The following is a 144,179-nucleotide window of genomic DNA, read 5'->3' as shown; positions in this document are numbered from 1 at the left end:
CAAAGGTGTCAGAGTCTGAGGGAGAAATCCAGGTTTCTGTAAGGGTAATGGGGTCACGAGAGGGAGAATGGGAAAGAAGGAAGTCCGAGGTAAAGGAAGTCTTGTTACAGAGTTTACATTCCAAAGAGTAATAAAAAAGAGAGCGAGATGTAAAAGCATAGTGATGTTGAGTCTTTGAAGTAGAGAGGTTCTGGGGTAGATGCGAGAAGAGGAAGAATGATGAAGGTTAGGGTTGGAGGTTTTGGGAATAGAGAGAGTAGGTGAGAGAGAATTGATATTGATATTTTATTTGTATTGCGCTCGTACACAAGTGTTTAAGAGCGCGACGAGACAGGAGGTAGTGCGGGTGGGTGGCAGGATGAGCAGGTACCTGGGTCAGAAAGTCAGAGGGTAACCAGGATCACGATGCCGAGACAGAGCAGATCATCAGGGGAGAGGAGGAGTGAAGGCAGAAGCAAAAAAGAAGGTCTTGAGGTGCTTCCGAAACCAGAGATGGTTCTCCTCAAGTTTCAGAGTCACAGGGAGGCTGTTCCAGAGGGAGGCCCCAGCCGAAGACAGACATCTACCCAGAGCTCGTTTCTCTGAAAAACGACTGACCCTGAGGGAGTTAGAGGTGGAGGAACGAAGAGCTTGGGAGGGAAGGTATTTACGGAGGGACAGCTGAAAGTATTTTGGACCCAGGCCCCAGAAAGCCTTGTAGACAATGCAAAGGGTCTTGAATGTAATCCTTGCAGCCGCTGGGAGCCAGTGGAGAGATTTCAGGGTTGGATAGATACGATGCCAGGGCTTGAGGCCAAGGACAAGTCTTGCAGTCCTATTCTGGATAAGTTGCAAAGGGCAGAGAGTAGAAGCAGGTGGATTTGGAAAGAGGTTGTTGCAATAATCCAACCAAGAGAGAACCAGGGCTCAAGAGACAGTGAGTGAGCTTGTGGTGAAGGAGAGGAAAGGCAGAATACCTCTGAGTAGGTGCAGTAGGAAGTTTGATTTTTTAGAAACATCAGAGATGTGTGCAGAGAAGGAAAGTGTTGAGTCAGAGATGACCCAGATGTTCTTAGCCTTAAAGGTGGGGGTAGGAGGAGGGCCAAGGGAGGCCAGCCAGAGAGTGACAGGAAAGGAGGGTGAAGGTGTGCCGATGAGGAGGATCTCTGTCTTGCTGGCGTTCAGGCAGAGATCATTGGCGGCACACCAATCCTGAATGGCAGATAGGCAATCAGAGATGAGAGAAGAAGAGGTGGCCGAGGGAAGCCTGAAAATGAGTTGAGTGTCAACCGCAGAGCACTGGAAAGTTGAGCAGAAAATGGCAATGTGGTGGGCGAGAGTTGCCAGGTATTGGTTGAAAAGCCAGGGTGAGAGGTTAGACTCCTGGGTAACACCGCAGGTATAAAGGGAGATAGATGAAAGGAATTACCCAAGTTGAACCTGGGAGGGTCGATCAGAGAGGAAAGAAGTCAGCCAGGCCAGAGCCTAATCGGTGATACCCAGGTTGTCATGGAGACGGTTGAGCAGGATGGTATGTCGAAGGCAAAAGAGAGAGATCGAGTAGGATGAGGACAGAGGGGATGTTAGAGTCAAGGTTGGAGAGCAGATCTTCACGGATGTTCAGGAGAGCAGTTTCCGTGCTTCTGGCAGCTCTAAAGCCAGACTGATGGTCGCGGAGACAACCAATAGAATCAGAGTGAAGGTTAAGCTGTGAGATGGCCAGCTTTTCCAGGAGTTTGCACAGAAAAGGAGTGATGGAGATTGGGCGATAGTTAACCGGGCAAGAAGGGTTAGCTGTGGGTTTCTTGAGCAGAGGGTGCACAAGAGAGTGCTTCAGAGGGGAGGGGAAGACTCCTGAGGCAAAGGAGAGGTTGCAGAAATCAACAGGGCGGAGTGAGGGTGTCGATGTGGTCCTTGATGGTTTTGGAAGAACAGGGAGGAACCTGTTTTGACAAGACTTTCACAGAACAGACTTGTCTAGAGACCTTGTCAGGGGAGAAAAGAGTAAAGGAGGAGAAAGAGGGTGGGGTGGCTATTGGAGGGCCAAAGTTCACAGAAGGAGATGGGAGAAGAGGGGGAGGGGATGAGAGGGTGGACAGGATATCCTGGGTTTTTTAGATGAAGGGAGAGCCAAGGGCCGTGCAAAGGGCCTGAGAGGCGACAGAAGAAGTAGAGACTGCAGCAGGGTTGGCCAGCTCCTTGCAGATTTTAAAGAGTTCGGTCGAGTTGTTAGATGCCACAGAGACATGGGCTTGGATGTGGGCTCTCTTCTTAGTGTGGGCAAAGAGTTGGTATTGCCTTTGGAGCAGGCGACAGGCCAGTTTGTCAGAGGATGAACAAGAAGCCCTCCATCTCCTCTCAGCCACCCTACACTTATGTTTAAGTGTAGCTAGGTCAGATTCATACCAAGAATTGCACTTTGCTTTGGGCTTCAAACAGATCCTCATGACAGGGGCAAGAGCATCAAGAGTATCAGAAATAGAAGAGTAGAGCATGGACAGGGCTATGTCAGGGTGTGAGTCAGCCAAAGGCGGAGGGGGGGTGGAGAGAAGGTGGCAGCGAAAGCCTCAACTGACCCACGCTTCATGTGCCGGATGTCTGAGAAGGTAGGTGGCAGTGTTGGGGTAAGCTTGGCCTGGGGGATGAGAGGGAGAGATGAGAGGAGCGGAGGGAGTGATCGCTTCATGAGAGAGGAGTGGTCAGAGGGATGGAGAGGGCGGTCCGAGGAGATCAAGTCATCAAGTGTGTGCTTTGCAGAGTGATTCGGGCCAGAGGGGAGGAAAGAAAGGGAGAGGGAATCACAGAGGTCAAGGAAGAGTACAGAGGAGGAACAAGGAGAGTCAAGATGGATATTGAGTTCATCAAGAAGGAAGAGTGGTTGAGGCCAGGATGGAGGAGGAGAGGTCTGCCCACTCAGAGAGAAATAAGGTGATCTGACCAGGAGGCCGGTAGATAGTAGCCACAGTAAGAAAGTGGCTAGGAGAGAGAGAAAGCCTCCAGACAAGGCTTTAGAAAGAGGAGCATGTCTGAGTGGGAATGATAGAGGCAGGAATCCACTCAGGAAAGATTAGGGTTATACCTAAATATGAGAGGCAAGAGACCTCTCGCCATTCATCACAAGACTCATCAACGCCTCCTTCTCCTCAGGTACCGTCCCCAGTAACCTCAAAGTGTCCTGAGTCCTCCCCCTTCTCAAAAAACCTTCTCTTGACCCCTCCATTCCCACCAACTACAGACCCATTAACACCGTCCCCTTCCTGCTCAAGATATTAGACAAGACAGCCTACAAACAAATCCAAAAATTCCTTGAAATAAACCATCTCCTCGGTATTCGGCAATCAGGCTTCAGACCCCAACACGGGACAGAAACAGCCCTTATCGACCTAAAGGCTCAAATTGAGACTTTTAGAGACAATGGGATAACTGCGTTATTGCTTCTCCTTGACCTCTCCGCAGCATTTTATCTAGTTGATCATAAAATCTTATGCAATCACCTGGACTCAGCTGCCCACTTTTCCCAAGAAGCCATCGGCTGGATCGAGTCATTCCTCAGCAACAGATCCATGTGTGTCTTCTCCATCACAGCTGCCGCTGACCCCATCCCCATTATGTGCCGAGTCCCCCAGGGTTCATGCGTCTCTCCTACATTGTAGAACGTGTTCACGAAGCCCTTGCTTGATGATCTAGATGGTCTGGGTATCACCTACACTAATTATGCCGATGATACCCAGATCCTTATCCCGTTGACGGGAGATAACAACCATGATTTGGCCTTGGTGAACAAGGTGTACCTCATCATCCAGGCATGGATGGCATCCCACAGTCTATGCCTGAATGATGACAAGACTGAACTCATCATACTTGGCTCCACTGCAAACCTAACCAAATTGGACCACAACAACACCAGTTTCATTATAGACGGGAACCCGATCAAAGTAGCTAAGGAAGTGAAAACCTTAGGAATTTATATTGACTCCTCCCTCTCCTTCCACAAACAGGTTAGCTCCATGGCATCCTCCACGGCCTACACATCTAAGCTTATAGGGCAGCCAAACCCTTCTTATCCACCCAGAGCTGCATTACATTAGCCAGAGCCCTTGTACTATCTAAACTGGACTATTGCAACGCCCTCTACGTAGGAGCTAGCAAACAGGTTACTAACATAAATACAGACGCTACAAAACAACGCTCTCAGAGAACACATCTCTAACTTTAGGAGAGCCCATAACTGACTTAACACCACAGACAAAATCCTGCTCAAAGTAGCCTCACTAACACACAAATGCCTCAACAACGCTGCCCCCGCTACTTAGTCGATAGAATAAGCAAACACACTTCCATTAGACCCACCAGAACCTCCAACGCCAATCTACTCACAGTCCCCAGGTTCAAACGCACCAAAATGGGTGGCAACAGCTTCCAGGTGAAAGCAGCCCAACATTGGAGCTCCCTACCACCATCTCTAAGGACACCCCAAACCTACACACACTTTAGACGCAACTACATAGATTGGATAAAGAGCAATGACCGCTAAAACCATCCAACCCACCACCGCTACCCAATATGTAAATATGTATATGTGTACATTTGCAAACTCTTGCCTTCATCATGACTACTGTAACCTTCTTTGATCTCATTGTAATTACTGTATTGCATTGTAATGTGTAACCAAGCTGTGAACAACCTTGTTGCTCCTGCGCCCTCATACCCTTGGGTCTGGTGCGCAATACAAATGAATAAACTAAACTAAACCCCCTCCAGACCAGGTGGATTTGTGTGCAGAGAGAATCTTGTAACCATCAAAGTGTCAAAGCTTGTGACAGAGCTGGCGGTGAACCAGATCTCGGTAAGACAGAGGACATAAAGGTCAAGTTCTTCCAGGAGGTGGCAGATGTCAGAGGAGTGTTTGACAGCAGAGCGAGAGTTGAGAGTGGCAAGATGAAAAAGGTTGCCAGCCTTAAAGGCCTTCCGGGGAGGGATACAAATCAGAGGTACGCCCTACGGAGTTGAAGAATGAGCCGGAGATGGGGCAAAAGAGGAGGGAAGAGAGGGAAAGGTAGCCAAGGGAGTGCGGGGGCAGCAGGAGATGAAAAGAAATTGATGAGGCGAGGGAAGCGCCTATCAAAGAGGAGGAGGTTGGCCTGAGGGCCTTGGACCATGACGGTGCCGTTAAGGCAGATATTAATGATGTCTTTGGAGGAGCCAATGGGAACCATGAGAACTTCCCAGAGGGTGGCACCATTAATGGGAGAGGCGGAGACAGGACAGAGCACAGAGATCATATTGAAGAGTCCATAGATCTGGCGAAGGAACGACAAAGAGGATGTCAGTGAGGGTTGTCTGGAGGAAGCGCTGGAATAGGTGTCAGCGATCGGGAGACCAGGTTTGGAGGCCAAGATATCCTTTTTGAACTTCTTCCTATCAGACTTAGTGAGAAGGGAAGTATAGTCAATGGAGAAGCAGTTGGAGAAGATAGGAGAAATAGAAAGCGCCATGGGTTTGGAAGCGAGAAAAAGGGGGGAGAAGCAGGGGCAGGGGAGGGGAAAGCAGGTAAGATTGGAACAAAGATAACAGTGAAGCCACTAGGCCTGCAAGTCACAGAGAAGCAACAATACAAGCAAGTGCAGAGCAAGTTAGCTAAAAAACAGCAAGTCTTGACTTTTAACTAAAATACAAAACACAGCAAAATTTGAGTTTTAACTAAAATGCAAAACACAGCTAGATTTGACTTTTAACCAAAATGCAAACATAGCAAGTCTTGACTTTTAACCAAAATTCAAAACACAGAAAGATTTGACCTTTAACCAAAATGCAAAACACAACAAGATTTGACTTTTAACCAAAATACAAAACACAGCAAGATTTGACTTTTAACCAAAATGCCAAACACTGCAAGTCTTGACTTTTAACCAAAATGCAAACACAGCAAGTCTTGACTTTTAACCAAAATACAAAACACAGCAAGATTTGACTTTTAACCAAAATGCAAAACACTGCAAGTCTTGATTTTTAACCAACAGGTCATTGGGCTGTGTTCGTGCTGGTAGAGAGATTCCCAGACCCCCCTTTGTTTGCATACATTAACTTTGGGTTTCACCCTAAGTTAACAGGGCAATCCAGACGTGGACCCCTTGCTCACTGTTCTTAGAGAGGCAACAGTTTCACCTCACTGATGATGCCCAACAGGGCTGAAACACGTGTATGGGGCACTGATGGTACTCTTGTTCAGAGGAGAATTGCCTAGCATTTCGGCGCTGGACTGCCCCTGGGCAGGACAAAGGCTGATATGCGGGGAAATTTCTTCTCTGTGAAAAGGACAGTGAGCTAAAGACTTGGTAGAGTCTCTCCCAGGGGTTATTCACCCAAGAACAGGTCATTGGCCTGTGTTCGTGCTGGTAGAGAGATTCCCAGACCCCCCTTTGTTTGCATACATTAACTTTGGGTTTCACCCTAAGTTAACAGGGCAATCCAGACGTGGACCCCTTGCTCACTGTTCTTAGAGAGGCAACAGTTTTACCTCACTGATGATGCCCAACAGGGCTGAAACACGTGTATGGGGCACTGATGGTACTCTTGTTCAGAGGAGAATTGCCTAGCATTTCAGCGCTGGACTGCCCCTGGGCAGGACAAAGGCTGATATCCGGGGAAATTTCTTCTCTGTGAAAAGGACAGTGAGCTAAAGACTTGGTAGAGTCTCTCCCAGGGGTTATTCACCCAAGAACAGGTCATTGGGCTGTGTTCGTGCTGGTAGAGAGATTCCCAGACCCCCCTTTGTTTGACTTTTAACCAAAATGCAAACACAGCAAGTCTTGACTTTTAAACAAAATGCAAAACACAGCAAGATTTGACTTTTAACCAAAATACAAAACACAGCAAGATTTCACTTTTAACCAAAATGCAAAACACAGCCAGTCTTGACTTTTAACCAAAATGCAAACACAGAAAGTCTTGACTTTTAACCAAAATGCAAACACAGCAAGTCTTGACTTTTAAACAAAATGCAAAACACAGCAAGATTTGACTTTTAACCAAAATACAAAACACAGCAAGATTTGACATTTAACCAAAATGTGAAACACAGCAAGAATTGAAATTTACAATTGGGTTCAGATGCTAGCAAAGGGTGTAAAAATGCAATGCAATTGGGAATGTAAACATTGGAGAAACAAGCAGAGAAGGACAGTGAAAGTCAAAAGAGGGTAGGAGTGAAGCCAGAAGGAGGGAACTAACCCATAGTTAAGGAGGTGTGAATGTCATGTTAGTCCGGATTTCTGTGAAGAGTGAGGTAGCAGCATCATGGAAGTTCAGGTGCTAGGGTGCAGAAAAGACCACAACTAGCGTTCTGGTAGTGGACAGGGAGCAGACAGGGACCTTAGGAGTGGGCCGTTGGTCGGGGGGGGGCGGCCAAGCCTGCCAGAAATCCAATAGGCCGAGATATGAGGCCTCAGAACCAATCACAGCACATTTTGGAAAGTCAGGCACAAAGGACTCCAGTGATCAGAGTGCAGGCCGCCATCTTGGAATGGCCAGCAAGCACTAAGTAAAGGGAATAAAAAACCTGTTTCCCAAACAAAACACAGGTACTCCCCACACAAAATTTCTGCTGACTTGATCCTGCTTTGTAGAGGCGCTGAGTGCAACCAGTGCACAAAAATGAAATTAGAAAAGGGGCAAGCGTGCACACTGCAGAGAAAGCCAAGGGGGGCTTACCTTAAATCCTCTGATGATGCAGAGGCAATTCGAAAGGCTCCCAGTGTGGGGGGAGGACCGCTTCAGCTGGCAGCACGTTCCGATAAAGGAGGAAGTGGGAGGAATGAGGTGTCGAGGGAGGCTGGGGCCAAGAGTGGGCCTTTGGTGGGAGGGCTGGCCAAGCTTGCGGCAATCCGATAGGCCGAGATATGAGGCCTCAGAACCAATCACAGCACATTTCGAAAAGTCAGGCACAAAGGACTGCAGTGATCAGAGTGCGGGCCGCCATCTTGGAATGGCTTGGAAGCACTAAGTAAGAATGGGAGTAAAAGGGGAGACACTGACAAATCACTTGATGTCGTCACTTCTCCCTAGGAGGGGGACTCTTGCCTGGGGCCAGGGAGGTGAGACCGCTACCCAAGAGTCCCTATGGGGTGGGACTCAGTGGGAGGGTCCCATGGGTGGGGATCCCCTCTATGGGAGAAATGAGGACAGTCCAGGGAGAACGTAGTATTCACACCATCAGGTGGCCTAATCTGTATCAACTAAAGATACAAACGGCCTCAGACTCATCCACTCTATCTTCTCTTTCTTTTAATAATTTCCTTATACATGTGTATCAGGCAGATAGCACTGTGAAGAGGGAAAGTGAGGGTAGAGGTAATATGGATGACTCCAAAGTACTGCCACAAGGCAGAACAGGGTAATGAAGAGCCCCATGAGGAACCGATACAAGCATGCTAGCTATTGGAAGCTAGAAAGAAATTCAGGCATAAAGCTGACAATAGACTCTCCTCGTTGTCAGTCCAACCCCAGAGCAGCATCACACTGGGGAGCGGAGCACCGCGGAGAGGATGCGGTGCAGACCCTTAACGCCTGGTACGAGGCAGGGATTGAGAAGGCAGACAAGAGCCATGACCTACCTGGTTGTTGGGAGATCTGGCATCTAGTAACTGAGTTCAGGCCAGCCGAATGGTCTAGGCAAGATCTGATGCGCAGAGAGAGACCAGCATGGTAGGAGCCATCGAAAGCTGCAATAAGACCGTGCAAAATCAGGGGAAGCCGCAGAAGCTTACCGGTGTTGCCGAAGACCGGAACCATTGTGGACTAAGAGCAAGGGTATGCAGAAGGGGTTCGGGAAGGCACAGGGAGGCCCTAGATGCTCTAGTCAGAAGGAAGTGCAAAGGCATCTTCCTTGTCCTAGTGGGACCAAAGATAGAGACCAGTGAAGAACAAAGTGGGTGATGGAGCACCCTAAAGGGACCCAAAGAGAGGCCTTTCAGGATAGTGAACTGGGTTAGAGAGAAATGTCTTACAGAGCTGAGAAAGGGGTCTGGGACCCACAAAATGGTATGAGATGTTCAGGGGGGGGGAAGAGATCCTTTGGCACACATTACCAAAAGTCCAGGGGAAGAGATCCTTTGGCACAACCCACGAGAAGTGTAGGGGTAGAGATATTCCTTTGGTACACGTCACAAAGAGACTATTGGACAGGAGTGCCAGCAAAAGACTTGTGGAAGGGAGATGCCTTTCCAATGCCAATGTTATTTTGGAACTTGAACTTTGAACATTGCTGAGAAGATCTGGAGAGAGAAGTGGAGCAAAAGTTTCAGATGCCTGAGGGACAATTCTTGAATTTTGCCAGACTGACTAAAGCCCTGGGGAGTAAATGGTACTCCATACAAGATGAACCCCTGATCACCTCAGTCCTCCAGACTGTATTAACTATAGGAGTGGAACGACACACAACCACAAGGCTAGACACAGAATTACAGTATGATGAGACACTGCCCCACCTAAAAGTGAATGAAAAATGGGAACAGGATATGGGAGAGGTAATAGAGAAGAAAGAATGTACCAAGATACGCTCAAGAATCAGTAAAGTATCAAGGACTGCACGCTTTAAACTAATTCAATTCAATATTGTACACTGTGGGGCAGATTCATGGAATTTCGTGCAGAAATCATGCAAATGCTTGTGCCTTTGCATGCTCCCCCAGGCGCAAATACATGCACCCTTCAAACAGTGTATGTGGTCCCCCGTAAGCACCCCTGGTACTTGGGTAGCCTGCGCAGGGTCCCCGGTAACCGTATCTGGCACCCCGACCACACGTGTATGAAAATTCATAGCTCAGCAATACTCAGGGAACGTGCATGCAAACCCACCTACAACGTTCCTGTACGCCGCTACACAGTTTACATGCACCCCAAAATCTGACATGTGATTCCACTTGCGTGCTGAAAATCCTATGCGCAAGTGTACTTACACCAGCCTTTCGGGTGGTGGATCCTATGAAGGACTAGCGTGGGCATTTCCCAGCCGAGACATTGCACGATCGATTCCATGAATACGTCTCTTGCCGCGCAATAGTGGGCATGTGAGGGTCTGCCTGCAGGCGTCCCTCGGAATGCTACTTTTTCGCAAGTTAGTCCCCATTTTTGGTGTTCTGCCCCCTCACCAGCCCTCTGTGTAGGCCACACCGACCCTTTGATTAGAGTCTCGTGCAACACCCTCTACGGCTCGCACAGACATGCCAGCCCAGCGCGAATTACACACAAGTCCAGGAAAAGTGCTGTGCATTTGATTCCATGAATCGACAGAGTTGTGCACGTGCAGAGTGGGCACAAATAGCCTATTTTCTGTGTCTGCCTAACGCCCCAGAAGCTACACATGATGAACCGAGATATTACACACTGCCTGAGATGCAAAGGGGATTCGGCTGGGTTCTGGCACACAGTCTGTGAATGCCCAGTAATAGAGAGCTATTGGCAGGCAGTGACAAGCAGGGTCAACTGGCTAGACAATTGGATTGTCCACCTAAGATCTGCAGCTTGGGAGTGCTTCCACGAGGGAAAAGAGAAGATACACAAACAAAATAGCCACCTTTCTGTTGCTATTAGCGAGGCGTCACATGGCCATCTCCTGAAGTGCCCTAAAGAACCTCTGCTGAGTCAGTGGTCCCAAGATTTAGTAAAGTGGGGGACTGCAGAACAAGGGATAAGAGAGGAATCAAACAACTTGCAGTTGGAATAGGGTACTCTCCTTAATGGCTTACAAACATCTCCGGACGATTTGTCTCTGTGAAGGGATGAATCTTCGGACATTAGTACGACCAGTAGGCATTATCGAACTATATACTGAACTCTCCGAGATGTTGGTGTTTTATACTGCAACATCCTTAGAGAGGTGGATTGTGATGCGTCTAATGGGAAATCTAAGCTGGAAGAGGGTGGCGGGGTGCAGGGAAGATGGATGGGGGGACATTATTAATGAGAATACATTTTACTTTATTTGTTGTTTTGATTGCTAAAAAACAATAAACAAACATTGGGGAAAAAAAACCAAGGTATCAGGAGCCTAGGTCACTTTCAAACATACATTTACAGTGTTGATCAATAAAGCACTATTGATGGGGAAAAATGTGTTCTAACTATGTGTGCTGCTGTCCTGTCAGGTTGATGGAAATATGTTTACTAATGCATAAAGTTTTTATTTTTTTTACCAATGGTGCATAGTTTGCAACATATGCACGAGCATGGGTTCACAAACCCTGTACAGCCTGAAGCTGGCTGAATGTGCAAGGATTGTGTAAGCGTCCACATTGTTCCTGGAAATTGTGATGATCACCCCTCCCCTCACCTGACAATGAGAATCCTAAAATTGCAACATCTCTTTGTGCTATTTTTGTTTTTTTAAGGTAACATATATATTCCTTTGAAGCTAATGTTTTCATGAGTGCATTGCCCTTCACTAAGTGGCCCTCATTACGACCCTGGCGGAAAGCGACTGACCGGAGCGCCACAGCGTAAATAGCGTTTCCGCCATTGCACGAAGGAGCAAAGTGCGGCCCATTCCGACCCATCGGGCACGAGCACCACGGCATGGCGGAAGTGCAAAGTCCGCGATGGCGGAAATGACCCCAAAACGGCCCACACCGCCGCCGTACGGCGCCCTAGGTGCAATACCGCCACCCCTCTTAGCGGTCACCGCAGTGTGCGCCTACCGGAAAGTACGGTGGCCGGAAATATACGGAAACGGAAGTTAAAACATGGGCCCGGAACGGGAAACATCCCGGCGTACACCTATAAATACACTAAAACCACACAACCACTAAAATCACTACCCTGAAACACACCCCAACCCGTCAACCACCCTAGCGAAACCAAGAAAAATGGGAAAAGCAGCGAAGAAAGCGTGCGACCGCAAGCGGCAGGTCCACTTCTCCCGTGAGGAACTCACCGTGCTAACAGAGACCCTCCAGGAGAATGCTGCCGTCGTCTTCTCCACGCAAATGACCAGGACGGCACTTGCAAACAAGAAGGCCATATGGGCTCTGGTGGCACAGCGGGTAAGTGCGGTGGGGACCGCACCCCGCACCCCACAGCAATGCCGCAAGCGATGGGACGACCTGCGGATACGCGTCCGCAGCATACTCTCTGCCAACCGCAACATTGCCACAGCCACCGGGGGAGGTCCTGAATCACCCATCAAGTTGACCCCCTGGGAAGAAATCTGTGCCTCCACCATCGGAATGGAGAGCATAGAGGGAGTCGGAGGGATGGAGAAAGGAGTGCAGACATCCGAAGATTCAGGTAGGTGGGCCAGATAAAACAATGCCAAATCCACACAGTCCATCCATGTGAAGTACCATGCGTCCACATAGTGCAACAGAAACACATGTCCAGGAGAACGTCCACACACATCGGCCTGCAAGCGCACGTTAAAACCCACAATAAATACATAAATAATTAAAAACCCCTAATACACGCACTACACGTGCAGCAGGCACACCCTAACTGCAGGCTGCCAGACAACTGCACCCTCACTCCACACACAAATCAAAGCACCTCCAAGGCCCCGACCCAAATCACCCTCAGGTACCACCCCAATGCATGTGATACAATGCCATTCCAATTCCCACAGACCCATCAATAACCCTCGCCCTCCTTTACTCCACCACAGGGTCCGATCCAAACGACGAGCTACAGGACACCCCTACCAGCACACCTGCAAAGAGGGCCAAGACCAACGGCCAGAGACCCTCCACCTCAGCTGCACGCATCAAGACACGGCAGCAGCACAAATCAGGTGGCAGCACAGAGGAGGGAACATCAACAGGCACCCCAGCAGCCAGCATGCCCACAACACCACCACCACAGGTCCCCCCAATGGATGCCACAGAAGGCACTGCCTCTGGTGGCAGCAGCACCATAGGTGACACCCCATTGATGGCAGCATGCTCGGACACAGAAAACGGGGATGCCGAAGTCAGATCCATCCATGACCTGTCCCAATCCCCCTGTCTGTTCCATCCCGTACAACATGAGGATACCACGCAGGGGCACCCACCAGACGACGACTGGCCATCCCCCACAAGCCCTGTGGCAAGGCAACATGAGGACAACAGCCCCTCTGTGACACCCCCGCAAATGGCCATGGCCCAGCAGAGGCAACAGTCCCTCGACCAGTTGATCGAACAACAGCAGCAACTGGCCACACTCCTCAAGGACCATGCCGATGAATGTGGGGGCACTAAGGCAGACATAGAAACATCAACTGAGACACTTAGGGCAGAAATGGCGAGAGGTACAGAGACGCTAAGGGCACAAATTGAGAGAAGCACCGAGAGCCTGAGGGGGGAACTGCATGCGACGTCCAAAGACGTATGTGCCGAACTTGCCGCAGTGCGCCGTGTGCTCACTGAGCTCTCGCAAACCCTTAGGGACATGCATGGACGTGAGCAGGCAGACACATCATCCGTTGCAAGTTCCGTCCAGGGCAGCCCCCAACGTAGATCTGGGAGGAACCTGCGCTCCACAGGCAGGGGTGCCCCTGATACCCGCAGAGGGGGCATGCAATAGCGACAGCCCACTTACAATGAGCATCTTTGGACACTGGTGTTCGGGGGGGAGGTAGGAGGGTGGAGGGGGTGTGTTGGGCTCACTTGGGTGGCGGGTCGATAGGGTGTTCAACATGATATCACATATGCCATAAAAAGTGCACGATCAACCAATGAGAAGTGTGGACATTGATCTTTGTGTACTAGGCCATCATAGGCGTACAGTCCATATTGTGCATGTCCCAGACACACGCAGTGCCACGAGTCCCGTATCCATGTATCAGCCACCAGGCGTGAGTGCTAGAAGCATACATCAATGAGATGCTGACGAATGTCACGGGCCTCCGGTGCCTCGCAGACTCCATGAGGTGCTGCCACATCCCCACCCTCATCATGACCATCATCAGGTGCTTGCAGTTCTGCGTCAGGGGGCATGGGCACATTTCTACGTACGCACATGTTGTGGAGCATGACACATGCCATCACCATCTTTGCAACCTTCTCATGGCGGTACAGGAGTGCCCCGCCAGACCTGCTGAGGCAGCGGAAACGACCCTTCAGTAGGCCGAATGCCTGTTCAATGACTACACGGGTACGTGAGTGGGCATGGTTGTAGTCCTCCTCATGCTGGTCCCGTGGGTTCCGGACTGGTGTGAGGAGCCATCTCTTCAGTGGATATCCAGCATCACCTGTATGTGGACGAGAAACGTATGATGTGGAATGCCATTGATACGTACGCACACCCCCCCCCCCTTCCTGGCAGGTCAATGCCAATTCACATACCCCACATCATCATGCATGTAATGAGACTCACCGAGTAGCCAGGATCTGTTCCCTGCGTGTCGCTCCATGTAGCGTGGTATTGTAGAGTTCCTCAAGACCATCGAATCATGGGTTGATCCAGGGAATCGGGCACAACAATGTGTAATGATCCTGTTGGAGTCACACACCATCTGTACATTCAGGGAATGAAATTGTTTTCGGTTGCGGTACTGGGCCTCCATGGCATGTGGGACGACCAATTCAACATGGGTGCAGTCGATGGCACCAATGCAACCCGGTATGCCGGCAAGTGCATGGAATCCCACTTTTGTGTTGGTTATTTCCTGCTCCGAGCGTGGTAGAGAGATGTAGTCGTCTGCGTGCTTCAGGAGGGCATCGAGCACTTGCAATAGTGTCCGTGAGAACAGTGGCTGAGAAATGCCATGCAACTGTCCGACTGTGTGCTGGTAGGTGCCTGTGGCCAGGAAGTGGAGTACAGACACCACCTTCAGTAGGGGTGGGATGGCGGTTGGGCTATCTATCATGCTGACAAGGTCAGCCTGTGTCATGTCCACAATGGCGGTTATGGTGTCCCGGTCCAGACGGTAGAGGGTGTGGATCTGCTCATCAGTGAGGTTGAACGGATGTGCTCGGAGGCGTGGGATTGCGGGCTGTCTGCGTGGTGGTAGTGGCTGTGCTGGCAGCCCTTGCTGGCCCTGCCTTGGCCTCCTCCTCCTCCTGCCTCTCCTCCGTGCGGCTGGTTGTAGTTGGTGTTCGTCTTCTTCTTGGAGTCGGAGCGCTTGCAGTGCTATCAGGTCCCCCAGGGCCAACATCGCGAGTCCTGCCGGTAGCATTTCGGTGTGGTTGTGGGAGGAGACTGGCTGTGCAATTTATGTGTTTTCAGGCTGTATGGCCTCCACCTGTGGTGATTGATTCCACCTGTGCAAACTGCTCTCCCCTTTGGCCGAGCACGTCCCGCGCACAATGCTGCAATTCGGGGAATTGTATCTTGCTATTGCAATCATGTATTTGTACCCGATGGCCGTGTAAGATTGGTTGATATGTTTATTCTGCTGTGGTCCCATTGTTTCACATACTATCTGTGCAGTCGCGAACTGACTTGTGAGGGGTCAGTGGAACGTAGTACTCGAGTAACGGTGGACCCTCATGCATCACTGCACCGAGGTTCAACGACGGGCGGGGCGTCCCATTCGTGGGTGAAGGCAGTTGCCATTTTCACACACAGCCGCACTCGATGGAATAATTAGTGATTTCAAACGGCCACAGATGCCTTTTCGACGTGATGTTGCAAATGAGGAATTCGAGGGGCGGCGCTTTCGGTTTCCAGCTAGCGGCGAGGAGATGCCCACAGGTCTGACTGCAAATGTAACGTTCTATTGTTCTATGTCCTTGAGACAGGGCCCATGGCGAGGGAGCAATGATTGATATGAATAGTTTGGGATGCGCAATAGCTACGTGGGCGATGAGGCCGTCCGTTCCCAAAAACATGTTACTTCACAACACTGGAATTACGGGCTGGGGCACTGTGGATTTAGCAGGCTGCATAACGCACGGACTCAATGGATGTTTCTAATGTTATGTGAGTAATTATTCAGGCATTTTGATCCCGGGATGAGGGAATGATGGATGGATGCATGGGCAGGTGATTTGATACAGAGTTTGCCATGTACAGGGCTTCTTGGGATCTATCCGCCTCCCCTACGCTATGTGATGCAGGGCTGCCATTGTGGGACCATCGTCCATCTGGCCTTGTTGAGCCCTCCCTGTCTCGAGGCGCCCTCAGACACTTGTGTCCATGCACGTTAACATTCCCATCTGATGGAATCTGTTTTGACAGACGCATGCACAGGTACACTCGTTTGTGATGGTGTTTGCACCTCGATATAGATGGTTATGAGTCGCAAGTGGTTTTGGGGTGGTGATGTCCTTTTGGTTGGGCTAGCATGCATATGGCTGTGGATTTCGTGTGATCATTGAAGTGAGTAGTTGGAATGTAGTTCTGATGGCCATTCTGTTCTTTTTCTTTTCTTTTGGTTGACAGGTATCTCCTCCCCTTTTGCCACTGCCATCTGTATGCCACTCCTGCAGATGGATTTTACTCCCGACACCTGCTGCTTCGTGTTAATCAGTGGAGCAGCATTATGATCTTATGGGACGATCGCCAATGGGCCACATGCCCTTACGCAGTACTGGTGGCTCGGAGCAACATTTTGGCCTTTCAGCTGGACTAGTGCCTCCCCATTGGGACGGGCCTGCGGTTCTGTGCGCTTCCATGTTGCCTTTTCGTACGTGATTGTGGCTCTGTGTACCATGGGGGAACAGGGCGACACACAGGTAGTGGCTGGTCATTTCTTGCGGAAGCAGCCCACAATGGTGATTGGTGTTTTGGAGTTCATGGCCTGATGGCTGTATGGGCTTGGTGATTTTGATGTGCATTAAATTTCTATTCGGATTTGGCCTGTGTAGCGTTTTTCTTTGCAAGTGATGTGGCATATGCCAATTTGGGGGGCGATGTATTGTGAGGAGATCTGCATCGGGTTCCGGCTTCGGGGTTTAGTTGCGTGGTACTGTACTGGGCGCGTTTGCCTACGAAGCCCAGTGAGGTCAGGGATGGGGGCTGCCAATATGACAGTTTGAATGTTGTCATGCTCAGGGGCGGGGGATTGGGTTTTGTGTGACAGATGCCGGTCAGCCAGGTGGACTGGTGGAATGATGTGATTTTCGGAATATTGCTGGTCACAGGTGCCTGTGTTTGCGTGCGTTTCTTGGTGGGGGACTGTGGTCATGTCCATTGGGATGGCTTCTGTATTCGTGCCATCTGTGCCCTGCAGCTCCCATTGGCCCCTGTTGTGTTTCTTTTGTTCGTTGGCATGCATGGGTGACTTGTACATTTCAATGGTTGCATTGTGGCTTCATTGCACCTACGGGGAGTTGTACTTTGTGGGCAGGGAGCGGTGTACAGGCACTCAGTGGGGCCGTTTACGGTTGATTCGCGATGCCGTACTTCTCGCCATGGCGGAATGGTACATTACGCCATGCCTGATGGCGTTAGGTACATGTCCGCTAGGGTCGGAATTGGCGTACCGTTGCACCATGGTGGTGTTTGCGGTTTGGCATGGCGCGCGCGTGCTTGGTGCAGTTAGCGTTGGCGTTCACTACGGTGTCGCTAATGGCTTCGTACTTTGCGGTGACAGGTCATAGTCGCACCGAGCGCTATTCGATGGCGGTATTGCATTTCCGCCATCGTTTTTCGATTTCCGCCAGGGTCGTAATGAGGGCCAGTGTGTTTTCAAATCATCATCTGTGCAATAGATGTCACCCGCATACTGCCTACAATTTGGGACACATTGCAACAGGCTCTGTATTTGGCTTGAGAATGTTCCTGGGCTGTTGTTTAAGCCCTGAGGAATTCTCATGAAATTGTAATGTTTCCCTTAGAATTCAAATGCAGTGTTTATGAAACGTTTGATCTAACGGCAATGTGAAAAACCTGTTCCCCAAGAATAGCAAAGTTTAGTATTTACCCCCCTGGATGTTTCTCAAAAGTCCATAACTGTGCAGATTTTGAACTGTCTCACTGCGTGTGTCTGCGTGTGCGCGTGTGTGTTTGCATGTGTGTGTGTGCGCATTGAGTACTGGTATTCTACACCTAAATGGTATGTACTACCTGTTTAACCCACTTGAAGTATGGGTGTATTGTATGGACATGTCTGTTCTTTTATGACTCCTTGGTCCAACCACTAATCTTATACCACTATTATGTGAGTGATGGCTTGTGCTTTGATTGGATATTGTTTCTGAAGACTATTTGAACCATGTTTTTTTGAACAGTTGAATTTATTCTCGACAATCCCAACATTCTGCATATGTATTAATTAAGTGTTCCTCAATCTCTTTTGAAAAACCTGGTTTATTAGCACATCGAGACCTCCTCTCAGCCAATCAGAATTTTCAGAGTGCATTCACTAACTAATAGTATTGACTGCATTCTGAACATTTTGACTTCAGAAGCAAACAGGGAAACAACAATGCAATTTCCAGGCAAGACTTTTTCAACAAGAAATTCCTCTCTGGGAAGAACTTTCATTCGCTGCAACATCTAACAGATGAAAGGGAAAGCTAAAACATTGGAAAATGCATACAGAAAGAGAAAGCTAAAACATTGGAAAATGCATTCGCTGTCTTGCAGAGAAACTGTTTACTTTTACATGCCACCTAATGCATGCTCATATTAAACCTGTTCCAGTTCAACCAAATTGCAATTAACATGCTTAACCTTTGGAGACAACCATGATATTTAAAAAATAAAAAATAAAATCATATTTAATTTAGTAACTCAGGTTGTCTATTTACTTTAATCGCTTTTAAAGTAACATTTTTAACTTCACCACTAAAACTCAAACAAATGTATTGATACTACCACCATGTATTAATAGCCTTATGGACCTCGAGAGAGGTCATTATCGTTTTGGATAATGACCCTTCCCCAACGTATTGCCCTTGGCTTTGCCTTGAGCCACAACTTGGTTGCAGGTCATTATCCCCAGATAGCGACCCCTCCCTCAGTCTATAAGGCTATAATAATATCTTCTCCCATAGGTATTTCTTTAACATACAGTAGGGACCCAGTCTGTGTCTTGAAAATTGGCTTCAACCTTATATTCTAATTGATCAACATTCCTTGAAGATTATACATTATGTTGCCAGCAGCACGTCCATGTGTTTTTCCCACCCGATTTTTTCAAGGCTATGGATCAATTCTAAGGACTTCACATGCAGAACATCAACATGTGCTGGCAGACGTCGACCATGGCTGGCTCTAGCTACATCCAAAGAAATAGAGAACAATGAGATACACTTTTATAAAGATGACCACACATACAAAAATGCAATTTCTGAGATAGTGAAGAGAGGTTTGATAAGGTACTAAAAACAAGTACAGTCGATGAAATAGTGACCAATAAGGAACTTGAATTGGATAGAAGTTGAGCTACATGCTCTAATACACATTGGTATAAGAACATCTGTAAATACAGGAATGTTAGACATTTAAGAGTACTCAGAATGAAGATATTGCCTTGAAAAAGCCTGGTGGGTGAAACGAATCGCTGTGTTATTGGCAACATAATGTGCACGGAACATAAATCGATTAGAATGTAAGAGTTGATGTAGCACAATAATACTGACGAATTGACACAATTTTTCGTTATGTGAAATATCCATGTGTACATTTTAGGATTTGGTGATTGAATGTATATTGCTATTAAGCTAACTGATTAATTGTCGACTTTGAATTAAAACATTTTGCTGTAGCACTTTAGATGGGGCATTCATTCTTAAATTAAATCTATTTATGTTAATTGAGTATACTCAGTATTGCATTTTCATAAACAGTACATAGCATCCTAAAGTAGTTGAGGGTTATTAGTTTAATGCCCGGTTAAATCTGTTTGGCTGTTTTATATGTAATCTGGGCCAGAGAGTGCCTCATTTTCACTTGGTTATCCCACCTGCAAGTGAATTGTGAATACATGAATGTCACAGTTTTGTGATTCCTTGCCAAATGTTTACTTCTTGACAGCATTCCTCGTGTATTGGAACATCAGACTGAGGTGTTTGTTCATTTGTTATTCTTTTGTCTCTTTATCAGGTTTATGTTTAGCTTAACAACCCTCTCATTAAAAAAGACAGTTCGGAATCTTACCTCTTCCTGTGGCTTTTCTCTGCCTGCTAGCTCTGGCACTTTGAACAGGATCTGCTCACCAAGGGAACTCATGAAATGCTGTGTCCATCTCCTCTTTTGAAGTGCAATCAGATCGCATCTAGGTCACATGACAACTGACATCCAATCCTTGGTGACACTCTGTTTTTGTTAAACATGGTGTGTTTACATGTGGTCGGGATGGTAGGCAACACATGATCAGCACTGCAAGCATAAACATTGACTTTTTATATGTAGTGAAATATGTCAGTATAAACATTTTGGGCCACATTCTCAAACAGTTTTTGGTCGCCAGCTTCGGGGTGCGCCAGCGCATCTCATCATTTGAGCCAAAAAAGAAAAAGCAGACCTATTTTCAAAGGGCATCAGAGTGCAATGCTCATTCAGATGCCCCTTTTCACCCCTTTGTGCCTTTGCGCACATCAGGGGGCCTTTCTGGGCATTTCAATGTACATCCTGAATCCACAAATGGGATGCACTTTTAAAGGCCCTGAAATGAAGGCCCCCCCTAAGCCTGTGGGGACCGAGGCTGTCACACTTGCATTTCCATCCCCTAAACAGCGATGGACATCCTTTTCTCTTTTTTAATCATTTTACTGAGATGGGCCCATTATGGGTATGTGTCGGTCAAATGCGCTCCCTGCAACCAAGTGGCTGCTGGGAGCCTGTCATACATTTATGCCAGGAGCGTGTTCAAGGGGGCTGGACAGCGCATCTTTGCGCCACTCTCCAGCCCCGGCTGAAATGCTCAGGTCCCCTCCGAGAATAAAGTGACCGGGGCATTTCAGAAAGTGGCGCAAAGGAAACGAGCGCATTTGCTGTGGTCTTTTTTTATTAGCGTTACTTTATGAGAATGTGTCCCTTTGTGTTAAACTGTAACAGGGTAGCCTTTTGCATGGACCAGTGTTAGAGTAAAAACGCAAAATAGGAAGCGTTATTCTTTGGTGACATGTTTGGTTCACAATGTTCTTTCATAAGCAAAACAGCTGCCTAGGCTTCCGGACTTCTGTGTTTTTTCGTGTAGGCCATTGTTAAGTAAACATGGAGGAAGCTTAGGAACAATGCTGTGTTAGCACAGACAATGGCATTTGATTCTTTTGTCTAACAGCAGACTAGCCACAGAGCCTGCGCAGAAGAACCGATCAGAGTGGACTACACCTTGTTTTCAGTCCTGTAACCGGAAGTAGTATCAACAGGCGGCATTCTGATAGACACACCTCGGCACATTGACTCCTTGTAATGCAGAGCAAGCAGTGCAGTGGATGTATTGTTGATGCACTGACAAAGCGTGCCACATATGTATGTATTTGCAAGCAACCACAGTGTGTCTGTAGTATGTACTTTACATACGTCCAGTCAAATTGATTGCTTGAGCTTGTAAGCTGTTCATTGTTCAGGCCTTAAATGGGAAGTCATTCAGCGCCTCGATGCCTACGGGTTTTGGCGCTTAATAAATATACAAATACATAAATTAAAGAAATAAATGCTTACAATATGCAACAAAGTCACAGAAAATAGCCCTACTTAAGAACGCGTCTCGTCTCTGTAAAGAAAGGCCCAGAAATATCTTTTGAGAAGCAACACTCACCAGAACAAAAGGTCCAGGTGTCTACATGCTGATTCCGTCTGTTCCTGGCATAGCAATACTTGAATCAGGATCGCAATCCACCTCCCCTGGAAGGTGTTGCAAGGTTTAGCCAATCCGTAAGTAAGGTCTTCATTCCTGCCCAACCCTAGTAGAATGAATGCCCCCCAACACCCTGAAACAAAATAGAAGCTCCCAGAAATGAGAAAGGGGCGTGGTTGAGAACCTGCACAGCACAGTCATGTTCTCATGCCCAAAAAAGCCAAATCTTCCAGCATAAAGTGGCGCCTGGCCTACAACGCCCCACAGATCATAGCCCTCGTGAGTCAGATCTGAGGATGTTGAGATGGAGCTAAGAGTATTTACAGGAAGGCTTGCATTCCCACGCAACCTATGGGGTTTGATAATGTAGGCCTACACCCAATGCTCAATAAGGAGCACCCCCAAAATGGGTAGAGAGTAAGGGGAGGGGTAAGTGAACAATCACAGTTGGGAATGATTACTTACCTAAATAAATGCAAACCCGGAGACCTTTTCTTTTCAGTGATAAACCAAATATACTTTGGTCTACTTCCCCCAATTAGTGGTAGATCCCTTTGCTGCTCAATGCAGCGGGAGTGTGGGGGGAGACAGAATGGCCCTTTGCACTGCTGACCGAGCTAATTCAGACACTGAAGGAGGAGCCGAGACTGGTAACAAACCCCATCCTGGCCTTGCATACTTGCAGGAATTCCAGGCCCTGTATGGCTCGGGAACGTTATCTGGCCATTGCATCAAATGCACTACCATCGAATGCCATACCATAGAAAAAAAAGCATCGAAAAAAAAGCATCAAATGCATTTTTTTAATAATGGGTTTTAAAGGTTAAAAAAGGTGGGTAGGGGGAACCACCCCATTAAAAAATCTTTTTAAAATAATGCATTCCATACTTTTTTTCGATGCATTTTGTTCTATGGTATGGTATTGGATGGTATTGCATTCGATGCAATGACTATAAACCAAACTACAAACTTGCAAAAATATGTAGTAAAATCAAATTGGAACCCTACTTGCATCTTGTTATAGGAAGTGATATGACTGGTCACAAAATCCAGTCATAATTGGTTTTCCCACCCTTCCTAGAGGACTGTCTTCTGAAATTCTTTTTTAACAGTTAATCCCCAGATAGAGGGGATGCTAGAAGATCTAAACACAGAATACGTGATTGTATTAAAAAGCCCTCATCAGCAGGGCACAGAAAAGACACAGAAGGTGGAGTTTTTTACCCTGCAACTAGAGGTTTCTGTCTCTTATCTACAAACAGCACCTATCTTTCACTGCTGTGTACTATACTGTGTGACGAATCCCAGGTTGTCGTCAGTGATTCCGAAGAGGGAGCCCCTTCGGTGGGTATTGAAGCCCCTACCCGATAGTCCCACTGGGGGTGGTAATCAGTGGGTGGATCTCATGGGAGAGAAAGAACACCTTTGAGGCCAGTGACAACCATTTCGGGAGAATGCAGTATCCATGTCAATCACCTGACCCTAGACAATTTCCCTACCATAACCCCACCTCTCCACCTCCTCCCCCTCTGCCCTCGCCCTCATATACCATGTAGTTTTGTAGCCCAGCAAAAGTAGAGAGTACTGAGATGAGGAAGATCTGTATTGAGTTGAAACATCATGCCTTACTCAGTACTTGTATGAGGAGAAATGGAGCATACAGAATACTTACTAGAACCACATTGTGTATTCTGGTGGTTCACAAAATGTGATTGGGGAGAAGCCATGTTAAAAGTAAAGAAGGACTTGACAAAGTGTCATGCCCTCCATGGAGGAATCGCAAGAGCAAGCACGGCCCAGGAATGAAGACGGAAGTTGACCGGGACGTCGAGAAGGAAGTGAGAGAGTCAGAGGCCGGTCCAGGACGTGGGCATCACACAGCCAGAAAGCTGGCTGAAGCTCCGGGCATCACTTAGACCTGGGGAGTGCGCAGGGAAGGAACCGTGCTGCCGGGAATGCTGAGAAGAGTTAGAGAGGCTTCCAAATGCCACCGTAGCCTCATAACAGAGCCAAGCTGCTCCAGAGGAGGAAACACCCATGCAGACCGTGCAATAAGGTATGCGGGTGACCGCAGTGATGCTGAAATTGTGACAGCATGAGCCAAAAGGTTGGAAAAGGAAGGTCTGGGATGCTACAACCTGGGATGAATGGTTCACTGGACAAGGGATTCTACTAATGCCTGACGAGAGTGAACTGAGCCTACGAAGTGGGAAACTAAAGTCAAAGCTGCAAGTCTGGCTCCCGCACCCCTGTGAAGGGTACTGTGAAACTGGTAAACTGTGCATGCAGTACTTGGCAGGCGAGAAAACCAAGTCTGTATCTGTTGCCACAGCTTGGGAGAGCATACAGGCTGTTCTTTTTTGTCACAGTGCCTGGTGGGAGGAAACCAGGTCTGCCAACCAGGTTCAACTGCCCACCACAGCTTGGGAGAGCATCCAGGCTGTTCTTTTTCATCACAGTACATGGTGGGAGGAAACTAGGTGTGCATACCAGGGTTCAGGGACCCACCACAGATCTGGGAGAGCATCCAAGCCATTCTTTTTCATCCTAGTGTCTGGTGGGAGGAAACCAGGTCTGTCAACCAGGGTCGGGAACCCACCACAGCTTGGGGAGTGCATCCAAGTGGTTCTTCTTCGCCGTAGTGCTTGGTAGGAGTAGACCAGGTCTACCAACTGGGGTCAGGGACACACCAAAGCTTGAGAGAGCATCCGGGCTTTTCTTTCTTGTCACAGTACCTGGTGGGAGGAAACCAAGCCTGCCAATCAGGTTCAGGGATCCACCACAGCTTGGGAGAGCATCCAGCCTGTTCTTTTTCATTGCACTTCCAAGCTCCTTTTGTGTGTGTGCAATTGTACCTGGTGAAAGGAACCAGGTCTACCAATCAGGGTCTGGGACAGAGACAGAAAGTAGTCTGAGAAGGGCCAACCAGGGGATGGGATTTCCCCAACAGTGGTTGAACTTTATGAGGAGCCTCACCAATGCATGGCAAAGGGAGATATTCCCCAATACTTTAAGTTCTGAACTGTTTTATTTATTTATTTATTTTATTTATTTAAATTTATATAGCGCGCAAGCAGCCCACAGGCATTGAGGCGCTGTTACTTGTGAGAGCTTAGTTACAGAGGTACAGGAATGGTAGCAGTTGTTGGTACATTATAAGTATTACAGACAAAATACAATACTTGCAGCTTATGCAATTGGTCATTACATTCCAGCTTATGCAGTGGGTCAAATGTGTAGTATTCATGCTGATGCGAGGGACCTTATGTGAAGAGGATGGTTTTCATAGCTTTATGGAAGGCGATGAGGGAGGCCTCACCTCGGATAGTGGGAGGTAGGGCATTCCAGTGTGTGGGTGCAAGATATGGGAAGCTGGAACCACCCGCTCTGGATCTTTTTACTAGTGGCACATAGAGCATGTTGGTATAGGGTGATCTGGTTGGCCTTGTGGAGGAGACAGGGTGGATCCTTTCCGAGAGGTAAACGGGAGCAGTGAGGTGAATGCACTTGTGGGTCAGTGTAAGAGCTTTGAAGACGATTCTTTCCTTAATTGGGAGCCAGTGGGCTAGTTTTCTAGCCTCCGAGATGTGTTCTCTTTTAGCAATGCCTTGGGCCCTGTGTTACGTTCAGGGGAAGAGTACCACCTCTTTTGGGCTGGAAAGACCAAACTTTTACTTTGTTTAAGCTTAGATGCAAGGTACAGAGTTAAGAATCTGACATTTGAGATTGGGACTTCTGCTTTGGACATTGTGACACTATTTCAGGTCCCCCTCTTAGAGTTAGGGCAATTTATGGTTTTCTTTTCCTTTTTATCTTTGAATAAATGTTTCTAATAATCACCATGACCCCTCTGTGTCAGAGTCTTACTTCTACACCCTTACATATGGTGGGATACTGGGATACTGACTTGACTGATATAAACCAATGGACCCAGGGTTATGAACCCTTCCCAACAAGAAACTCTTCTCCAAATAGGAGTAGTTGAGGCCCACGTCACTTTATCCTTTGATCCAACAGCAGATAAATGACTTTTCAATTCTGTACTTCCGAATAGTTCCGAAAGTGATGGAGGGGAGAGGACGCTCTATCTAAGTTCTATCCCTGGAAGACTTTTTTTTTCTTTTCCTTACCTGCTGTCAGATACCTCTAACTATCTCAAAGCAAGAGACGAGGTAGAATCAGAGGAATCAGACAAGTGGAAAACACTGTTGGGAGACTCCTGAGATTCCAGCCCTAAACAGAAGACCTCCCTCCATTAGAGGACGTGGGAAATTATTTAGAGAGTCCCATAACAGACAGTTTGGACAAATAATTCTATCAGAAGTTAGCAGTATGTTCTACTAGATTAGGCATATCCCAAATTCAACCCACTCTAGCACCTCTTTGTAGTTGCCCCAGTTCTCATGATAAAACTCCAGAGGGATCCAGATGCGAACATGAGGACGACCAAACTCCCAGGGATTGGGAAAGAACCCCTTCCAAAACCTCTAGTGACTTTGACTCTGGGAGCAAACAGGAGGCCCAAGTACAGCTGAAACAAAACTCTCAAACATGAGTAAAACTCCCATAGAGATCCTGATTGAACGTCTGGTAAATCATCAGATTTAGGTGGATCTAAGACACCAGAAGGGATTGTATAGTGTAGGGCAGACCACTGGCAAAAGCAATTGACAATCCTCAAAGGAAAACGACTTGGTGCTCCCCTTGCAAGGATAACAAGGTTTTATTACACAAATAAAGAAAATAACATGTCAGTAGTGTCATTCAAATCCGACTGCCACGGAGCGCAGTGGTTAGTTCAAAGCAGGACAGTACATTTTAAAGGCAGTTATCGTCACACATTATGCAAGCAATATACACTAGTTATTCTCCTCTTTCATTGGGCACCCTTATAGACATACCACCCACTCCATATGGGATGCCAAGTAATTGGTTATCATTACTTTGAGCCAATCCCCCTCCATGTGGTCTCTGGTCTTGTTACCGTTGGGAACCCACAGAGGTGATTGGATCCCTATTTGTGAATGCTTTTCACCCCATGAACAACTCATGTGATGTGCACCTGGTAGTCGTACATGGACTTTTTGGATACTCTCAAGGTCAACTGAGCCCTCTGAAAAGCCAGGTTCTTCTTAGGATCCCAGACACGTAGGCGCCCCACCATGCCTCCCCGGTACTGACCTAGATTTGTTATCCTCACCCTGTGCACCTCGCAGTACAAATCACAAGACATCCTACTCCCGCCTTGGCAGCATGCTCTGCCTGGGCCAACCTAAACAGTCACCTTGTGAGGGTTTTAATAGTTCTATTGGTGGACATCTGGTAGTTCAAATAGAGTGACCAGTATCATGGGGCCCCTGGGCACTAAATCTGAACGGGCCAGTTTTGGCAGCTCAGGACCTCTGCGTTGGCTCCCAGGAGATCATCCTTCATGGACAGGCACAGCCCTGTTCACACTTGGCTATGCTCATTCCTTTATGGTTGCATAGGCCTGTGTTGTGAGACAATGGGATGGTTGTATCAATCCAGTTTGAATGCCTTTTTGTCTGCGGTCTGAGCTGGGAACGGGGATGGGAAATGTGTATTGGCGCTAAAATGTAATGGTGTATGATTGCGAACGCTGGAACCTGGGCTGTCTATGCCGCAATCTCAAAAATTGTGATAGTTCTGCACTTATTATCACAGGGCTGTGATGGTTCTCCTACCCTCCATCACTATGAGCTATACTATTTAATCGCCCCTACAGGGCATCCCTCCCTACACTCACCCTTCTACATTATCATGTGACCCTAATACATTTTCCTCAACCTGAATTGCTTTGGGGGTCAGGGGACTTGGATATGCATACCAACAATCACCCCTTTAGTTAATCCTACATTAATTATCTCTGCTGCCAACCTAGCTGCTTCTTGAGTCCTCCATGTTCCTTTCTTTGATATCCATACCCTACACACATTGTGCAAACTCTCACCAACCTGGGAATATTGCTCTGGGGTATATGCAAGATATAAACACCCTCCATCCCCTGATAAGTCAACCCAGTGTTCTGTGTAATTAATTTACTGGGTCTAGTGGGAGTGTGGTCACAGTACCTGGGTGTCTATGGCTCTCTCAATCCTTACAAAGCCTAATTTAATAGGATCTTCTGTTTGGGCCTGCCCATCTTTTGTACCATGAGGTGCATTACTTGCCCCAATTGAAACCATTTGAAATCATCATCATTGCACTATTTGGGATGCTCTTTACGCAGCAAGGAAGGATCATCTGTCAACATCACCAACAGAAGTATCACGATAGGGACCACTATCTTCACCAGCACTCCCAGCCATGGTGGTGATTTATTGTTTTATTTGATATTTGTAAGGCGCCTATACAACAAATGGTGTTTCAAGGCGCCATTGCCCAAGAGAACATTGCATCAAGCCAATCATCTGCTTCAATACCTCATTCACTTTCCATCCCAGTCTTTAGTTTGTGTAGGGTCCCTATGATGTGTGACAGGGATCCATTTGCATCATTTGAGGGTGTGCATGTACAGCAGGAGAGTCCAATTGTTTTGCATACCCCCTCCATGACCGGTAATAGATCCAATACATAACGGTTCTGGAGTCATCAGTCTAAAAGCCCTTATCTCACTCTTGATCACGTTCTATCCTTGCTCCGTATCATATGCCAACTGGATCATTTACCATCGTACTATCTGGAGCCATTTTTAATTTGCTGCTGCCTGGACCCCTGGCATCAGAATAAATGCAAATTACACTTCCGTCTTGCTGAACAGCCAATACTTGTCTGGTATTTCTTTCAGTATCTTGGATGAATCTTCAGACAAATAATTTGATCGCCTCTTCTGTCTTTGTGGTGACTGCTTCTTTCGCTGGGTCTGTAGGGACTGGGATAGGGGTTGCCTTGACTGTGCTGCTACAGGAGTCGGTGCTATTGCAAGGTGTGCTCCAGGAACTACAATTATGGCTGAATGCAGTGTTGTCAACAAGCATACACCCCTCCATGATGGTGGGATGTGCAAATACGCCTGCTGGGCGAACACCAAATACACATCCATTAATGCTGCAGTGCCTTTGTTGTGGTCTGGAATCTATAGAGTCTTGTTGCACCTATTGTTAGTCCCCACTGGAACACTGTCGAGGCCTTGGAAACATAGTCTATATTCTTCTCGGACTTGCACTTTCACAGGGGTTTCTCTAGTTTCAATCCATGTTAGCTTTGAGACATATATGTTCCATACTGTGGTGCATTTGTTGTTCATGTCCAATACTACTTCTTCATCGAACCCCACCAGTGCCTTGGCAGAGCAGTTCACTAACGCTTCTTGCCATCAGTCTGCTACTAATAGTACACCTTCCAGCCTGAGAAGTGGCTGTGGTTTGCACTGTGGGACTTTAACGCTCTGGGTGCATTTTGCTTCATCTCTGTCCATCCCCACAAGTTGCACTCTCTGCCCATAGAACAAGCTACAAAACCGAAATAGAGCCACATGGACTAAACACTGAGCTTCTAGAGGTGACGTCTCCTGGGGTACTAACATTTTGCGTGCTCCCGAGATGTTCTGGATCAAGGAGCAGACATAGCAGCTTCCATTTGCCCTCTGTTTCCTCACTGAGCTCAAGCTCATGGGGCTATACCATTACATTCTGGATGGTGCACATCTGCCATTGCATCTACTCCATGTCCTCACTATTCATTATATCCTCTTCTTTCACCCACCCCCCTCTTTACTCTATGTGACAACTTCCATGTAACTGTACTGGTCACTTGTGCTTTCTGCACATCCATCAATTAATCTGCATATCTGTCAGTGTTTATGTTGTCTTCCCCAAATATGTTCCCTCCCATGTTTACGCACCCATCCCTATCACACAGCCCTATCACACACCCCTTTATATGCCTCAACCATATAACATTGCCACTAATATAAATGCTTATTAGGATAAGAGAAACAAAACATAACCATGTTAATATATACAGTATCCAGGGACAAATGTAGAGCTGTTGTGCTCTTGATGAACCTGGAAAAATGTATTTAATTTGAAAAGCATTATATAGACATACTATGGCAGCGAAAATAACATTAATGCAAGCACCAAACATTTTCATCTGCTAACCCTCCAAAAAGGAGGTTCGATGAAGTTGGTATCTTGTTGAGTGTGTTGAGTTGGCGTTGCAATGATGAGGTAGATATGTTGACAGGAACAAAGAAAGACACTATATATATATTTATATATATATATATTCACTGAAAAAACTTTGTTAAAGGGATGTTATGGTTAAGTTGCTTTAATAAAAACCTATGAAATTCAATGAAAAAACTTTGTTAAAGGGACGTTACGGTTACAAGTAAAATTTGAGGCCTGATTATTGCCCCCAATATGTGCACCATGAGCTGAAACCAAACTCTAAGGAAGTACTTTAAGACCATAGAAGATGGTTAATGTCTAGATATATAACACATTTTCAATTTTTATATTCTGACTGTCAGACCTACATATGTCAGTGAACAAAAATCAAGTGGCACAGATATGTGATGTCATCAATGACATTTGTGATGTCATCTTTGATGTCCTGGGTGTTAGTCTTAGCAGTGCACGGCAGTGGTGGTGGTGGTGCGAGTTATGGTTGATTAGTTTATGATAACTATCAAATTTCTGACTTTTTTTGGTTTTACAGTGAATTTTATAGGTTTTTATTAGTGCAACTTAACCATAACAAAGCTTTCTCAGTGACTTTCATGAGTTGTTGCCAGTGCATGCTAATTTCCTACAACTTACTAATATCATACTAAGCTCAATATAGCAAAATTATTGTCCAGTTTGCAAAGTTTCACCTTAAGACTCTGCCATTTCCCACCTTATAGCATCATTTTTAACACATCTATACAGTTATTGCAAAAATTTGCACTGTTATTGCATTCGTCAACGTCCGCAAACATCTGAAGCCATCACAGACTTTCCGGACAGTGTCACATGACATTGTGCGCGGCCTGATAACGTGTCATCAAACACGTCCACTCCACGCAATCGGGTCCGTGCTTTGCGGACAGTTAGGGACTGCATTTTCTGCTGATACTTTCAAGCTCAAAATGTACCCAGGCACAGCTCATACACCTATTCTTAGTCATTACCCATTAACAATCTAGTACAGAACACATACTTGGAAGAATATTAGCAAAACTGCTATTTATCTTAAAAATGGCATAAGCTATTGGCATCCCTCCTCCCCAGCTGGGTGACCTACACAACACAAAAACTGCAATACTTCCAAAGACAATGAAGAGGACCAAGAAGATGAGGTAGAAAAAGTGCCTACCTCTACCACCCAGAGAGAATCATAGGTGTAGCAGTTCTTTACCACTGTTGGGAATGCACCAAAGGCTGAAGGTTCCAAAGTGAAATGTACTACCTGGACAGTACTCCTATGGGACTACCTCCCTGCGCCGCCACACCAAATCCAACAACTGCAATGCCCTCAGAAAGGTGGTTCTTAACAAGTTGTAGGCTGTCTTCCTCCACCTCATCTTCCTCAACCAATACTGTAACCACACAGCCTACTTCTGTGGGACAACAGTACCTTTTATATTATGGACCACAGCACTCTGCAGTGGGGAGCAATTTTGAAGTGTTTGTCATGCTGTAATCAAGGAGCATGAGAAACACTGCCCCCTACCTTAGATGTAACACACATGCAACATCTTCCCCTGTCCACCTGCCCCTCCATATTAGTGGTTGATGCCTCTTCCCTCATTTCCCTCCCCTCCTTACTTTCTAAACTCACTCGCAAAAAATAAAAACAATACAATTAAAAGGTTCCTTTAGGAGCCACCTTTCACAGTTAAAAAATAGAACTAAAATAAATAATCTTATAGACTCCATCTACTTTACATTTCTCAATAAAGAAGATAGACTCAATAACATTCTCCAACATTTCCAATAGCATTTTGTGTTATGCTAATGGGAATAGTATGGCGTTTATCCCCAGTTCCAGAGGCTGGAACAGGGCATAATGGCCCGACAGCCCAAGTTATAGGCCCAAGTGAAGTGACGGTAGATAGCGAGTGCTCTGGGCTGTTATCCCCCATTCCAACCCCTGCACCGGGGGGTAAGTGCAATTAGCACCCCAGGTTGCCAAAGCGGTAAATCGGGGAGCTAAAAAAAGATTTTCCTTCCTACAGCCGGATGCGTGCAGCGTCCGAATGTTGGAAGAAAAACCCTTTTCCAAGATGGCCACCATGGAAAGGGAAAGTGGTGCTCCAAGGCCACCTCCGGGAGGCAAAGAGAAGGAGTGAATGCAGTGTCGACACCTGACGCCACCGAAATCAGGTAAGTAGGGGCAAGGGGGTGAATAATAAAATGGGATGGAGAGGGGGTGGGGGGAGTTGGTGGCAGGGAGAGCCAGCCATCAGGCAGCTTGGAACGCAGGCTTGTACCAGGGTGCTAATGGACAATTGTATACTAGAGAAAAATATAAAAGGACAGAAACAATTTTCTGTCCCTAAATACTTTTCTCTAGCATACAATAAGGACCATAATCAATGGACCTTAATAACTACCCACGGTCTCCACAGTCCCCTTTCCAGGCCCTGGATTATTAAAAGACCTGGGTGGAATGTGCACAGGGCAGCCCTTCTAACCTTTGTAATTTTATATTTGTAACACTCCCTCAATGCCTGCTTTCAAACAGTCACACATATATCCACCAATCACTTCCAAAAACTGTACAGATAACCTTATGATCATATTAAGCTTCCACACACCAACTGCAACTTAATCTTCTACAAATCTTTTGCATCTGCATTTCGGATGCCAAGGTCGGACACCACTGGCTAACGACTTGAGGGGAGAAGTCCCAAGGGTGGGATTTATCTTAACCGTAACATCCCTGTAAGACATTTTTTTCTGTCACTTTTATAGGTTTTTATAAGTGAAAATGTTTCATGGTGTTAAAAAGTTATTAATAATTGCTATTCTATATATATGAAAGAACTATAAACCTCCTTTAAGAAACATATTTTTGCAACAAATACTTATGTCTGTCACTATCAGCAGCACATGCTGTGGATGGAAATCATCGTTCAATTGCCTACGGCATAAGGCTCCACCATGGCCCCAGCCATACGAAACCAGCCCTATTATTCACTGCACCTACCTTGCATCCTAGCTCTGTGTCCACTATACCCTAATAATGTAACCAACGGCCAGTGCTTGTGGCTTGCAGCCGTGGCCAGTCTCCAAATCATTGGGGTATGGAATTCAGCCATTTCGCATTCCCCAATAAGGAAATCAGAGTACACATTTGCGTTTGCCGAGGACCAGGCCCACTACCAAAACACCAAATTTATATCACTAGTTTTTCTACTTACATTCTTACACTTTGGAAAAATAAAGCACAAGACATATGTCCAAAAACATGCTTTTAGGTCCTTGCTAATGCTCGTCGTGCAAGTCTGTTGTAATCTAGTCCACCACTGCAAGCTGTAACCGCAAGCAGAATATTTTTTCCCACTCAAACCTACCGCTTTGCCCATGCCACATGCCCTAATAAGCAAATTCCAGTACACATTTCTCCTTGCTGGTGGCCAGGCCCATTTCCCAGGCACCAATGTAATATCACTGTTTTGTGTACTTACATTTTCACACTTTCAAAAAAATTAAATACAGGACATATTTTCAAAACCATGCTTTGAAGTTGTAGCTGACCCTCCTCGTGCATATTTGCTGAAATCCCATCCAGCATTTCAACAAGTACCCAAAAACCACATTTTCTTTCTCCATTCAAACCTATCCCAATTTCAAAAAACCTTACCATATAGCCGGTAACTGGTGGCCATGCCCACTTTAACCCCATTGCTGGTCCCTCGTGATCATGGCCAGTAGCCAGATTGTCCGGGTCATCGCCTGGACAATCTGTCCATGGCTATACCTCAGTCACAAAAGGTACATCACTTTTTTTTGTAAATAAAACAAGGACACATTTGCAAAACCATGCGTTCAGCTCCTTGCCAATTCTCCTTACACGAGTTTGCTGCAAATCTGCCCATTTTTGATTTTTTGAAAAGTATCAAAATGTACATACATAAAATAGTCATTTAACTTAGCCCCCACTTGATAAAATACATTCAGACTTTGCACGAACATTAAAGGTTGGGTGTATAAATCTTTCTGAAAACGTTTCTGCAAATTCGTCAAACGGCAACAAAGTTATAAGCCATCTAAAAACGTTGAAACCCACCCTCTAATTTTGCTCCCTCTTGACAAAATTCCACCAAACTTTGCAAAAACATTCATATCTAGGTCTAAAATCTTTCTGCAAACATCTATCCAGATTCGTCAAATGGCACCACATTTCTAAGCCTTTAAAATATTTGTGGACCCCCTCTAATTGTGTTCCCTCCTGGCAAAACAGCACCACACTTTGCAGAACCATTCAGAGAGTTTGACAAGTTCAATGTTGTTTTTTTAATATGTTTTCACTGCTATGTGAGTGGACAACGGCCGGTGTCCGCGATTCCAACATGGCAGGCGTTTACAAAAAATGGACGCACTTTCCGTTTTTATTGACCAATCGACGGGTGCGTCCGATGTCCGCAGATATCAAGTCACCCTCTAGACCAATCATATGCCGGCCTGCGCCCCAAACAGGGAAGTGAGTTGGCAAACCGAACCCAGATATCACTAATTATTTTTACCTAGTTTTTGACCTTTTTTAAATGAACTACCGGACAGATTTACACCAAATTTTAAAAAGCACGCTTTTTGAGACCAATCTGCCGCTCCTGCTGCAAATTTGGTGAAAATCTGTCCAGTGGTTTGGGCTGTAGGCGTGAGCAATTTTTTTTCCATTGCATCTATGGGAAAAATCACACATTTTGGGACCCCCCTATACCTTTGCCCCTCATGCAGAAAACCTCACCAAACTTTGCAGGATCAGTCTAACGGGACCATACACTTTTATTGCAAAGTGTTGTGAGGATTCATCCAGGGGGCCAAAGTTATAAGCCGCCTAAAAAGAGCTCTTCCTATGGGTTGAGCAACTTAACCATGTTGGAATGATAGCTCAGCGGCAACATGCTCGCCTTAGAAGCAAGACGACACGGAGCAACACAAGTTCGATCTCCGGGTCCACGCTTAGCAACCTCTGGGTATTAAGCACGTTCTAAATAACCTATTGTGTCATATATAACTACAGGGCCCCTATTGCAGGCCCTGTAAATATATTTAGAGATATAGATCTCCAAATAGTATTTAGTAAAGATAAATGTTCACAAAATGTGTATTGTGAAGTGGGATACCTAAATGTGGTCTCAACGTCACTGAAATGAGAGGTGTATATCGTTCCTGAGACACGTTATTCATTCAGACAGCCATTTAGACCCTATCCTGATGACGTTGTTGAAGAAATAATTTGCAATCAATGGTGATAGTTGACTGACTGCAACCATGAAGAAAGCTGATGCCGTGACGACTAAGACCACGATGTAGATGTGTTTTGACATGATGCACATACACATTCCTGCATTATGCAGATACTTAGTCCCTACTACTCTTAGACATGAAGAACATGCCTATGACCCATTTACCTAGAGGACAGACACACCTTTCCTATGCAGTAACCGCAAGTTGCACAAGAATACGTATGAACTAATTGCTGATGCTTAAATGCAATTAACATGAATGGGCATGTAAACAAAGATGGAAGCCACAGCTGCATTGAAATGAATGAAAGACGCTGGAAGGGATCGAGAATACAGAGAGAGGCCTGACATGCTGGCTATGCTGAGAGGCACAGGCCATGCTGTCAATGCAGCTAAGGTGTGCAGCCTTGCCGAGGACACAGACGGAGAGAATGTTTCAAGTAAATAGAAGAGATAGGACACCTGCAAGAGTAAAAGCCAAAAATCCTCATAAATACAAGCAGGAAAATTAAGTTTGTGGTCCCTACACACGTGACCTGAAACCTGCAAGACAGAGCCTATTCATTAGAGCCAGACGGAGAGCGCCATTCCCATCCAACTAAAGGCAGGATGATACAAAAGTAATACCAGGATGAAAGCTTAATGTTCTATCTCAAGGCCGAAAGGATAGAAGATTGGAACTTGTTAGGTACAGGCAGTACCTCTGTGGCTGTTCCCACCACCTTGAATAGTTGCTCAAGGGCTGGTACCCTTCCAAAGCAGCATGGGTGAGAAGACCCTTGCTTACCAATGTTTATCCACCTTCCACGCTAGCTCACACTTTGTTGGGAGGCCCAATCACAGCTCGCTAACCTGACATACCTGTAGTTGCAACATTTAGGAGGTGGTCACAGGGATAGCCACCAGATATGGTTTAGCTTGTAGGGATACTAACCCCCTATGTATCATATATGTAGTTTACCTAACTAACCAATACTATGTTTCCTTAGGTTTTTGGCAATGTAACTTGTATTTTGTGACGTAACAGGCCCTTAAAAGACTGTGACGAGCCTGAGAACGATGAGAAAGTATTGGAGAATTGCTTATTGTTCATTAACTTTATCCATGTTCTGAAAGCTTTCAATAAATGGTGAAATTTGTCTCATTGGTGTACTCTTCCATTTTTGGTGTAGGGGATTTCCTTGGCCCAGTTCCTCTTGCTTGTAATTAGGGAAATTAATGAATCCCTTGCCTAATTTCAATAGTGACAGAAACTTTCAATCCTGTAAAAGAAAGCTTATTATGTACTAAGTACTCTGCATCCATATCAAGAATTATTAATTTTCATACAATTAAGAGGCTATCGATCATGTATTTGATTGTACTGTTTCAGGCGCCGGAGTATCCTATGGGGGACATGCGAACATCAGAAAGGTGCACCCAATACTGCAATTGCTTCACTTTGACCGCAAAGGGGGTGTTGTCCATGACCGTAAATGGACCATTAAAGCTAGGCTCCCTCAGCCTGCGGACAAAGTTGTAAATGTATGCACAGTCCCCAAGGGGCCAACTGGAGAGGAGTTTAGTCCCCAGAATCCGGTGCACCGCTAGTGTCTTCTTCTGTTGGCTTTGGTGCGATCTATTAAGAAATAAGTTTTGTTGAGCGCATCCAAACAGGCACATATTCTTTCAACTCCTACCCCAAGATGGATGAGGCCCTGTGAGCATCAGAAGCACTCCTAGCTGGAGACACAGGCATGTTCAAATGCCTCTGTCACAATTTCATGTGGAGACAGGTGGGGATCCTTACAGGGCTGCCTCTGCATACTGAAAGGGGGCAAGGCAAACAATAGACCCAGTTCTTCTTGAGGGTGACACATAACTTTGATAGCTTGGCCTTTAGGAGGCCATTCATTTGTTCAACTAGGCCGTTGGCCTAGGGATGATAAATGAAACAAACACAACGTATGCTTTATGCCTAATAGAGCTGCAATTTCTTTGAACAGCTCATTGAAGAAGCAGAGGCATATACAAGGTGGGGCCTGCATGGACAAGGCCCACCCAATATCTGTAAATGCCCACTCAGCAGCACTCTGTGCCCATTTACAGGTGTTAATGTCACTGCATTGAGCCCAACTACATTAGCTTCAGGCCCCACTTTTTAGGCAATCCTGGCTACGCCTCTGTGAAGAAGTGTGTGCCATTGTCTGACCTTAATACTTTGCACACTCCCTATCGGGGAAACACTTCTCATACAAGAAATGTAGCCGCACTTTTGGCGTCTGAATGTTAGCATGGACCAGCATCTACCCAAAGGGAGAAGGGGCACAAAACTATTTTTAAATATCTCAATGTGTTGCACCCTTCTCCCATGTCTGTGAAGTCAATATATGGAACAGCCCAGTAGGGTGAGACCGAGTACCTTGTAATGTCTGCAGTGTTTGCCCAGTGTTGTAACTCTGAGAGATACTACGGTTAGATACAAACATATTTAACAATTCATGCATGTTTGGCACGTACCAGTCCTCCTGTATGTCAGCAGCAATGTGCTGCTTTGACACATGAGAAGGAAAGTGTAGCTGCTAGAACATGATCATCACCAATTCATGGGGTATCACCACTTTACCTGTAGCCCTCTGTCTCCACATCAGGTCTGTTGGTGTCTGAACACACCCTCTCTTGACCCACAATACTTTGACCTCTGGTGCAGCCCTGCCCTGTAATTCAATTATTTCACTTATTGGTAGGGATATGTAAGGGGCTGGCAACTGCACTTCCATATTTTCAACTTCAGGGTATTCTGCCATTTCTGGTATTAGGAGATATGCTGTGTACTTTGCTGCTGCGTCTGCTGCTGCATTTCCAAGTGAAATTTCAACTGTGTTATTGGTGTGGGCGGTGCATTTCACCTCTGCTGCTAGAGTGGGCCCATATAAGGCAAGAATTAACCTATTCAGTAAAACTACATGTTGCACCGGGGACTCATCTGCTCTTTCAAATACCCTCCTTTTCCAGTGGGCTAACCCAGAATGCACCGTAGTGGTGACGTACGTCGTGTTGGAATAGTCACTCTGCACCCTTCTGATGCTTCCAACGCTTCAATTAAGGCAATACATTCAGCTGCTTGGGCCGAGTAATGCGTGGGTAACTTTTTTTGCATTAATGTCTCATATTCTTCATCCAAAAAGCAGACCACTTCTGCTCCCTTGTCCCTACTGCCTGTCTCCTGGTCAATAGTTGCTGACCCGTCAACAGAAAACACTTGCCCATCATCAAGGGCATAATCTCACACTTTTGGTGTGCCGTTGTCTGGTCCCTCCTAAGTGGTGCAGTCATGTACGTCATCATCATCATCAATAACAATCTATGTCAGAAACGTGGCTGGGTTCACAGTTTTATACCTAACTATGTGTATGTTGGGGCTGGACGATGTAACTTCATAGGCGGGCACTCACTGTACAGTCAGTGTGGATTTGAATCTGTTGAGGATGGTAAACACTGCATGCTCTACCTACAATGTCACAGAACACCTCATTGTGATTGTGGCTGACTTCGCAATGGCAAATGCTGCAGCAGCGAGTGCTTGCTCACACAGACATTGCCCTTGCATTATGTTTCTAACATACCACTGTAATAGGCCAAAGGCTTGTAGCCCATTGTGCTTTTTTGTGTCAAAACAGCTGTCATCATCTGCCAATCACAATGTAAGAAAAGGGTAAACTCTTGTGTGTAGTAGGGTGTGGCTAGGACTGGGCTGTGGCAATCATATGTTTCCCGAGTCTGCATGTTAACACCCTATTACAAATGTTGGGGGATCCACAGTACCCCTGGGGTGGTCTTGTATGTTGGAATCGCCTCATGCCATGTGTAAACACTGTGAGGTATCGGGAGTGAGAGTGCATTGCAACTGAGAAAAATGCATTTTCCAGGTCGATGACAGTGAAATGGGTTGCGGTTGTGTGGATATTCCATAATATTGTCGCAGGGTAGGGAACCACAGGAAACTCTGCCTGTACTACGTCATTTAGAGGATGCAAATCCTATATTATTCTCCAACTGGACCCTTTTGCTTTCTTAATAGGGTATATGGCCATGTTGCAGGGAGAGTTGGAGGGTACAATTATTCCATGATGTAAGTGCAGTGATGATGTCATTTATTCCCTATTCTGCTTCCTTTGATAACAGGTACTGCTTTACTCTGGGCAACACTGTTCCTGGATTAAGAGTGATTTGTATTGGAGCGACACTGAGCAAGACTCCTATGTCATGTGCACTAGTCGTCCACAAAATTCTGGGGACCTGTGTCAGATCTTCTTGAGCGAAAGATAGAACACTTCCTGCCACAAACATTGGACATGGGACATGGTGATACTGGATCATAATCTCACAGGGGACACACAAAGTGAACACTATTTGTCCCTCATCGTCCTTGTCTTCTAACAGATCAAAGTCAGTCAGTTCCTTTCAAAGGCTTTGTCGGGTCTATGCATAACACAGTGTGCTACTGTCCACCCTGAGTGTCTACCCTATCAGGACAATCGTCGATTTTGACACCACCACTCCTACAATGTCCAATATGAGAATCGTCCCTGCAATGTGTTCTTGGGGCAAAGCAGGCCTGAATATAAAGTCTGATGGTAATCTCCAATACTCATTTTCTGCCCAAGGGATTGCATTTAACAACACTTTGACCCCGTAGATGAACAAATCTGGGTATACTGGAATCCCTCAGGCTTCACTTTGACCGCAAAGGGAGTGTTGTACATAACCGTAAATGGACCATTAAAGCTAGGCTCCCTCAGCCTGCGGATAAAGTTGTAAATGTATGCACTGTCCCCAGGGGCAACTGGAGAGGAGGTTAGTCCGCAGAATCCGGTGCACCGCTGGTGTCTTCTTCTGTTCGCTTTGGTGCGATCTATTAAGAAATAAGTTTTGTTGAGCGCATTCAAACAGGCAGATATTCTTTCAACTCATACCCCAAGATGGATGAGGCCCTGTGAGCATCAGAAGCACTCCTAGATGGAGACACGGGTATGTTCAAATGCCTCTGTCATAATTTCATGTGGAGACAGGTGGAGATCCTTACAGGGCTGCCTCTGCATACTGAAAGGGGGCAAAGGCAAACAATAGATCCAGTTCTTCTTGAGGGTGACACATACCTTTGATAGCTTGGCCTTTAGGAGGCCATTCACTTGTTCAACTAGGCCGTTGGCCTAGGGATGATAAATGAAACAAACACAATGTATGCTTTATGCCTAATAGAGCTGCGATTTCTTTGAACAGCTCATTGAAGAAGCAGAGGCATATACAAGGTGGGGCCTGCTTGGACAAGGCCCACGCAATATCTGTAAATGCCCACTCAGCAGCACTCTGTGCGCATTTACAGGTGTTAATGTCACTGCGGTGAGCCCAACTACATTAGCTTCAGGCCCCACTTTTTAGACAATCCTGGCTACGCCTCTGTGAAGAAGTGTGTGCCATTGTCTGACCTTAATACTTTGTACACTCCCTATCGGGGAAACACTTCTCATACAAGAAATGTAGCCGCACTTTTGGCATCTGAATGTGAACATGGACCAGCGTCAACCCAAGGGGAGAGGGGGCAAAAAACGACTTTTAAGTATCTGAATGTGTTGCACCCTTCTCCCATGTCTGTGAAGTCGATATGAAGCTCATGGAACAGCCCAGTAGGGCTAAACCGAGTACCTTGTAATGTCTGCAGTGTTTGCCCAGTGTTGTAACTTTGAGAGATACTACAGTTAGATACAAAAATATTTAACAATTCATGCATGTTTGGCACGTACCAGTCCTCCTGTATGTCAGCAGCAATGTGCTGCTTTGACACATGAGAAGGAAAGTGTAGCTGCTGGAACACGATCCTCGCCAATTCATGGGGTATCACCACTTTACCTGTAGCCCTCTGTCTCCACATCAGGTCTGTGGGCGTCTGAACACACCCTCTCTTGACCCACAATACTTTGACCTCTGGTGGAGCCCTGCCCTGTAATCAATTATTTCACTTATTGGCAGGGATATGTAAGGGGCTGGTAACTGTACTTGCATATTTGCAACTTCAGGGTATTCTGCCATTTCTGGTGTTAGGAGATATGCGGCATACTTTGCTGCTGCGTCTGCTGCTGCATTTCCAAGTGAAATTTCAACTGTGTTATTGGTGTGGGCAGTGCATTTCACCACTGCTGCTAGAGTGGGCCCATATAAGGCATGAATTAACCTATTCAGTAAAGCTGCATGTTGCACCAGGGACTCATCTGCTCTTTTAAATACCCTCCTTTTCCAGTGGGCTAACCCAGAATGCACCGTAGTGGTGATGTACGTCAAGTCGGAATAGTCACTCTGCACCCTTGTGATGCTTCCAACGCTTCAATTAAGGCAATACGTTCAGCTGCTTGGGCCGAGTAATGCGTGGGTAATGTTTTTTTGCACTAATGTCTCATATTCTTCATCCAAAAAAGCAGACCCCTGCTGCTCCCTTGTCCCTACTGTCTGTCTCCTGGTCAATAGTTGCTGACCCGTCAATATTGCACAATTCCCCCATCATCAAGGGCATAATCTCACACTTTTGGTGTGCCGTTGTCTGGTCCCTCCTAAGTGGTGCAGTCATGTACGTCATCATCATCAATAACAATATCTGTCAGAAACGTGGCTGGGTTCACAGTTTCATACCTAACTATGTGTATGTTGGGGCTGGACGATGTAACTTCATAGGCGGACACTCGCTGTACAGTCAGTGTGGATTTGAATCTGTCGAGGATGGTAAACATTGCATGCTCTACCTACAATGTCACAGAACACCTCATTGTGATTGTGGCTGACTTCTCAATGGCAAATGTTGCAGCAGCGAGTGCTTGCTCACACAGACATTGTCCTTGCATTATAGCTTCTAACATACCACTGTAATAAGCCAAAGGGTTGTGGCCCATTGTGCTTTTTTGTGTCAAAACAGCTGTCATCATCTGTCAATCAGAATGTAAGAAAGGTAAAACTCTTGTGTGTAGTTGGGTATGGCTAGGACTGGGCTGTGGCAATCACCTCTTTCAGTTCTTGGAAACTAGTAAGCATGTCCTCTGTCCATATGATTGTGCTCTTTGCCTTTTGGGCCTATTTTAATGCTTTTAACAGCAGTCGTGTTTAAGTGGTATAGTCGAAAATCCATGCCCTGAAGTAATTACACAACCCCAAGAATTTTTGAATGTCTTTTACCGTTACTGGTCGTGGTGTGCTGCAGACTACTGCAGCGCATTCTGGTGTTATTGCCGTCACATGAATAGAAATAGGCTCACACAGGTATAACACTTCCTGTTGGAAATACTGCAATTTGGCTCTGTCTACTTTGTACCCTTTGTCAGCTAACAGTTGCAACACAATGACAGAAACAGTTCTACATTGCTGTTCATCGGTGCTGCACACCAACAGATCATCCAGATACTGAATAATGGTGCTGGGCACATGTATGTTTCCCGAGTCTGCATGTTAACACCCTATTACAAATGCTGGGGGATCCACAGTACCCTGGGGTGGTCTTGTATGTTGAAATCGCTACATGCCATGTATAAACGCTGTGAGGTATCGGGAGTCAGAGTTTATTGGAACTGAGAAAAATGCATTTTTCAGGTCGATGACAATGAAATGGGTTGCGGTTGTGTGGATATTGCATAATATTATCGCAGGGTAGGGAACCACAGGAAACTCTGCCTGTACTATGTCATTTAGAGGATGCAAATCCTAAATTATTCTCCAACTGGACTCTTTTGCTTTCTTAATAGGGTATATGGCCATGTTGCAGGGAGAGTTGGAGGGTACAATTATTCCATGGTGTAAGAGTGCAGTGATGATGTCATTTATTCCCTCTTCTGCTTCCTTTGATAACAGGTACTGCTTTACTTTGGGCAACACTGTTCCTGGATTAAGAGTGATTTGTATTGGAGCAACACTGCGCAAGACCCCTATGTCATGGGCGCTAGTCGTCCACAAAGTTCTGGGGACTTGTGGCAGATCTTCTTGAGCGTAAGATGGAACACTTCCTGCCACAAACATGGGACATGGGACATGGTGATACTGGATCATAATCTCACAGGGGACACACAAAGCCAACACTATTTGTCCCTCATCGTCCTTGTCTTCTAACAGATCAAAGTCAGTCAGTTCCTTCAATGGCTTTGTCGGGTCTATGCATAACACAGTGTGCCACTGTCCACCCTGAGTGTCTACCCTATCAGGACAATCATCGTTTTGACACCACCACCCCTACAATGTCATATATGAGAATCATCCCTGCAATGTATTCTCGGGGCGAAGCAGGCCTGAATATAAAGTCTGATGGTAATCTCCAATACTCATTTTCCGCTCGAGGGATTGCATTTAACAACACTCTGACCCCATAGATTAACAAATCTCGGTGTACTGGAATCCCTCAGGCAGTCATCTCACTCCCTAAACCATGAATTATCACCATAGCTATTATGTGACACGGTTCCATGTAATAATGTCCCCTCAAAAATATCGCCATGCAAAAATGTCGCCGAAAAATTGCTGTTTTTTGTGGGGACATTATTGCATGGAACACCAATATAATATCGCCACAACCTTTTCCCGGCGATATTATATACGGCGACCATATATATGGGGATAATATTACCTGATACCTGTGACACATCCCCGGGGTCAAACACACCACCCCCTTTCACTGAACGAGATAGTCATGTTCAGCATTGAGCATGTCTCGTCCTAACAAATTGACAGGGGATGTTTTTGAAAACAAGAAGGGAGCCGGTACTGTGTTGACCCCTACTTTGATGGCCAATTCTTTTGTAAAGGAACTGATTTCACTGCCCCAGAGAAGCCCTGTGTGTCCATGATCTCACCTGACAAATGGAAATGCCCCTCCTTAATGCATGATTTGGTGGCACCTGTATCCACCATGAAAATAAAGCCTATCTCCACGCCCACCGAATGCTCCTCTTCTGGGTCAGCAATGACTAATAGTACTGGGCATGCAAGGGTTCTCTGTGGGGTGTCCTAGTCTGGATAAGTATTTGTTCCTGGAAAAATGTGGTAATGTGTGACAGTTACCTTTGGAGACTGCATTATTGTTAGGTATTTGAGGAACCTGTAGCGGGGGCTGGATGGGTGGTATATGCCCCTTGGCTGCTGGGTAATGGCGATTGAAGCTTTGGGAACTTTGGAGGTGGGGCTACTTGAGCTGAGGATTGTGGGGCACCATATGGTACTACAACAGGACCAGGAGCATAGGGCAAGTGGTATGGGGCTGGTGCTCCTGCAGCATACGGGGGCATCTGATTGTACTCACCTCCAAACCTACTTCTACACTCTCTTGAAAAATGCCCTATCCTCCCACATGTCTAACAATGCCCCATTTCTCCCCTTTGTCCCATTCCTCTAAATCCTCCTCTTCCCCCTCTCTGTCCCGTAAATGCCCCTCTTCCCTGCTGATATCCTCCCAGGGGCCACCCTTGATATTGTGGTTGAAACCCACTGTTCTATTCGTATCCTCCTGCCCATGGGCTGTTCTCATGTCTGCCTGTGCTGCTCTGTTCTCTGTCGGTGTGTCTTACAGTGCTGTCACCACTGCTCCTTTCACTGGTATATTTACTAACTTCTTTTGTACTAGTTTTGCTTCCTCTGTCTGAAGTTGCTGGGCCGTTTCCTTCTCTTGTTCTTTCAACTGTATACAGTGATGTATAATTATAGACTGTATTTCCGCCCACCCCTTCACCTCTATCCCCGTGATCTTGTTGAGTACCTTTTGGACCTCCTTGGGGAGCCCCTTCTTGACCAAGAAATAAAAGAATGGGATCATCCGATCTGATGATTTGCCTGTTTCTTCACTCCACATCCCTTGTATTTGTAATATCTGCCAGGTGGAATGTTAACCATCCCCCATTGTGCACTACAGGATGGACTGAAGATCGGGGGTATCGGAGTAGGCACGGCATAAAGCTGCCCACACTTGAGCCCTGATATCATAAAAATTGGTCCCATCATGAATATCATCCCCCAGTTGCCCACCAGGATACCCTGCTTTTACCCATATGTCATCAGCCTGGTCTCCCAATATGGCAACAAATAGAATTTTTAGATCATCCACAGGCAGAGTAACACCTGCAGTTTGTTTGTTAAACATGTAAATCCCCTTCCTTGCCCCCACAGTGAGTGACGGCAGTGTTTTTATGAAATTATTTGTATCCATGTGTGGCCACGGAATATACTGAGCCCTTCCTGGTCCTTTATGCAATAAGGGGAACTGCGTCCCCATCATCTTCTTTACCTTTCTCTTCTCTGCCAGTTTTCCCTTTTCCACTGCAATGTGCCCAAACCTGTTCCTAAGCCTAGGTCCTCATAAGCAATCCACTTGGTGCGAGATCATGTGTGGTTCTTCCTTTCTCCTACTTCATCTACTGTATTCCATTCCTCCTCTCCAACATCCCATCCCCTCTCATCCTTGAATCACATTGTCCCATAATCCAAGCTTCCCGCTCGTTGCCTTCTTGCCCCTCTCTCCTCCTTCTCTGTGTGTACATCTCTGATGGTGGTACTAGCAATCCTGAACAATATGACCCCTGCTCTCCATTCATTGAGTCCCCTGGGGCCTTCTGTCCATCCTCAACCTTGCCAGCTTCTCATGTGTTCTTTTCAAAGCTTCCTCTAACTCTTTCCGAGGTTTATGATCCTGCCTCCTGTGCTCCTGTTCTTTCGTGGCTATAGATGTTATTGGATTGGGAAGATTCTGATATTGGGCCACAGAATACCAATGGGGCGCTGTGGTAGGGGGAGGGACGTATCTAGGGTTTGTATAACCTGATGCTGCCCTAGTTGGGTAGCATCCTAACAGTGTCTTTATGGGTCCCGATGGCATTTGCTCTGTGGGTTCTCTGCACTGGGTGGGGTAGTGGGGACGCATACTGTTGGGGATCTTATTAACGTCTTCACCTGTTCTGTGGGTGCTTTCTCCAAATCTTCTACCATTTTCCACAAATCTAACACTTCTTTTCTATTTTTCTACTTCTTCCCCTTGTATTTAGAGGCCAAGAATACATATGCCCAGGGTTTCTTTGTTATTTGTTCCCTGCTCGGGCCAAAATATAAACAGTCCTCTCTTTGTCTCAACCACCTTGTCGTACTTCAAGATTTTCTTGTAATACAATGATAGGGCAGAACACATATACTCTAACTGGGTCGTGGGGGCCATTTTGAGCACCACCTTTGTTGTCAACTTATTTTAACTGCCAAATGCTCCTTCTATCTGAGGTCCGAACCCACGGCACCTCTGTTTCCCTGTTGCCCCACCCTGGTTTCCAACACCCTACAACACCCTGTCTCTCCCCTCCCCATTCACGCTGTATACCGTTACCTGTTTTCCCTCCCTCCCCCCTAACTTGTTCTTCCCTCAATCAAAGCTCACACAACTCCACACACTCTCGCAATGTCTCACACCACTCACCACCACTTTTGCCTCACACAACTCCACAAACATTCTACACCATCAACCTGGGCCCACCTTGGTCCACACCAGTACAATATAAAAACACAATTTATTCGGTCGGGGAAATCCCTGGCCCACTCAATATATAGGGTGCCTGTACCTCTTTTCCATCTCTTCTTTAAAGATAAAGCACTGTCTCGGAAAGGACCCTGTAACTCCATTTTCTCCTTTACTTCATATAATATAAAATAAAAAGGTCAAAAACCCTCAATTGCTGCATCACCAAACTCTTCCACACTCTTCAACACTCATGCTCATCTCCCTTGCCCCTCCCCACCTTGTTCTCTTCTGCAAGAGGTGCACTTACATCTGCGTGTTCTCCCGAGCTCCTCCGTGACAGGGTCCAATCAACGGCCTTCACGATCCGGTAGCAGCGCCACACTCCAAAGAACAGACAGGAATTCTCGCAACACAGCTCCTGTAAACCACTCCAGGGGACTGTTAGCTGCAGGAAGGCACGGTATCTCCGGATGTGCAGCCAGGACTCCTACGTCTCTACTGAAAATCTGGATCACATCAGGGTCACCAAATTCTGTAGGGTGGACCACCAGCAGCCAGACAAGAAATTGACAATCCTCTAAGGGAAAAGCCTTGGTGCACCTCTTGCAAGCATAACAACGTTTTATTTCACAAATAAAGAAATTAAAATGTCAGTAGGGGCATTAAAACCTGACTGCCATGGAGCGCACTGGTTAGTTCAAAGCAGGAAAGAACATTTTTAACCCTTTAAGTGCCAGGCTATTATGCAAGTCTATCCAGAAAGGACGAGCATACTCGTCCTTGGCACTTATTAAAGGCAGCTGTTGTCACACATGACGCAAGCAATATACAGTACTAATTCCCTTATTCATTGGGCACCCCTTATAGACAGGATCTGGGTTGTATGCCCGCAAACGTTTTGTTTGCGGGTGGACTGCTTGCAGTGAAACTGCTCGGGCCCCCGTTTTGACCGTTCATTAAAAATGGCGGCCCAAGCAATTTTTGTCCCCTGTCACCAATGTTAAGGATGCGGGTGACACCCCTGAAACCCCTGCTCTTCATGTTCAGAAATGTTCATACCCAAAATAGTGGTAGTGACCGAATTCAGTCAAATCTACCATTTGTTCAAATGTTTTCGATCAATTTGGGTAATACCTATAGACATACTTCCCACTCCATATGTGATGCCAAGTGATTGGTTATCATTACGTTGAGCCAACCAACTTCCACGTGGTCTCTGGTCATGTCACTGTTGGGAGCGACTGAGGTGATTGGATCCCTAATTGAGAATGCGTTTCTCCCCACTAACAACTCACGTGACGTGCACCTGGTAGGCGTACATGAGCTCAGTGGATACTCTCAAGGTCAACTTGACCCTCTGAAATGCGAGGCACTTCATTGGATCCCAGGCACGTAGGTATCCCCACCATGCCTCCCCGGTACTGACCTGGATATGGTATCCTCACCCTGTGCACCTCGCATTACAAATCACAAGACATCTTGCTCTAGACTCCACACTTGGCAGCAGCCCCGCCCTGGAACTTCACCTGGGCTCTGCCTAGACCACACTATTCAGTCACCTTGTGAGGGATTTAAGAGTTCTAATGGCGGGAATCTGGTAGTCCAAATAGAGTGACCAGTATCATGGGGGCACTGGGGCCCTAAATCTGAATGGGGCTGTTTTGGTAGCTCAGGATCCTGCCCTGGCTCCCAGGAGATCGTCCTTAAAGGAATGGTTCGGTCAAAAAATGTTATTGCCCCTACGGGTCGGCCAAGTGTTTTTAAGACTAAGTTAGAAAATTTCCTATGGACCTTACCCGAGTTTTCGTCCATTAAACGCACACGAAAACTGGCATCAGGGAGCTGCCATTTTGTGATAATCCTATCATTTCCCCTATCGCCCTGGCTGACCTGCTTTTGAGGCACTAAATCATATCCCCCGCCCCTGAGCCTGTCATCAGCAGACGCGTACCGCCCATTTCACAACGCCAAAGCACGTCTCGTGCGCTTCAGCTAATGACGTGTCGCCATGGAAATGGTAGGATGCCTCTTTCCTCAATAAGTATAAACAGACCGTTTCACAACACACAGCAGCAGATTTTTGATTCCATTCCTCTCTCTGTGTTACTTTGAGTATTCTGTGACTCGTTTCTGGGCTCTGGTCAGCTACCTTTGTTGCTTGTAGCCCGTGTGAACAGATACCAGTACCACCGCTATAAATTATTTTAGTTTGTTTAACACACAATGGCTATAATAATGCCCTACATGTACGAGCCCGAGTATACCGAGGAGGAACTACTGGAAAGGAAAACACGCGAAAACGATGGGTCTTCAGACGACAGTTGGGAGGACGATTCAACAGCTGAAGAGCCTGGACCTAGTCGCATGGATGGTGTTTCCACCTGGTGCACATGCAATCGGTGTGAGCTAATGCCAACCGAGGACAAGAACTGCTGCTGCTGTGAAAACTCAGGATGCGTGGCCTACATGTCAGAAGGCGAGCCACGACCGCAATGCATCACCGAGCTGCCAGACTTCAGGGTAGCCTGCCTCACACGGTCTGTGTTGAGGATAATGATGGTGCTTATGCACGAACTTCGCGCAACTGTTTGTCCTCGTAATCTGAGTAACGAGTAAGTATTCTGCTTGTCATGCCACTCCTATTTCATGGTCTTCTACTGTATCCAAAATTACATATACATATCATTGTAACACATGAAAGTCGTTCAATAGTGTGCAGTGTCTAGATAGCATTTGTCCGAGCAGAATGCCATTAGTTACAAGAATTGTCATTGACAACAAACGTTTATTAGACTTATCTTTGTTATTTAAAAACAGTTTGTTTCATTCCTTTTCACATGTGGTACAAGCTGGTGGCCTATCGTTCCTTTACTATGGGGCTTCACGGGAGGCTTGGACACCGCGTTCGAAGAGTGACACCCGCCTGTGTCGTTCGTGCCATAAGAGAAACGTTCCCGAGTGACAGCGGTCAGTACAGGGGATTTTCTCTCGCTGTGGTGCAACCTGACCTGTACAATGTTTAAAGTCTTGTATTTTTGTGTCATCAAAATAAGATACAAAATGAAACACCACATGTATTTTAACAACGGTTGTTTCGATTTTTTAAATGAATCAAGTGTGTCTCCATTCAAGGATGGACATCAGACATCTGTGCTCTGAATGGGTGAAGGTCAGGTCACTGTGAAGCAGGGTGGTCATTATCTAAGCTAACATAATATATTCTCAATAATGCATGCACTAAATAACACTTGTTCAAAGTCTTTCAGTCGGTTGTGTCTCTATAAAAGTCACACATATATCTATACTATCAATTAATATTGGATTATACAGACCTTAGGTTAAGGGTCTTGTCCACTATAATACACTGTTTGAAGTGTGAGTCTGTGCTCACAAGAATCTCTGGTATGTGGCATTTTTTATTGATAGGCAACGATATACTGCAGTAGGGGTCTAATGTTAGTTGGGGATCTGCTAGGTGGGCATCATGGCGTGGTCAGTGGTCTGGCACATGAAGAGAATACCTTGCAGGGACACATGGTCAGAATGGCAGTAAGTTTCCACTGGCGAGGGTGCGTGGGCAAGGACACGTTTGTGGAGATGAACGAGCTATGTGCTTAGTTCAGGCTGGTTCACATGCAGGACCGTGATCTCAGAGGAAGAGTGATGTGTTACATTTATTAGCTGTTGCAAATACCTCTGGAGTTTTCCAGTCCGAGTGGGAACGAGGGTGGGGGCCATGTGCTGTGCACAGTGAGGCCTGGTCACCAAGATGGAGTGGAAAGGGGGTACAAAAATGCATGCCCCGTGTCCTGCTCAGTGGTCCCATCTACGCGAATGTCATCCAAAGTTAACATCACATAAGGGCAAGGGGTGAACCCACTACTGGAGGCACTTGGTACGAGTTTCTACTGAGAAGTAAAGGATGAGAGGGGCCTGATGGCCCCTCGCTCCCACACACTTGCCTGCACGCCCCAGGCCCATCCATCCCACCCCCCTCTATCAAAGGCGGTTCGCACCCGGGGATGAGCGCTGGCATGGGGGGGCTGTCACGGGCGCAAACGGCCAAGGTGCCAAACAGCATGTACACTTCAAAAGGTATCCCAAGCCCAGGGGCCATCGCTCACAAGGCCTCCTCAGACCCCGTGTCTCCAGGCAGGCCTCCCCTGAGGCAGGCCGCCCCCCTGCAATAAACATAAGTGTGTCTCCATTCAGCAGTCTTCCTGTGCCTTATCTGCACGCCCCAGGCCCATCCATCCCACCCCCTCTATCAAAGGCGGTTCGCACCCGGGGATGAGCGCTGGCATGAGGGGCTGTCACGGGCGCAAACGGCCAAGGTGCCAAACAGCATGTACACTTCAAAAGGTATCCCACGCCCAGGGGCCATCGCTCACATGGCCTCCTCAGACCCCGTGTCTCCAGGCAGGCCTCCCCTGAGGCAGGCCGCCCCCCTGCAAACCACATAATACCACGACATGCACACGTCATTCATTCACAAACACACCCCTGTTTCTAATACTTTATAAACCACTTGATATGTCTCATGAGAACATCTTTGTGGTTTGCAAGTCAACTCCTGAACCTTCTACCTGAGAAGCACTGAGCTCTATGCTAATCTGCTCGTCGTCGTGCTATCTGTGACGGCTTCGAGCAAACTCGTCAGTGTGCTACCTGTGGCCATCTACCTGTTCTCCTGCAACATACTGCTCGGCCTGCTGAATCCAACTGTTTGTTGGTCAAGGTAAGGCCATGTATCCTAGTCATATTTCGGTCATTTTTACATTTCTATCTATTTGCGATTACAGTACCCAATAGCGCTATGGTCATTGGTCTCATTGCTATTGACTTGAGTTTCAATTGTTATGCTATCAATAGATCTATTTATTTTAATTTGTGTCAATTGTCATCAAATTGCATCCATCAGGGGTCCAGTCTATAATGTAAGCATGTTTCCTTTTCGTGCAAGACAGAACATCCAAGGGACCAGTCACATGTTCAGAGTTTAGTCACACAATTTAAAACATTTCTGTAACTTATGCAAATACTAAGCCGCACATGATGAACTGGTATAGTTCCGGCGACCAAAACAAACCTTGCATTGAGCATGGTATGGTTCATTTACTTTTTTATGACATTTTTATTCATCAAGGTTTTATAATAATCTTGATATTTACTTTTCAGAATTTTCAACAATGCCTGCCTGTTCGATTAGCGGTTACCCTTCGAAGACCCATGCTAAATCTGAAGGCACTACAATGCATGTGTTCCCGAAAACTGTTGATCGAATAAGAGAATGGGTCAGACATTGCGGATATCCACTGGATTAGCTGGAAAGTAGAGTCCAACAAGTCTTTGAGGACAAGAGGGGTGGTCGATACCGCATCTGCAGCCGGCACTTTCCCACGCACATGTACACCACATCTTGGGTAACAAAGAAGAATAAACGTGATTGACACGCAAATTGCTCGCAAACGCTATTCCCACTCTATTCGTCCACATTCCGCCACTGGTGAGTCAAGTGTCCGTTTTTAGCTTTAGGTCTTGCGGTAGTGTGTAGGTAGCCGAATGGATTCATTGATATTTTAGGTGTTGTTTCCAATTTGTAATACTTTCGAAATTGATGTGAGTATATAGCTTTTTGAATAATGACATTTATCAATATATTATTTTTAGATTTCATGACCCACAAACGAAATCTATATATGAGCACAGGAACTGTGCTATATTGCGCATTACTCAAGTATTCTGTCTCCTTACATGGCAATTTTAAATATTGGCATTTCATTATCAAACAATAATTTACCTTTACAACTTCTTGACTATCCTTTGAATCTGAAGCAAGAACATTCTACTTCTGTGACGTGCTCGCAGTTATCAACCACTTCTAGCGCGTATCAGGTAATCATACTTGGCTATTCCGCTACAGACTTGTTTTATGCATGTCAAGTAATAGTTTTTATGTATCGTGTGATTATTTTACCAATTGTTTGGTTAGTGCTTTCCAATTGATATACACCTTAGTTGTCGTCCCCTAGTGTTTGTTTTCAGTTATAATTAGTGTTATCCATACTCATGCAAGTACTGTCTTTCAGGGAGATGCTGAAGCATCCACCACATTGACAACAGCCCTAGATGTTCTTCAGCAGCACGAGGTATGGATACTGACAGCTCCATCGACCGTGATCATCAGGATTGGAACACTTGTCGTTGGATTGTTCTACACCATGTTTCATTCGTGGTTAGCCATTGATATGTACATGTGCGGTCAACCGCAAGTGTGTGTTGTGTTTTCAATATTGTAATCCTTACTAATGCAAATACTATGTTTCAGGCAGTTGTTGAAGCGTCAACCCACGCACTTGATGCAGAGCCTGACATTCAAGTAATTCCAGGGGAAGCTGGACCATGTGGATACGAATCGGCGCAACAGCTTTCGGAAGTGCGCACCACATTGACAACAGCCCTAGATATTCTTCAGCAGCACGAGGTATGGATACTGACGGCTCCATCGAGCGTGATCATATAACGTGATTCCATTTGCTATACTTTCTTCCCTATTAACGCAAGTACTGTGTTTCAAGGAGACGATGGAGCTTCCACTACAATCACAAGATCCCATTTAGATGATGCAGATGTAAAGAAATCGGACAAATAAGTCGATTAAATCTGATCATATTTAAATATTCCTTGATTCTTTTAGACAATGCAACATTTGTGGTTATCTCTTTATATGTACCTGTGCCGTCGACCCCAAGTGTGTGTTATGTTTACAATATTGAAAACCATACTAACGCAAGTACTGTGTTTCAGGGAGTTGCTGATGACTCCACTTCAATACAATCATTCGTGGCAGTCCATGCAGAGCCAGAGGTATGGATACTGACAGCTCCATCGAACTAGGTCATCAGAGCTCGAATACTTGTCGTTTGATTGTTCCACACAAAGTTTAAATCGTGTTTGGCTATTGAGACGTACATGTGTGTTCGTCCTCACGTGTGTTTTATGCTAACAATATTTTGATACACAGTAATGAAAATACTATGTTTCAGGGAGTCGATGGAGCCTCATTCCGTGCTGTCTATGCGGATACAGAAAATATAGTTGTTGCAGCGCAAGAGGAAGGGGAGACATGCGGATACGAATCGGAGCAACAGCATGCAGATGTTGAAGGTCGAGTCAAAAAAGTTGCAAAGAAAAGAAACAAAAATAAGGTTAGTTACAAACAGTTCATAACTTCAGAAATTTTTTTGTGCTGGGGACTATTTTATGTTTTTTTCCAGTCAATTGTACTATAGTTTATCTTGTGTTTAAACTGAACATCCCTTTTCCAATCTGTCCTCTAGTTACCCGTGGGTCTACGAACTATACATACACAGACAGTGAAGCGAATGAGAGATGTTGCTTGCCAGAGTATTTACACTATGGAGGCTATGGAGGAACTATTAATTCAGACGCGGCGTGTTGAGACTCAGGATGCTCATGTCCAATGGCCAGAAAATGAAATGAATGTGTCCGGAGAATCCAGCAAAGTTGTATTGGACCATTGCTACAGTACGACCGCACCACCGCAACAACATGAAACTGGATGTATTGAAGATAGCTCTGAAGTAGTCGCAGATCAATTCACACAATCTACACCCACCAAAAAATTGCCACCAAAAAAGCTGTCAACATTGTTGTGTTCCCCCATCAATGTTTAAGTAGCAGATGTTGAAATGACAGAGAATGAACCAGCAGCAGTATTCACCGACGCATCAGAACTTGATAGCAGCAATATTTCTTTCAAATGTGGTGATATGTCCTCAACGTCACAGGCAGAAACAACTTTGACGCAGGATGATAGTCTGATGAAAGACGGCAAATACATAGTATTCAACAGTTGTTTGATGGATATTATAAGTATGCTGAAATGTGGGCATTCCGTCAGAGGGAAAGTATGTGGGAAGCCATTGATTCATGTGACTCGTCAAAAATAAGGCAGTAACGTCACAATACATGCCGCCTGTAGATTAAATCATACGTTCTCATGGTCTGCACAACCGATGCTGGGGAAACTGCCAGCAGGCAATCTACTGTGTGCAGCTGCATTAATTTTTAGTGGCTCCAGTTTTAGAAAGTTAGAGTCTTTCTTTCAGTTTGTGGGACTCCATTTCATTTCAGAAACACAGTACTACAAATACCAACGTGATTATCTGTTTCTGGCCATTAGTGATGCTTGGAAAATTGAACAATTGTCTCTAGCAAGTACATTCGAAGGCAAACGATTCAGGCTAGCCGGCGATGGACAGTACAACAGCCCTGGATTTTCTGCCAAGTACTGCACCTACCACTTTCAGGACATGGATAGTAAGAAAATTGTGAGTTCGGTGGTCGTGCAGGTAACACAAAGTACATCCTCAGTGGCCATGGAGAAACTAGGATTTATAAAATCAGTGGAATATCTGCAATCGCGGGGAATGCACATCGACCTCATAGCCACGGACAGACGACACGTTTCAATTGCCGAGACAATGAGAGAGCAGTTCCCACATATTAAACATCAATTTGACGTATGGCATCTTGCTAAATCAATCAATAAGAAAATCTCGGCTGCAGGGGAAAAAAAAGGTATGGAAAGTATTTCAGAGTGGTCCCAGTCTATCAGCAACCATCTTTGGTGGAGCTCCAAAACTTGTGAAGAGTCAGTGGAAATACTACTTGAAAAATGGCGGTCACTGATGCACCACTGTACCAACGTGCACCGCTGGTCAGAAAACCTACATTTCCACCAATGTGAACATGGCCCTTTGTCCCCAGTGGAGGCACGGAAGAAGAAGTGGTTAATCCATCTTCACCGACACACAAAGCCATTGAGAAGATTGTTTTCAATAAAACTCTATCAAGAGATTTGAGGGGACTGACAGAATTCTGTCACACAGGAGGTTTGGAGGTGTTCCACAATATGTGCCTAAAGTACAGGCCAAAGCGCTTGCATTTCAGCATACAGGGCATGAGACATAGGACTCTACTTGCCGTCTTGGCCCATAACAAGAATCTCGGCCGTGAACAATCTAGGACTACAGGTAATGTAAGGATGCCTCGCTACACTAAGGCCTTTTCAAAAAGAAGTAAGCAATGGGTCATCAAACCAGTCTATGAGGAAATGGAGTTCGACTTTGTCAAAAGCCTTATTGTTGCTGTATTAGAGAAGCACTGATATGGAATTTTGAACATTTCTGTGCAGAGCACTGATCCATTGCCACCCAACATTGCCACTGTGCCATGTCCCTCCAAAGGAGAGCTGGTTGTGAAGTACAAATCCCGGTTTAAATAATTGTAATACGATTGTCTTTTTGTAAATAAATGTTATTGTACAGTGTGCATACAAAGTACGCTAACCCTAACCCCTACCTTCACCATCCTGGGTGCCAAACAACCTGGGTGTCATCTTTGAATTCTCTCTCTATTCACCTCATATTGCTAACCTGTCTATATGTGTATGTATATATTTTTGTTGATGTAACTAATTTTCGCAATCTCTTGCAAATGCTGCGCACTGTTAATCGAGGGGAGGCTTGCGTATTGCAAACAATAAAACAAACAAACAATAAATCTCACTTTCAACTCAACTCCTCGGGTACTTTATACTTTCCCTGACCTTCCCCAAAAAATAAAGGCCGATTCATGGAATTAATGTGCGCTGAAATTCCAGCGCAAGCATGCAAAACCGTGCGAATCGCAGTGCAAGTGCGAAAATCGCAGCAAAACCCACGCACATCGATTCATGGAAGTCCGTGCACGAGTAAAATCTGGGATGTGCGCTGAAAATCTGCGTGGCACACGCCGGTGCACAGGTCATCTAACGGCGTGCGCTACGGCCACAGCGAAAGCGCACATAGCGCGGCGCACATAACAAAAGTAGGCGTAACGCGGGGCGTGACACGCGGAATGGGGAACAACGCGTGAAAATGTGGTCGTCACGGGGGACGTAAAGGAGGCAAGTGCGCGGAACGCCCACACGCTCGCCTACAACATGTATTCATGGAATCGAATAGGGCAAAGCAGCGCACCGGTGAAGACGCGCACAGGCCTAAACATGTACGCCACACGAAGGCAGGCGGTAGCGTCCCTGCGCATGAAAAAAATGTGCGCCAAAATGTGCGCTAACAAAAAGCACGTATATACAGCTCTGATGATTGTCCCATACTGTGGCCCACTAGGACAAATGACGTGCAAAGGGGTACGCGACAAACACGAACACCCGCTGTGTCAAAAATAGCGTGTGCGTGTGTTTCGGGGGTGCGCGGGAAGTTTCACACGTGATTGGCCTTGGGCGAGCGGGGTGCGTGTAAATCTGGGGTTGCGTGAAGTTTCACACATGATAGGCCCTGTGCGAGTGGGGTGCGTGTATTCCTGGGGTTCGCGTGAAGTTTCACACGCGATTGACCTGGGTATGTGTAAATCTGGGGTGCGTGGGAAGTTTCACATGCGATTGGCCTTGGGCGAGCGGGGTACGTGTATTTCAGGGGTGCGCAGGAAGTTTCACACGCGACAGGCCCTGTGTGAGTGGGGTACGTGTATATCTGGGGTGCAGGGGAGTCCTACACGTGAATTGGCAGTGTGGGTCCTCCCAGGTGTTCCCTCTACACCCTCCACAGCCCCTGCAGGCAGCCCACACCACAGGGGACTACCCTGCATCCCTGGTCATGTCCCGCAGGCAGCCCATCCACCATGGGAATGCCCCCCAGCCAAGCCACATGTCACCTTGCACTACTGATCACCAACGCATGACCCCTCTACCCCCACCCCCCAGCAGTGCAGTGCACTTGCCAACAGGCCCCCACTCATGTCCCACTCATGTCCCCTTGCACCACCACCCCCCAGCACTGAGGGGCACCTGCCAGCAGGCACACTCATGTCCCCTTGCACCCCCACCCCCAGCACTGAGGGGCACCTGCCAGCAGGCCCCCACTCATGTCCCCTTGCACCCCCACCCCCCAGCACTGAGGGGCACCTGCCAGCAGGCCCCCACTCATGTCCCCTTGCACCCCCACCCCCCAGCACTGAGGGGCACCTGCCAGCAGGCCCCCACTCATGTCCCCTTGTACCCCCACCCCCACAGCAGTGCAGGGCACCTGCCAACAGGCCCCCACTCATGTCCCACTCATGTCCCCTTGCACCACCACCCCCAGCACTGAGGGGCACCTGCCAGCAGGCACACTCATGTCCCCTTGCACCCCGACCCCCAGCACTGAGGGGCACCTGCCAGCAGGCCGCCACTCATGTCCCCTTGCACCCCCACCCCCCAGCACTGAGGGGCACCTGCCAGCAGGCCCCCACTCATGTCCCCTTGCACCCCCACCCCCCAGCACTGAGCGGCACCTGCCAGCAGGCCCCCACTCATGTCCCCTTGTACCCCCACCCCCACAGCAGTGCAGGGCACCTGCGAACAGGCCCCCACTCATGTCCCACTCATGTCGCCTTGCACCCCCACACCCAGCACTGAGGGGCACCTGCCAGCAAGCCCCCACTCATGTCCCCTTGCACCCCCACCCCCCAGCACTGAGGGGCACCTGCCAGCAGGCCCCCACTCATGTCCCCTCTACCCCCACCCCCCAGCAGTGCAGTGCACCTGCCAACAGGCCCCCACTCATATCCCACTCATGTCCCCTTGCACCACCACCCCCCAGCACTGAGGGGCACCTGCCAGCAGGCCCACTCATGTCCCCTTGCACCCCCACCCCCCCGCACTGAGGGGCACCTGCCAGCAGGCCCCCACTCATGTCCCCTTGCACCCCCACCCCCCAGCACTGAGGGGCACCTGCCAGCAGGCCCCCACTCATGTCCCCTTGCACCCCCACCCCCCAGCAGTGCAGGGCACCTGCCAACAGGCCCCCACTCATGTCCCCTTGCACCCCCACCCCCCAGCAGTGCAGGGCACCTGCCAATAGGCCCCCACTCATGTCCCACTCATGTTGCCTTGCACCCCCACCCCCAGCACTGAGGGGCACCTGCCAGCAGGCCCCCACTCATGTCCCCTTGCACCCCTACCCCTCAGCACTGAGGGGCATCTGCCAGCAGGCCCCCACTCATGTCCCCTCTACCCCCACCCCCAGCAGTGCAGTGCACCTGCCAACAGGCCCCCACTCATGTCCCACTCATGTCCCCTTGCACCACCACCCCCCAGCACTGAGGGGCACCTGCCAGCAGGCCCACTCATGTCCCCTTGCACCCCCACCCCCCAGCACTGAGGGCCACCTGCCAGCAGGCCCCCACTCATGTCCCCTTGCACCCCCACCCCCCAGCACTGAGGGGCACCTGCCAGCAGGCCCCCACTCATGTCCCCTTGCACCCCCACTCCCCAGCACTGAGGGGCACCTGCCAGCAGGCCCCCACTCATGTCCCCTTGTACCCCCACCCCCACAGCAGTGCAGGGCACCTGCCAACAGGCCCCCACTCATGTCGCCTTGCACCCCCACCCCCAGCACTGAGGGGCACCTGCCAGCAGGCCCCCACTCATGTCCCCTTGCACCCCCACCCCCCAGCACTGAGGGGCACCTGCCAGCAGGCCCCCACTCATGTCCCCTCTACCCCCACCTCCCAGCAGTGCAGTGCACCTGCCAACAGGCCCCCACTCATGTCCCACTCATGTCCCCTTGCACCACCACCCCCCAGCACTGAGGGGCACCTGCCAGCAGGCCCACTCATGTCCCCTTGCACCCCCACCCCCCAGCACTGAGGGTCACCTGTCAGCAGGCCCCCACTCATGTCCCCTTGCACCCCCACCCCCCAGCAGTGCAGGGCACCTGCCAACAGGCCCCCACTCATGTCCCACTCATGTCGCCTTGCACCCCCACCCCCAGCACTGAGGGGCACCTGCCAGCAGGCCCCCACTCATGTCCCCTTGCACCCCTACCCCCCAGCACTGAGGGGCACCTGCCAGCAGGCCCCCACTCATGTCCCCTCTACCCCCACCCCCAGCAGTGCAGTGCACCTGCCAACAGGCCCCCACTCATGTCCCACTCATGTCCCCTTGCACCACCACACCCCAGCACTGAGGGGCACCTGCCAGCAGGCCCACTCATGTCCCCTTGCACCCCCACCCCCCAGCACTGAGGGCCACCTGCCAGCAGGCCCCCACTCATGTCCCCTTGCAAACCCACCCCCCAGCACTAAGGGGCACCTGCCAGCAGGCCCCCACTCATGTCCCCTTGCACCCCCACCCCCAGCACTGAGGGGCACCTGCCAGCAGGCCCCCACTCATGTCCCCTTGCACCCCCACCCCTCCCAGCAGTGCAGGGCACCTGCCAACAGGCCCCAACTCATGTCCCCTTGCACCCCCACCCCCAGCACTGAGGGGCACCTGCCAGCAGGCCCCCACTCATGTCCCCTTGCACCCCTACCCTCCAGCACTGAGGGGCACCTGCCAGCAGGCCCCCACTCATGTCCCCTTGCACCCCCACCCCCCAGCAGTGCAGGGCACCTGCCAACAGGCCCCCACTCATGTCCCCTTGCACCCACACGCCCCAGCAGTGCAGGGCACCTGCCAGAAGGCCCCCACTCATGTCCCACTCATGTCCCCTTGCACCCCCAACCCCAGCACTGAGGGGCACCTGCCAGCAGGCCCCCACTCATGTCCCCTTGCACCCCCAACCCCCAGCAGTGCAGGGCACCTGCCAACAGGCCCCCACTCATGTCCCACTCATGTCCCCTTGCACCCCCACCCCCCAGCCAGCAGGCCCCGACACATGTCCCCCAGCCAACACGTCACCACAATCTATATCCCTGGCCCTTATGGCCAGCCTCCACATGCCAAAGACCCACCCAAGTATTGCAACCACCCACATAGAAATGCCAATTACATGATATAACCCCAATGGCAAGTATGTAAACACCCACAATGGGTGCAAGTGAATGTCAAAACCCATATCATGACATGCATGAAACCAATGAGATAATACCACAAATGGAAGCATAAAAAAATATATATTAAAGATAACATGAACGTAAATCAAATTAAACAAACAACAATGGGAATAACAAAAGAAATGGTCGATGTTCGATAAATAATGAAAATCCAGAAAACATAAGCAAAAGAAATTCAAAAAGAAATGTTGTCCAAAGTCACAGTTCAAAAAATCAAATCCAAGGGAAAATAAAAAGTAAAAACCATTGCTCCATGGCGAACACAAAAAAAATATTAAAACAGATGAATCCAATGTAGAACTATGTACAATTGAAGAATCCAGGGTCCATGAGCCCAACTTAAGAAATGAAACCTACCAAAAACTACTACCTAATGAAAAAACTATATACAAAAATGTGGTGCATTGTCCAAGCGGTCCAAAATAAAGAAAAAAACGAAAGGAAACCTAATACTAACTAACTAACTATTTACAAGGGCAGCGGGCAAGTCCAAAGGCTCACTTGTTGATGTCCCGGGCCAGGGCATCATCAAACTCCTGCTCGATGTCCCGGAGGCGGTCCTCTTCTATGGCCCGAGGGTTCGCAGGGACGATGACATCTGGATCTCCAGGTCCCTGCAAATGGCCTCGAGTCACTCGGCCTGCCTCAGGGCCCTACGCATGGAGTTCTCCGCCCTGACCATCGTGAGCCGTGCCTCTTCCGCCCGCTGCCGCTCCGCATCTATCGCATGGCCCAACCGCTGCCACACGGAAGACACTTCCCGTCCAGGGTCCTCCTGCCCTATGGCCGATGCCTGCCCCTTCGATGATGAAGGCCCCGAGCCATCATGGCTCCCACCTTGTTGCTGCTGCTGCTGTGCCGCTGCCTGTGCCCTGGCTCCTGCTGCCTGCACATCCTCCTCCAGCTGGGGTGCAGTTGTTGAGGTGGCCACCCCTGCTGGACGTCCGACTCCCGACTGTGGCAGGGATGTGTCCTCCACCAGCCTGGCCGCAGGGTCAGAGGCAGCTCACAGGGCACCCAGGTGACACATAGGGGGTTCAGTTGAGGAGGGGGTCGGAACAAGGTCCAGAAAACGGAGGAATCCGGCCCTGGTGAGCTGTCCCAGTGGGTCAACACGGTCAACGAGCCATGCGAGAAGACGTGCACTCTCCTCATGAAAAGACTGCAGGTCAGCTCGCATGGCACGTTGACGCAATGCCACCCCACCCAGGACAGGCTCAACCCGGTGCCGGATAGCCACATCCGCAGGGAGAGGAAGGCCAGTTGGTGTAAGCCAATCCGCTCCCTGAGAACGGGTCTGGACGTAGGTATCCCTGCTGGTGCAAGATGATGCAGTCACAGGATCAGGGACAGGATTACACACAGGCACCTCTGCGGCGGCCTGTGCTGCCTCCTGTCCCTGCCCCTGTACTGTACCACTAGCACCAGTGGAATCCCCAGCTCCAGACCCCGTCTCTGTCCCTTGCACGGCCTCCTCCTCCACCAAATCCCCCACCAACCTGGATGACTCCGTGCCATCTTCCTCCGTCGGGCCCTGTGGGGTCTCAGCTGCCCCTTCGGCTGCCGAGAAGTCCAACTCCAACCTCCGCCTCTTGGACCTCCCCTCGGCAGCTGCGACCTGGGACGCGGCACCAGACTCCTCACTCCCGACGAGATGACAACCTGGGAGGGGAGCCGGGCCTTGCGTCTCCGGCTGGCGGTGCGATCCCTGCCGCTGTGCTCCACAGCACCCTCTCTGCCCTCTTCATCAGTCGACACTGCAGACAGGGAGAGATAGGACACAGGCATCAGGGCACTGTACAATGGACTCATACACACATGACAGTTGCACACAAGTGTCATTGTCAAACCTCAGACATGGCATCACAATCCCCAACACACATGTCATTTCAAATCACACACATGAGCTATTCCACAGCCATATCGCAAGAGCCAGCACCATCCATACACATACAACATGAGCAGGCAAAGGTGAGCCAGACATCACATGAGACACAGGGAGTGCACTAGACATGCACACACGCCACCACACTTAAATGCATGTGCACACCTCCACCAAGTGTCGCAGTGATGAGATCGGCATCCATGTCACATCTGTCAATCAGTCTTCTACATATCAGTCTCACATGCATCCATGTTGCATGACAGTTGCACACTTGTCAGATACACATACATGCACATGTACACAGTGCAGATACATGAAGCTGGAACCAACATCCATGTGTGACACCACAACCTTGACAACTGACCTACACAGTCATTCAAACATGTGTGCTCACACATCTGCATTTGGCCTGCATGCTTACCCACAAATACACCATCCATGTGTCTCACACATGAAAGGACTTGCATGTGTCAGTCTCACGGCCCTGTATATACACATCCATACATGGCCCTACAAAACCACATGTGCAACCTGCACACTACTGGCACACCACCACACGCACAGCTTCCAATCAGTATGCATGTACACTTACCGCTCGACTCCAGACGGGTCTGCCTCTCAAGGACCTGGACGTGGAGCGCTGGGCATAAGCGTTCCAGGACCCTCATTTGGTCTTCCGACAGGTGGCCCCAGCGCCCCTTAGCATCCGCTGCCTTCAAGAGGCGCCGGGCCTTGTTGAGGGTCCTGGACCTGAAGTCCTCCCAGCGCTTCTTGACATGATGGAATTCGCGGACTGCCACCCCCTCCGCGTTGATGGCAGTCACAATGTCCGTCCAGATCCTGGTCCGTCCTTCCTTGTCGACGCGCGACCTTCCGAAGAGGGCATGATACTGCCCCAGGACTTGCTCCACCAGGACACCAACTTCGGTGGCAATGAAGCTGGTGGCCCTCTGCCTCTCTGGCTGGGGGTTGCCAGTGGTCTCAGATGGTGGTGTGCCCGACATGGCAACCCCAGAGGCAGGAGTGGGTGGGTAACTGAGTCCTGGGGCTGGGCTGTGGAGCGATGGAATCCCAGTCGGGAGTCTTCGGTTCCAGCAGGGGTGGTCACAGCAACAGCACTCTGGCTGATGTGCAGGCAGCAAATGGCAGGACACGTGGGCAGCAGGCAATCAGGCAGCAGCAGATGGCAGGTGGGAGCATGCTCGGGTCTCTGGGGGGCAGTAATTCGGCCTTCTGGGCAGGAGCGTGGTCTTACATGTGTGAACGCGTGGCCAGCTTGATACGGAGTAATTTGGCACGTGAAAATCTTGCACGTCAGCGTGTAATTCGAGGAAAGGCCCTTAGCGCGTAAGCGCATCAGCGCATGTACGCGATTTCATTGGACCAAAGGCCCTTAGCTTGTAAGCGCGCCTGTGACGTCACGCGCGCGGGTGTTTCCCTCATAGCACGTGATGACAGAGCACACGTGGAAAAGCTTCACGTCCGAGTGTCAGCGCGTGTAATTGGAGGAAAGGGCGCGTACACGCGTAAGTGACGTGTACGTGTGGGCCGGTTTAAAAGGTACGTGTAGGACGCCATTTCCTTGTACATGCTTTTTGTGGAGAGCGAGTGGGTGGATTCTGTACTTCTTGTCGGTTCACACGCGATTACTTCACAGCGTTTCCAGTTCGTACTCCCTGTTACCTCTGACAGCTTTCATTTTTCTACTTTTTTTGGGCTGTTTCCTCAAACAGTGTTCACTTCTCCTTTTGTCCTGTCTCCTCAGACTGCATACAATTCCTCTTTTGGCGGGGGTGTTGGCAACGCGCGTATTTTTCACATTCTTTTTCCAGGCAGATGGTGAGTTCCGCACGTACTTAGCAACTGTGCTTGCCCCGTGTGTCGCGTACCCCTTCAGAGGTCATTGTAGGCTGCGTGTATTACGCGTACGCTTATTTTTGTGTTTCTGGGTGCCACAGCGTAGTGCGGGTTCATTTTTCCATGCACATGGTCTATGAGGGGTTGCGTGCACGTTTATTTTTGGTTTTGGGCTGCCTGTGCGTTGCGCGACCCGTCATCTTCCCCCAGCGGTCACAGACAGCCTTGTTAGAGCACTAGGGTACGAATTCCATCTAGTACCCCACCCCTTTGACCCCCAATTGCCCAGGACAATAGTTTACTGCTCCTCCCATACACACAACAACATCAGTGCCATGGTTGGGAGGCGACCAAGCGGTAAGGGAGGCAAAGGTGGCCGACCTTCAAAAGGTGGACATGGTGGGCGTGGTAGGGGACGTGGCCAGGATTTGCAGGGTGCCCGTAGACCCCCATATGTGGAGGACCAATCAGGGACACCCATGCCCCCCCCATGGTTAAGGGAAACGTGGCTGAGACCATCCCAGCTCAGCCCCTGTTGGACCAGCCCATTGTGGCACCTGACCTGGCACAGGATGACTCCCTGGCTGACTTCCAGGTCAGCAAGTCTAGGCCACGTGTGGCGGTGCAAGTTGTCACCAAGGCACGTGGATCTGGGGCAGCTATGTCATCTGCTGCCCCAAGTATGCAGGGTGGTGAGGCTGCAGGGGCAGCTGCAGCTCCATCCGCCCCAGCTCTGACTCTCCCAGCCAGGACAGTGTCGGTCCTGGTCCATCATACTGATGTTCCCCCTGCCAACATCACATTTCAGACAATGCCTGCACCAAGTCCTATGGTCAATGTGCATTTGCGCACTCCAACAACCCAGTCCACTGGTGATTCTGCCCCTACTGACCAGAGCGCCGTTAGCCACTCTGGCTCCACTCCACCTTCTAAAAAGAGGAAGAAGGGTGCTCTGGCACGACAGGCTGAGACCCCAGGCACGGGTACACACTCCGGCACATCAAGGAAGCCTTGCTTTAATGACGTGGAGCTTAATGCACTTGTGAGCTATGTGTCGCAACATAGCCACGAAATGGTGGTGACTGCAGGGTCCAAGACCACACCTGGTCAACGTAAGGCACACTGGCAGACCATCGCCAACGACATAAGTGCCGTTGGATTTGTGAGGCGCTCAGCTGATGATTGCTACAAGCGGTGGAACGCCCTGAAACGCAGAGCAAAGGACAAGCTGGCCTCAAGTCATGCCGCTACTCTGGTGACTGGCTGTGGGTCTCCACAAGAGGACAACGAACTCACTGAACATGAGTCTGTTGCTGGGACCTTCGTCACAGAGGAATAGATCCGAGGTGTGGGAGAACTACCCGATTATGAAACATTGTCCGGTGAGTACCCATGCATGTGTGTGTAATGCATGTACATGTTGTTTGGGTGACGGGTTCTGATTGAGTGGCAGGTGAGGGTGTGTGTGACTGAGTAGTATGGGTCACCCATGTGCTTCATCCAAAACATTCTGCAGCCTTGAATTTGGGTGTGACACTATCCCTTCTGCCCACAGTAGTAATTTAGCGCAACATTACGGCAGTTGCCCTTGAGGTGGCATTATGCAACAACATTGTTTGTATTTTTCAGTGTTCTTTCAGGCTGATTGTTTCAATTCTCCCACTTTTGCAACACATTCCTCGGCCCTATTGTAACATATGTGACATGCTTCTGTCAGTGGAGAACCCCACATAGGCCCACATGTGTCACCTTGGTAGTTGAAAGATTTGACCATTCAGGCTGAATGAGTATTGTCCTGATCACATGATGTTTTTGGGCCTGTTTGAATGTGGAACATGCTAGTTGTTTCCTGTCATGTTGAAGTGCACAACCATTGATGTGTACATGGCCCTGAAATCACTGTATTTTTGTACACTGGATGTGTTGCAGTGTGTGGCACATGGCGAATCTTTTCACACTATGTGGCATTTTTCATCTCTTCATGTCCATCTCGCATGGATGGGTGACAGTACTCATTCACTGACATATGGATGTACTTGTGGAATGTACCATGGCTATGGTACATGCCATCTGTGTGATGGCATGTGTCATTTATGTGTATAGGACATGCCACTCACAGGCCAATGTGTGATGGCAGTGCTACCCAGCATGCAGCAAATGTGTTGCTCTTCCATCTTGGTGTCATCAGTGTCTGCCATTTGCCTCCCCTTCCAACTCTGTGGCAGTGCATGCATGGGAGGATTATAGTCATGTGGGACATGTGTAAATCATGTACTGGTTCGTAGCTTGTCAGGCCTATTTGTGTGCTATGGTGCTAATGCCTGTTTCCATTTTTTGTCTTTCATGTTTTTGCAGGGGATGACGCACTTGATGCTGGTGAGGTTGAGGAGATGGTGCAGACCCAGGAGGAACCTGAGGCACAACCGGCCACCAGTGGGGGACGTGGTGTGGTGGTGGGTGAGAACCCACTCTTGCTGCAGACGATACTGTCAAGGGGTGTCTCTGGTTGCACCTCCCCAGACCGCTATTCAGATGTTGATTCGGATGATGAGACCTATGTGGCGTCGCAGGTAAGTGTTTCTGGAAGGGGTTCTGTTCTGTCCAACCCACCTGCACCAGGGGTAGAACCCTCTATGGGGATGTCAGTGTTGGTTAGTCAGCCTTTGGCGGTTACGGGTGCAGGGTCACACTCCACAACATCTGATCCTGTTCGTGGGCCAGCAGATCAGAGGGGGAATGCAGTCCTGCAGCCTCAGGCAGTGCCGGCACAGCAAGGCGCAGATCGCCTTGCCCCAAACAGGTGTGGTGCCCGCCAACGCGGTGGCCGTACGCCACCAGGCAATACCGCATGGGAACAATCCATTTACAGTATGGCAACCCAACAGGCAGCATCAGTTGAGATGATGGCTCAAGCAATGGAGAGGGTGGCCACTTCCATTGTCCCCCCTGAAAGGCAGATGGAGCAACTACAGCAGGCAACAGACTCCATTTGCCAATCACACAGGGAGGACATGTTGGCGTCCAACAGGGACAGACGGGCGGCACTGGAGACTCTATGCCAATCGATTTCAATAGAGTCCCAGGACCACAGGGAAGCCCTGTGGGTAGAACTCCATCACCTCAGGGAGACTCTTGTTGACCTTGAGACTTCCACTAACTTGAGGACAGAACAGCAGCTGGAGCGGCTCACACGTTCGCTCTCAGCTGAGATGCAGGCAACTCGGGAGGAGATCCGGGCATCACGTCAGGTGCTGCATGGGGATCTCCGCACTATAATCCTCCAGAACGAGACCTTCTACACTGCATGCGTGCTGCCATGGAGGACCATACCAGGGCTTTGCGTGGGCTGCCTCCCATAACACCACCACCTCCTGTGGCAGCAGCAGAGGGTGTTCAGAGTGACAGCAGCAGTTCTCCCAAATTGGCATAGCTGTGCAGGCCATGAGCCCATGGAGGTGTTTTTATTTCCCAACATCCACACAGGCGGCTGTTGGTGCGCACCCTGTCCTCGGACCTCCTGGGTGGCCTCCCCCCCCGGCCCCCACATGGCCATTTTTGTTTTTGATTTTTGCTTTTTTGATTTTTGATTTTTGATTATTTTTTGACAGTGTGTTGCCTTGTGTGGCTCCCTTGGGCATCCACTGTATTCCGGCTGGGCACATGCAGGCTTGTCCTGAGTTTGGGTTCGATGCTTGGGTTCATGAGACACACACCACTCCTGCTTCCCGTTTCCATGGGCTTGCAAAGGGTGTGACCAAGTGACAGTGATGTACACAGTGATGTTGGGCTCCCATGAGCTGTGTGGGCAGTCTGTAGTCAATACTGTGTAGACATTCCTTGTGTATATTGTAGTTGTATTGTACACTGCATGTTGGAATTATGTATGCTTCTGCTTATATGTATCCCTCTGAATTTGCAGGTTCATTCCTCATGTCTTCACAAGGCCGTCTACTTTGGAGATGGAGTTCATGTTGTATGCAGTACACAGACACGTTTTGAAGCCTGCAAGACTACATTTGGAAGGGGCGATGTGGTGGCATATTCAGGTTGTAAGACTACGACTACTTTAACTTAGTACTGTCATGTTTTAGTTATGTTTGAGCTTGTGTAGCTGCATTGTATTGTTGGTAAGTATTTGGTCATGTGTGTTGTTAGTTAAACATTACTGGGAGCATATTGTTTGTGGCCAGTTTCCATTAGGCACACTGTACTTTGTGACACTTGTGTCAGGTTTTCGAGATTGCTTTGTTTGCTCTCACATAGCATGACATGCCATGGTGTGTTGGGTGGTGGTGCTGGGGAGGGGTTGGGTGACATGGCAGTGTTCTCATGTTGTATTTTGCAAGGGCGTAATGCATTTAGCAGCATATGTGTTTTTTGATGACACAGCATTGGTGGTGTTTCTGTAGGTAGGTATGCACACATTGTGACACTTCCAGGTGACCAATCTCAGGCTGGTAAGGTAGTGACAGTTGACTGTCCCTTGAGTCATCATCATTGATTGTCAGATGGTATGTGCCAGGGCTGTGTGCACTCCACAGGGGTGTGATTCTAAGTGAAGTAATTAGCCATCAGCTGCGTTCGGGCTGCCTCACCCCATGGCCTTCCCCTCCCATGCGCAGCGGGCGTGCATGTGGTTGGGGATGTGGGGGCACCACCATGTCCACCGGCAGGCCCCGGCGTGTTGCAACGTTGTGCAGGACACATGCTGCCACTATGATCCTGCACACTACTGGGGGAGCGTATAACAGCTGCCCGCCAGAACGGTCAAGGGAGCGAAAGCGTGACTTGAGCACTCCGAATGTGCGCTCCACTATGCCCCGGGTTGCAATATGGGCTGTGCTGTATCTTACCTCGGGTGGCGTGGTGGGGTTCCGAATTGGCGTCATCATGTGGGTGCTCAGAGGGTAGGCACTGTCCCCTAGGGAGGTGGTGATGGGTATCATTAGTAGGGTTGTGACATCTGGCATGCATGCATGTGCTGTGGCATTTATACTCACCGAGCAGCCATGTATCGCCATGCCGCCCAGCTTCTATGTCTCGGTTTAGGGTTGACATTCTGTAAATGAAACTGTCATGGGTGGACCCTGGATAGTTGGCATATACTGAGGTGATGATTCCCTTGGCATCACATACTACCTGGACGTTGATGGAATGCCAGTGCTTGCGGTTTCTATAGATGTGCTCTGATGCCCTGGGGGGACGTAGAGCCACATGGGTGCATTCAATGGCACCTAGGACTTTGGGGAATTGTGCCACCCTGTAGAAATCCTGGACGGCAGCCTGCCTTTCTGCAGGTGTTCTGGGCAGGTATATGTGCCTGCGGACTGATGGGCGTGCAGTCATGATGGCCAAGACCTGGTGTAGGCAGCGTGACTGCGTGGCCTGTGACACCCCCCCCCCACTATGGCACTTGTCCGCTGAAATGATCCAGTGGCCAAAAAGTGCAGTACATTGAGGACCTTCTCCAGGGGGTTGAGTGCTTGGGAGCAGAGGGTGGGTGATGTGAGGTCATCCTCCCACTCACTGACCAGGTCGAGTATTATGTGAGGTGGAAACCTGTACCTAACCATACAACTGGTAATCAGGCATGCCAAAAAGGCTGGTTCTGGGTGTGAAAATTCTGGGCCTGACTATCCTCCTCCTCCTCCTACGGTATACCACGACCACTGCTGCTATATTTATGTTTATCCTGGCGTCTGAGCTTGCTTGTTGTTTGCGCGCACTTTTATGCTGCGCGGGTCCACATATGCCTGCTTCCTGCTGGTGTACGTGTTTCCGGATTAGCGCGTCTTTTTTGGCACGTGCGTGTGGCCGTTCCGCGCATTCGCCTCCTGTACTTCCCCGCCCAGGCCCAATCGCGTGTAAAACTTCCTGCGAGCCCCTGAAGTACACGTACCCTGCTCACCCAGGCACAATCGCGTGTAAAACTTCCCGCGAGCCCCTGAAGTACACGTACCCCGCTCACCCAGGCACAATCGCGTGTAAAACTTCCCGCGAGCCCCTGAAGTACACGTACCCCGCTCGCCCAGGCACAATCGCTTGTGAAACTTCACGCGAACCCCAGGAATATTGGCCCTGTGCGAGCGAGCGGGGTACGTGTAGTTCTGGGGTACAGCGTGAAGTTTTACACGCGAAAGGGCCCTGTTGAGCGTAGTACGTGTATTCCTGGGGTTCGCGTGAAGTTTCACCCGCGATTTCAGCAGGGTACGTGTATTACGGGGTTCGCGTGAAGTTTCACACGCGAAAGGGCCCTGTTCGAGGGAGTATGTGAATTTCAGGGTTGCGCAGCAAGTTTAACACGCGAAAGGGCAACGCCCGTGCACAATACGTCACAGACGCGCTTACACGCTAAGGGCCTTTGGTCCAATGATATCGCGTACGTGTGCTGACGCGCTTACGCGCTAAGGGCCTTTCTTTGAATTACACGCTGACGTGCAAGATTTTCACGTGCCAAATCACTCCGTATCAAGCTGGCCACGTGTACACACACGGAAGACCACGCTCCTGCCCTGAAGGCCATTTTCCTGCCCCCAAGAGCCCCGAGCACGCTCCCACCAGCCATCTGCTGCTGCCTGTCTGCCTGCTGCCCACGTGCCCTGCTATTTGGTGCCTGCACGTCAGCCATCTGCAGGGGTGCAGTTGCTGTGTCCACGCCTGCTGGAACAGAAGACTCCCGACTGAGATTCCATTGTTCCACAGCCCAGCCCCAGGACCCAGTTGCCCACCCACTCCTGCCTCTGGGGTTGCCATGTTGGGCACATCTGCATCTGGCACCACTGGCAACCCCCAGCCAGAGAGGCAGAGGGCCACCAGCTTCACTGCCACCGAAGTTGGTGTCCTGGTGGAGCATGTCCTGGGGCATTATGATGCCCTCTTTGGAACAAGACGCGCCAACAAGGAAGGACGGACCAGGATCTGGACGGACATCGTGACTGCCATCAACGCGGAGGGGGTGGCAGTCCGCGAATTCCATCATGTCAAGAAGCGCTGGGAGGACTTCAGGCCCAGGACCCTCAACAAGGCCCGGCGCCTCGCGGAGGGGGGCCGGGTCAGCCTGAGCAACATCCAGATGAGGGTCCTGGAATGCGTAGGCCCAGCGCTCCACGCCCAGATCCTTCGGAGGCAGACCCGTCTGGAGTTGAGCGGTAAGTGGCCAAGCATTGCTGTGTGAGACGGGGCATGTTGCAGTGTGCTGGTAGTCTGATACTTGCCTGTATGTGTGACATAGGCCATGTATGGATGTGTGTGTGCAGGGACATCATGGTCATGCATGTGGGACCAGTTATGTGTGAACCACATGGTAGGTGCATGTGTTTTAATGCAACATGGGGACCTCTATGCAGAATGCACTCCTGAAAGCATGCCAGTCTCTGTTCCTGGACATGGAGGGGGGGCGAGGAATGGGTGCTGATGTCATATACATTTATGGTGCACGTGTGTGTGTGTGTGTGTGTGTGTGTGTGTGTGTGTGTGTGTGTGTGTGTGTGCGCCAGAGAAGTGTGTGTTTGACTTTGAAATGCCATGGATGCATGTGACTTTGAAGGCAACATCTTGGTTTACAGGGGCCCTTGTACATGGGTGTTGATGTTGATTGCAGGCGCCGGGAGTGTTTCTGCATGTGTGTTGCATGCATTGACCCATGTGTTGTGGAAGGACAGGATGGAAGTAACATTTGACAGTGCCACTCATGTGTTATTGCTTCCTGTCTAGGGTATTTTGTGCTGTACCCTGATGCTTGTGTTCTATGTCTCCCTCTACGCAGCATCAAGTGAAGAAGAGGGCGGAGACGGCGCTGTGGAGCCAAGCGGTGGGGATGCCTCCACCGGGCGGCGACGCATGGCCCAGCCACCCTCCCAGGAATTACCATCATCCGGGAGCGAGGGGGCTGGTGCCGCGTCTGCCACAACGGCTGTGGCGAAGGGCCGGGTGAGCCCCCACAGGGGCTTCCAATGGCGGAAGACAGTGTGGAGACATCCAGGTTGGTGGTCTCCACAGAGGAGGAGGAGCCCGCTACTGAGCCGCACATGGGGCCTAGTGGGGGTAGTACCACTGGTGCAAGTGGTGCAGTCCAGGGCCAGGGTCAGGAGGCAGCACAGGTCACCGCGGAGGGTCCTGTGCATGTCGCTGTCCTTGACCCTGTGACTGCACCATCATGCACCAGCACGGAGGCCCTGTCCCAGGCCCGTCTGCAGGTAGGGGAGAGTGCCATATCACCTGCCTCTCCACTACCTGCGGGCGAGGGGTCCCGCGACTGTATGGGATCCTTCCTGGTGGGTGTCGCATTGCGCACGCATGACATTCATGATGACGTGCGTTCTTCCTGGGTGGAGAATGCACGCCATCACGAAGAGCAGCGTCGTGACGTGGCACTGCTGGGAGGGGCCCTGGTCGGTGGGTTCCTACATGTGATGCGCACTCTGGCGGACCTCTCCTCCTCTGTGGAGGCTATGCGCTGGTCATTCTCCACATCGTCTTCTGGCCCAGATTCCACCAGGGCCCCCTGTGGACCTGGCCTGACCAACACAGCCAGCTTGGTGGAGATCCCATCCCTGCCACAGTCGGGAGTTGGCGGTCCAGCAGGGGTGGACAACACAACTGGAGACCAGCAGATGGAGGATGTGCAGGCACCATCGGACAGGGCACATGGACAGCAGCAGCAGCAGGAGCAGGCTGTAGGTGGGAGCAATGATGGCTCGGGGCCATCAACATCGGAGGGGCAGGCATCGGCCATAGGGCAGGAGGACCCAGGAATGGGAGTGTCTTCTGTGTGGCAGCAGTTGGGCCATGCGATAGATGCGGAGCGGCAGCGGGCGGAAGAGGCACGGCTCACGATGGTCAGGGCGGAGAACTCCATGCGTAGGGCCCTGAGGCGTGCCGAGTGCCTCAAGACCATTCGCAGGGACCTGGAGATCCAGATGTCATCGTCCCTGCGAACCCTCGGGGCCATGGAAGAGGACCACCTCCGGGACATCGAGCAGGAGTTCGATGATGCCCTGGCCCGGGAATTCAACAAGTGAGCCGTTGGACTTGCCCGCTGCCCTTGTAAATAGTTAGTTAGTTAGTATTAGGTTTCCTTTCGTTTTTTTCTTTATTTTGGACCGCTTGGACAATGCACCACATTCTTGTATATAGTTTTTTTTATTAGGTAGTAGTTTTTGGTAGGTTTCATTTCTTAAGTTGGGCTCATGGACCCTGGATTCTTCAATTGTACATAGTTCTACATTGGATTCATCTGTTTTAATATTTTTTTTGTGTTCACCATGGAGCAATGGTTTTTACTTTTTATTTTCCCTTGGATTTGATTTTTTGAGCTGTGACTTTGGACAACATTTCTTTTTGGATTTCTTTTGCTTATGTTTTCTGGATTTTCATTATTTATCGGACATGGACCATTTCTTTTGTTATTCCCATTGTTGTGTGTTTAATTTGATTTACGTTCATGTTATCTTTAATATATATTTTTTTATACTTCCATTTGTGGTATTATCTCATTGGTTTTATGCATGTCATGATATGGGTTTTGACATTCACTTGCAACCATTGTGTGTGTGTGACGGACATGTGTTCATTTACATACTTGCCATTGGGGTTGTACCATGTAATTGGCATTTCTATGTGGGTGGATGCAATACTTGGGTGGGTCTTTGGCATGTGGAGGCTGGCCATAAGGGCCAGGGATCTAGATTGTGATGACGTGTTGGCTGGGGGACATGTGTCGGGGCCTGCTGGCAGGTACCCTGCACTGCTGGGGGGTAGGGGTGCAGGGGACATGTGTCGGGGCCTGCTGGCAGGTGCCCTGCACTGCTGGGGGGTGGGGGTGCAGGGGACATGTGTGGGGGCCTGCTGCCAGGTGCCCTGCACTGCTGGGGGGTGGGGGTGCAAGGGGACATGAGTGGGACATGAGTGGGGGCCTGCTGGCAGGTGCCCTGCACTGCTGGGGCGTGGGAGTCCTGGGGGACATGAGTGGGGGCCTGTTGGCAGGTGCCCTGCACTGCTTGGGGGGTGGGGGTGCAGGGGACATGTGTGGGGGCCTGCTGGCAGGTGCCCTGCACTGCTGGGGGGTGAGGGTGCTGGGGGACATGAGTGGGGGCCTGTTGGCAGGTGCCCTGCACTGCTTGGGGGGTGGGGTTGCAAGGGGACATGAGTGGGACATGAGTGGGGCCTGCTGGCAGGTGCCCTGCACTGCTGGGGGGTGGGGTGCTGGGGGACATGAGTGGGGGCCTGCTGGCAGGTGCCCTGCACTGCTTGGGGGGGGTGGTGCAAGGGGACATGAGTGGGACATGAGTAGGGGTGCAAGGGGGTAATGCGTTGGTGATCACTAGTGCAAGGTCACATGTGGCTTGCCTGGGGGGGCATGCCCATGGTGGATGGGCTGCCTGTGGGACATGACCTGGGGTGCAGGGTAGTCCCCTGTGGTGTGGGCTGCATGCAGGGGCCGTGGAGGGTGTAGAGAGAACACCTGGGAGGACCCACACTGGCAATTCATGTGTAGGACTCCCCTGCACCCCCACTCGCACAGGGCCTATCGCGTGTGAAACTTCACGCGCACCCCAGTAATACACGTACCCTGCTGAAATCGTGTGTGGAATTTCCCGCGCACCCCAGTAATACACGTACCCTGCTGGAATCGAGTGTTAAACATCCCCGCACCCCAGAAATACACATACCCTGCTGAAATCGCATGTGGAACTTCCCGCGCACCCCAGCAATACACGTGCCCTGCTGAAATCGCGTGTTAATCTTCCCCGCACCCCAGAAATACACGTACCCTGCTGAAATCGCGTGTGGAACTTCCCCGCACCCCAGTAATACACGTACCCTGCTGAAATCGCGTGTGGAACTTCCCGCGCACCCCAGTAATACACGTACCCTGCTGAAATTGCATGTTAAACTTCCCCGCACCCCAGTAATACACGTACCCTGCTGAAATTGCGTGTTAAACTTCCCTGTAGCCCAGAAATACACGTACCCTGCTGAAATCGCGTGTGGGACTTCCTGCGCACCCCAGTAATACACGTACCCTGCTGAAATGGCGTGTTAAACTTCCCTGCACCCCAGAACTACACGTACCCTGCTGAAATCGCGTGTGGAACTTCCCGCGCACCCCAGTAATACACGTACCCTGCTGAAATTGCGTGTTGAACTTCCCCGCACCCCAGAAATACATGTACCCTGCTGAAATCGCGTGTGGAACTTCCCGCGCACCCCAGTAATACACGTACCCTGCTGAAATTGCGTGTTAAACTTCCCCGCACCCCAGAAATACACGTACCCTGCTGAAATCACGTGTGGAACTTCCCACGCACCCCGGTAATACACGTACCCTGCTGAAATCGCGTGTTAAACTTCCCCGCACCTCAGAAATACACGTACCCTGCTGAAATCGCGTGTGGAACTTCCCGCGCACCCCAGCAATACACGTACCCTGTACCCTGCTGAAATCGCGTGTTAAACTTCCCCGCACCCCAGAAATACACGTACCCTGCTGAAATCGCGTGTGGAACTTCCCGCACACCCCAGTAATACACGTTCCCCGCTCGGCGTTTGCTGTTTGTCAGCCCTGTATACTGGTCCAGGGTTAGCGCAGCCCTTTGCGCTGAATTGGGAATTTTGATGGCTTTTCCTTGCGCGAGGGTGTTCTTGGAGGAGTAACTGGCGCTGCTGCAGGCTCGCTGCACCACTCTGCGCCACGGCTGGTTTTGGAGGCTAAAATCCATGAATACGCTGTGCGCGGATATCGATTTTAGCGCACGCGGCTGGCGCAGGCATTCACACGCGCACACTGTGCGCCAACCGCGTGCGCCTCTTTTGTGCGAAATTCTATTAATTACCCTGTAAAAGTCTCAATAGTTATGGATCTTTGGGGCTTCAAAGCTCGCAGGCAATGAGGACAAAATTGGGGGCCTTAGAACGCGCCAAGCGAGCCGTTGCAGATGGGAGAGAAGCCAGTTCGCATTTGCACATTGAGGCGCAGTACATAGATGGATTCGAAACTTCAAGTTCTCACAGATGGCTTTACTACGGGATGTTGCAAAGAAAGAATGTATGCTCATTTCTAGTGAAGGTCAGCGGCTTTGATTTTCAGCTCGTGCCCTGAAGAGGCCCACAACTCGCACTGGCAGTATAAGGTTCTATTGTTTTTTGACCTTGAGAGACAGGGACCATGCCGAAAGAACTTCATTTGAAGGGGGGGGGGGGTGCAATAACGTAAGAGACGATAAGGCAGAAAATTCTGAAACTAGACCGAGTTTCATGTTAGTTCAGTATACGAAAAATCGTTGTCAAGAACACAGTGGGATTTACGGACTGCATTACGCAGAGACACAATGGAAATTGCAAATATAATGTAAGTAACTCTTTAGACGCTTTTATACCGGAATAAAGAATTAATGAATGGATGCATGAATAAATGAATGAATGAAGAGCTTGGAAAACGTTTGTGGGATTGTCCTTGTAGTGGGCACATGGGCATGCAGGTCCACATTCCACACGCATGTAGACAAAAAGTCGTTTCTCATTGTGTACTAACCTCGATTTATTTCGTTACTTTTCGCATTGATTTTAGAGCCGAACATACCCCATTGCACTATCCTTGAAAGCAAATAGTTTCAACTCGGCCGTAATAAATAAAATGAATAATATTTATAAAGCTCGGCTGGCGAGACTAATTATACATTTTATGCTTTCAAAACAGGTATATCCTTCCCTTTTGCTACTGCCACCAGTTTCAGACACCGGCAGATGGTTTTTTCAACCGTCAGCTGCAGCTTAATGTAAACAACTGCACAATTCTGATGATTTTATGGGACGATCGCTAAGGGCCCATATGCCCTTACGCGGTACTAGCGGCTAGAAGCAACATATCAACCTTTACGCTGGCCTAGTGCCTACTTGATGGAACAGCCTTGCGGTTCAACGTGCGACAAAAGTGCTTCTTTTAACGAAAACCAACACCCTGTGTACCATAAAGGAACAGCGCGTGACTCACAATAAACTTTTACGGATTTGCGGATAGAGATAAAAGAAAATAAATGGCTTTCGGATTCATATGGCAATTGCTGAATATTCTATAAACATTTAATGTCAAATAAATGTACTTTACCAAATGTACCGTCTTGCTGTTTGATTTTAAAGTACAGTTTCATATTCCGAATTGTGGCGCGCTGTGTTGTGAGTTGATCTGTGTTGGTTTCCGGGTTCTGTGTGAAGTCGCGTAGAAGACGACTGGGTGAGTTTGCCTACGCAGCACAGAAACGTCACGGAGAGAGGCGGGGAATATGAATGTTTTGATAATGTCAGGCTCAGGGGCGGGGGATATGATTTAGTGCCGCAAAAGCAGGTCAGCCAGGGCGATGGGGGAAATGATAGGATTATCACAAAATGGCAGCTCCCAGATGCCTGTTTTCGCGTGCGTTTAATGGACGAAAACTTGGGTAAGGTCCATAGGAAATGTTTCTAAAATCGAGCGACTTAGGCTTAAAAACACATGGCCGACCCGTAGGGGCAATTTCATTTTTTGACCGAACCATTCCTTTAAGGCACAGGCACAGCCCTGCTCATGCTTGGCTATTCACATTCCTTTCTAGCTGCATAGGCCTGCCGCGTGAGACAATGGGATGGTTCCATCTATTCTGTGTGAAGGCCTTTTCGTTTGCCGGCTGAGCTGGCAACCGGGAACGAATGCTGGGACCTGGTCTTTCTATGCCCCAATCTAAAAAATGGTGACAGTTCAGCACTTATTATCGCACAGCTATGATGGTTCTCCTACCCTCCACCACTATGAGCTATACTATTCTCTCACCCCTGCAGGGCAAGCCCCTACCCCCTACACTCACCCTTCTAAATTATCATGTGTCCCTAATACATTTTCCTCAACCTGAATTGCTTTATGGGCAGGGGACTTGGTTATGCATCCCAACAATAGACTAACCCTCACACACACTTTGGAGCTAAGTATTTGTTACAGAGATGTGAGTTCATATGCCACACCACAGTACCAAATACCCAGACGGCTGACTCAGGCTTTCTTATGTCTGAAGCCTCTTGTATGTATTGGTGAAGGTAAAACTTGTTGTGCTACAAAACAACCATCCTGAAATACATTGTTGTAGTTTCAAAAACGAAAATAGACTCTCTATGGTGAAGGTCTAGAACCCGATACCTTCAGACAGGGGTTGCAAAACCTTCGCAGAATCTCGCAATGATGAGCATAAAGTGTTAACTGTTGATTATGTAGCCACACTCGAGACGGTGGAACCAAAGTGTATCCTGTCTTTGCCAGCAGACAACAAAGTGATCTTGGACAAATTATCTAATACCACCGTATAGTACTTTAAAGTCTTCCATGAACAGTCTTGCCTTCTCACATGCTGCTGGCATTATTTAGCCCATTACTTGACCTTTATTTTTATGTAGGCCCTTTGAGTAGTAGGGGTGCTCGACAGAACAGAATGGACCAAATGTTACGGCCTCTGGGGAGAATATTTTCAGGGAAACCTATTTGAAAGAAAAAACAGTTTGCTTTTTTGTACAATTTGAAAGGGTCTTCTGCACATCATACATAGCAATCCACAAGTCTGCATATTGGGTTATTTAAAGCTTGATAATACAAAAGAAAAAAAACACAGATTAAATCTTTTAAGCTCATATCATTTAGTATTCTGGTACTTTTGTACTTTCATCGCTGATGGAGCTAGACTGATTCCGATTTTGCATAACATACCCCTTTATAGATTTGTTTTTAAACATTGTCATGTTGGGTTATGTCATGTGTGTACTTTCCAAGTCAGTTCTACAAAATGGGGTTATTAGAAATGGGAAACAAAGTGGCAAATTACAGAAATTGCCGACTGGGTTCAAATCCCACCTTGACCACCTAATGGGTGTGATGCATGCCAAACTCATTTAATCTCATATTACCTAACCTGCCAAAAGTGTCCTTCCCTAAAAAAAAGAGAGTTAGCATCCCACAAGAGTGATTTTGTTTTCAGGATATGCTCTTCAAAAAAGCCCCACTCTTGATTTGACTATGTTTATTGTTATTGCCTTTAAATTGATAGTTACCATTGATATATTGAACACCAGAGCCATTTGTTTGTTTGCTCTCTAATGGCAACACCATTTAAACACCATAGCCCTCTTCTTATCTCAGTCTATGTCCAGAAGTCCAGAAACATGTACCTTCCTTGTCGATTCTAATCTGTGTCTGCTATCTATTCTATGGTATGTGAACCTTTCTCATTGCTTCCAGTTGGTCTCCTGTATCCATGCTTGAGAACCTTTACACCTATATTTATTCAGTGGTAGGTACAGCTTTTTCATATGACCAATAATCTGTGTCTGCATTTATATTTTAGCATGTAATTCTTCTTCATGGGTACTATTTAAGCAATAAGCTTGAGCACGGTGGGGTGTGGGGGGCATTATCACTTCAGGTAATGCCCCGGGGCCCATAGTTACCAACCCGAGCGATGCGAGGGGCTTATTGCTTAATTAGTATCCCGGCTTGTAAGCTTAAAAAACGGCCACCGGGGAAGGGAAAATTAAGTTTGTTTTCCCATTCCATGGCGGCCATTGAAAACAAAAAACCAAAGCAAATGGCAGCCATGGAAAGGGAGAAGGGACTACATGTAGCCCCTTCTCCCTTCCCATGGCGGCCATTAAAAAAATAAGGAAAAAAGTAAACAAATAAATGGCCGTCATGGTGGGCTGTCACAGATTGGGAGCGGAAGAGCTGGAGACAGAAGGGGTTTAAGCGTGCCTGCTCCCCAAAAGCAGGTAGTGTGTGGGGAGGGAAGGGAAATGTGAGGAAGGGGGAAGGGGAGTGTGGAGGAACTTACCTCATTTCCCGGCGAGGGGAGATGGCGGCTGCCAGCCCTGAGGAGGCTCAGGGCAGCAGGAGTACCGTCTGGTAATGCCTGCGTTCTTAGCCTCCCCATTGGCTGGGAGGCCGCCACACCCCCCTCGCTGGGTACTGTTGTTAAAACGTGTCTGTCCCTATACTCAGACACAAGTACCCTCGTCCCAGGCTGCTAAGCTTGCCCTTGAAATGCTGCTTATGTTTTACTCTGATTCCATCAAGGATGAAGAAGGTAAGGAGACTGGAAGGGAGTACTGTACTTTTGATAGCTACGAGACAGCAAGCTATGGGTTGAGAGCATGATGTGTGTGTTATGCTCACCTGGTATCCATGGGGATGCCACCCAGCCCTGGTTGGATGATTTGCACTCTCGAACCCTCTCCCGGTCCTTTGGTAAGGCCTCTGGTTAAAGATGGGTCTGCAATATAGGAGAGCTGGATTCAATACCAGATTGTCTTTATGTTTTCCCACCTCCCTTGGCCTCAACTCCTTCCTCCCCCTTGGGCCTTCTCCTCACCTTAATATTGTAAAAGGTGGATTCTCTGTCCTGCTCCTCGTGGCAGGGGCACGTAGATGTGGGGGGCGAGCAACAACCAAGTTACTTCACTGGTGCAAGCCCCCCTGTGGGAATCCAGGCCTGCTGCGACTCCGTAGGTTTGCTGCTTTACAGTCTTTATATGCAGTTCTTATGTTTCTTCTTAGTTTGAATAATAATGTCTTGCTTCTTTCCTTTTAGGTATGGAAAGGTATTTTGGTGTTGTTATGCAGTTTGAAGATGAGCATGGGCCGATAGGCGAAAGCACGGTGTACGCGATGCTGTCTGGTGAGTAATGCGCGATGCACGGCGCTGTTTCGCCTTTTATATTGCTAACTTGTGTCTTTTCTCTCCTTGCAGGTTGTGATGTTCCTCGCCGAGCGCCATAATGTTCCAGCAATGATACTGACCAGGAGATGACTACCCAGGTAAGAATTGTGTGGCTTTCTTCATTCGGGAGGAAACGTGAGTAAACGCTTACTAATGCTGTCTTTCTTTCTCCTCTTTCCAGGTTATGGTATTCCAGGACTGGCTCCAAGGTTTTAAGGCCTTTGACCTGGCCCTAACTGGAAGGCTTATTTGCCAATGAGGGCCAGGGGCAAGGGTCATGACAGTGTGGGTGCAACCAGGTAGTTTGGATTCTGCAACTTCTTTGGTTCTGTATAGGGGGCCCCTCAAAGGTGTCTGTGCACCAGGCCACAAAATTACTTAAGATGGCCCTGGGCAGATGGAAAATATTTACTGTCAAAAGTTCAGGGAGATAAAATTAAACCCGACTGAGGGCCTGATTCAGAGGTGCATGTTAAAATGGAAAAGTGCCGGGAGATGCTTTTCCGTGAAGACATGCATTCCGATGTATCGCAGGAGTGGTGGCAATAAACAAAGCCTGCAACTCCTGTAAAGCCATGATTTCCGGCATGAAAACAGCCTTGCCAGCCACCTCACATGTGAGGGGCTGGCAAGGACTGCATTCAGAGGCCAGAACACCCTTCCTGCACCAGCCAAAAGATGCAGACATTAACGGTACCCTTGGAGGTGCCGTAAAAGCCTACAGCACACATTCTCCCATTTCCCAACATCACTTTTCTAGTTCATTAAAAGTTTAAGAACACTTTCCTGAATTAGAAAAGTGGCAGTCTCTTGAGAAATGCTTGCTAAGCCACTGGATCACATGTTTCCCCTGCAAAGATAGATTCTAGCAGCTTTTGCTGCTGAAAAGCACAACATTTCCCCTCCAGTATTTCCACCCATCTCAGAATGATGGTGTTGGGAACTGGAGGGGAGAATGTCAGCTTTCCATGCTATATTTAACACAGGCTCTGAATCAGGCCCTGAGTCTCCAATAGAGTTGGGAGCACAGATCCAAAATATGCTAGCACTTTGGCTAAGGATTGAAATCCCTTCCTGAAGTGATGGAAGCTCTCTCGCTAGAACAATTAGTTAATAGCCTTTCCCACTTCTTACAGAGGGCAGGTCTTCAACTAAATAAACATTCCTTTTCTGATGCTATAGATACCGCTGAAGTCCATGCATAGGCAGCCAAACATCCAGGAAACCACCACTGAGGAGACGAGGGGAAAAGGGAAGCAAGAACTACTACCAACCACCCTCTAAAGATCATAGAGAGTGGGTAGAGAAGCCCTCGTAGGGAGAGATACAATTGTAGAAAAGGGGAACCTAAGCGAGGGTGGATGAAAAGAAGAACAAAGATACATCCCGCATAAGGAAAAAGTAAGACCTATAAGTAAGACCTATACCTCTCGAGAGAAAAGAACTGACAGTCCCCATAATATCTTGCGTATCCTGCAGAGATAAGGGTCACATGGCCAGGAACTGTCCAAAGAACCAGGGATAAGGGTATACACCCATTTCACTGCAGTATTTTTCATTGCGCGTTTTTTCATCGCCGTTTTTATTTCGAAAAAAAACTCATTTTTTTTTGGGGGGGTTACAAAATTCAATATATGGTTGTGGGTGTAAGGGAATAAAAAAAAAGGGGGCTTAAGGGGGTAACCCCCCCGAAAAAACAAAACAAAAAAAATGAGTTTTTCGAGAAAAAAAACGGTGATGAAAAAACCTGCGATGAAAAATACTGCGGCGAAATAACGTAGAACCGGGAGAAGGACCCATGCAGGTGGGCTGGATGGTAGAAGAAAAGTATGATATTATCCCTGATGATGAAGAAGAAACAGAGACCATCAGCAATTGCTTCTGTGTCTCAGACACTTTACAAATGCATGAAGCAATTAAAATAAATAGCAGCCCAGTGTATGCTTTAATCGATTCAGGCAGTAAACAAACAATTAGAGTGGCATGTATGCATGGAGACCAAGAAATATATATCAGGACTCCAGGCTCAATTACAATCAGAGATAGAGTAATCCTTATGAACTCTGCCGTCATCCAGGGACTCACGGAAGAAGTCATCATGGGGACCGACTTCCCGAACTTTGGTCAAATAATAACTGACATAAATAGTCCAAAGAAAAAATATTATTCCCCTATAAATAGTTGGGAGGAAGAAGAAGTAGTTGATTGCCTACCCATCTGGGATTGGAGGACTCCGGAAGGAGAATCCCACAATAATAGCCCCACTTTACCGAAACATGGAAGAGCCCCAGTAGGAGAATCCAGAATCTGAATGGATGGGTATGTGATGAATCCCAGGATGTTGTCCCCTCAGGCCAAGGTGGTGAGGCTGCTACACGATAGTCCACCTGGGGATGGTACTCAGCGGCTGGTTCTCATGGGAGGGGATCCCAGGGGCGGCCATATCGGGAGAATGTTATATCCCTGCCAATCACCTGACCCGAAACCCTGCCCTACCATAACCCCACCTCTCCTTCACCTCCTCCCTCTCTGCCCCATCCTCATATACCATGTACTTTTGTAGCCCAGTAAAAGTAGAGAGTACTGAGATGAGAAAGATCCCTAGTGAGTTGCAACGATTTTGGGTTGTTTTACCATAATGGAAAAAACGGTGACGGAAAAGACTGTAGCAGTTTTGGGCGAAAATATTTTTTTTCCATTACAGTAAAACAACCCACAACCAATAGCTAAGCTGCTCCCACCCACTTCCCCTTTACTTACCTTGCGCCAAAACGCTTGATCGGGAAGGGACGCCACAGGGTCATTTTTTCTTTTTTTTTTCTTTATGCTAACGGCTGCGGGGGACACCCCCGTAATCCCTGCTGACATTATAGTGAACAAAGTTGCGGGGGACCCCATGACCCCGGCTACCCTTGTTTACTATAATGCCACTGAATGGGAGATTTGGTCAAACTTTTCGGGTTTACACATTTTTAGTATGACCAAATCTCCCATTCAGTCTTTTATATTCTGTCTTTTTGGGTATTACCAGTTGCAATGCCATGCCTCACACAGTACTGGGATGAGGAGGAGGCGCGGAGCAGTACAGAATACTTACCAGAACTACTTTGTGCATTCTAGTGGTTCACAAGAGCTGATTGTAAGAAGCTAAAGTAAAATTAAAGAAGGACTAAACAAAGTGTCAAGTCCTCCCTCGAGGAACTGCAAGAGCAAGCATGGGCCAGGAGTGAAGACAGAAGCTGACCGGGATGCTGAGAATCGTGAGTGAGAGTCCGGGGCCGGTCCAAGACATGGGGACCACACGACCAGAAGGAGGGTTGAAGCTCTGGGCATCCCTGAGACCCAGGGAGTCTGCAGGGAAGGAACTACACTGCCAGGAATGCAGAGAAGACTGTGGAGCCACCGCAGAGTGAGAGAGGCTCCCGAACACCCACACAGACCGTTTTATAAGGTATGCAGGTAATCAAAGAGACGCTGAAAGTCTAAGGAGGTGGTGGCACAAGCCAAAAGGATGGTATGGGACCCTACAGCCGTGGGATGAATGGTTGACTGGACAAGGGCTTTGATTAAAGCTTGGCAGGAGAGTGAACCAAGCCTCCAAAGTGGGAAACTAAAGTTAGAACTGTGAGTCTGGGACCCGCACCCATGTAAAGAGAACAGTGAAACTAGTAGACTGTACATGCAGTGCTTCGCAGGCGAGTAAACTCAGTCTGTATCTATCACCACAGGTTGGGAGAGCATCCAGACTGTTTTTTTCATCACAGTGCCTGGTGGGAGGAAACCAGGTCTGCCAACCAGGGTCAGGAACCCACCACAGCTTGCAGAGGGCATCCAAGTGGTTCTTATTTGCTACAGCGCCTGGTGGGAGGAAACCAGATCTGCCAACCAGGGTCAAGAGCCTACTCCAGTTTGGAAACACATCCAGCCTCCTTTCTTGTGTGTGCAATTGTACCTGGTGAAAAGAGCCAGGTCTACCAATCAGGGTCAGGGAGCCAGGGACCGGACGTCTGAGAAGGGCCAACCAGGCGACAGGATTTCCCCAATAGTTGTTGAACTTTACGAGAAGCCTGTACAAGGCCAGGAGAAGGGAGATATTCCCCAATTTTTTTAATGCCTGAAGATTCCAGAACTTTCTTTTGTCCATGGGAAGAGTACCACTCCTTTTGGGCTGGAAAGACCAAACTTTTACTTTAGTTTAAACATAGATGTAAGGGTCAGAGTTAGGATTCTGACATTGGGACTTTTGCTTTGGACGTTCTGACACTAGTTATTTCAGTTGAGGCAGGGAAACCTCACTTAGAGTTAGGGCGAGTTAGGATTTTCTTTTCCTTTTTATCTTTGAATACAGTTTCTAATCATCACCATGACCCCTCCCTGTGAGAGTCTGTTTTCTGCACCCTTACAGCTGTCAGAACATCTGAGTTAGATTATGAAAGTGGCTCATTTGTCCTTTACTCTAAAGGAATGGACTCCTGTGCCCCCAGGTTCCTGTAAAGCCCCCAATACTAGTGTGCAGGGCACAGTACGAAGTGATTTAGGATTCTCTGAAATTGTAGCTGTAAAGCCCTCACTGGGGCATTTACATACCACTACTTTTGATGCCACAAAATATCGAAAGCCTCAACGTAATGTATAGTTAAAGAAAAGAACATGAATCTGAATACACAATTATTTTTGTGTGCAAAGCAGGATTCTTTGCAACAACAGATCCCCTAATATTGATGGATAAGAATATTTAAGTGCTCAGTGAAACCACTTTTTTATACAAGCGATCCGAGTATGCATAGCATTTATTAAAATATATGTCCAGTGGAATTCTGAAAACTGGAAAAGTGTGTAGATTGCCTGAACAGCATTGAAGATTTCTGAGAATCCTTTGCTCTAGTCTAGGCAAGAGTATTGCCAGCAATATTTCCATATCCATAATCCTTTGCTAAGAAAATGATATTGCAATTTTGCCCTTGCAGGGCAATGATGGCAGTGCTGAAGGAGGAGAGTCTAAGCATTAACTATGCCTACACTAAACACTTAGTGGAGACATTATGAGGTTTGCAAGGGCATCCTATTGTATTAGGGGTAATATAAACAGAGCGGAACCAGAATATTTAGACTAATTAGTATACATTAGCTTTCTTAACAGAGAAAGCATACGGCACGTAAAGGCAGTAGCTCTTGACTAATTAATGCTTGGAAAGGTGATCATTGTCTGTGTTGCACAAATGCTCCCAAAGGGGAGCTGGGTAAGCACACCTGTGCACATCTTAGAGGGAACATGGGTTACGTTCACTTTGCAGTTTGTAGTGCAGGCCTAGATTTCCAAACATGCACCCATCTTCCGTTCTCACGGTTTGGGTCTATTTGACCTAAAACATTTGACCTAATCACATTTGATCGAATTTATTTGACCTTTTTTCAGTCTAAAATGCTGGGGGGAGAACCCCGCAACCCCTCCCACTTCCCCTCAACCTCATCTATACAATTAGCCACCCCCATATATATATATTTAATTAATTTTTACTGAAAAAAGGTAAAAAAATTCGATCAAATGTTTTAGGTCAAATGTTTTTAGGTCAATTATGCTAATACGATTCTCTCAGGATGTAGTCAATGAGGGAGGATTGTACGTAGGGATATTCCCACAGTATTCTAGTATGAGTTGCTTATTGATATAAGTGCTTCTGTCTTGCAGATATTTTCAATTGTGTTCCCCTTTGATCTATTTTGAAGGAAATTATGATATATTGTTGGGATCATGAGGGTGCCCTTCAAGCCCAACAAAAGCCTCATGTTCACCTCCACTCGCACATTCACCCAATTTTGCATCGCAAACCCCAAAAAAATGGTAGAGTAGCAATTCCCCTTTGCATATGCCCCCTTTTAGTGTTTCCATCCAAACAAGGGGTCCAACATAAACTAGCATTACTATGTTATGTTATGTTCTACAATCTTACAGAGTGCAGCATTCACCAAAAGGGCATCAGGACGCTAATGAACAGGAAGAGAGTAGCCAAGGAGAAATAAATAAACAAATAAAAACAAGAAAAGAAAAAAACCCGAAAACAGAAAGGTTTTTATAAAGTCGCCAAAATGCAAAACGATCCTCTGTAGGATGCAGAAGCGGGGGGAGCCTATTCCATAACTGGGCAGCCACCACTGAAAAGGCTAGGCCACCGATGCGTGGTCAAGAAAAAGGTGGAACCGCAATCAGAGAAGCAGTCATAGATCTGAGGGAACGGAAGTGTACATAAACACAACATTTCTCCTGTAGATAATCCGGCCCAATGCCATAAAAACGCTTAACAGAAAGAAGCCAGTGCAGTGACTTAGGAATTGGGGAGATAGAAACATAGAAGCCAGAATCAGTGGCCACTCTGGCAGCCGTGTTTTGTAAAATTTGGAGACAAAGAACCAGGTTGAGCAAAGTACCGTGAATTGCAATAATCCAAGGTCTCACAGACAATGGTAGCCAAGACTGGTGAATGGAGATGTGTAGGGAGAAATGGCAGATTTTATGAATAACATACAATTTGAAATGGATCTTCTGACAGACGGCACTAGCTTGCGCCTCAGTGGACAGAGAAGAATGTAAAGTCAAGATCCGTAACCATGGTTACCGGTACAGGCAATGCCCCAAGAGCCACAGGCCAGAAGGCAGGTGTCCAGAGTGGAGCTGCAGACGGTGGACCCAGTACCAACACCTCAGTTTTTTCTCCATTTAGACAATGGCAGTTGTTACACATCCATGTGTGGACAGCAAGAAGACAGAGGCAGCAACGTTCAGTAGCTGACAGCAGATTAAGGTCAGGTTGAACTGTAATCTGCGTGTCATCCGTATATGAATGACACCGGAATACAAAAGACTAAATAAACTTAATTAAAGGTTGAACATAGACATTACACAGCAAAGGGGACTGAGCAGAGCCCTGAGGGACACCACAAGTGATAGGAGAAGGTGCAGAGAGGTAAAGAGAGAGATTAAGAACGATCAGATGAAAAAGACTGAAACCAAGCCAGAACAGCACCAGTGATACCAGCTGACAACAGCCTATGGACCAGGGTACAGTGGTCAACGGTAGTGAATACAGCAGAAAGATCTAATAAGATAAGCGCTCTGACACCCTGATCACCTAGCTGGGCCAGGCCATCGACTATTGAGACCAAAGCAGCCTCATTACCCCTACCGGTCCGAAAGCCCGACTGGAAGGGATCAAGAAAACCAGAGTCCTCAAGAAATGTGCGCAGCAGAGGAGTAACCAGAGATTCGTGCAGCATTATAAGAAAAGGAAGGAAGGAAATGGGTCAATAGTTAGCCGGAACAGAAGGGTCAAGTGAGGATTTCTTCAATAGAGGGAAAACAAGGGCATGTTTAAGAATGGAAGGAATGTGACTAGTAGAAAAATAGTGATTAACAGCAGAGGTTATTGCAGAAATGATGGAAGGCATGATGACATTCAAGACTGATTGCGGAATAGCATCAGAAGGAGATGCAGAGTTCAAAGAGTTAGTAACTCTAACAATATCCTCTGAATCAAACAGCGGAAAAGAAGACCAGAGATGCAAATGGCGAGCCACCACCGATGAGGCAAGAGCCGGAGAAGGGCGAGGGCCAGAAGCAGAAGTTTTCTGTTGAATGGCAGTCATATTGTCATTGAAAAAAAAAGGGACAGTGAGTCAGAGAGTGTTTGAGAAGGTGAAAAAGTATTAGAGGGGGAGCCAGAAGACAGAGATTGAACACGCCTGAACAGCTCCCGATACTGATTGGCCGCATATTCCAGCAAACTAGAGTAATAAGTACATTTAGCCGTATAAATGGCAGGTTGATATGTTGAAGTGGCCTCACACAGAGGGGCTTTGGCCAGGGGGCAATACGAAATACGCCATTTCCGAACTGCTTGTATGCGGAGGAGCCGGAGATCAGCCAAAAATTGAGTGAACCAATGATCAGTCAAATGTCTTCGGGGCTTAGCACATTTAAGAGGATCCAGCTGGTCAGCCGTAGAAGTGAAAATAGTAGAAAGAGTGGTCAAATCAACAGTAGCATTGGAGGCCCAAGCCTCATTCATAACAGTGCAGGTAGCTAGAGGTGAGATGGAACGCCGGCTACGATAAGGCAGATGAGGCAAAGACAGAAGGAGCTCAAAATAGTAATTTCAAAAGGAATAAAGAAATGGCCAGACCATTGAACTCGTAAAAATGGAAAAACAGTAACTAATGCAGGGTTGGGGGGGTGTAAGTTCCAGAGTGTTACCAAGATCATGGGTAGGTTTCCAGATCAATTGGGGCACGCAGAGATCCGACAAGGCAGCTAGAAGACGAAAGGCTTGCAAATCTGTTGAGACAACCATGTTCGTGTTCTCCACCCTAGGAATGTCATTGCTTTGCTAGGCAATGGCCACCATTTGAATATTGTTAGAAAGTATTTTGGGCTCAAGTACACATTTACAGACTTCTGCTCCACCCGCAACAAGAAGCCCAACTCGTTTTCTTATGCTTACATTAGAGCTAGTGGCCTCTAAGAAATTGATTTACCCATTCAGCTCACATCCAGTTTTGACCCAATATTACTTGCAGGGTATCTAGTCAATCTATCGAATTCTAAACCGTCTAAAGCCATACCATAGAAACAAAAGCATAGAAAAAAGTATTGAATGCGTTTTTTTTTTTCAATGGTAAAGGGTTTATTTGAATTATAATGGGTTATTGAGGTCAAAAAAGGAGGGTTGGGGGACCCCCATTAAAAAAAAAGAAAAAAAATGCTTTCGATGCTTTTTTTTCGATGCTTTTTTTTCTATGGTAAGGCATTCAATGCTTTGGCATCCGATGCAATGACTATAAACCTTTCTGCAGTACCCCTATTCCACTTGAGTCGAGAAATGTACGCAATCTGTGGAACGGGCTAGATTGCACACTGCATGCCTTTTTGTTTTCCAATGAATGTGTGTTCTGGGTTAGTTCTGTTTCCTCATTCACGCTGGGGTGCAGGCAGCACCTGCTGCATAGCACTAAGAATAGCGCCTCAATCAGAGCTGCTGCTGAATCTGATAGGAAGGACGCACACCCCACAATACACTGCTGTCATGGACCACCTATACAAGGTGTGTCTCAATAACATCAACTATAACCATAACCAATCTAAGGCCATCCAGAAGAGACTTAAAAAAACATTGGAGGTTTATCAACCCAGATACAACTGGATATTATGCTTCGCACAGTATGCTAATATCACTGGATATTCGAAGTTGTGCAGCCTGCAGAACACATAAAAGCCTTCGAATTATACTCATCGTAACAGATGCGATCTTCTCTATCCAAAACGTTTTATCTTTGGGTCCTATGAGTGGAAACCGTTAAGCAGGTCCAGGAAGTTACACTCACACATCTATATTACAGACTCAGGGATAGTTGATGAGAATGCTCCCCTGGATGCAAGGGACGTTTTCTTTCAGGTGTGAGAATACTTGTCTTCTAAAGTTGCGCATTGTTTATTTTGTTCCTATAGCGCCTTACGCCAAGGCGCTTTACAAAGTTAATGAGTTGGCCCAATAAAAGATATGAAGAGACAAAGTAGAACAAGAGCATAAGAATACCTACCAAGAGACATGAATTACAGAGTGAAATGGAAAGTCAAGCTACATGGCAAGGAGTTGCAAGACAGAAACCCAACCACCAGCATACAATACAACTGAAAGGGGAACAGATCATAACGTCTAACGCCTAAATGTCTACAAATGTCTAAAGTTGTTCCGGTGTCAACCCAGGCAAAACGTCAGCTGGTGACCACCGCAAAACATTGCAGCCACGACCTCAGGCACTTAGCCTGGCTAAGTTGTCTAGAGCCTTAGGTATTGAATGATTTAATTTGCACATGCATAACTTACATAGGCCTTAGGTTCATGAGTATCCTATATTGGGAACCCGGATCTTGGGAATATTGTAGTCCATCTAGTGGTCCTCAGCCTGTGTTGATAATACTAGTTAAAGGTGTTTGGTTAGATATTTGTGGCCCACTGTTTCATTATTAGGGCAAAGATAAGTAGGAAATTAGGACATATTGGCTGATGGCTCTGGGGGGGTTGATGTTCGAGGAGAACACATTTTTTAATGTTGCCTTTCGGCATTTTCTAATTTGTGAGGATACATTTAGGAGACGTGGGACTGAATACAAATGTTTCTTAAAATGTGAGCATTTGGGTATTTTGTAATTTGCAAGAGTACATTTTGTAAATGTGAGACCAAACACAAATGTTCCTAAAACCAATGTAAGAACTCTCCAATGCTTTACCAGCGTCGCCGGGAAATGGCTCTTTCGCTCTATGAGGATAACATTAAGAATTTAATTTTCTGTACGATATGAATGGCTTGAGCAAAAAAATGTAGTTTAATTACATTTCTCCCTTGTTAGAGGAAGAAAACGGATTGATGGATAGCGTAATCCAATGGATGTTTGCCCTGTTTCATTAAGAGGAACACCAATGACTCCTATCGTACGTCTTCATTTTGACATAGCAGGAATATGCAGAAGAAGAACGGCCCTGGACTGCATCCAAATGTATAATTGTTATCCACTCTGCTGGATGGTGTTAATTTCCACATGGGACATGAAATGACAGGAAAGCTGCTTTTCTGTGTCATTTCCCTCCATCCATAAACAGAAAATGCAATTGGATCACTGGCATGCACGTGTGTGCCCACAGCAGAGATCTATAATGGTGGCCGCCATGAAAAAACATGTTGGCCACCATTACTGTGGATCACCATGCACTCTGCCTACCACATGTGCATGGACAGGGAAATCAGAATCCATAGGGATCCATAGATCTCCACCTGCCTCATAAGGTGAGGCGGGTGGAGAAGCATGGGGACTCCCTGGATGGAGGGCTCCTGCATGGGGACTCCCTGCATGGAGGGTTCCTGCTCCGTGCCCGCTTCGTGCAGGGAATCTGGATCAAACTGGCCCAGAGGCAGAAAGATAGGCAGGGAGCTTGTCTCTGGCTGTTTTGCCACCTCCAGAGAGTTAATCAGCCATATTAAAATTAAGGCATTTGTATTTGTCAACGCTCATTTTCTAGAAACCAGTTGTACACTTTAGATCAAGGGCAACCAGGTCTTCATAACAGTAAAACAGAATCCGGCGATATTCCATGATCAATGGTGTCAATTTATTGCATGGTTTGGCATGTCAAGGATATACCAAATGCCATCTTTGGCTCATCAGGATAACAGCCTAAAAAAAGTCACAGAGAATCCCCAGGCCTATGACGAGCATCACATTCCGCTTGAGAAGTCACGAGAGGATAGCTCAGAGGCAATGTGCTTGCCTTAGAAGTAAGATGACGCACAGCAACACAGGTTCGATACTCGGTCCGCCTTAGAAACGTCTGGCTATTAAGGTCTGTGTTGTAAATAACCCATCCGATCATATCAAGCGCCAGGAGCAGGCCTGAGGCGCAGACATGGTATAATATTATTCTTTGACTATTTCTGGGAGAATAATAGGTTGGAGATCAGAAGATAGTTGGTCAGGAAGTTGAACACTGTGGCAGGTCACTGGCAATGATGATGTCACATTATCAAATGTATTATGAAAAATGCTTAATTTTCGTTAGCTTGCAAAACTAAAAGAAAAAGGTTTTCTCTCCCCTCCAAATCACGGTGGTCTCACTTTCTTTTACTGGTTATATCTGTTAGCAGCCCCTTGCTGTAGCTGAAATCAAGACAGCTTGCAATAATTGGCCTCCTGCACTAGCGGTGGTCTGCTAGTGCCAGCTGATTTCGATGCTTTTTGCGGCTTAGCTATTGTCTTACCTCTTATGCAATGTTGGGGAGTGACTGCACTCCAACTCCCAGTTCAGTACCAAGCCCTTGCGTAGTGAAGAGTTAGAACCACAACTACCAATGAGCAGGGTCCGACCGGGGCATAACATTGTCTCCGGCACCAATGAAACAATGGTCCACAGTTGCAAATGGCAATTCATTCCCTTGGTGACAGATTGCTTGAGCAGTATCCAAAGGGCGAGTTTGTTGATGAAATGTGATGCAAGTTGTGCATTTTAAAGATGTTTATTCAGCAACAATGCTCAAAACTACTAAGCGCATGGTGAAGTAATGTATCCAACTGGCTCACATTGCCCAAAGAAATTGGCCCATACCAGCATTTTGCGTTTATGTTTCGGCCATTGCCCGATTGCCCTACAGGCCAGCCCCAGCCTGCCAATAAGCCACTCTGCAGGGCTTGGTGTCTCTCTCTTGGAGCCTCTTGTGCTGGGTTCTCTCTTCTCTTTGAACCTCTCGCAGTATGTATTTGCTTTCTCTGTTTTGGTGCCCCCTACTCCGCAATGGAATGGTGCATTCCAGCCTCCGCAATACAGTTCACTGTGGTTCTCTGCAGGCTTCTCAGCGCCACACAATTGCCCTGTGAAGTGACAGAACCACAACCACAATAAACCCCTCTCCGTGCCTCTTGCTCTGTGCTGACTTTCTCTTTCTTAGCCACTGTCATGAGCTGGATTTTCAGTCTCTTAGCGCCTCTTTCACTGTCTTGGGGAAAGACTGAAATTCAACCCCAATACTGGAATTCACCTCGGTTCTCTTGAGTCCTGGGACCAGCACGCGCTTGTCCTGTGAAGTGTTAGAGCCATAATTCCCCAAGGTCCCTCTCACTGGCGTTCTTTCGCTCTCATCTCATAGTGCCCCTTGTGCTGCATTGGAGAGCAGCTGAACTGCACGTGCCCTCATACTCCCTGTCTTTTCTTCTATTTCACAGCGCTCCACATGCCCTCATGTCATGTGACACCCCCACAACCCTCCACTTATGATTTCCCCAGGCTTGCGGCCACTCTCTAATCTGCATCAGTGTACAGTGACGGCTACGCAGCTCCCAGTGTGGGGTTTCTCTGAGCTTGCCTTCTGTTTCTCTGAGACCCTCAGGCTGCAGACTATTCTTTTTATTTTTTTATTTTTTTATTTAGCATTTAGTTTCAATAGAAACTTTTTGCCATTACATAGGCTTGTGAAATCAACAATTGGCAGAATATACAAGTAAGAAACAAGAATCATCCAATTAATATACTAGAAAAAATGAAAGACACAGTAAGAGAAAACAATGACAAGCTACAAGGCGCATCAAGAAAATAAAAAAAAAGTAGCAGAAAAGGAAAAAACCATAAAGCAGAATGTCATAGATTAATTAGATAATCCAAAAAATGTAGGTTTTCTTTTTTTCTTCTAGTCTGGCAATGATGATTGATACTAGCTCTAAAAGAGCGAATGTCAGAGATAGTCCAGTCCCTTGCAGCAAAAATAACCAAATGTCTTTCTTGGTTAAGGTTCGGTTGTCTGCAAAGAATCTGCATAAAAGATTGCATCAAATATGCACTATTTTCACCAGCTTTTTCATCCGAGCCTAAGCCCTCTACACAATGGTGGACTGCCCTATAGAGAACTCTGGAGATTTCCTGGTGGGCCTCTGCACCCTTGGCCTCTTTTGTGTGGTATTCTATTTGATTTCTAAATGTTCTGATAGGGAACGGGTTGGGCTTGCTGAAAATGTGTGATGTGGGGCCACTTTGAAAATTATTTCCAGTCCCTCTTTTGGTTCTCAGTCCAGTCCTGCCTCTACATCTCCCGCCTCGTGCCATTTTCCTCACACTCTTATCAATGTTCCCCTCTGGGTTTGGTCGCATGCTTCCTTTGACAGATAGGACACTGGTTCCCCTTCATCAGCAACTCAGGTACCAAATAATGTTGCACTTCCGGATCAGCACACCAGAGGCCGATGTTTCACTTTGCTTTCTGCTCTGCCTCTTTTTCTTTGCTGCGCAGTTTAGCAGATCTAGTCATTCGACCATGGATAGTGACAACAGACTGGTGTCTCTTTCTCTCTCACAGTGCCACCTCACCACACCATCAATCCTGTTTTTTTATTTGGTTGTATTAGGTTTAGCTCGCGACACCTATAAGCTGAAACTATTGCATTAGAGTAGAGAGGGAAGAATGGCACTGTTTGGCACATGAGGAGGGACACAAAGACTGCAGGTCTTGTTTGGTTATGTGCCTGGCCATTGACTGCCCATGGCCATGATAATCCCTAGGGCCATTCCCATCAAGTTCTTGCCCATTCCTACCCGGAACTCTTTGAGCCCGCTTTAATCAAGAATTACCATCAAACTTTGCACTCAAGTGCCTGCCAGTGTTTTTTCAAAACTTTCTTCGAATCGCTAAGTACTTAATTGGAGTTGTAAACCTGCTCCTCCTGTAATAAAATGTATTACCAGGCCTGCCTTCAGCCACTCGATTTATACACACTCTGCATGTCCTTCACTAAAGTCCTGTTAAAAACAATCATTGGCAAAGCCAAAAGCTTTGGCTTGTGTATATGTATTAGGCATTTGCCAGCTAATGCTTTCATCCAATAGCAGTAGCTGGCAAATGCCTATTACCTATAGGCACTTGCATCTGCGCAGGCACTCGTACCATTTTGCACTTGCTACGTCAATGGCCATTTAATACCACTATGGCAGTGCTTGGCAGTGTCTTTCGCATGCTTGCACAAAAGTTGGCATTGCCAATGCTTGTTTTAAGAAGTATTCTGTACAACAGAGTGTACTGGTTTGAGTAAGGGAGCAGTTGACTAGTGAAATCGCTTTTATTGCCACTGGCCTTAGTGAGCCTCACCTGTTTAACTCTTTCAATTGCATGGGTTGTTGGGCTCCTAGACAAAGGATGCCACTGAAGGAAGAGAGTCAAACATCAAAACAAATTGGTTTCATCAAGCACAGGATTCAGTTAATCTTATCAACAAACAGTTGTTTTGTGGAAAGAACAGCTTTGGCGGAGAAGTAGGTGGGATGTAACAGGCTGACCACCATCCGGAGGAAGGTGGCATTTAAACTTCAAGTCATGTTTGTGCAAAGAAAGGTTAGATGTCATGTTAGCCCAGTTTTAAACAGAGGGCGAGCCTGCCGAACCACTGGCCGGCTTTGGCTTCAACGGGGGCGCAAGCCTGGCCCGCCTTTTGGACTGGTACCCCCGGATGCCACATGCCTGCCACAGGCCCCACCATGGCTACCCAGTGCACAGTGCAAAAACAAAAAATGTATATTTCTTTGGAAAGAAATGTCAATTTTTGGTTTCACAGTTGACCATTTCTTTCCATTTTGTCTGCCTCGCGTGGACAAAATGAAAGGAAATGGCCATTTCTTTTTTTTATATTTCTTTCCATTTTGCCTGCGGAAATGGGCATATATGAAAAAAATAAAAGCGGCGTTGATGGTGGCACACCAGAGCCGCGTACATTTTTTTTCCTTTTTCTGGGGGAGCCAGGGATTTCATGGACTCGGCTCGTGGTGGGCTCCTACAGCCAGGCATGACCCCCATGCTCGGCCCTAAGCATGAAATCCCTGGTTCCCCCACCTCTAGTTTTGAAAACACACAAGTTGCAGATTCTGATACCTTTCATTGGACTAACTGAAAAGTCTATCCAGAGATGGAGCAAAACATCAGATTATAAAGTCCCACAGATCTCTTCATCAGATTTTGCAGAGTGAAAAGATTTGTAAAGGAAAGCCACAGCACGGATCATTCTCAAAATGAAAAAAGGAATGTTTCAAAGGCTGGAGGAACATAATGAATGGAATGTGGGCCTGGAATTGCTTTCTTATCTAACATGCCATAACCGCTCCTGTATGTAGGGGACAGAAGGTGTTGGAAACAGCACAATGTCTTACATTTGATATAATTGCTTTTCTCACATGCTTTCACAAGCAGCAGCCTATATAATCTAGTATCCACCAATAAGACTCTTCCGAATGAAATTGCTGATTTACATCATTCGTGTCTCTGAATAAGAGGGGTCACAGAACACCCTGGATATAATTCTGCAGCTTATATGATGCTGTCAATGACCTCTATCAAAACACATTTATTTTTTTCTTGTATATAGAGTATTTATTGCGTGTGGGCCTTGCTCTGAGACGCAGTGGAGCATTGTTCAACAATGGGCTAACATGGATAAAGGCAAGGGGCAAAACAGCAGGGCTGTGTTACATTACAGTTAAGCAACAGGAGCAATAATTCGGCCTGAGGAGGCGTCAGCTGACAGGCGAGCACAAGGGAAGATTGTGCACTGTGCGTTGCTGCTTCCGTTGATTTGTTCTGTGAATAACCTAGTAACATCTCGTGAACCCACTGCGTTGAAAGGTCTTGCTGCACGCCTTCCACACAAACATATAGGCAGGTTTTAAAATCCGGGTCACCACATGCAGGGGAAGGTGGTGGGTTGTATTGTGGAGGTCTGGCATTAGGTCACCCGAATTTCCAGGTGCCTCATACACAAGCACAGTGTTTATTGGCATGATTCTTCTTCACTGCACAATTCTCATCAGCCACATAATCAAATGTCACACTTGCATGGAAATAAATGCATTTTTAAATGAACAATCATGATTATTCCCTGTCCTCTGCTGATGCCCAGTATGGGATTATGCAAATGAAGGCATTTCTTTGGTCCTGGGTGTCAACATGTCTTGGCTAGGCTTGTTGACAGGCCTGCTATTGCCTTGGGGATATCCGGGAAGTGGCTGTGTCTGTCAGCACAGTAATTATACATTTATTTATTTATTTGCCACAAGTATTTATGCAGCATTAACTGTTAGAATGAATTGCTAAACTCTGCTCTGGTGAACAGAAGTTCAGGAGGCCACCTTTGTTGGTGAAACAGGGAACACTTCTGGGAAGACAGCCAGACCAATACATGGTAGCTTGAAGAGCAGTCAAGGCAAAGTCACAGGAGGAGTGGGGCTTATCTGAGGTCTTTGATGAGCACACACAGTAATAATCCAGGAATTACCCTTAGACAGTAGTATATGAAAATATACACTTTATTAGGCCCAAGAATAAAAACAAGTGAATAATACAATGCACAGGGAAAACACCACTCAAACAACACACTTTGTAAAATATATATAGTCACTGATGTCAATGCCGTAAAGTTCTAAACCCTGCCAAAACCTGTAAGGCAATGCATACGTAAAAGCACTCGGGCGTGCGTAAAGTCACAAATTACAATTTCTAAGGTGCTGGCAAAGTTGTAGACAGGATTGTAACGGGTTAAAACAGGTTTCAAGAGTCAGGGGAGGGTCTGCTGCGATGAACAGCTATTCCCAACTTCCGCAGGATTTTAGGAAGCATAGGCTACCCAAGCCAAAGAGAGGACCACAAGGCATCCCCCGTGCGTAAAATACAATGGATGAACAAGATACTCACTGCCCTTAGCTCGGTTTGGGTCCAAAGTTTGATTTCTCGCCCTAGATTCGGCTTCAAAGTGCACGGGCGCTGTGGGTGCAGATGCAGGTCCGGTTTAGAACAGGAGCTGTATCTCTGATCTCGGTTGAAGAATAAAGGAAACACCAATGCAGCTGGTCCCAGGGCACAAGAAGGAACGCAGGAAAACCGCCTTTAGTGACCGTCGCTGTCGCACACTGACAGAGGGGCACCCAACTCTCTCGATCTGATGCACGCTTCTCTCTCATGGCCCAAAGCAGCTGGGACAACATTCAGAAAAAGCTGCTTTGCAGTGCAAGCTAGGATTCCCCAAATTTTGAAACAAATCTCAATGCCACTATGCTCCTGTGTGGGTGCCAAGGTTCGTGCTGGACAGTCAACTGGATTGCCCAGGAACACTTCCGAACAAGCCCTTTTGCAGGGCAACCAAGAAGTGACGAGAGTGATTGATCCCACCACTCCAAAGGTTTGAAGCACCTTCGCAAGTCTTCGGAGATCGAGTGCAAAACAGGGATCTATCGGGACAACAGAAGGCTCACAGTGTCAACCTTCTTCTGCATGGTTCTGGATAGTCATTGGATCTGCTCGGCTCTTCTGGGTACTTGGCACTGTCTACAGGTCGATTTGGACCTGTTGCTGATCTGCGGGTCTACATTCAGGACCTCTCCTCATATTCACAAGACCGGTGAGCGCTCGCACCCAGCCAGCCAAAGAGGAGTTCTGCCCCACTCGTGCATACCAGTAGTGGTCCAATCAGGGATCACTGCGGCTCTCATGCTCTTGTGTACACCAGACATCCTGGCACCAGTAGCATGGATTGCGGCCAGATTGTCCCAGCCCACTTCCTGGGTACCCACACACGTGCCCTGCAGTAGCCCATGAAAGAAGCTGCTTTCACAGGCAACTGCATGCCCAAATAAGGAATTTCAGGGCCACAAAGACCAAGTGGAAGATCAACGGACAAAATGGCCAAAGGAGTAGACAATAGATCTCATGGCATGGCCATGGCAGACATTAGACACAGTCATGAGCTAAACGTGGTAAGTGCAATGTGGCTCTGTAAAAAGTTATAAGAATACATGAAAAAGCTTCTGCTGCCACCAGTCCACTCCTGGGCACATTCCCCAGTCTCCAGAAAATCGTTATTGGTTGACTAGAGCCAGAAAACACAAGGACTCCATTGGTACAGTAATGTACTTGATGCAATGAGAAAATGTTACCAAACGTGGCAACAAATTCGACAGACTAAGAGAAACAAAGTTTCTCAGTACTGACAGCCTGAAGGATGTGTCAGTTTTGCCGTAATGATAAGCGAAAGCCCATTGGTGTACAGCTGAAGGCTGTGCTCCTCTGGCAAAAGTCAGGTTTGGATGCTGAAACAAAAGCAGAAATGTTGGGGCCCCACAAATATAGAGGTAAATTAGTCATAAGAGAAATGTCCCTAACACTCGCCCCTCCCAGACTAAGGACAGTGGGAACTAATTACACCCCTGCATGAGTCTCATGTTCAGGCCAGTTAAACATTCTGTACACCCAACACCATTGCTTGGTTGGACATCCGACCAATTCTCAATAGTGATATGATACGATAGGTTATTTATAATGTGCTTAATGCCCAGAGGTTTCCAAGCACGGACCCGGGGATCAAAACTGTGTTGCTCCATGTCGTCTTGTTTCCATGGCAATGACGTTGCTCCTGAGCTATCCTCCCAGGACTGAAGTCAAAACCTTGAAGGCTAATGGACCACCTGAGCCACTTAGGATTCTCAACCTTCATGATCATCAGCCACTTTAAGGGCCTATGGTCAGTCTGCACAGTGAAATTGGCCCACATGATGGAAAAACACTTTTTTTCCACAGTAGACCACCTGAGCTCTCTGTCCTTAAGCTGGCGCCTGATGATTCCAAGAGGGTGTTCCCTGCCTTTCTCATCTAGCTGTGATAGAACTGCACTTATCCCAGTGTCAGAGGCATCTGTCTGCACAATGAAAGGTTTCTGATAGGGACCCTGAGAACAGGGGCCTGGCACAGGGAGTCTTTAAAGCCTTGAAAGGCCTTCTCACATTTCCTCACATTCACCAGACCAAGTGATCTTCTTGGGTTTCTATGGAGAAGTGAGGACAGTCAGGGGGGCAGCTATGGTACCACAGTCTGCCATGAAGTTCCTGTAATACCCAGGGAGACCCAGGAAACCCCTCACCTGGTTTTGGGGTGTAGGAGTAGACCCATCTTGTACTGCTTGTACCTTACTGAGAAGAGGCTGAATTCTCCCTCCACCAAACTCATGCCCAAAGTAGACCACTGAGCCGTGACCAATTTGACACGTGCTGGCCTTTATGGTCAGATGGGCCTTCTGAAGGGCCTGCAACACTATTCCTAGGTGTCCCACATGTTCTTCCCAAGTGGGGATGAAGACTACTATATCATCCAGATATGCAATGCAGAATTCATCCAACCCATTCAGAACATGGTTTACCAGCCTTTGGAAAGTGGCAGGTGCATTCTTAAATCTAAATGGCATTACCTTGAACTGAGAATGAAGTCTTCTCCTTAGCCTCTTCTGTCAGGAATATTTGCTAATACCCTGCTGTGATATCAAAAGTGCTGAGACACTTGGAAGCACCCAGCTTGTCTAACAATTCATCTGTTCTTGGTAGCAGGTATGCATCTGTCTTGGTGACAGCATTCAGAGCCCTGTAATCCACACAAAACCACAATTCAGAGGTACCTGCCTTTGGCACAGACCCACAGGACTGGACCATGGACTACTGGAGGGTTCAATCATGCCTAGATCCAACATCTTGTTGATCTCAGACTTGATGCGGGACCTTACATTATCTGACATCTTATAGATTCTACTTTTGGTAGGCACACTATCTCCAGTGTTAATGTCATGTTTGCACCATGGATTTCAAACCTGGAGTAAATGATAACAAGGGGTGGAATTGCCTCAGTAAAGTTCTCGCTTCACCTTGCTGCCGAGGAGACAGTTGAGAAGCCAATTTGACACGCACAATGGAGCCATCTGAAGGACTGCCTTCGAACAGATCAGGGAGGGGCTCACATTCCTATTCCTCTCTGTCTGATGCCAAAAGAAGAGCAACCATTTCAACCCTAGGGATACGTGCCTTTAGCCTATTTACATGGACTACTTTAAGAGCTTGACCAGGACGCCCAAAGTCCACTAAATAATTCACCTCACCAAGTTGCTCCACAACTTTATAAGGGCCTGAACATTTATCCTGTAGGGCTCTAGGCCTAATGGATCTCATAATCAGGAGTTCCAGGCCTGGGGAAAAATGCACAAGTAAAGCTTTCTGGTCATATCAATGTTTGACCAATTCCTGATCAGCTTTCAGCTTGTCACTGGCCTGAGCCCTCAGTAGGGCTATCCTCTTTCTCAACCCTAGCACACAGTCCACCACATGTGTAGTGACAGGAGAAGTGAGGAGCTCCCATCCTTCATTGACTATAGCTGGTGGTCCCCTGACAGAGTGATCAAAGAGACGTTCAAAGGGACTATAACCAACCCCTTCCCATGGTAGGAGAAGATCCCACTTTCTCCTCTGGGGCACCTTCAGACCTCCAATCATGCTACTGAGAATTCTGTTAAACCTCTCAACTAAGAAATGTGTCTGCGAATGATAAGTTGAAGAAAACGTATAGGAGACCACAGACACCTTCCACATGGCTTGCATGTACTTGGACATGAAGTTGCTGCCTCTGTCAGACACAACTTCTTTAGGGAGGCGAACCCTAGTGAAAATGCCAAGCAATGCTTTAGCATCTGACCTGGCAGTTACTGTATTAAGTGGGATGGCTTCAGGATATCTGGTGGCATGGTCAACTAGCACCAGAATAAACCTGCTGCCAGAGGATGTTGGAGGGTCAAGGGGACCAACAATGTCAATCCCTGCCCTCTCAAATGGTGTATCCACTACAGGGAGTGGTACCAATGGAGCCTGAATCCTTGCATAACTCTTACCAGAGATTTGGCAAGTGACACAACTCCTGCAGTGACTTTCTATCTGGACCTCCATCCTGGGCCAGTAGAAGTGCATGGCTAACCTCTCCTTGGTCTTCTTGATCCCAAGATGACCTGCAAGGGGGACCTTGTGTGCCAACTGCAGAAGGAAGGGTCTCACTGGAAGAGGGGCCACTGACCTCCTATGGTCTCCTTCAGTGGACTCTGTGGGTTCACTATATAGAGCCCCCCTTCCCAATACATTTTATATTTTCCATGAGGTTCACCCTCAAGCTGGGAACAGGCCTGTCTCCTTAGGCCTTCCAAAGATGGGCACTCATGTTGGCCCTTACTAAACTCTTCCCTGTCAGGACCACCTTCTACAAGCAGGCTCTGCAGTTCAGGGTGGTCATAGGTTTGAGAATTTCAGGCAGCCGCTCTTCCTCATCATGTTCAGGGGCTTGGCCAACTGCCCCCACCTCCGTGGTAGGTGAGTTGGGGAAAATGTTCTCTTTCCCTTTTTTTGGTTTCCTTACTCCCTTAGCATTGGGTTTCCCCTTTGACTTTGGCTCAGCCTTGGACTTGGCCAGAGCAGCCTTAGTCTGAGACCTAGTGCAGGATTGTTCTGCTGTATCTCCCACAAGACCCAAGTCTCTGAGATAATTTACCAGCAGAACTCCCCAAGAGACTTGCCTCCGAACACCCACAGGTATCCTAACTACTCCACCATTCACAGCTAGAGTTACAGGCCTAACTGGGAACTTGAGACAGAGTCCATCAGCCAACTTAGTGGACATCCGAGGGGCTATGGCTAGCTCCTTTGGGTTTACCAAAGTGGAATCCACTACAGTTCTGCTGGCCCCAGTGTCCCTAATGGCAGAGGTGTCTACACCATTTACCATGAGACTATCATTAAAGTAATGCATTGTGTTATCAGGGATGGAGGCATATGCTTCAGCTACTCTAGGTTCCCAGGATCGCAGGGAAACTAAGACTACTTCTCATCCTATCCCACAGGCTAAGGATTCAGAGGAGAAGGATGCCACTGTGAATATTTCTTCCTTATCGTGAGAGAAGGCCTGATTCACAGAGTGGACCCCAAAGAATTGTACCTTGTATCTGGGGTCCCCCTTCACATGGCCATTTGCTCCACAAGCCACACAAGATCCAGTGGGTCTTGGGACATAGGAAGGTTTGGAATAACCAGAGTTGTGCTTGGGATGATTAGTCCCACTACCCTGTACATGATCATGTGACTTTCCTGTGTTAAACTCTTTATGGCCCTGTTGGATGAAGATATTTCGGATGTCATTTCCTCTTTCTCTTTTTGTTTCATGTCCTCTTCCTGCTTCCCAAAATCAGGTTTGTCTTTATGGGACACCCTGTGGGATACCCATAAATCTGCTGGAGTTGCCCACTTCTTAGGATCTATCTCCTTAGAGACAGCCAGGTGCTACTTAGGCTCAGGGGAACATGAGGCAAAAATATGTTCCAGCATAACCAAGTGGATCATGACGTCAAAAGTGGTGACCTTATAACCTTCCACCCAACCAGTCACGTTTTTTAAAGATTCAGTAACATATGTGACCCAAGTACTACCTTCTCTAAATCTTTTCAAGTATTGGGCAGGTGTCTTCCCACACATCACGATCATGGTTTGCTTCAATTTTGCAAATTCTCTTCTCTCAGTCTTTGACATTTCCCTAATGGCACAGCAGCCAGAGTGGGGGCCGTCTACTGAGTAACAATGCAATCTTATCAGAATCTACTACTTCTTGTACTTCACCGGCATACTCATGCGCAGTCAGCTAGTTCATGGTGTCATTTTTCTCATCATACACACTGAGCAGATCTTTAGGACATCAAGGATGTGGCGAGGGACCAGAACCATTCCAGACGCTCTGGAGGAGATGTTGGCAGCTTGAAGCTTAGCAAGCTCCAACTGATGTTCCCTATCTTTATGTTTCTGCCCCTTTTCCATCTCCAGCTTAGTCATGTTAAACTCAAGTTCTTTCTCTCTAAGCCTAAGCTTTGGTCTCTGGAGTTCTAACACAACCGCAGCCTCAGAAGAAACAGATGGCACATTGGATTGAACATCATCCTCCTCAGCCTCTCTCTTAATGATAGCAGCAACAGCATATCATGCCTGTTACTGGGAGCCGCCCCGCGCCTTCTGCACTATCATAGGACGGGAGGTGCATAATTATACTTTCCTGCCAATCTACAATCTTTTGTATCACCTCATTTCTTGTGCCAGAGGTAGTGATACCTCTTTCTGCACACAGCCTTCTTAACGTTTCAGACTTAGAAGCACCTAAGGTAATAGCAGTGAATGATTCCATTGTATAGGTTTAGCGGGTGGTTTACAATTACTAGCTAAAAAAGTCACTGGGCCTCATTACGAGTTTGGAGGTAGCCATGCTGTTTTTAGCGGCATGGCTAACCCCAAACCGGGTACCAGGTCTGGGTTCCAGAAATAGGGAATTACCGGGCCATGCCGACTTTGGCGGGCCCGGTAATTCCCATTCTCGGGACCCAGACCCGGTACATCCCCATTCCCATTTGAGCCCCTGTAGGGCTCAATGGGAATGGGGAGGATGCTAACAACGGGCCTGTTAATGACAGGCCCGTTGTTAGCATCGTGGTCTGCTAGCGGGTCCCGCTAAGGACGTCTGGTCTGACCAGACATCCTTAGGGGCACCCGCGAGCAGACCTTGTAATGAGGTGGTAGAGTGATAACTCTACCGCACTCGTTGTAATGAGGCCCACGGTGTTAATTTGTAACTATAATCCAGGTACTACACCAATGTTCAACACCAAAGTACCTCAGTTCTTATCCCACCGCTGTACACCAATTAGTAATATACTTGCTGCAATAATAAAATGATACCAAAAGTGGCAACAAAGTGGAAAGACTTAGAGAAACAAAGTTTCTCAGTACTGAGAGGCTGAAGGACATGCCGTTTTCCCATAATGATGAGCGAAGGTCCAGTGGAGTGAAGCTGAAGGCTGTGCTCCTCTGGCAAAAGTTAGGTCAGGATGCTGAAACAAAAGCAAAAAGTTGGGGGTTAAAGGGGTCCACAAATATAGAGGTAAGTTAGTCGTAAGACACATTTTCCCTAACATGAACCTAGTCAGAGAGAATTTGAGGGCATAAACAAACAAAAAAAAACAATTTCCTTCTCAGCAAAACCCAACTCCAGAGATATGTATGTAGTGGACCCACTCTAAGATAATCAACAGCTAAATTGTATTGATCCGAGATGGCCTTACAAATCCAACAAAAGGGATCACCTGAAAACACTGTTTTAAGAAGGAGGAATCTGTGTGTTTAAAACATCCTTTAATACATAAGAAGGAAAGAACCTTGGCATTTTTTTAAGCATGCCTGCACTCACTGGCAGGCATCAACATTTCTGAACTTTTTTTATCACTCGTGTATACCAGTTCTGTAAATGTCTCTGGCCAAGGAGATTCCTGCCACCATGTTTCCAGAAGGGAGGTGCTCGCTTCAGAGTGCATGGCCATGCTCAGGGGATAGCACAATGCAGATGGGGTCTGGAGGCATCCCTGCTGGAAGGCATGAGTGTTCCATCATGTATGTTTCATTTACACCCCTGAAACAGAGGTGCAAATGTAAACAAATGCGTTGGCAATTCACCACCCAGCACTCACGGTGTAGAAGGCTGACCCCAGTGCACCACTCATGTGGGTTTGGTGAATAGGTGAGTGAAGGCACGCGCCTACTCTTACAGATGGATGGAGAGCCTTGCAGCGCACCCTTTGTGCATCTTCCTGAATGCAAGATCTTTTAATGAATAATGGTACCTCTGTCAAAAAAAAGATGCAGTAGGAGACGGTGATGCACTTTACCTATTGCATTTTGCTTCTGTCACTTTTTAGATAATAATGCCGAATAGTTGGACTTCTGTGATGAGAAGTCACATTATTGAGAATTAAATAAATTAAAACCATCACTGTACTTTAATAAAACCCTTGAATTATATTTGGTATTTTAGGTGAATGATAAGTGAAACGTCACTGAGTACTTTATTAAGACAGTTGCATGTATAACCGTGTTTCAGAATAGATAGGAAAACAGATAAGGGGGGTGGGGGGTAATGTGTTTCAATCATAAACTGGAAGAAAGTGCCATAAACACAAAACATTAGCTTCTAAACTATAATAGATACTATGCAGTTTCCAAGTAATTACATTGAATAGTTTAATGAATTAAAAACATGTAGAGAGTGACATGTTTAGAAGAAGTATGGATGTAAAGAGTATTTCTTTTCATAAGAATGATTATAAGCAGAGACACTGCTATATGGGGCAGACTGGGCTGGTAAGATCCGTCCAGCCTGACCCAGATATGCCTGATCTCACCGATAAGCTCCTGAGGACTCCAGGGCATTACAAGTCCTGTCCGCTCCACACAGCAGTTTTTATCGCTAGTAGCACCCCAGGGCTCCATCCGGGTGCTAATAGGTTGTTTTGTACACACCAATTCTCCTTAATTAAAAACTACATTCCAAGATGGCCACAATGAACAATAGTTAGGGGACTAAGTCCCTTTTTTTCTATTTCAAAGGTCGCCATTAGGAAGGAGCATGCCAGACAAATAAGAGTGTTAAATGGAGAAGGGTGTTGGGGTGCAGCAGGATCTCTGGGGGGTGGCCGTGCAATAGGAGATGGAGGATGGAGCAAAGGACCTGGGGCAACCGCGTGAAACAAAAATGACAGTCACCGGGGAACAGCATGCAGGTGACGGAGAGAATGCTGGCGGTTGCTTTCGGACTGCACCTGCATTCCCGGCCATTAGATTGGTCAGATTCTCTCCCCTGGATGCTAAAGACTAATCAAAAGAGCTATATGACCATTTTAGAGGCCAATGTCAAACACAAATACATACAACTTTAAAAAGGTCTCCTATCTCCTGTTTTGACAAAATTATATTTGGGTGATGCTCAATGCAACAAAAAAAGCTAATTAAACGGGGTCTTGCAACGGTTCAGCTGTTCTATGTAAAATCAAGTTTTTAATTAGGTATTCCAGGAATCCCTGGGCAGCATCTAAAGGTCACACAGCTAAATGTAGCTACAGGAGAGGTGCAAAGAAGGTATCTATCAAGCAAAAAGTGTACCATAATAAACTATCAAATTATATCTTGCTCCGAAATAGATTGAACAGGCCCTAGGGAGCAATGTCATGAACAAGGAGTGACTTGGCAGTGGCAAACACTAAAACATGTTTTTAAATCATGAAACAATAATAGTGAAAGTGTTGCAATTGTACATATTGTCTGAATTGTGTAATTTTCCAGTAGATTTATGACTTGAGAACGGTGCCCTTATGACTATTTGGATGTTTTTTTATAGAGTGATGATGGGATAAGTAGTGATCTATCACAGCGAGGTCAGAAAAATATGAACTTTTGCATATTTCTGTGATTTTTAAGTAATTCATTAATACATACGGGTTAAATGAGTGCAGATGACAAAGATAAATCTTGGTGACAAAATACCTTTGTGGATGTTTTTCTGGATCTCACACAAAATCTACATCTTTGGGATGTGACTGCGGAGTGGTAGGAACATGACTTGGAGCGCATTCTTGCGACACAAAGTTATGTGCTTCGAGATATAGCCCTTTTTCCCTTTGTGCACCCCGTCTGGAGCGTGCTGGATACATACATTTTAAGTGACTTGAACATTGAACAACAAAATCTCAAGATTAAAGAACTCACAAAAAAATAGAAGTTTATGCCTGTCTTTCCTAATGACAACATTATTGACACCTTCTATCAAGCAGTGACCAAGGACATTCACAAATTGGCAGATGGTGCTAAAATGCCTAAACATCAGCCAACCTTTAATTTAAGTAAATCAGAACAACTAGCCATGCACAAGTTAGCGTCCAATCAAACTCTAATAATTAAGGAAGCAGACAAAGGGGGAAACATGGTGATCATGAATAAGCAAGATTACATTACAATGGCCCTTACACATCTTAATACAGCAGGCTGTTATCAGGCCTTACCTACCAACCCCTTAAAGATTTGAAAGTGACAGTGAGCACACTGATAAACAAGTGGCACTCCAGAGGCATCCTGACAGATGTAGAAAAACAATAGCTAACAGTGGAAGGACCAATTATGCCGACTGCCTGTTTCCCTCCTCAGATAAACAAAGCATTTGCAAATATCCCAGAAGTTAGGCCTATTGTCAATGGGGTTGGAGGTATATTAGAACAAATTTCCATCTATATCAATGCATGCTTATCACCCCTGGTTGTTCAGACACCAACCTTTGTGAGAGATACTATGCATATTTTACAGATTATTGAGAATTTATCATTTTGTTATGTTACTTTGCATTTATATTGCGCCTTATGTATCATTGGTATGATCTCAAAGCGCTGGTAGGTTGAACGCCCTCGGGAACCGTAGTTCAAGTCAGTTGAGAGAAAGAGAGAGAGTTGTAAGGCACGTGGGTGCACCGGATATGTGTGCAGCTGGTGTGGCACTTGCATGATAGCTGCTTCTTAGCAGTAGGTGGGGTGTTTGGGAGGTCAGGAATATGTGTTCATTCTGGAGGGTTGACACCCAGACTGATTTCTGGCTGCGTTAGGCCTGAGGAGACAATTAGGCTAGCGGTGTGTGCTCTGCTAGCTGTGCTTAATTAGGATGTTGAGGAGTAAGAGGCAGGTGTTAGTATGAAAACAGCCATACCGAATTTGTCATAGTATCGCTGGGTTCTAGTTGAGTGGTGCTGTGTAGGAGAGAGTAAGCGTGGTAGTGTGATATGGTGGTTTTCAGTAAGGCTGTTCCATCCACTCTGTCCGTTCCATCCACTCCATCCATTCTGTCCATTCCGTGTGCTCCATCTGTTCCATGTACTCTATCCGTTCTATCCACTCTATCCGTTTCATCCACTCCATCGGTTCCATCCACTCCATCCGTTCCATCCACTCCATCCACTCCATCCATTCCATCCGATCCATCACTCCATCCGATCCATCCACACTCCGTCCGATCTATCAGATCCATCCACTCCATCACTCCAATCGATCCATCCACTCCATCCTTTCCATCCACTCCATCAGATCTATCCACTCGATCTGTCCCATCCGCTCTATTCGTTCCATATACTCCATCCTTTCCATCCATTCCATCTGTTCCATCCACTCCATCTGTTCCATCTACTCCATCTGCTCTATTCATTCCATCTGTTCTATCCGTTCCATCCACTCAATCTGTTCTATCCACTTTACCTGATCCATCTACTCCATCTACTACATCTGTTCCATCCACTCCAATCCGCTCCATTCGTTCCATCTGCTCCATCTGTTCTATCCATTCCAACTTTCGTTCAACTCCTTCTGTTCCATCCACTCCTTCTGTTCCATCCAATTCTTCGGTTCCATCCACTCCTTTGGTTCCATCCACTCCATCCATTCCATCCACACTATCTGTTCCATCATTCTACTTGTTTCGTCCACTCTACCTGTTCCACCCACTTCATCTGTTCCATCCACTTCATCCCTTCCATCCACTTCATCCCTTCCTTCCACTTCATCCCTTCCATCCACTTCATCCCTTCCATCCACTTCATCCCTTCGGTCCGCTTCATCCCTTCCGTCCACTTCATCCTTTCCATCCACTTCGCCCCTTCCATCCACTTCATCTGTTCGATCCACTTCATCTGTTCCATCCACTTCATTCATTTGATCCACTTCATCCATTCCATCCACTTCATTCGTTCCATCCGTTCCATCCACATCATCCATTCCATCCCCTTCCTCCGTTCCATCCACTTCATCCATTCCATCCGCTTCATCCGTTCCACCCACTTCATCCATTCGATCCACTTCATCCGTTCATCCATTTCATCCGTTCCATCCACTTCATTCATTTGATCCACTTCATCCGTTCCATCCACTTAATTCGTTCCATCCACTTCATCCATTCCATCCCCTTCATCTGTTCCATCCACTTCATCGGTTTCATTCACATCATCCATTTCATTCACTTCATCCGTTCCATCCATTTCATCCGTTCCATCTACTCCGTCCGTTTTATCCACTCTCTCCGTTCCATCCGCTCCATCCGTTCCATCCACTCCATCCGTTCTATCCACTTCATCCGTTCCAGCCACTTCGTCCCTTCCATCTGATTCATCCGTTACACATACTGCATCCGATTCATCCGCTTAATCCGTTTCATCCACTGCATCCATTTTATCCGTTTTATCCACTGCATCCGTTTCACCTATTGCATCCGTTTTATTTGTTTCATCCATTTCATTTTTTTCATCCATTTAATTCGATTCTGTTTAGTTTATCCATGTTAATTTACACTGGCAGTTTTAGTTTTCCACTTTTCACGATCGGGTCTTGATGCTTTTTTGATTCAGCAACCTTGGGTTACTGTTTATTGTTGCTGTTTACACTGTTTGTGTTAAGAGTCGATTCTTAGGGGAAGAGCCACGTTTTCAGTAAATTGCGGAAAGACATGAGGTCTTCGGTGAGTCGGATGTGGGGTGGAAGTGAGTTCCACAGAGTGAGGGCTAGGGCTGAGAATGATGATCCACCTAACCTAACTGAGTTGGTTTTTGTTATCACTAGGAGGCGGGCAGAGCTTGATCTTAGAGTGCGTGGTGGATGGTAGGGTCTTAGTTTGTCCTGTTGCTATTGAGGTCCGGTTTTATTCATTGCTCGTTGCGAGATGCATAAGGTTTTGAAGGTCACCCTTCGGCAAACCGGGAGCCAGTGCAGAGTTTTGAGAGACGGTGAGGTGTGATCCCTTGGGCCAAGTGCTAGTAGCAGTTTGGCTGCAGCATTTTGTGCTCTTTGTAGTTTAGTAAGGTGGCACGCATGGACTCCGAGGTAGAGGGAGTTAGCATAGTCTAGTCTTGACATTACAGTTGATTGGACCGCAGTGAGTCTGTTGGGAAAGGAGAGGTATGGAAAAATGCGCCTAGGAATTTTGAGGTGGTAGTGGCAGAGACGTTGTTGACTTGATGCGAGAGGGTTAGGTCAGAGTCGAGAGTGCATCCAAGGTTTTTTACTGAGGTTGAGGTTGTCAGGGAATTGCCCATTGCAGGTGGCCAGGGTAGAGGGTGCAGAAGAAGTTTGGTGTTGCCACACACCATGATTTCGGTTTAGGAGAGGTTTAAAAGGAGATGGTTTGTGGTCATCCAGTAGTCAATGTCAAGGAGGCAGGCAGCGAGGTTGGGTTGGCAGCTGGGTTTTGAGTTAAGGAGTTTTAGGATTAGTTGGGTGTCGTTGGCGTAGTTGTAGCACAGGATATTGTGCGAGCTGATTATTCGTGGGAGGGTGGACATATAGAGGTTGAAAGGGAGGGCTGATAGGCACGCTCCTTGTGGAACTCCGGTATCGACTGGTCGGGGCGAAGGTAAAGGTGGAGAGTAGGGTTATTTGGTTCCTATTGTAGAGGAAGGATGCTATCCACTTGAGAGTGTTTCCACTGATTCTAAGGGAGTGGAGACCGTCAAGGAGGTTTGAGTGGTTGATTGTGTCAAAGGCGGCGGATAGGTGAAGAAGGATTAGTGCACCGCATCCCGCAGAGTTGCAGTGTTTTTAAGGTCATCCCAGATTGAGGCTAGAGTGGTTTCGGTTCCGTTTCACGGTCTGAAACCTGTTTGAGCGGGGTCTAGGAGATTGTTGGCTTCGACAAAGGCATTTAGGTGGGAGTAAGCGGTTTGGTTGATGACTTTAGCAAGGAACCTGGTGTTTGAGATCGGGCAGTAGTTTTTTGGGTCATGAGGGTTGAGGGAAGGTTTTTTTTAGAAGAGTCTTGACATGAGCAGTTTTGAACGCGTCGGGAAAAATTCCTGAGGAGAGGGAGTCATTTATGATGGTTCTTGCGTGTTCTACTGAGCAGGTAGATGCAAATATTTCTTTGAGGGTTGAGGCTGGGCAGGGGTCTAGCGGGGAGCTGGATGGTTTGCGGGCGGAGAGAAGTTTGAGAAATTGGTCAGTTGATATTGGTGTGAAAGAGTCGAAAGTCAGGTGGGTTGCAGTTGCAGGTGGTGGGTTGGCGGGTGGGGTGGGTGGATTGTGTGGTGGGTGCAAGAGGGCCAGTTTGTTGATTAGAGAATTTGTTCTTCCAAGAGCAGTGGTGTGGAAGTGGAGAGAGACTGAGTCACAGAGTGATTGAGAGAGGCTCGATTGGGTGGTGGTACATGATGGTTTGGTGAATTCAGAGATGATTTTGTGGAGTTCTTTGCTAGGGTTTTCACAGTTCAGGATTCAGGAGTTGTAATGGGCTTTTTTTGCTTTCCGGATTTCGGCTTTGTAGTGGCGATGGTGCCGGGCCAAGGTGGATCTGCTCAGGGTGGTTATGACTTTCTGCCATTTGCGTTCGAGGGATTTATATAGTTGTTTTGCGGTCTTCAGTTCTGGTGTAAACCATCTAGGAAAAGGGCCCTGGGGAGCGGATGATTTGCAATTGGGGGTGAGCGGGATTAATGAAGTATTGAGCCATGAGTCAAAGGCGTCAGAGGTTAAGTGTTCATTGCGAGGGCGGTTAGGATGAGGAGACTGAAGGAGCGCGTTAGCCAGGTCGGGAAGGATTTTTAGTTTCTTCCAGCATTTGCATAGATTTGGAGGTTCTGGTTCTAGTACGGGGAGGGAGGCGGGTGAGAGAATGCTGAAAGGGACAATGAAGTGATCGGACCAGATGACATGGGTCAGGGGATTTAGATGTATCTGGTCATGGGAGCGGAAGATGGCATCAAGGGTGTGTCCTTTACAATGAGTCGGCCCGTTTATGTGGGTACGGAGGTTGATCGTGTCTAGGCAGTCGACCAGAGAGTGGGTCATTGGGTTGGTCGGGATGTCGAGCCAGATATTGAAATCTCCTAGAAGAGTGAGAGTGGGATGGTTTAATTGGATGGTGGCTATCGAATCGCAGAGGTTGCTTGAGAATTGTCTGCCGTAGCCAGGAGGTCTGTAGATGATTAGGAAGCTGTGGGAGAATGTTGGGGGGAGGGATAGTTTGAGGATAAGCAATTCGCAGGAAGGGATGGTTGCCTGGTTGTCAGCGATTGAGGCGGAGAAGTGTGACTTGAAGGTGATTGCTACTCCTCCTCTAGAGGGTCGGTTAAGAGGGATGAGGGAGTAGTCTGGGGGGAACGCTACATTGGCGATAGGGGCAAAGTCGTCGGAGAACCAAGTTTCGGTGATAAAGACTAGGTCTGATTTGTCTGAGGTGAGGAGGTCAAAGATGCTGTGTTTGTTTCTTGCTACAGATTGGGCATTAAAATCTCTTACTGGTCCCGCTTGATGTGAGGCCTTATATACGTCAATTGACCATTATAAAGCAATTGAAAGTATCAATTATATATAACGGAAAGATTCAGCTTCGTACTATGAACATATTGAAATGCTCAAAGACTTATTGTTGTGCACGCTCAAAAACAATGTGCTCCTACTTAGCAATGTTTACTATAAACAGTTAATATGGATAGCCGGGGGGGCTAGCTTTGCGCCAGCCCTGGCTAATATATTCATGCACCATTATGAACAAGAATGTGTATTCTCTAATTCATATGTTTTACCATTCATTCATGTATGGAAATGTTTTATAGATAATGTGATTATGGTATGGTCTGGCGCTGTGGAATGTTTGCTTGAGTTTGTGAAATTTCTTAACACCAATGATTGGGTAATTGAGTTCACGTACACCTTCAGTGACACTTGCATTGACTTCTTAGATTTAACAATCTCTATGACTGATAAAGGGTGTGAGAACAAAACATTTTGTAAGAGCACATCAGTCAGTGCAACGTTACACGCTGACAGCTGTCACAAAAAGTCAGTGATCTAGAATATTCCAAAAGGGGAACTCATCAGGGCTAGAAGGAATTGTTCTATCGTTGTCGACTTCAAATTGGAGTGTGAATTGATTAAGAAGAAATTCTTAGCAAGAGGATATGAGAATATAATTCTGAGTAAAGCTGAGAAACAAGTGTGTAGTATGAAGAGAGCTGATTTGCTTACTCCTAAATTACGTGACAAGACTACTCAATCTAGCAAATTGAGACTTATCACTAGGTACAATGTTGACAGCCAAAAGATATACATGATTGTTAAGAGACACTGGCACCCGCTCCAGCTGGATAAAGTTATCAGCAAATGGTTTGATCCAAAAACAAGCTTTATATACAGTAGAGCAAGCACATTGAAGAACATATTATGTCCTTCAATTATGTCCAACGCCCGGGCACACAAACATGGCTTCATAAGGCACAAAACAATGGATATTCATAATGTGGGAGTTGCTCAATGTGTATCTATGCTTTGGAAACCAGGATTGTGGATTTTGGAACATTGGGTATCCATCATGTAAAATCATTTATCAATTGTAATTCCACATTTGTTGTTTATTGTATCATTTGTCTGTGTGGCTTACACGATTAGACCTCTTAAAATTAGAATGAGAGACCATTTGTCAACAATAGCCAAGCAAGAGGCAAAATATCCACTAGCCACACATTGGCAAAATACCCATCAAATGGACAATAAGAAGGATAGTAAATTTGTCGGTATGGTCTCATTACCCCAGAGAGGGGGCAATCTTCTGTTGCAATGAAGACAATTAGAAGATAGGCCTATCTGTCAATACAGGACAGCCTTTTTGGGGCTGAACACAGATCATGAATTGTCTGTATTCTTATGAAGCACCCTCCTTTTCAAACCCCCCCACACTTTTTCACCTTATATTGAGAAGCACACTCTTGTGCAGCAACATACGCCATCAGTAATGTTTGTTCAAATAAGACTTTCTAGCACTGTATTTAATCAAACTATGTTTTTTTTTACGTTAGGTAATTAGTATAATGGCTAATTCCCCTTACAGCAGTTTACAATAATAATGTTTGGATCCAATGTCAGTGTCCCTTATAACAGCAATGTTACGGTTCATATTATATTGACAATGACTTAGAGTATTGTTCAACCATATGCAGTATGTTGGAGTGGTGGATGTGATGTGCCAAACTGGCTACGACCGCATAAGTATTGTTTAAATCCAATGTGCGATATTAGACAGCGCCATATTAGCAATCAGTAGCTTTAATTATGTTTCGTCACTTTCGGGTCCAGCCACATACTACTATTATAGTGTTTATCCTGAGGTTTAGCGGATGGCATAACCTTGTAAAATAACTACAAAAACACAACTCTACATATAGAAAGTGTGGGCTGTACTTTTTGGATTAGATAAGTGCTTGTAATGCACATCGAGTTTTAAAATGCTTGGTTTAATGAGGAATCATGAGCGTAAGCACCAGTCACGTAATTGAAATTAGTCAGGCACCCACATATTTTTAACACAGTATGTCAATAGAATTTGTATTGGCCTATGGTTAACTATCCTCATGTTTCCACTTTTGGTTTGTGCACTTATACAACATATTTATGTATTTGGCAATATGACAAATGTGGTATACCTTCAGCCTCAGAGGAAGAGCGTTGGCTCGAAACACGTGTCAAGCTGATCTTCAGTTCATTAAATCATATGCAACTAACGCATGGACGTCATTGATTTGTGTGCAGTGTGAATGTAAATTGTTCAACTAATCTTTAGAGACTCCACAACACAGCAGCATTAGACATGAAGTACATGTGCAGTCTGCACTGCATCACACAAACACACACTTGAATACACGAAGAACACGAATGTACAGTTCTATAGTTAGAGGACAGATACATATACATACTGTCATTGCTTTTATTATTTTGTCATTAGCCAAATGTAGTAACGCAGAAACCGCAAGGCACAAGGGATCCTGAGCAAGCTTGCTGATGCTTAAAGCCAATTATCATGTGGACATACAGGAGTATATATGGAATCTGATCAAACCATGTATAGCTAACCCACAGGAACAGTAGCATAACATGGACAACGTAGAAACCACATTATAAGGTTTAGGAACATTACAGCAGGCCTCAAATCATTGAGCAGGAGACAAGCTGAGCGGATTCAAGCTGGACAGAGAGCAAGACACGTAAGACAGGGCCCACAGCCAAGGTCAATAGATACAAAGACATTCCAGTCTCCAGACGACAAAGCGACCAGCTGCAGGAAAACGGAATAAATACTCATAATTAAGAGCTGCAGAACTCAACTTTGTGGTCTCTAAACACATGCAACAGCCGAATGGAACAATGGACAATCTTCCAGGGTGGGAAAAAGAAGCCAGTGCCAGAAGTAGCAATGGACGAGAACCAATGGTAAGCCCGCTACTCTGCAACAATGCTATAGTTAGTAAATTGGGGATGGGACAGGCCAGCCACCTGACATGTAAGAGCCAGTAGAATAACACTTATCGGTGACCATATAAGTTATTGGACTCCTGGCGGCCAATCCCACACAGCAATAGGTTTTTGGAGAACGGCCGAGTAATGACGGAGTAGTGACGTAATTTTGTACTAAAACTGGCCTGCGAGCCAGAAGAAGGCGAGACGTACAGGAATCCATTTGTGTTCTTTTATCGATCCCTGTTGGTTTTATTTGTAATTGTTGACTGAGTCCTCCGTGTATACTGGGGGAGGGAGTTAGGCTCTCCAAGTCAGCAGACTTCCAGCATTGCTCTGGCATACCTGGGAGTCTGTCCCAACACCCTTTTCACAGCTTCTCTACTTTCATCTCAAAAATTGGAACAGCAGCTCGCCTCAACCTCCTAAATATTAGGAAAATCAAGCACCTCCTTCCTTCAAACACCGCCAAGCATCTCTTAACCACTTCTATTCTCTAAACTGGACTACTGTGCCAGCATCCTCTTTGGTCTCCCCAACTATGCTTTCCGTCCTCTCGACAAGATCATTAACTTTGATACCAGGACTCTCTTTGAACTCCCTCACTTCATACCTACTTTCTCGTGCTGTCACCAGGCTGGATAGATGACGATGCAAAACAAGGCCAGATTTAAAATATCCAACCTACAAACCTTCTTCTAATCTTTTTTAAACTAGATGTTAACAGCATGTATCTCTTTTCTGCCTGCTTAAATCCAGTTTTCAAAATGTTTTGGAAGATTTCTGAAGATTTTAACAGCCTGTGGAGTTTTCTCTCACTTCCCAATTTTATTTAAAAAAAACAATAAAATAAAATAAATACATTTGGAATCCAGGCTATTTGCACCCTGTTCTATAAATGGAAACGATTAGACGACTCTTATAAAAAATGTGAGTTTAGCAGAATGTGTATGTCAGATTAATTTGAAAAAGGCGGTATGACTTTTCATTGAAAAAAGGCCCTCACTTCGAAACGTGTTTGACTTGGGTGACTGTGTCTCTCTGCTCAGAAATTGGCAATTCATGATACATTTATGAATGTGTCTCTTTGCTGCCTAGTGTACCAGCTAGCTTTCACTTAGAGTGGAATAGTGACCAGTGACCAGATAACTGCATGTCAAAGTGACACCATTTTGCAAGTCCTGTGCTTTCATTTAACAAACTGAAGCATTCTCGGAGTTGTGGTTTTGGTGAACTTCCATTGAAAAAATAGCACTTAGACATTTGATATCATTGTCTTGTAAAATGAAAGCCCACGGCCACTATTACAGAAACTTTGCACCGGTGCAGTGCAACATATTCCATGCCATTTGCATAGGACCCAAAGTTACCCGGAGCAAAAATGCATTGCTTCAAAGGATATTTTTGTACCACAGAAATAATTGCCTGGATCAAAACCCATGCAGAATCGCATCACACTGAATTGATAGAGTTTACGCAATGTGAGTCCTGGACTTTTTTTTCATTGGCAGATCATGACTCATCTGGTCACACTAAGCATGGGGTAATCCACAGCCCAGAACATTACAAAGCGCGGTTGCGCTTCACATGGCCTCCTTTTGTAAATCTAAATGTGAACCTTGGGACTGTAACCTCAAAGAGCGCCATGCTTTTAATATTTAATCGGGTCTCTATAATATAGCCGAGCCAGCCACCGCCGCACATCATTCATTGTTCCGCGAGAATCCTTAAGAAGGCAAGCACGCGATGCTCAAGTCGCTGCAATTCAAATGGATTAAGGTTACCTAGAAAGAAGAAAATCCCAGCATTGTGAGCGGGAAGATCATTTGTGCCGAGGGACTGAAAGGCCTTTGAGAAGATACCAATATATTTGCTGCGGATGTTTGACTATGTTCCCTTTAGTGCCTTCAACTGAGCAAACGAATCTCTTTGTGGGCTGCCCCTTTCAGTTGCTAAAATAATTGTTTGCAAGACTGGTTCCCTTGCTCATAAAACGGCTGTTTGGTCAAAAGCTAATGCGCCACTTCCTCTGCTTCTCAAGTGTTCAGCTTCCCATCAGAAATTCGAGGAGCACCTGGAGATTTGCGCTGTGCTGGAAGCCATGGCGTCATCTACTCTGAGGCTAAGCTTGCATTTTAATGGCGGCGGTTTATAGAACTTTTCCGAATGACGGCCTTCACTCCAGAGAGGGTCGTATGTAGAAACCTGACAGAAACTTTCTGAGTCCTGCATCGCACTGTACTTGCCATTGCTTGCTCTATAGCAGGCAGCCCATGAAAAGTGCCAGGCATCAGTATTAACATCTGAGGTACAGAAAACAAGAGCTTCCCTTAATAAATTATCTAGATGAGAATTTGAAGAGTTGAAAGGCATCGTTCCCTCTCCAGAGTTTACAATGCACTGTCCTGTTCCCATCTCTACATAAAACTTTAAATCCAGTGCAAGGTTTCATAGCCATCACCCCACCCCCCACCCGCACCAGGGCAGAGAACACATTTGGAACTCCTTCCCCTTCCAACAGGGCCTGATAATATGGTTTAAGGGCAGTGGTTTTGTGTTTGTTTGTTTGTTTTATTTGTATGGTGCACCCAACCCAGAGGTATCTGGGCGCCTTTCGATTGCAGGTATACTTTCAACTTAGGTTACAATAGATAGAATAGATATGTACAATGGATTATATGTAAGAAGACAAATACATACAGTACAGTGCAGAAGAAAATACATTAGTAGTCTAGGCAGAGGTTTCATTGCAAAGTCGGGTAGTCAGTCATGTAACTATACATTTAAAAGGCTAGAACTATCTAGTTGGGTCCTTAGCTACAAGACAGTTTATAGTATTATGCCTGAACATAAAAAAGGGTTGGTTCACTCTCAATGAGGGCGGTAGGGTGTTCCATGCTTGTGCTTCCATAACAGGGAAGCTACTTCCCTCTGGATTTTTTTGTTTGAATCTGGGAACGACCAGACAGGATAAATAGACTGTCCTTGTGGGTCGAGAGGTGGATTTTTTGATGATTCTATCAGAGAGATAAAGAGGAGCTGCTTGATTAAGGCATGCATGAGTTAGTGAGAGAGTTTTAAGCATAATTGTGTCTTTGGTGGAGAGCCATTTGCTCTGTCTCCTCAGTTTCGAGATGTGCTCTCTCCTTGGTATTCCAAGTGCTGTTCTGAGCGTGTTATTTTGCAGAATTTGGATTTTATTAGTGATGTATCTGCTCGCCCCCAGGTACAATGCCTTACAATAATCCAGTTTAGAGAGGATGAGAGCTCTAGGCAGAATCGTACAACTTTCTTTTGACATAAAGGGTTTGCAAGCCCTGATCAGTTTACAGGTATATGCTGTGGAGGAGGCCATGACATTAACTTGTTTATCAAGTGTAAAGGCTGAGTCGAGGTAAAAATCTAATGTTTTTACTTCTTTTACCACATTAATGTTGTTCCCATCGATGTTGAAGGAGGTGTATTGTGTGCTGAGTTTGTTGAGGTTAGCTGTGGTTCCGAGTATTAGGAGATCGGTTTTATCATCATTCAGACATAGCCCGAGTATGGCCATCCATTGCTGGATGATAAGGTAGTCTGTAATCACTAGGGCCAGATCCTTGTCGTACTCTCCAGAGAGAGGAATGAGGATCTGGGTGTCATCTGCATAGTTAGTGTAGGCCACACCAGGGCTGGACTAGGAACCAAAAGTGGCCCTGGTATTTCTTTTCCTAAGTGGCCTCTTATTTCACCGAATGAGCGAGCACAGCATGTGAGCTCAACCCTTCTATGAGGGGATTGGGAGTATCCCCTAAGAAAATGTTGAATACAGTTAGTCAAAATTAGGCATTCCTCTCCCCTGCTGATTTCCTATCTGATACTGCACTGGTCAATGGATATCTTCTGATTTTGGGCCCAGGTCCCTGTCTGCCCAGTTTCACACCTGCATTGCCTCCTGGCATCTGGAAATCTGTAACCCTACAGTCCCCCACCTGCACTTTTGGACACCTGCTGTCTGCACTTACCCTTGCGCTTGCCACCTGCTGGCCACACTTCTTGTTATTGTTCTAATCCCATGTACAGCACTGCCCCCTGCCCTTTCCCCTGGCACTTTTCCACTCCCCCCTCCCCTGCACTTGCGCGATCTCAATGTCACTTGGCCTAGTAAGATCATTGTCTCTCTCCTCCCTCTGTTCCCCCTTCCTTGCCTTGTCGCGCCTTGAAACACTTGTGTATAGGTGCGTTACAAATGCCATATCATGTTTTAAACATATATGGATTAAAAAGTCATGCTTTAAATAACACTGTACACCTCTCCCCAGCTCCCCTATCACATAAATTCTCCAAAGTGCTATACACCTTCAACCATGCTTCCCTCCTGCTCCTGCGCCACCAATATCCCACACACCACACATGCCCCCTTACACGTTACCTTGCTTTCACACCACCCATAATATTGCTCCATGCACTGAATACGTTCTCCAGCATCTTTCGAGTTGTCCCTTGCAAAAGTCATCATGAACCCCCTCAAAGACTGCCACTGAATTCCTTCTGATGCACTTGTTCTCCACTCCCATGCCACCAATACCACACAATAACTACACACTTTCCTATGCACATTTCCTCTTTGCCCACCTCCTCGTCATACATATTGCCAGACATCCTTCTTGACCTGTCTACTTTCCCAATACCACAAACACCCCCTCATGAACGACACCCCACAAACATCTGCTGCATACCACTAATACCCCAAAGCGCACTATACAAGCCCTAGTGCCATCAATGCATGGTCAAAAACCTGAAATGATCCCCCACACCCCAGGAATCCCAACATGCATCCACATCTCAAGTCCCGGAGAAGAGGGACACACTTCACAAACATGCGCATATTAACATCATTGGTTTAGATCGGCATACTGTTGTCCAGGGCATCCATCTAGCACTCATAATGGAGGTAAGCACACGTGGGCAGTGCGAGAGGCAGGAGGAGAAGAGAAGATGGCTGGGATCCAGGGGGAACTTTCACTGCATGTGGACATGATGGGCCTGTTTCACAAAGAATTGAAAACGCTTTGGGAATCTGGCCCAGCAACCATTGGTTGATATTGCACTTGCTTTCGGAGAGGGCAACCAACACCAGCACACACATACACTGCCAGGCTCGGACAGGCCTATAGGGCAATGCCGGAAGTGAAGGCCAATCATGCTAGTGTGTGCCAGCAAGTGGTTTACACTAGTAACACTAGCGTTATTGACAATATTTCTTAAGATGCATAATTTGCAAGACCGTTTACCACAAGCTCCCTCCACAGGTACTACAGAAACACTCTGTCACAAGAGGAATTGCATTTTGTGACTGTGGGCCACTTTCTGTTTGTTGCCCGGGCCCTAACCCAGACTGACCAGGGCCAGGTGTGCACAGGAGATCCCCTAATCAGAGTAACTAAAACCTGCTGTAAGCAAGTAAAGAAGAGACGAGAAGCATTAAAACCGCTGCCAGTGGTGCACAACTGGGGCTCATCCCCGCAAGCCGCCATTATGAGAACATTGGGTGTTCCAGGGGCCCACGTCCCATATTACCCAGAGACTCACCTGAAAAAGTGGTTCAGAGAAGCATGTCCCCCTAGTATTAATGGTCCCGGAGGGACACACTTCCCCCCAGCATTAATCTCTCAGGATAGTACACATGTCATCCGAAAATAATACTCAATGAGAATAAATGTCTCAGAGTCCCCCAACAGGGTCTGAACTGATCACAATGTGCAAAACGCGCATAAAAAAAACATTGTAGAGGGCCTCAACGATTATGTGAAGTAATTGTCAATTACCCATTGTTAAAATGGTGTGCCTTGGGATATCGCAGAAGACAAAATGATCATGGAATTCTTACAAATCGAGCACTGGCACTAAATTAAGCCCATACCACAGATTGAATTGGGGGTGGGGGGGCGATCACCGAATAAAATGCAACCCATTCCGCAGGGCCCCTCATATTAAATTAGAAGGGGAAGATAGTGGCCTGGCCCTGAGGTCAAACACCTGCTTCTAGGCAGACAGGGTGGGTGCGGGTAGCAGATGTTTTAATTTTAGCTAAATTCTATCAACGTCTTCACCCAGAAGAATGGCGAATGGCAAATACTCACCCCTCCACCCTCCCACGATTGCCCAGCAACTTGATGTGGCTCATTTTGCAAATGCTTTTTCCCCTGAAGTGCGCACTTTTTTGCAGCAATTCTCCCGAGTCAAAGAATGTGCGCTTCGTTTGCGTTTCCATAATTACTGTAACATTATTTCTATGGTAATTAGGGTAACTGTTTGCCCGGAAACTGCGCCTACAGCATATACATAGAGGGGTAAAAACAGGGGCACATCAATCGACACAAGGAAAGTGCAGTCTTTTACTTTGAGCAAGCTATTGAAGGCCACTTTTTTACAGAAAGTGACAGCTGTTGGCCCAGTCAGAAAGAACCAATAAAACAAAAAAAATAACCTGTCTCAATAAACATGTTCACTTCATAAATCTAGTAGCATGCTGACTAAAGTAGGCCTTACTTACATATAGTACCATAACTGTTGTTTTAAAAAAAATTGGGCCGATTCACAGAGCATTTTCTACTGGGAGTACACCATTATAAAACGCTTGTGAATCAGGCTCAAATATGAAGGGTGCCGGCACTGATCAGTGTTGCCAATCTATGTCTGTTAATGGCCACTGACCTACCCCCGAGCCTTATGCGCCTCCTAATTAGGCAAATATAAACCTAACATGCTGCACCCTGCAACTAGTCTGGCAGTTTCTTCTTAAGTAATGGGCGCTGTGCACAATTATGCAAGGCACAGTACAGACTGCTACTGCCCCATCTCCATTTTTTAAATACTGGCACTGGGCTCCTTCCACAAACTGACCGTCATTCCTCCTTACTATCATTGCACCAGCCCTCTACATAAATCTAGTGGCACCCAGGTAATGTTTTATCCTTCTATCAGAACATCAGCGTGCAGGCAGCCGACCTGGCAATAGCGGAGCCTCTAAATGTATAGTCCAAAATAGCAAAATGTATGCGATTGCTAAATAGGTTATATATTTAGCAATCGCACGGATTCGCACCTCACCTGAAAATCAAATGATTTTAGCTGGCCTGCCGCCTGAGCACTCTGCTCGTCTTGTCTGAGCACTAACAGAGACAGGGTCAGCACTGTTGCTCGGGCTGTGCTCTGCTCCTGCGCAATGTCCACATCACGTGATGTGAGCACAGACAGCAGACAGTCTGTGGCTGCAGCAGGGGCACGTGAAGTTTGTTGTTTTCCGGGCTGTACCCCTCACAAAAGCGTTGAAGAAAAGAAATGTACTAGCCAAAGCCAGTGTGTTAGCGAACTACCCAGGCTGACTTAGATGTTTGTTCGTATCCTTCCCCAAGGACCAGGACGTCACAACAAGCTAGAAAAGAGGCCCTATTCCCCGAGGCCTACCGGGGAAAGTCCCGGGTTCCCAGTGGGCCAGTACTGCCCTGGGCGACACCCAGATGGTCTAGGTCGTCGAACAATGGCTTTGTAAATATATTATACATTGTTGGAGAGACACAAGAACCTTGCGGCATACCACAGGTTAATGGGATGTGATCAACAGCAGCTAGGGGAGAGAAGACTCTCATATTCCTGTTGTTCAAGAAGGATTTAATCCAGGTGATAGCATCTTGTGAAAAGTGCGCCACTGAGGCAAGATGTTTACAAAGTACTTTGTGTGATCCACCAGATAGAAGGCGGCAGAAAGATCGAGGAGCAGTAACAAGGGTATTTTTCCTTTATCTTTAAGTTCATCGATCAGGGTTTTTAGATCTATCAGTGCCGTTTCAGTACCGTGTTGTGGCCTGAAGCCAGATTGGCAGACTCCAATGAGGTGAAAGGTCTCTAGGTGCTCCTGTATTTGGATGTAATCCACTTTGTCTAGGATCTTGAGCAAGAATGGTACAGTAGTGATCGGCCTGCAATTAATGGGAATAGTAGGGTCCAATGATTGTTTGTTCAAGAGGGCTAAGACCGAAGACTCCTTTAGGTTACTGGGAACAGTTCCAGGTGCAAACGAGGCATTGATTAGTTTGGAGATAAAAGGCGCCAGGTCTCTGGCGGCTTCTTTAAGTAGCTGAGCCGGGCAGCTATCTCCTTGACACCTGGAGGGTTTGAGGGAGGCAATGATTTCTTCTACCTCATGGATGGAGACTTGTGAGAAGCTGAAATAGTGCAGCGAATTGCTGGAAGGGACCGGAGTTGTATCGGGCTTGCCTATGTTAGGTAGATCAGCTTTTCTGTCTGCAATTGTATTCTGGAGGAGGGAGATTTTATTCACTGTGGCGTTCTGGATATTAGTACAGCAGAGTTTGTCCTTCAGACACTCGTCTGTTTGCGGTATAGGCGCTTCCATTTCTCTTAGAATGGTGAAAAGCTCCTTGGTACTTGAACTCGCTTTATAAATCCTCTCATTATAGGATTCCTGTTTGGTACGTATAATTTCTTTTTTATAGAGGGCAGCTAGGTTGATCAGGTTTGTATTATTTTCCTCAGTAGGTATTAGTCTCCAAAGGGATTCTAGTTTTATTTTTTTCAGCTCTCAAGGATTTTAGTTGCGGAGTGACCCATGAGTTCAGATGAGCTCTGGGTTTACTTTTCCGCATTTTGAGTGGAGCAATTACATCTAGTGCTTTAGTCATGGTAGCGTTGTACACATCTACTTAGCTGTCTGAACTTGTTGAGTTTGGCAGTGAATTGAGGGTGGGCGTGATGAGTGGTATGATCTTATCTACGGTAATGTTTTTTTTGTTCCTTGTAAGAAGTGGAGGTGCTATTAGATTGACTTTAGAGGTGGAAATATTAGCAGATAGGGTAAAGGAGAGAAGGGAGAGAAGGAAGTGATCTGTTCAAGTTTGGGGAGTAATAGATATGATAGAAGCTATTGTATTATAAAGTGTGGGGAAACGCATGAGCCTCGTGGGACACCACAAGTAATGGGGATGGGATCTGCTGCTGCCACAGGGGAAAAGACCCTCATGGTTCTGTTGGCCAGGAAGGACTGTATCCATGTGACAGCAGAAGGGGAGAAATGAGCAGCAGAGGAGACGTGGTTACAGAGTATTTTATGATCGACCAAGTCGAAATCTGCTGAGAGGTCTAGGAGGAGTAGGATAGCAGCCTTACCCTTGTCTTTAATGTCGTCGATCTGACTTTTGAGATCAACAAGGGCCGTTTCTGTTCCATGCTGAGGTCGAAAGCCAGATTGACGCAGTCCCAGTAATTGGTTGGATTCAAGATAATTCTGGATTTGCAAGTAAGCAACTCTATCCAGGATTTTTAGCAGGAAGGGAACGGTGGTGATAGGCCTTTAATTAGTAGGAATGGCTGGGTGCAGGGTCTGTTTTTTTAGAAGAGGGAGGACCCATGACTGTTTCAAATTGTTAGGTACTGAGGTGGTAGAGAATGATACGTTTATAAGTTTAGAAATAAATGGGGAGAGGTCTCTTGCGGCATCTTTTATAATCTGTGCGGGACAGCTGTCCCCTTTACAGTTTGACGGTTTGAGAGAAGTTATAATTTTTTGCACTTCTAGTGCGGTTACCTTTTTGTTGGTATTGGACGTGGTAGGTGATCTAGGGGTGGGTAGGTTACTGTTGGAGAGTTGTAGTCTTTTACTTTCAATTTTCATTTGCAGGCCGGTGATTTTATTCACAAGGGCGTTTTGGATGCTGGTGCACCATAATTGATCCTTCACAGACATGTCCATAGGTGGATTGAGGTTTTCTAGCTCCTTCAAGATAGTAAATAATTCTTTTGTATTGGAGCTAGCATTGTTTATTCTTACATTATAGGCTTCCTTTTTGGTGCAAATTATTTCTTTTTTATAGAGGGAGGATGCATTGGTGAGATTAATTTTGTGTTCCTCAGATGGATTCATTTTCCACAGGGTTTCCATTTTAGTTTTCTTATTTCTTAGTATTTTAAGTTCCGGTGTGTACCAGGAGTTAAGATGGGCTCTAGGTTTACGTTTACGTAATTTTAAGGGGGCAATGATGTCAATGGCTTTGGACATGGCGTCATTGTAGGTGTCTACAAGTACGTTAGAGTCCGATGTGTCAGGGATCATGTTAAGGGTAGGTAGACCCAATGGAATGAGGGTTTCTACGGTAATGTTACGCTTATTTCTAGTCAGACAAGCTGGTGCCGGGGGGAACTGTATGTGGTTCGGGTTGTTGGTGCTAATATCAAATGAAAGTAGGAGATGGTCAGTCCATATGAGGGGTTGGGGGTCCTTACAGGTGATGTAGCAGTTGTAGGCAGCTAGCCAGTCTAAGGTTCTGCCCTTCTGATGCGTAGGTAAGGTGATGAGTTGAGTGTAGTTGTGTTCACAGAGGGCATTAGCAAGAGAAGATGCAGGGGTATCGTGAGGATCATTGTAACCCAGTTTAAAGTCATGTAGGATAATATTCTGTGAGAGAGGTTTAGATTTCTCTGCTATGAGGGAGGTTATATCTTCCTCGAAGGTCCCTGTTGGGCCAGGGGGCCTGTATATTAGTTCCAAGGTGATAGTGGTCTTAGGTGAAGTTTGTATTTTAATGGAAAGGTGTTCACATGAATTTAGTATGGGGACGGTGACAGATCTAATATCAAGCGAGGATTTGAATATGAGAGCTACCCCTCCTCCACGAGCATTGGGTCTGTCGGCCCTAAGGATGGAGTAGTTGTCAGGAACCGCAAGGGTTAGGTAGGGACCTGCTGCTGCATGAAGCCAGGTTTCTGTGGTGGCAAGGAAGTCCAGGTCTTCTGAACTGATGAGGTCGGCGATTTCAGTAGGGTGAGCAACAAGGGATCTGGCGTTAAGTAAGGCTCCTTTTAGTGAACCGGTGCTTGCATGGCTATTTTTGTTGGTGTCTTTAGTCGTGGGCATAGTTAGTGTTTTACTCGGTAAGGTGAGAAGTCTGCAGCCTAGTCTGTTGTTGCGGTTGGTGATGTTGGGGTAGGCTTTAGGGCGATATTCTGTTATTTTGGGTGAGTTTTGGTTGGTGTCACAGTGGGCATCTTTGGCAAGGTCAACGCGGTTAAGTGGAGGGTGACCTGGAGTGACGCCAATTTTTGCAGTATGGTCTATAGGGGCACTGTGGGGAAGGGAGGCAGGCTGGGCAGGAAGGGTGTGGGGCAGGGAATGGGGTGATGTCTAGGGCAGCCAAGCTTGGCTAGACCATTGCTAAATGGGATGTAGCTGCTTCTACTACAAGGCGTGTGATTAGGCATGACACAGAAGGGGAACATGATGAGGATGAGCCAGGCTGGCATAGTTCAAGGCAATGGGAGGGCGTGAGTACAGTAGCTAGATTGGAGTTGTGTGTAAACTGGCAAAAATGGAGCAGACAACAAGCTGGTTAGGGTAGCAGCTAAGCACAACGCACGTGCACAGTGGTCAGTGAGTGACCATAGGGCACAATACAATTGCACAGTGGTCAGTAAGTGACCATAGGGCACAACACAATTGCACAGTGGTCAGTAAGTGACCATAGGGCACAACACAATTGCACAGTGGTCAGTGAGTGATCATAGGGCACAACACAATTGCACAGTGGTCTCTGGTGACCCTAGTGTACAGCACAGTTACATTAGGCACAGGGAACATCATACTAGGCAATGCAGAAACACAGATTGGCAAGGTGCAATTTTGGCGCGGGGCACTTAAAGGCTAGGCAATGCAAAAACACACATAGGCAAGGTGCAATTTTGGCGCAGGACACTTAAAGGCTAGGCAATGCAAAAACACACATAGGCAAGGTGCAATTTTGGCACAGGGAACTTCTAGGCTAGTCAGTGTAACCTGGTAACAGTAATAGATTCAAATGAATGAAGTTATTTAAACAATGGGAGTAGGTCTAAATCTGGTGGACACAGTGATGCTACGAGTGCATGTGACTAGTGAAGCAGTGATGGTTCAGCTAGGTGTTATGGTCCTCTGTGAGGGTTAATCATACAGCAGTAGTAACGGAGGTTAGTTTCATCATTGTGGGGACAATAGCTCGTAACAACAAAACCGGAAAGTGGCAGCAATTTCACAAAGTTCATATAGGCAGTAACTTCAACAATAGTTAGACGGTTGTGATCCTGGTGGATGCAGCATATGCCTTGACTTCGTGATAGTGCATCGGGTGATGGTGCCTCAGGGATCCAGATGCGTGATTTGGGCAGACTACAGTCTTAGGTGGTAAAGGCAGAGTGTTATGCCATGGGTCAGTGCAGTTAGGTGGCGGAAAGGGTGGCAGTAATGTTTTAGCAAAGCAGGCGTGATTTCACAGATCGAGGGGCAGGGTAGGCAGGATAAGGCAAGTGTGACTTACCAGTATTGGGTGGCAGCGCTGGGTGCCCAGAGCCCATACGGCCCCAGACAGGCTCACGACAGGCACTGTGCCTTTGTATGGGTGCCTTCGTTTCGAGCCGGCTCGAGCTCGAGGCTGTTTTTATAAATTATGATTTTCCCTTTTTTCCAAGGAAGTCAAATCTGTCTGTTCTTACATACTGCTGTGTTTAAAAATCAGGCTTTTCCCTTTCCTGTAGGGAAGCCGAATCTGTCTGTTCTTGCATTTGCTGTTGTGTTTAAAAATTAGGCTTTCCCCTCTTTTCTAGGAAATTCGAATATGCCTGTTCTTGAATTTGCTGCTGTGTTTATAAATTAGGATTTTCCCCTTTCTCTAGGAAAGTCTCGTCTGTCGTTTTTGCATTTGCTGCTGTGTTTAAAAATTAGGTGTTGCCCACTTTTCTAGTAAAGTCGAATCTGTGTGTTCTTGCATTTTCTGCTGTGTTTGTAAATTAGGATTTTCCCTTTTTTCCACAGAAGTCAAATCTGTCTGTTCTTGCCTTTGATGATGTGTTTATAAATGAGGCTTTTCCCTTTTCTCTCCGAAAGTCAAATCTGTGTATTCTTGAATTTTATTGCTCTCTTTAAAAGTTAGGCTTTCCCCTTTTCTCTAGGACAGTCGAATCTGTCTGTTCTTGCATTTACTGCTGTGTTTAAAAATGAGGCTTTTCCCTCTTTTCTAGGAAATTTAAATGCATATGCTCCGTCATTTGCTGCTGTTTTTATAATTTAGACTTTTCCCTTTTCTCTAGGAAAGTCTAATCCATCTGTACTTGCATTTGCTGCTGTGTTTAAAAATTAGGCTTTTCCCACTTTTCTAGGAAAGCCAAATCTATCTGTTCTTGCATTTTCTGCAATGTTTAAAAATCAGGCTTTTCCCTCTTTTCTAGCAAAGTCGAATATGTGTGTTCTTGAATTTGCTGCTGTGTTCATAAATTAGGATTTTCTGTTTATTCTAGGAAATTCTAATCTATCTGATCTTGCATTTGTTGCTGTGTTTAAAAATCAGACGTTGCCCTCTTTTCTAGGAAAGTCGTATCTGTGTGTTCTTGCATTTGCTGCTGTGTTTAAAACTTAGGCGTTGCCCTCTTTTCTAGGAAAGTCGAATCTGTGTGTTCTTGCATTTGCTGATGTGTTCATAAATTAGGATTTTCCCTCTTTTCTAGGAAAGTCGAATCTGTGTGTTCTTGCATTTGCTGCTGTGTTAATAAATTAGGATTTTCCATTTTTTCTAGGAAAGTCTAATCTGTCTGTTCTTGCATTTGCTGATGTGTTCATAAATTAGGATTTTCCCTTTTCTCTAGGAAAGTCGAATCTGTATGTTCTTGCATGTGCTGATGTGTTCATAAATTAGGATTTTCCCTTTTTTCTAGGAAAGTCGAATCTGTGTGTTCTTGCATTTGTTGCTGTGTTTATAAATTAGGATTTTCCCTTTTTTCCACAGAAGTCAAATCTGTCTGTTCTTGCCTTTGATGATGTGTTTATAAATGAGGCTTTTCCCTTTTCTCTCCGAAAGTCAAATCTGTGTATTCTTGAATTTTATTGCTCTCTTTAAAAGTTAGGCTTTCCCCTTTTCTCTAGGACAGTCGAATCTGTCTGTTCTTGCATTTACTGCTGTGTTTAAAAATGAGGCTTTTCCCTCTTTTCTAGGAAATTTAAATGCATATGCTCCGTCATTTGCTGCTGTTTTTATAATTTAGACTTTTCCCTTTTCTCTAGGAAAGTCTAATCCATCTGTACTTGCATTTGCTGCTGTGTTTAAAAATTAGGCTTTTCCCACTTTTCTAGGAAAGCCAAATCTATCTGTTCTTGCATTTTCTGCAATGTTTAAAAATCAGGCTTTCCCCTCTTTTCTAGCAAAGTCGAATATGTGTGTTCTTGAATTTGCTGCTGTGTTCATAAATTAGGATTTTCTGTTTATTCTAGGAAATTCTAATCTATCTGATCTTGCATTTGTTGCTGTGTTTAAAAATCAGACGTTGCCCTCTTTTCTAGGAAAGTCGTATCTGTGTGTTCTTGCATTTGCTGCTGTGTTTAAAAATTAGGCGTTGCCCTCTTTTCTAGGAAAGTCGAATCTGTGTGTTCTTGCATTTGCTGATGTGTTCATAAATTAGGATTTTCCCTTTTTTCTAAGGAAGTCAAATCTGTCTGTTCTTGCATTTGCTGCTGTGTTTAAAAATGAGGTGTTGCCCTCTTTTCTAGGAAAGTCGAATCTGTGTGTTCTTGCATTTGCTGCTGTGTTAATAAATTAGGATTTTCCATTTTTTCTAGGAAAGTCTAATCTGTATGTTCTTGCATGTGCTGATGTGTTCATAAATTAGGATTTTCCCTTTTTTCTAGGAAAGTCGAATGTGTGTGTTCTTGCATTTGTTGCTGTGTTTATAAATTAGGCTTTTCCCTCTTCTCTACGAATGTCGAATCTGTCTGTTCTAGCATTTGCTGCAGTATTTAAAAATTAGTCTTTTCCCTCTTTTCTAGGAAAGTCGAATCTGTGTGTTCTTGCATTTTCTGCTGTGTTTATTAATTATGATTTTCCCTTTTTTCCAAGGAAGTCAAATCTGTCTGTTCTTACATGCTGCTGTATTTAAAAATCAGGCTTTCCCCTCTTTTCTAGGAAATTCGAATCTGTCTGTTCTAGCATTTGTTGCTGTATTTAAAAATTAGGCGTTGCCCTCTTTTCTAGGAAAGTCGTATCTGTGTGTTCTTGCATTTGCTGCTCTGTTCATAAATTAGGATTTTCCGTTTTTTCTAGGAAAGTCTAATCTGTCTGTTCTTGCATTTGCTGATGTGTTCTTAAATTAGGATTTTCCCTTTTCTCTAGGAAAGTCGAATCTGTGTGTTCTTGCATGTGCTGATGTGTTCATAAATTAGGATTTTCCCTTTTTTCTAAGGAAGTCAAATCTGTCTGTTCTTGCATTTGCTGCTGTGTTTAAAAATTAGGTGTTGCCCTCTTTTCTAGTAAAGCCGAATCTGTGTGTTCTTGCATTTTCGGCTGTGTTTATAAATTATGATTTTCCCTTTTTTCCAAGGAAGTCAAATCTGTCTGTTCTTGAATTTTCTGCTGTGTTTATGAATTAGGATTTTCCCCTTTTTCTAGGAAAGTCTCGTCTGTCGTTTTTGCATTTGCTGCTGTGTTTAAAAATGAGGTGTTGCCCTCTTTTCTAGGAAAGTCGAATCTGTGTGTTCTTGCATTTGCTGCTGTGTTCATAAATTAGGATTTTCCATTTTTTCTAGGAAAGTCTAATCTGTCTGTTCTTGCATTTGCTGATGTGTTCATAAATTAGGATTTTCCCTTTTCTCTAGGAAAGTTGAATCTGTGTGTTCTTGCATGTGCTGATGTGTTCATAAATTAGGATTTTCCCTTTTTTCTAGGAAAGTCGAATCTGTGTGTTCTTGCATTTGTTGCTGTGTTTATAAATTAGGCTTTTCCCTCTTCTCTACGAAAGTCGAATCTGTCTGTTCTAGCATTTGCTGCAGTATTTAAAAATTAGTCTTTTCCCTCTTTTCTAGGAAAGTCTAATCTGTCTGTTCTTGCATTTTCTGCTGTGTTTATTAATTATGATGTTCCCTTTTTTCCAAGGAAGTCAAATCTGTCTGATCTTACATGCTGCTGTGTTTAAAAATCAGGCTTTCCCCTCTTTTCTAGGAAATTCGAATATGTCTGTTCTTGAATTTGTTGCTGTGTTTATAAATTAGGATTTTCCCCCTTCTCTAAGAAAGTCTAATCTGTCTGTTCTTGCATTTTCTGCTGTGTTTAAAAGTTAGGTGTTGCCCTCTTTTCTAGCAAAGTCGAATATGTGTGTTCTTGAATTTGCTGCTGTGTTCATAAATTAGGATTTTCTGTTTATTCTAGGAAATTCTAATCTATCTGATCTTGCATTTGATGCTGTGTTTAAAAATCAGACGTTGCCCTCTTTTCTAGGAAAGTCGTATCTGTGTGTTCTTGCATTTGCTGCTGTGTTCATAAATTAGGATTTTCCGTTTTTTCTAAGAAAGTCTAATCTGTCTGTTCTTCCATTTGCTGCTGTGTTTAAAAATTAGGCGTTGCCCTCTTTTCTAGGAAAGTCGAATCTGTGTGTTCTTGCATGTGCTGATGTGTTCATAAATTAGGATTTTCCCTTTTTTCTAAGGAAGTCAAATCTGTCTGTTCTTGCATTTGCTGCTGTGTTTAAAAATTAGGTGTTGCCCTCTTTTCTAGTAAAGCCGAATCTGTGTGTTCTTGCATTTTCGGCTGTGTTTATAAATTATGATTTTCTCTTTTTTCCAAGGAAGTCAAATCTGTCCTTTCTTACATGCTGCTGTGTTTAAAAATCAGGCTTTTCCCTTTGCTCTAGGGGAGTCAAATCTGTCTTTTCTTGCATTTGCTGCTGTGTTTAAAAATTGGGCTTTCCCCTCTTTTCTAGGAAATTTGAATATGTCTGTTCTTGAATGTACTGCTGTGTTTATAAATTAGGTCATTCCCCTTTCTCTAGGAAAGTCTCGTCTGTCGTTTTTGCATTTGCTGCTGTGTTTAAAAATTAGGTGTTGCCCTCTTTTCTAGGAAAGTCGAATCTGTGTGTTCTTGCATTTTCTGCTGTGTTCATAAATTAGGATTTTCTGTTTATTCTAGGAAATTCTAATCTATCTGATCTTGCATTTGTTGCTGTGTTTAAAAATTAGGCGTTGCCCTCTTTTCTAGGAAAGTCGTATCTGTGTGTTCTTGCATTTGCTGCTGTGTTCATAAATTAGGATTTTCCGTTTTTTCTAGGAAAGTCTAATCTGTCTGTTCTTGCATTTGCTGATGTGTTCATAAATTAGGATTTTCCGTTTTCTCTAGGAAAGTCGAATCTGTGTGTTCTTGCATGTGCTGATGTGTTCATAAATTAGGATTTTCCCTTTTTTCTAAGGAAGTCAAATCTGTCTGTTCTTGCATTTGCTGCTGTGTTTAAAAATTAGGTGTTGCCCTCTTTTCTAGTAAAGCCGAATCTGTGTGTTCTTGCATTTTCGGCTGTGTTCATAAATTATGATTTTCCCTTTTTTCCAAGGAAGTCAAATCTGTCTGTTCTTGAATTTGCTGCTGTGTTTATAAATTAGGATCTTCCCCTTTCTCTAGGAAAGTCTCGTCTGTTGTTTTTGCATTTGCTGCTGTGTTTAAAAATGAGGTGTTGCCCTCTTTTCTAGGAAAGTCGAATCTGTGTGTTCTTGCATTTGCTGCTGTGTTTATAAATTAGGCTTTTCCCCTTTCTCTAGGAAAGTCTCATCTGTCTGTTCTTGCATTTGCTGCTGTGTTTAAAAATTAGGTGGTGCCCTCTTTTCTAGTAAAGCCGAATCTGTGTGTTCTCGCATTTTCGGCTGTATTTATAAATTATGATTTTCCCTTTTTTTCCAAGGAAGTCAAATCTGTCTGTTCTTACATGCTGCTGTGTTTAAAAATCAGGCTTTCCTTTTCCTCTAGGGAAGCCAAATCTGTCTGTTCTTGCGTTTGCTGCTGTGTTTAAAAATTAGGCTTTCCCCTCTTTTCTAGGAAATTCGAATATGTCTGTTCTTGAATTTGCTGCTGTGTTTATAAATTAGGATTTTCCCCTTTCTCTAGAAAAGTCTCATCTGTCGTTTTTGCATTTGCTGCTGTGTTTAAAAATGAGGTGTTGCCCTCTTTTCTAGGAAAGTTGAATCTGTGTGTTCTTGAATTTGCTGCTGTGTTCATAAATTAGGATTTTCCGTTTTTTCTAGGAAAGTCTAATCTGTCTGTTCTTGCATTTGCTGATGTGTTCATAAATTAGGATTTTCCCTTTTCTCTAGGAAAGTCGAATCTGTGTGTTCTTGCATTTGCTGCTGTGTTTATAAATTAGGCTTTTCCCCTTTCTCTAGGAAAGTCTCATCTGTCTGTTCTTGCATTTGCTGCTATGTTTATAAATTGGGTTTTTCCCTTTTCTCTAGGAATTTTGAATCTGTGTATTCTTGAATTTGCTGCTGTGTTTAAAAATGAGGCTTTCCCCTCTATCCCTCTATCTAGGTTCTTTCCTATGTCCTGATAGCTCGCTTCTAGGTGTTGTGTGTTCTGCTATATGATGTAACCTAGGCCTTTTAGCCTCGTGGGCACTTGACTCTAGTTGTGTCATTGCTGTTTGTTGTAGTTGGTGTTGTGCTCTTCAGTTCCTCCCTTTCTCACTGCCTCTCCCCCCTTTCCTCCTCTCTGCATTCTCCCTCATTGGTGCTCTCAATCTCCCCCATCTTCTCTAATTGCTATTCTATCACCTATAATACCCCTCTGATCACAAAGGAAAACGTTCAAGAAGGCTCTCCTGGTCTCCAATCCAGGCCTGCCCAACACTGAAACCTATGTCGAAGCTTCTTCCAGGCTGACTTTCATCCAACATCCTCTTTGTCGTTCCTTCTCCGGACCTTTGGATTCCCCTTATGGTCTCTGTGCTCTCCCCTTTCTCTTCCTCTTCCATTAATGGTGGCACTCATTGGGAGGTACTCTTGGCTTCCTTCCTGTCCTCTAGGGTCATCATTAATGGCTACCTAAATGGCACTGTCATGGTCCAGGGCTCTCAGCCCAACCTCCTCCTTATTCAATAGCGTCTTCCGTCTCTCATCAACTTCCTCCACTCTTCTGCCACTCATCCTTCTGCCACATCCCTGGCCCCTCTGCCACCTCCGATGGGTGTGCCACACTCTTCTACCCCTCCTCAGAAAAGTGGTACCCTGCTCCACTTAGCTACCCACAACTCTCGCTCTGCCATCAAACACTCCTCTGACATCTGCCACGTCCTTGAAGACCTCGACCTAGACGTCCTTGCTCTCACAGACACGTGGTTCACTGCTAGCTCTGTCATAAAGTTTGACACTCACCTCCCTGAGGGGTACAAGATCCTCTCTAAGCCCAGGCCTAACAGGCCCGGGGACTGGAGTTGGCTGGATCTCCCCTGAGTGGGTCCCTGCTACTATCATACCCACTCAGGCCTACTTCTCTTTTTCTTTCTCTCTCCCTCTCCCCTGCCAAGCTCCTTTCTTGGGGGTAGATCCTTATCCTCTGCAGGTGCCTCCCTCTGGAACAGCCTCTATGCCGCTCTCCGTCTTGAGCTGGACTTCCTTAAGTTCTGGAAACTCCTCAAGACATTCCCCTTCTCTTCCTCTTTCTCCCTCCCTCACCCCTGCTAACCTCCTTTCTCTTCTATCCTGCTTCCCTCCTTCTTTCTCTTCCCCAACCTTCTCAGATCGCGGACTGGTCGCCTGGTACACCTCCAGAGCCTCACAGACCCAGGCTCCCCCGCCAGTCCTGCACTTGCTTCCAGGCATGTGGACTTTGCTTGGCACTACTGCACTCAGAATATGTTCCATGAGAGGGGCAACCACTCTGCACTTAACCCAGGCCCCTGCTGGATTGGGTGCACTTGCCCCCTTCCCGTCCCTCACACTTCCTGTCTGCGCACTTGCATAACCTTGAATGTACTAGGCCTAGCAAGTTTGTCTGTCCTGTCCTCCCTCTGTCTCCCCTCCCTAGCTTGGTTGTGCCTGAAATACTCATACATAGGTGCATTAGATGACCAACCACTAATTAATCTGAAATGTCACCAGGCCTAGTGTGGTAGTTTTTTGTTTCTGTATGCCTACCCCCCTTCTCTCCCCACTCTTTGTCACGCACTTACACTAGTAGAAATGCCTCTGGCCTAGTATGCTAATTATTTTTGTTAGATCATTCGGAATCTTCAAGGCCTAAGAACGACGACTATATTCCCTTGTTCCCTTCCAGCCTGAAGCGCTTTGAAGCACTTCATTGTGTATAAGCGCTTTACAAATAAACAATTACAATTAAAATTAGAAATGCCTTGTCTGCATGCTTGGTGTCTCTCGTGGCCTCTCTGTGTCTATGGCCACCATCTATCAGCCTCATGGCCAGGTCTCCCACTTCCTCTCAGAATGGGCTGAGCTCACCTCTTCTCAAAAGGTACTCCTCCTCAGAGACTTCAATATTCAGCTTGACTCCCCTGATGGGCTCTTCTGCAACCTCTGTGACTCGCTTTCCCTCCGATTCTTCCCTCTGGTCCGACACACTCAACCGAACACACCTTGGATGCTCTTATCTCTTCAGACATCCCCATCTCCAACTCTCTCATTACTCTTCTCTCCTGGTCTGCGTCTACCGGCTATGCCCCGCCCACAATGCCAGCCTCCTTCTCCATCATTCGATCTATGAAGCAAGCGTCAGTTGTCGCTTTTTCCACCGCCTTCACTCCCCTCCCTACTTCTGCCACTGACTCTGACACAGCCCTTACTAACCTTCAACTCTCCATGTCCAACACTCTGGACATCCTTGCCCCTGTCATGCGGATCTGCATGAAACCTGCCTCCAAGTGCAATTCCTGGTATGACTCCGACCTGGCTGCTCTGAAACACAAGTACAGAGCGGCTGAGCGGGAGTGGCAGGCTTTGAGAACATTCTCTGACAAACTGGCCTGCCATCTGCTCCAAAGGCAATACAGACTCTCCATCTGCTCTTAAGAATTGGGCCTATATCCAAGCCTGCATCTCTGTGACCACTAACAACAGGGCTGAACTTTTCAAAATCTGCAAGGAACTCGCCAACCCTAGTGCAGTCTCCACTTCTCCTCTGCCTTCCCTGGCACTCTGCACTCTGCACTTCTCTGGCCTCACTTCATTTCTAAAAACTCAAGGCATCTTGTCCTCACTCTCCTCTACTCCTCCCCCTTCTCCCTCACCTACATTTGGGCCTCCCTCGGTTCCCTTCCCCTCATACGCTCCACTTTTTCTCCCATAACACCTGATGAGGTTTCTAGAAAGGTCCACTCTATGAAAGTCTAGTCCAAACAGGTTTTATCCTGCTCCTCCAGAACTATCAAGGACAACATTGTCTCCCTTGCTCAGCCATGGCCAATTTCTGCAATCACTCCTTTGCCACTGGATCCTTCCCCTCACTCCTCAAGCACTCCCTTGTGCACCCTCTCCTCAAAAAGCATTCTGCCGACCCTTCATGTCCGGCAAACTACTGCCTTATCTCCATTACCCACTTCCTGGGCAAACTCGTGGAGAAGCTGGCCATCTCTCAGCTTATCCACCACACTGAATCTGTTGGCTGTCTCCATGACCACCAGTCTGGCTTCAGAGCTGCGGGAGGCACGGAAACTGCTCCCCTGAACACTTGTGAAGACCTGCTATCTAATCTCGATTCCAATGCTTCCTCTGTTCTCAACCTTCTTGACCTTTCCTCTACCCTTGATACGGTCAATCATACCAGCCTTATAAACCGGCCCTGTGATAACCTTGGCATCACAGACCTAGCACTGGACTGGTTAACCTACTTCCTATCTGACCGACCTTCACAGGTTCAACTGGGCCCTTTTTTCTCCACCATCTCACTCTCCACCTGAAGAGTCCCTCAGTACTGTATCCTCTCGCCTTGACTTTTCAACATCTACCTGGCCCCTCTAGCCCATTTGATCTCCACCTTCTCTCCTAACTTCCAGTGTTATGCAGATGACACACAGCTCTCATTCAAGCTTCCCTCCTCTGCCCCCTCTTCTTCCTCTCTCATTCCTGACTGCTTGTCTGCTATTCAGACATGGTGCACTGCTAACGATCTTGGCCTTAAGGCCAGTAAGACAGAGATCCTTCTCATTGGGACACCTGCTCCCTCTTTACCTCCTACACTCTGGCCACCCTCCATGGGCTCCATCCCCTCACCCTCCTGTGAGGCAAAAGACCTTGGTGTCATCTACGACTCCTCTCTCTCCTTCTCTCCTCACATCACAGACCTTGCCATGAAGGCCCACTTTCAGCTGCACCTCCTCAGATGCATTCTCCCTTTCCTGAACTTCCCCTAGAAACTCAATGTCTCCAGAGCTCAAGTCCTTTCCAGGCTGGACTACTGCAATAGCCTCTTCCTTAATCTGCCTAACTCCTCCCTTCGCCCCCTTCAACTAATCCGGAATAGGACTGCAAGATTTATCCTTGCTCTCAAGCCCAGGCACCGCATCTGTTAGTGCCTTAAATCTCTCCACTGGCTCCCGGTTGCTGCGAGGATCCAGTTCAAGACCCTCTGCATCATCCACAAGGCTTTCTGGGGCCTGGGATCCCTCTGCATCCAACTCTCTCCCCCTAAATACCTCCCTGGTAGAGCCCTTCAGTCATCTAGCTCTAACTCTCTGCAGTTCAGTCGCTTTTCCAAGCAGAGAGTGGGAGGGAGATCTCTCATCCACAGGTGCCTCCCTCTGGAATGGCCTCCCTGCCCCTCTCAGACTTGAGCCGGATCTTATTAAGTTCCGGAAGCTTCTCAAGACTTTCCTTTTCTCTTTTGCCTTTCCTATCCCGCTCCCCTGCTAATGTCCCTGTCTGCTCTTGACTGGCTGTCTGGTTCCTTCAGAGTCTTACAGGCCACCAGGCCCCCTTTATCCAGTTTACCCCTGTACTTGGGTCTCCCCTGACCACCCCCCTCAACCTGCACTTGCCCTTCTGTGGCCCTCCACTTGCACTAGCCTGGCTGGTCCTGCACCCTTGAAGCCCTTCCAGCCCGTCACCTCGCACTTAGCTCACAGCCCTTGCTTCGAATGTACTCTCTGCTTTGCCCTGGCTCTGTCCACCTGGCCTCCCTTGGTAATCGCTTTTCTCACAGGCACTTTAGCCCTAACCAGCACTCCCCGTCCCCTCTCACCTGCACTTCTCTTTTCCCACACTTGCGCGATCTGAACTTCACAAGGCCGAGTAGATCGTTTTGTTCTCCGTTCCCCCACCCTCTTGTCTTTTTGCGCCTAGAAACACATTGTGTACAGGCGCATGAAAAATTCTCAATAAATTAAATATGGAATGGTTTGACTGTGATAAGGGTGCGTCTGATGCTGGTTACTGCTGATATGGTATGTTGCGACTTAAGTGTTGCAGGTCTCGCAGGTCGGTCTTTGGTTTTCAATTATTTTGAGTTTCTTACACACTGATTGGTCTGTGTCTCATATGCTGTTAGTGTTCTGCTGTCTCTAAGTCATTTTGCACTGCTGTTATAGAATGCTGGTGAGGTTAACAGGGTGGGTTTTTGGAGTGGTTCTGAAAGTGGAATTTAGGGAACTGGATGCAGTGACAGTGGTGCTTGTTCCCTTCATATCAGCAGAGAGCAGAACCCACTGTCAGGCATAATCCCAGTGGGATGTAAACATGAGCAGAATTCCAGCGTGATATACCGAGACGCAAAATCACATAGGAAGTTCTTAGAGGCAAAATCACAATGGGCAGATTTTTTTATGGAATGTACCTAGAAGCAAAATTACAATGGGAATATATCACAGTGGGTGTATCTTAGAGAAACATCATAGTGAAATGTACCTTGGAGGAAAATCAGGGAATGCGTCAAAAAAGGGAATACACAAATCCAGGCAGGGGCGAGTGGGGGGATCACCCTTGCATTTAAAAAGAAAAAAAGTGGAAAAAAAGAACAAACATTTTCGAAATTCAAAACAAATCAATTTGTTGTTTTAGGCCTTGTTACTTTTTTCTCGTTATTTTAACATTGATCCGAAAATCACAGTAGCCGAAAAGTATACATTTATGAGGTCCCAGAGTGCAGGGGCAATTAAAGTCAGGTCACTTACCTGGTCAACCAGTAGTCTGTGTCTGGGGCAAGGATGGGCAGCAGGGCAAGGGAGTTCCGGAAAATGGCTATAAAGATGTCAGTCTTTACCAGCTGCTCAACCAAGACTCTGCCTTAGGGGCATGAGTTGTAGGGCAGCACTGGTAGTTATGTAACTCTTGTGGCTAATTAGGATCTGGGATGGCAGATGGTGTGTTTTTTAATATTTGAGTCCCAAATGGGTTGAAGAATTTCTGAAATGAAATATAAAGCAGTGAGCAGGCAAAGATATTAGATGGCAAAGATACCTTCAGGGTGACATAAAACTGCCTCCTTTCATGACACTATTTAAAGATGTTGTCACAGGTTTCCCCCCTTCTCACCTGTCTGTATTGTTTGTTTGTGATCTTCGAAGATGTCTTCTTTCGCACTGTTCGGGTTTTGTATAACCCTGTGCATGGGTCTTCGGGTTCCAGTGTGCGGTTCGTGACCCGTCTCCAGGAAGCGTTCAGTTGTCTGGGAAAATGTCCAGGAAATGGTGAGGAGCGCACTCGGAGAGGCAAGTGCGATGGCAATCCAGGAATGTAAGGTGAGAAAAAAGGAGAAGGATGAAAAGAGGAGGAAATTCAGGGGACCGGGAACCAGGAATCAGAGGAAATCGCTGTATGAACTACGGCAGCACACGTCGGACTACTACAAGTGGTAGCGTTGAGACGCGCAGGGCCGCAGGGGCATGTCTGCTTTATAGAACGTAGAGCGTACAACGCAGAGACTGGCAAACAGCGCTCCACGTTCAGCTGCCATGTTGGGAGTACTGCTGAGCTCAGTCCCCTATGGGTCAGGGACCATGAAGTCCAGAAGGGATGCATACGGTGGTTCATGACAGCATGCCTCCTCCGGGAATCCAGTTCCTCCGGGTTTGCCCGGGTGTATAAGGTGGTACCTTCGAAGCAGTCTGGGGGCATTTATGTTTGAGACTGGTTCCCAGGTGTGTTCACTGGGAGGGTACCCTTTCCACTCAACCAGATACTGTAGCTCTCCACGTCGGTACCTGGAGTCACATATTCTAGAAACCTCGTATTCTAACTGATCATTGACAATTACAGGTGTACATCTTGGAGCAGTTCGGGAGGACTGGACGTATGGTTTCAACAGAGAAGTGTGAAAAACTGGGTGGATCCTCTTCCAAGATTCTGGTAGTTTAAGTTGGAAGGCCACTGGGTTAATGATTTCCTTTATGGAAAAAAGGGCCATAATACCGGGGAGCCAATTGATTTGGTCGTAAGTGTCAAGGCAGAGGTTTCGAGGATAGCCAGACCTTATCACCTACTGTGTATGAAGGCCCTGGTCTTCTTTTGGAGTCCGCATAGTGCTTGGTGTTTGTTCAGGCCTTTTCAAGGTGTTCTTTTGCTTCTTTGTGTACGTTGATGAGGGTTTCAATCCAGGAGTCAACTGTAGGAACTGGGGTAGGATGTGGGAGAATGGATGGTAGAACCGAAGGGTGAAATCCTTGGCTACAGAAGAAGGGACTGGTTTTGACAGCTGAGTGATCCGAGTTGTAGGTGAATTCAGCCACAGGTATTAAAAGTGACCAATCGTCCTAGACCTTGGTGGTGAAACAGCGAAGATATTGCTCCAGGGTTTGGTTCACGCGTTCAGTAGCTCCATTGGTCTGTGGATGATAACCTGAGGATAGGGCACGTCGGATTCCTAGTATACAACATACGTGTTTCCAGAACTGAGATATGTACTGGGTCCTCTGTCAGATATGATCTTGGAGGGTAGTCCGTGAAGTCGGAATATGTGTTCCAGGAAGATTCCGGCAAGTTCAGAGGAGGATGGTAGTTTATATAAAGGTGTAAAATGGGCCATGTGGGTGAATAAAGCAATGGTAACCATGATAGTTGTGTATCCCCTGGAAGGTGGCAGTTCCACAAAAAAGTCTGTAGCGATGAATTCCCAAGGTCTTGTTGGCAGCGCAGGTTGGAGCAGGAGACCCGCCGGTTTCTTGTTATCATGCTTGTTTTGAGTGCAGACTGCACAGGTTTGGATGTAATACTGAACCTCATCCTTCATCTTTGGCCACCAAAACTGTCTTTGTATTAGACAGAGGGTGTTGGTGATGCCACAGTGTCCTGAATGAAGGGTATCATGACATAGGCTTGTGATCTTTTGTCGTAGTCTCTGCGTGGGGATGACCAGGCAATTGTCCTTGAATAAATATCCGCCCTTCGTCTTGAGGTTCCATCGGTTCTTCCCATTAAACTCCTTCCAGATTTCAGAGGACTGAGTTTGAATCCGAATGTCTTCTAGGAGATTGATTGCTTGGGCAACAAATATTGTGTGGGGAAACATCTTTGGGAAGGATCGGTCTTCAAGAATTTCGTAGTCAGGACGTCGGGACAAGGCGTCAACTATTATATTGTGTGTTCCAGGAACATGATGGATTTGAAATTGGTACTGGGCAAAGAAGAAGGCCCAAGGGCTTGACGACTGTTCCTACATTCCAGGGATTGCAGGACTTGAAGATTCCGATGGTCCGTGCGGACCTGAACAGGATGTTTCGCTCCCAGGAGTAGATGACAATAGTCTGTGAAGGCTTGACGGATGGCTAGTAGTTCCTTTTCCAAAACAGAATAGTGGGTTTCGCTAGGAGTCAAGGTGCGAGAAAGATAGGCAATGGGGTGTTCTAGCTTGTCATCAAATTCCTGTTTTAAGACTGCCCTGATGACGTAGTTAGAGACATCAGTTTCCACTAGGAAGAGTCGATCAATGTCGGGTTGAGCCAAGATGGGGGCTTGTGTAAACTCCGACTTTAACCGTTGAAATGCCTCACCTTGGAGTGTTGTCTAGTGAAAGGGTGTATCCTTCTTTAACAATGTAATGATCGGATGTACTATCTCCGAAAAGGAAGGTATGAATTTCCGGTAGAAGTTAGTAAGCCCCAGGAAGGATTGAATTTGTTTCACAGTAGTTGGAACAGGCCAGGATACAATGGAGTCTACTTTCGAGCGGTACTTTCGACCTTCCCTCTGGGATAAGGTCGAATCCGAGATAGTGAACAGTAGACAAATTAAAAAGACATTTCTCGGGTTTAGCCAGGAGCTTATGTTCATGTAGACACTGTAAAACTGCCTTACATGTTCTTCATGCTTCAGATGGTCCTTGGAGTATATCAGTATGTCATCCAGGTATACTATGATGAAGAGGAACAGCATATCGGAGAACACCCGGTCCATAAAACGTTGGAAGACCACTGGGGCATTGGCAAGTCCGAAGGGCATAACCAAGTATTCAAAATGACCAAAGGGTGTTCTAAAAGCTGTTTTCCATTTGTCACCTTCCTTTATACGGATCAGATGGTAGGCACCTCTGAGATCCAATTTCGTGAACACTACGGCTCCTCTTACTTCTTCCAGGATATCCGAGATTAAGGGCAATGGGTAGCGGTCCTTGAGGGTGCATTGGTTAACACCACGATAACCAAGGCAAGGTCTAAGCTCCTTGGTATCTTTCTTGGGGACAGAAAACAATGAAGCTCCCACAGGGGATTTGGATGGTCGTATAGTACCATTTTCCAAGTTGGTATCCAGGTATTCTCGAAGGGCTCTTTTCTCAGGTTCTGATAGAATGAACATCCTTCCAAAAGGAATCACTGCTGAGGGTTCAGTATCAATAGTGCAGTCTTCAGGTCTGTGAGGGTGAAGGGCCTGAACTATGGCAGTTGAGAACACATCAGTTTAATCCTGATAGGCCCTGGGTACCTGGATGATATTCGAGACAGTGAATGGACCTTG

This window comes from Ambystoma mexicanum, chromosome 4q, assembly GCF_040938575.1.
Source record: "Ambystoma mexicanum isolate Mex_15411 chromosome 4q, UKY_AmexF1_1, whole genome shotgun sequence".
NCBI lineage: Eukaryota > Metazoa > Chordata > Amphibia > Caudata > Ambystomatidae > Ambystoma > Ambystoma mexicanum.
The sequence above is the reverse complement of the archived record's forward strand: the minus strand, read 5'-3'. Positions refer to the sequence as shown.